This window comes from Pieris rapae, chromosome 11 (genome assembly GCF_905147795.1).
Source record: "Pieris rapae chromosome 11, ilPieRapa1.1, whole genome shotgun sequence".
Lineage (NCBI taxonomy): Eukaryota > Metazoa > Arthropoda > Insecta > Lepidoptera > Pieridae > Pieris > Pieris rapae.
The window spans coordinates 5,165,549-5,309,727 of NC_059519.1; the positions used below are offsets into that span (position 1 = coordinate 5,165,549).

At 31.9% G+C, this 144,179-nt stretch overlaps 7 protein-coding genes across 11 annotated transcripts; 4 read left to right on the forward strand and 3 right to left on the reverse strand.

The window, feature by feature from the left end:
• Nucleotides 1–4,970: 4,970 nt before the first annotated feature.
• Nucleotides 4,971–18,568, forward strand: LOC110998940 (probable sodium/potassium/calcium exchanger CG1090). Its single transcript, XM_022267755.2, has 17 exons — nucleotides 4,971–5,245; nucleotides 10,319–10,481; nucleotides 10,645–10,790; nucleotides 11,058–11,165; nucleotides 11,419–11,560; nucleotides 12,287–12,397; nucleotides 12,608–12,785; nucleotides 12,937–13,083; nucleotides 13,519–13,607; nucleotides 14,317–14,426; nucleotides 14,685–14,807; nucleotides 15,197–15,278; nucleotides 15,693–15,857; nucleotides 15,981–16,083; nucleotides 16,564–16,694; nucleotides 17,110–17,216; nucleotides 17,806–18,568. The coding sequence occupies exons 1-17, from the start codon at nucleotides 5,234–5,236 to the stop codon at nucleotides 17,896–17,898; spliced, it is 2,010 nt and encodes a 669-aa protein (XP_022123447.2). The 5' UTR covers nucleotides 4,971–5,233; the 3' UTR covers nucleotides 17,899–18,568.
• A 5,522-nt stretch (nucleotides 18,569–24,090) lies between these two features.
• Nucleotides 24,091–38,162, reverse strand: LOC110998930 (casein kinase I). 4 transcript variants are annotated; one of them, XR_006750489.1, is made up of 9 exons: nucleotides 37,904–38,160; nucleotides 34,597–34,703; nucleotides 34,319–34,440; nucleotides 32,125–32,319; nucleotides 30,146–30,245; nucleotides 29,589–29,691; nucleotides 28,492–28,578; nucleotides 27,823–28,083; nucleotides 24,091–26,095 (listed from the first exon to the last, which is right to left on the reverse strand). XR_006750489.1 is itself a non-coding variant. In XM_022267744.2 (9 exons), exons 1-9 carry the CDS (start codon nucleotides 36,326–36,328, stop codon nucleotides 26,093–26,095), a joined length of 1,044 nt encoding a protein of 347 aa, XP_022123436.1. In that variant the 5' UTR covers nucleotides 36,329–36,554; the 3' UTR covers nucleotides 24,091–26,092. The 4 variants fall into 4 exon arrangements, 2 of the variants coding, with proteins under 2 accessions (XP_022123436.1, XP_022123435.1); XR_002600375.2 differs by lacking the exon at nucleotides 37,904–38,160 and adding an exon at nucleotides 36,197–36,554; XM_022267744.2 differs by lacking the exon at nucleotides 37,904–38,160 and adding an exon at nucleotides 36,197–36,554 and having other exon boundaries at nucleotides 27,889–28,083.
• Nucleotides 38,163–39,052: 890 nt separating this feature from the next.
• LOC110998915 (4-hydroxybutyrate coenzyme A transferase) lies at nucleotides 39,053–51,413 on the reverse strand. The gene is made up of 10 exons (XM_022267727.2): nucleotides 51,048–51,413; nucleotides 47,330–47,492; nucleotides 45,610–45,748; nucleotides 45,309–45,399; nucleotides 42,912–43,100; nucleotides 42,320–42,446; nucleotides 41,881–41,969; nucleotides 41,074–41,193; nucleotides 40,272–40,418; nucleotides 39,053–39,840 (listed from the first exon to the last, which is right to left on the reverse strand). The coding sequence occupies exons 1-10, from the start codon at nucleotides 51,232–51,234 to the stop codon at nucleotides 39,656–39,658; spliced, it is 1,437 nt and encodes a 478-aa protein (XP_022123419.2). The 5' UTR covers nucleotides 51,235–51,413; the 3' UTR covers nucleotides 39,053–39,655.
• Nucleotides 51,414–54,341: 2,928 nt separating this feature from the next.
• Nucleotides 54,342–61,613, forward strand: LOC110998939 (V-type proton ATPase subunit B). The gene is made up of 11 exons (XM_022267753.2): nucleotides 54,342–54,509; nucleotides 55,347–55,465; nucleotides 55,670–55,799; nucleotides 55,935–56,066; nucleotides 56,228–56,352; nucleotides 56,744–56,974; nucleotides 57,473–57,575; nucleotides 58,151–58,305; nucleotides 59,222–59,359; nucleotides 59,929–60,057; nucleotides 60,808–61,613. Exons 1-11 carry the CDS (start codon nucleotides 54,425–54,427, stop codon nucleotides 60,943–60,945), a joined length of 1,485 nt encoding a protein of 494 aa, XP_022123445.1. The 5' UTR covers nucleotides 54,342–54,424; the 3' UTR covers nucleotides 60,946–61,613.
• A 1,611-nt stretch (nucleotides 61,614–63,224) lies between these two features.
• Nucleotides 63,225–67,301, reverse strand: LOC110998917 (serine/threonine-protein phosphatase PP2A 65 kDa regulatory subunit). The gene is made up of 6 exons (XM_022267728.2): nucleotides 66,921–67,301; nucleotides 66,356–66,590; nucleotides 65,725–65,911; nucleotides 65,225–65,379; nucleotides 64,375–64,492; nucleotides 63,225–64,213 (listed from the first exon to the last, which is right to left on the reverse strand). The coding sequence occupies exons 1-6, from the start codon at nucleotides 67,144–67,146 to the stop codon at nucleotides 63,362–63,364; spliced, it is 1,773 nt and encodes a 590-aa protein (XP_022123420.2). The 5' UTR covers nucleotides 67,147–67,301; the 3' UTR covers nucleotides 63,225–63,361.
• A 930-nt stretch (nucleotides 67,302–68,231) lies between these two features.
• On the forward strand, nucleotides 68,232–69,094 carry LOC110998934. Its single transcript, XM_022267748.2, has 2 exons — nucleotides 68,232–68,476; nucleotides 68,700–69,094. The coding sequence occupies exons 1-2, from the start codon at nucleotides 68,317–68,319 to the stop codon at nucleotides 69,092–69,094; spliced, it is 555 nt and encodes a 184-aa protein (XP_022123440.1). The 5' UTR covers nucleotides 68,232–68,316.
• Nucleotides 69,095–92,752: 23,658 nt separating this feature from the next.
• On the forward strand, nucleotides 92,753–133,672 carry LOC110998933 (thyrotropin-releasing hormone receptor). Of its 2 annotated transcripts, none has more exons than XM_045630168.1 (4): nucleotides 92,753–92,888; nucleotides 116,150–116,581; nucleotides 122,399–122,579; nucleotides 132,441–133,672. In XM_045630168.1, exons 2-4 carry the CDS (start codon nucleotides 116,203–116,205, stop codon nucleotides 133,507–133,509), a joined length of 1,629 nt encoding a protein of 542 aa, XP_045486124.1. In that variant the 5' UTR covers nucleotides 92,753–92,888; nucleotides 116,150–116,202; the 3' UTR covers nucleotides 133,510–133,672. The 2 variants fall into 2 exon arrangements, with proteins under 2 accessions (XP_045486124.1, XP_045486125.1); XM_045630169.1 differs by lacking the exon at nucleotides 132,441–133,672 and adding an exon at nucleotides 127,772–129,061.
• The last annotated feature ends 10,507 nt before the right edge of the window (nucleotides 133,673–144,179 follow it).

Below are 144,179 nucleotides of genomic sequence, written 5' to 3' on the forward strand. Positions count from 1 at the left end.
AATAAATTTACAGAAATACACAGAAATATTAATCGTGGGTACTACTAACGACTATATAAACTTAAACTTGAAAGAATATTAACTACATAATAATTGTTATGTATTTTTCTCTTATTCTCACTGCGACTTAACAGTCAATATTAAAAAATAATGGTTATACTGCTATTACTTGATATCTACTTAAAATTGTCTGTGTAAATCAGCTAGTGAAGTGAAAGTTACACAAGTTTGCGCGTTTTCCGGTAAAACACTCTTTGGCGTTACTTACTCCTCTTTCCGAAGACACTCTACTTATAGCCACAGTCAGCATCGCCATCGGAATACTCGGCGGTAATATAATGACGTTCCGTTTCCCGGTCATTTGGAAGCGAAGGATAAATTAACCTCCAAAAAGCTTGGCGTTCTCAGCATGGTAAGACAGCTCTCATCGGTTCGAATCGTCGACGTTCAATTCCTTTCCGAGCGGCTTTTACACATTTTTATTATTTAAAAATTATTTAATGTAGGTCAATTGGTAATTCCCAAGAAACATTGCGGTATATGATAATTTCACGAGTAAATACTTCGCCCCTGTCTCACCGCTGTATAGCTAAAGATGGCAACAAATGCCGTAAAACGGCGTGATTTCTAGTTTTTTAGTACCTACAATTACTTTTCCTTTGGAGACATTCCTGGACCATGCAAAAGTAGATTTAATTATGTAGGCGCCGGGTATACAGTAGCGGAAAGTTGTAGAGCTTTTTGTGCACTGCGTAGCAGCATCGCATCGTAGCGAGCTTCCGACGTTACGGCTACTATGGTACCAATATTATTAATTAATAATATACATTAAATAATAAGGTAATACTAATAGGTATTGAATTCATATATAGTTTTCTGTAATAAATGTTTTATAGTGTAGTGTATCATTTATTTACTAAAGTTACAGACATTTAATAGAATAAAAGTTTTTTTGAAGCATCGCAATCTGACAGCTTCACACGTGCGCCGATCGCGGTCAGCCGTCTTCCGCGCCAACGCACACATTGTTGTAACATATAGTACCCAAGTCTTCACCTGCTTTACGATTCAATCGTCACTAAAATTAATGAAAAATATAAGAAATTATCATCATTTTCTCTCTTTTTACTATAATGTTTATGTGGTTTTCAGTGCTGTAATCTTGAAACAACTTTAAAATGCTTTATCGTCTTACAGAAATACCGTAAGAAAATTTCATTCAAACAAAATCATCACCTGTTACAAACAAAAACAGTCCAAAACAATAACAAACAAAATAATCGCATTACGAACAAAACGTGATGCCTTTAAACCTCTCAAATTGAAGTGTCAAATAATCCGACATAATGCTCAGATCCTAACCCAATTTAGCGAATCTTGGCAAAAAAACCTTTTCAATATTTTTGCAATTTTATTTGATCTGTATTACAAGTACTTAAGGTTCATTTTCAAGGAACTAAAAGCAACGTACGTCCTAAACCGTTGACTTATTGAATGTATTGTACATTACCACAATGGCTAATGCACTCATGATCCTTTCAACATTGTCATCTATACTAAGTACTTGCATATTTTTCGCAAAATTCCTTATGAACGTTATAGCGATAGCAATAAAGTCGAAATTAGTTTTTAAACTTAAGAAATAATTGCAACAATATTTGGTAACTTTAGGATAATTGAATATTTGACTTTTGTAAGCCGTGTGACGGGGCTGAGAGAGTGTGACGAATCTTGATGTAATTGTCAACGTTAGTTTACTTGAGATTTTTTATATGCAGAATAATTCAAACATAAATACACTTGTCTATCTGACAGCTTTATGGTTATTCAACAAAATTCGAACCTAAATGCAATATACAATGAAAAAGACGCGAATCGATGTTTTTAAGGGCTTAAAAATAACATTGTGAATTTCATAACGGTCTACAATTTCAGTGCATGAATATACATATATCACGAATTAATTCATAATTAGGTACGCATCTGAAAATGTTACCTATTTATAGTTAAAAGCGATATTGTTGTAACATTACATTAATAATAATAATAAAATGACCTCGTTAAACAACCAATCAGAATTATAACACTATTTTAACTAAAATGCTCTGCTGTCTCATTTCATTGCTTATAAACACTTTTGATAGACAAAGAAAAAGTGTATTTTTATGAAATTAGTTGCTCTAATTTTGTTTGTTAAAATGACCATAGCCATACTCAAGAATAATTAAATAAAAGAGGGCAGTGAGAAACGTTCACATGTTCTACGGCAAATTTTTATAAATTTTTGCATTAATATTAAAGAATCTAAGGACCACGGTTGAGGTTTATTATTTATTATCGCATTATCACATACAACGAAGTACAAAGTATAATTACGATATGAACATGGCAGACGCTCACCATATATTTACATAGGTAGACAATGAGGCTATAGCTTTAACTCTATTATTCTACCCACTCCTGGTCTTCTATTTGAAAAAAAATGCTTACTGTTGTGGAGATTTAAAATCGGCACATCTGTTCCGCCACACCCATACATTTAAGTTTCCACATAACAACCCCACACCATTTGATACCATAAATATAACAATGACATTTATTCTAATCTGTGACGTGTGAACACACGAATCTAATTATACATATCAAACATGCCCTCTAAATGATTTTTTTCTGTTGTGCACATAATAAGAATTGTCAATGTTTTACTTCGCTGTAAAACCTAGCTAATATGTGTACCAATACTTCAATACGTATTTTTATTGACATGAGTTCTTGTATATCTACGCTAGCTGTTACACTTCTCATTATTTTAATATAAGAGGGCCTAAAGTCTAAATGTGTTGAAATTTTAATTGGTTCCATAATTTATTATAACGTACGATGGTTTTGGAATGAAAAATCTAATCATTGGAATAACCGTAGCAAGTGCTAAAACTGTTCGTAGAAGCCTAAGTTCCGCTATTCACCACTGTAGCGCTTTAGTTCTTTGCAATTGAATTTGTAAATATTTAAATATATTTAAAACTTTAAAAAATAAATTATTTAAGTACAAACATATTGATTCAGCCAGTAGATATTATATGATTTATTTATTTTATAGTATTTTGATAATTCACAATATTAAGGTTAGTAAGTGTTTAAATCAAAATGGTTAAAACCGTAAATATGATGAATATTATGTATTAACCAAGACATGACAAGAATGTGCAATGTATGTGGGGGTGTATGGGCATGTGTGTACGATATTATGTGATATTAAAATCTATTCCATTTGAATATTTCCTGAGATCTTTATTATTCTTTTACATCGTATTGGAGCTAATATGTAATAAGTTGAGGCTGTTGTACTCCTGGTCGCGTATTCTTATAAGTGTTATAGGAATCGATATTATAATATCCTGTGTTTATAATTCTCCTGTGTACAATAGGAAGTTACAGAAGGATTTGTACCTCAGTGGAATCAAACATGTTCTAGAATTATCTATGCCATTTAGTCGTTGCAATATCTTTTGTTATTTTAATGCCTATAAAAATATATTTAAAAAAATGTTATTAAAGCAAGTCTAACAAGATCCACTTTATAGGCGTTATATTTTTAACTTTATCTGAGATAGCGCCGCAATTTTGGTTTTGGCGCCATTTATGTTGTGATGAATTTTTTTATTTTTTCTAATTAGTCTATTCTAATTATCCATAATAAGAATGTCGAAAATGTGGATTTGTCCAAAATTAGATTCAGCCACGGATTGGACTAACCAAGTTAACAAAATAACATAGTTTATATTTAACAAGCAAATACAGAGCAGGTAAAATTTTCATAAAATGCATAGTAAAAAAATTGTATTTAAAAATTAATACTTAAAAATAAATAAAAAAGTTTGGTCCCTGTAGATCTGGATTTTAATGTTTCCAGTTTTCCTTGCTGGCATACTTATTCGTAGACCGAGGAAAGCTCTTCCATACTAAAGCCCGTCCCATCCTTCAAGGGATCGAAGACATACAAAAGCATATATCGTAAATACTATCAGGAGTTTATGGTATCTCCAATAAAGGCTTCATGGTTTTCGGAAACCATTCGAATATCTTAAGGAAAATGTATGTATATCTGAAAAAGTTTATATCCTACAAATTCAATATTAATTCAAAAAGCTAAACAGATGAGTTGTATGTGTCTCAATATGCATTAGTTTTATTAATTACTAGTTTTTAGATTTACCATACTACCACATACATACTTTTACATACTACATACTACTTATTAGAAGAAACTAAATGGAAAGAAAAAGTTATCTTTTCAAATCAGAAATTTATGTACATCACTGTAGCCTCTATGAAATCATTCTGTTCTTTTAAGTGATTTGAATAATCTTTTAAATATTTATTTTTTAAGCTAGTTAAAAATACCGGACCGTAAAAAATTGAAGACGGATACATTTTAAAAATTATTCTTACTTCTAAATGGATTCTGTTTGAAACACAGAATTAAGTTAGCTTGTTATATTATTGGAGAAAATATATAAATATTGTATATAGCATATCTAACAAAGCCTTTTTTTTAAATTTATTACTTTTTTGTATTTTAAAATATTAAGTTTATAAATAATAAATCGGTCAGTAAATAACAAAGTGCATTGATTTTAAATGTCAATTTTAATGTTAGTATATGCTAGCTAGTAAAATTACAACCGATAAAGTGACGTAGACGCCAGAATGTCTGCTTCATCAATGCATGAAACTGAAACAAAATTTCTAACGACCACGAAGTACAGGTTTCACTGAATTTCAAGCCTTATCCCGTTCCAATAAGAAATTATAAACCGGCTTTATGTATAAGCATTGGCTTTTACTAACTTTACTGCAAAATGAGTCTTATAACATGGGTATAAAGTTGTATTTATTGTAGAAAAATGTAACTTTAATTGTACGGGTTTTGCGCAGCCGCCAAATTTCGCCAGTAGTAGGCTCGGTGGCGCCACTGCTTTCACACGTAAAGCCTTCGGCGTCTCAGTTCGTTTGGTCAATTGTATAAAACCCTGAAGTCAATTCTCGCCATCCATTTACAAATAATTAGTAAATTAAAATAGTTTTTGTTCATTTAAAATGTGCAGATGAATGCCGATAGCGTCAGGGGTAGTAAACTTTGGTGTGTGTTAGTTACGTAACGGTTCCGGGGAAAATCAATATCCGAGTGGTATTAATAGCAGGGTTGAGAACAGCTGGCCGGTAGCCAGCCATGCAGCCTTCGGTGAGTTACGGGCTTTATTAAAAAAGTTATGCTTGCAATATTTTAATTTATATTCAGCTTTTTTTAGCCAATTTATTCATGTCAAACAAACACAGTGGAGTGGGGAACAATATAATATATATTGCAAAAAGAGAACTAAAAGCAAATATCTAATAATATTTTTGTTTTTCAGCAATTAATCAATTGATATAAAATTTAAATGTATAAATACATAAGTTCTCCTTAGTTATAACAAAGTTTTATAATTATCATTTTTACTTGATAAAATTATAATATTTTTCTTATCGTCGCTTATTATAACATACAATATAAGATTAAAAATAATGAAGCATCACACAAATAATCTAAAAATCATATTTTGCACTTTTTACATCAGGAAGATATACTATGACTCTGACCTGTATAAGTGGGACATTTTGCACAATTTCTTTATAGGTATCCGCCCATATCGAAACAAATTTATTGGTACTAGGTTTCTGTCTATCGTTCTTCCAACCGGCTAGGTTGACGCATTCTTTATTACACTAACTACGAGTATGCTACGATAGAAAAGCAGTAAATATCGTAATTTTAATCCAAAATATGGATATTTTTTTGTACCTTAATATCTGACTTAAAATTCCGCTAATGAACACAAAGGCCAGAGGTCACACAATCTACGTCACTACGCAAATATTATTATTTAGCCAGTACCAACTTTACTTTTAAAACGTAGTTCCTACATCCTAAAAATGTCTAAATCCTCAAAAAATGAGGATGTCATTAAATCATTATATATCTATGTTAATAGGTCTAAAAGTTAAAACGTATTCGATTACTAAATACTAATCTAGTTGTCGTAGCAGTCATCACTACTTTAACATGAAAATTACGAGCCGGCATGTTCAAACACAAAATAAGTTTTCAATTTTCATGTTTAATTTACATTGAAATACCTTAAACTACATATATTAAACGTTCGGGCTAGACTTTGTATAACTATAATATTGAAAAACAAGACAGATAGCGATAATTTAACATTATTTTAATACATACGCAGAAAATACGCCTTTAATCAGCTAAAGGTCACCAGATCAATGATTTTATCAGCTTTTTAGGGATATCTAAGTTAAAATTATAAAGTTAAGTTTTATTTATTTATTTGAAGCAGCTTTATTTACGAATTACCTACTAACGATTTGGATAATCTGTTATGAGTTTGGATCCATGTTTCGTTAAGTTTAGTTATTTTGCTAAGACTCAATCGCGTTTGAATAGCTGAACGAACACAATCTACGATAAACAATTTGAGACTATGGAAATTTATTTAAAAACTGTGTTACACATTTTGTTTTATATTAGATACAAACATTTAGATCATCCATTATAAAGCAAATTTCACCCAGTATTAAATGTAGCTACAGAAGTTATTCATTTAAAATGACAGTTATATGAACAGTAACCTTTATGAAAACATTCGTAATGCGTTAGATATGGAACATGACCTCATTCACGCGGGTAAAAGGGGTCGGGTGTCGGGGCGGGGGTCAACTTGTTACCGCTTCACTTGACATAACCGCGAATAGTTTTTATTACAGCTGAGTTTATTGGATTAAAACGCGTGATTTATGAATGCAAACTATAAAACATCATTTTGTTTAATCAATATTTATTTAGTATAAGAGGTACTACCCCACAGAAAACTGAAATATTCCGTTTCTATTTGAGCAGTAACTCTTTCTATTATTAGTTGTTAACAACTTTCTAATTCTGATTCTGACAGGTCTCGTTAGTATGCTGTACGCACTTGGCTAAGAAATTTCAAATTCAGTTTACAGGCATAGTATATATACATCGGAGTAATTATTAAGTCTATGGTAAATTCTCATAAACACGTCACTGAGAGAGCGAGAAAGACACAAGAACACTGCTAGGCTTTGATAATCCGATGAATAAGCTTAAGTTTTCAGTGATCTTCTACTCCACGCTGATTAATCTAATGAAAAAAGTATCGTGTTGCAATAAAAATATTAAATCTTCTAGTAACCCGATATTCGGGTAATGTCTCCTATAAAGGACACTGACGTAAGCTGAATCAATAAGGCGGCACCATTAAGAAGTTGTGGCGGCACATAGACGCTTTACGTCACTGCTATATCGTTGTCATGGACATAAAAGGACAATATAAAGAAATACCGTTATGATATAGGAATAGTCTAGCGTTTTATTTATTCCTTAGTCGTCGAAGGTAAATGCAATATTTATAAGAATATTAAAATACTTTGTGTCCATTAGAGTTGTTCAGATAGCTGCTGTTGAGTTTAATAGTCGGACGTCGAGGCAGAATACGAACAATTGGAACCAGTTACCGACTGAAGACGAATTTATTTGAGTTTGTCCTTTAAGAAGAGTCCTGCCCGTTCGCCCAAAAACAAGAAAGTTTATTATTCGAAGCTAATTCCAACGCGTAATTGTAGAGTCAAAATGCAATAAGAGATAATATAAGTTTAAATAAATTAATTTATAATCTGCCAAGCAAAATTAACCTACCTTGGCTTAAATGTGTGAAACTAACATAAAATCTTCGATTAGTATTTTTATATAATATATGTGTTCATGTTTTGGTTTATGATGAAAAACGAACTTATCGAATTTGTTCGAAGGAACAAATCCGTAGCAATCGGAAAGATAACATAATGCGGAGTTGGGGCGGCTTATCCTAATCCAATCACGAATCGGGCTCGGCTCTTCTGTCATCGAAATCTAAGAATAGGACCCTTGAACTCTGAAAATGAATGTGCCTTTTCGCGGAATTGAAATCTACAAAACTGGCTCGTTAGTCGTAAAATCTTGTCTGAAAGTTTTCCAATTTTCTATGCAAAACATTTTGTTGAAAATATTTCAGTGTTTGTTTCCTTTCTTTCTAATTATGTTATGTTTACTTCTATACCCAGGTTTTTTAAGGTAAATTTCATTTGTGTATAATTTTCATAAATTTGTTATTTTTTCTTTAATAATGCAGTTGTAATAATATTTTACAATGAAAGCGTTCGCATTTAAGTATGGCTTCGTTTAATCTATTTGCCCTTCTTGTCTAGTTTTAAACAAATTGTGGCAAATGGCATGTGCGTTTAAGCCTAAATTATTTTATAATTCCCAGCATTTGGACATACTTTTTCTAAGGAACATTTGAATAAACATTCAATTTAAGAATTGTACGCGTATTGCGCTTTTGGTATCTCTGTAATTGAATTTTTGTTGTTAAATATATATAATGAAAAAATAATAATGTTAATTTTGTAATAAAACCCGTCCAGCTAAATATATTCCGTAGACTAGCATTACATTCCGGTCGGTGAAGGGGAGACTGGAGCAAGATACTTAAAGCGAATTTTCCGAGCTTTGAGCTCAAAGAAAATTGAAAATAAAATCGTTTTATTAATAGCATTTTTAATGTAAGAGCTTATGAAGGATTATTCTTTTAGATAATGTTATTTTACATTTTCAATATCAAATTCAAATACATAATACAATGTTACAAATAGTTCAGAGCAAATTAAAATCAGTTATTAGCTTGAGAACGCAAAACAACACCTACGTAGATCTCACAAGATGATCTCTCCATAGCATTATTCCTATTCAACCCGATATGATAGTTATCTTATAAACAGCAAACTACTATTACCTAAATACTTAAATAAATCAAACATTGCACAACAAAACAAGAACTGTGGACTCGACTCTCGGTGGGAGTCTTCCCTGAAAGATACGACCACTAAAAATGTGTATGGGCTACGATGACTGCCCATTTTGGGCATCCCGTAGGCTCGTTTGCCACGTGTGACTGCACGCGCGCAGACATTCGCGGCGCATTCGCACGATGTGGACGCACCATAAGACTTTTATACAAATATGTCATCTGTCACACATTTTATCAAGAATATAGAAAGAAAATATTGTCAAAGGTCAAGAATCAAGCGCGATGGAAAACGGAATTAAATTATAAATAATAAAATAAATAAATTAAATTTAATATTATAATTAACTCATTTATTTATAAACGGCGACAATAAGTAAATGAGTATATAATAGAAGGGGTTACACCAACTGTTCAACTTCTGCCACCCCTTTCCCCTCCACTGTAATAACCACGTAATGGTGTTGCGCTTCAATCAATAAAGTCACGTTTTCATTGTCGTTCATCTAATTGAAGCCTTTTATGTATTTTTCTTTTTGGTTGAATAGCGTACTTAGATATCGCTTAGTCTGAGATTATTATTTTGGCGTAAACCTGTGTTTACGTAATTTGTGTACCTACTCCGTAAACTTTCGGAAAATGATTTAAAAAACGAATCGTTTTATAGTACTTATGATTAATCTGAAAAACAATCTACCCATTTTCCAACTTTCCATCTTACGTACGATCCACAAGATAGTGTTAAAATTATGGTATAAAAATATGTATCTATTATATCATTATGTCTATATTTTGGCTGTGGCATCGTTCATCGCGTATTATCTTTAAGACATGAGACATAAGAATATTGTCATATTGAAATCAAGGCATTTTCAGCAAATAAATATACAACGAATTTACAAGAATAAAGTAAAATCCTTGCTTGCTTTTTCTGGAACCTATAGAAATGTTGAATAGTTTCGTGGCAGTTTTATTTTTTCACCAAAATTTATCCAGTTTTTGCTACACTAGACAGATAGGCCTTTTGGCTGGCTTCCAACGCCTTTATATATAAAAGCTATATACAGGCAAAGTAAATACCGTAAAGGTCAGTTACAAAAGTTTGTTGAAGCTAAAATAAGTAGACATTATTTAGGTTACTATAAAAGACCATACAAAATTTGCTGATTTCCCGGTTTATATATTCGAATGTTGAATGTGCCCAAATGGAGTCAACAAACAAATTAATGTATAAATAAATTTTATTAATCAGTTGGTTTAGTAGTAGACATCACAATGGTCTTCGATATACAGTTATCGATTAACCATCGAATATATATAAGTGATATGATATAACTTTTCTATAAGCTAACGGTGATATTCAGAGTTAATAATTACCACCGTATATCATATTACAGAGGATGCGCCGGCCTCGTCGCCACCGATGGCTGGTGGTGTCAGTGTTCTTCATTGCATATTCCGTCTTCCAAGCCGTATTGGGCAAACCCTCCGAGCCTGGACCTTCTCCAGCTGGTGATATAGTTTCGCCACCAGTAACACGTTTGACTACAGAACAGAAAGGTATATTCTTTTAACCTAACATTATAATTAAAAGTTGTCTGCAAAGCATTAAACGTAAGGAACAACAAATGGATTATATATGGAATGAGTTTCTTTGGTTCTCTCAAATCCATAACATTCAGATGTTTTCTATCAATCCTTCACAAGTTTGATTTCATTGCAGAAGTGGAACAGAAAGTAACACCAGCAATTACAAGCAAAGAAGAGGAAATAAAAACTACGGACGGAGGGAAGAAAGCAATGAAGGGCCTTCACGAAGAAGACGACGAAGGTGAAAAGAAGAAACAAAAAGATGCTGGCTATGTTGACGTGAGTGTTTCAACATTACAATGCTTTAATATTAAAATAATAAAATTTCATCTAAAAAATTCCCTAGAATATCCATTTCTACAATTGATACATTTAAAAAATGTTAGCAGCTGAAGAAAATATACGACACTAAAACTCCGAGAACTATGAATATAATAAAAATTCAGTAACTTTCTTAATATATATATATATTAAGACGAAATATATATATATATATATATATATATTTCGTGATATTTAATCGTTAGTAAAAATAATATTGTATAGGACAAAGAGACGGAAGAAATCCGGAAAGAGGAGATATTGGAAGAAATGGAAGAAGCAATAGCTACAGTACATCCACTTAGGAATTGCACTCCTCCCGCAATTGAGCAGGTAAACATTTTATTTATATTGACTTCCACAATTAAAGAAGACAAAGGGTTGTTTGAAGTTTGAACACCTAATATTCCAAGCCAGCAGTTTTATGTATCTATCAATCCGAAAGAATTTTTCCCGAATATATTTAGATATATATATTATGTACATTTGCTTAACTTCTATGCATAAACCAGGCAAATAATTACTTTGATTATATCAAATATATGTATATTTAAAATAAAATTAATGAGTAATATTTTCTTCGTAGTTCCCGCATCCGCTGATGAGTCAGAACGCTAGAAAGCATGGTGGTCTAATCATCCACGTCATTGTGGCTGTTTTCACCTTCATCGGTTTAGCCATTGTCTGTGATGAGTACTTTGTATGCAGTCTTGACAGGATTTGCGAAGGTATATTACTATTAATCAAATCAAAATTTATTTATTCATATAGGTAACAATGTACACTTATGAACGTCAAAAAAAAGAAATATTAAATGAATTTAATTTTACATTTACTGCCAGTTCTCAAATCAAGGGCGTAGAACGGAAGAGAAGCAATAAACTCTCCGCCACTCTTTTTAATCGTCAAGTTTTTTTTTTTACACAATGATTGTAAGGAGCTGCAACCACTACACCATGCTCCATATGACATATTGAGTAATAAAGAATAAAAAAATAAATTAAAAACAAAGATTTGTCCTCTATCTTATATATTATATAATATATATCATTAAACCAAACCCAAAAAGAAAGCGTTCGTATTTTTAATAAAATGAAGTACAGCAGACTAGGAAGACGTAATTGAAACCTGCGTGCCGCCATAACCACTACACCGCGCCAAGCCGGGCTACAGATAACCAATACATCTGCGTTTCGCCTTTTTTCTAGTCAATTAATTATAGCGCAGTTTTATTAAAGTTCTGTTCTGTACCATTCAAAGCATAAAACCCTTGTTTCAAATGTTTATTTTAGTACTTTGATATTACAACAAATTGAGTTTGGTCTACTGTGATGAAAAGAGATAACCTTACAAAACACGCCATTGTTTATGTAAAATATTGAGAATAAAAAACTCAACTGCTTATATTTTCATATATTTATTTCTGTATTATAATTTTGTGTGTATATTCTCAGAGCTGAAGCTGACTCCAGACGTAGCTGGTGCAACCTTTATGGCTGCGGGTAGTTCCGCACCAGAACTTGCTACCGTCGTCATTGGAGTATTTTGCGCGCAAGATGATATTGGCAAGTATTTTATCCTGAAATGAGTTAACTTTCTCGAGTTTTGGTTTCATTCTAGTGGCAACAGCGGTTACACCTGGTTGCCATTAAGGAAAATTAATGAAATATACATAATTGATCCTTCCACTATCCGGGTTACGCGACTTGAAAGAGAAAATGATATAGGCTTGTAGTGTTTTTTTTATTTTTTGTAATGTACTTTTCTCAATACAGGTGTGTCGGGTGTCATCGGCTCAGCGGTATTTAACATAATGTTCGTGATCTCGGTATGTGCTTTATGCGCTGGTACAGTTTCTCATCTTAACTGGTGGCCACTATGCCGCGACTGCTTCTTCTACGCCATCTCAATCTTGGTGATGCTGTGCACCATCGCAAACAATTATGTTTCCTGGTAAGTATCCACAAATAAGTTAGCAATCTTAGTTCGGAGTCGTTTTTTATTTAAGTCCATCCAGTAATCCTGAATCTGACCGAATTTCTTGTCGACATTTACCTATACTTCAAATGCATGTCTAAAAAACCTTCAATATTTTGTTTTTCAGGCCGGAAGCTTTATTCATGTTGATAATGTATGCTGTGTACTGCGTGGCGTTGCGGTTCAACACGGCATTAGAGGCGTGGGTGTTGACTTGGCCATTGCCTTTCAAACTACCAACGCGGGAAGAACAGGCAGCACTCGTCACGTACAAGTAAGTGTATATAAAAAAATAATAAATAAAAAAAAAACATATAAAAAAAAACAAAAACAAAAATTTTGGAGCACTAAACTTTGCACCAAAATCCAACATTCGTTGTCATGTGTCGCTCGGCACGTGCTCGATATAATTAATATATAGTAATATGTATTTTGCAGAAAATTGTTATTTTAAATGTTATTTAATCAAATGTGCATTGTAATTTCGAGCCTGAACTCGAAATTATAGTCTTCTTGAATATTAGTTAAAGTTGGGCCATTATATTTAATTTATATTAACATATGAATTTGAAATTTCTAAGCTCTTTTTTAAAAGTACAGCTACTACTCTATTTTTCAAGTCCATTTATGAATTGTTATATCCTTTTTGCTGCTTTCTTTTATTTTATAATCCACATTCAACCTGACATTACTAAACTATGTGAACTAGGAGCGGAGTACCAGCTCCGGTGCCTGGTGGCACTTCGCCCTACACCAACGTGGAAGGAGAACAAAAGGAATCACCATCCGAACCAGCCCGTGAGTTCACAAATTTATTTAGTTCCTTTTTGTACATGAAATTTCGGCGGCATTTTCATTTGGGGCCGTTCATAAACTACGTTCGCATACAAGGGGGGGGAGGGGTCTGGCCGAGTGTGACAAGATGTGACAAGGGGGGAGGGGGGGGGGTATAGGGCAGCGTGACGTTCGCCGTTTATTACATGACATGAGCGCTCACAACGGGTTTCTTTGTTTTTCCAATACATGAGAGAGTAACGTTTCCACGTACCCCGTGCGCACTCGATTCAGTAACAAATGAAAATACTATTTCTCTAGAATTTATCATACTCAGTAGGGGGGGGGGGTTTAGTTTTTGTGACGAAATATTTCTAGGGGGGGTCACAAAAAGTGTGACACAGCGTGACAATGGGGGGGAGGGGGTCAAAAAAAGCTGATTTCAGTGTGACGTATTTTATGAACGGCCCCTTTCAGTATATTAAATATACATTATATCCGCGCCTTATACTAATACTATTTGACTGGTCCTGTACAAGATAGCCGTTCATCAACCTTCAGGTTCAATATGTTACAACTTTTTATATTCAAGGCTTGCACTTAAGAGAGATATATAATTTTTTCAATTAGAAATTCATGTATTTATTAGTAAACTTACAAGGTGTCTTTATCCGTATTTTTATATAATTTCATCTGTGTGAGTTCGACAAATTTATGTGGTTCTGTTTTCTAGCGTATAACCCAAGCGGAGCATATGAGAACGCAGCGTACCACGCTGAGCAGGCTCCCGTTTGGGACCCCAACTCCACTTGGGAAAATGCCTGGGACCAGGAGACAACAATGGTTATATTTAAATTATATTTTAATTAAATTTGAAAAAGAAAATTATAGTTCTAGTTAAACTCGTTACACTCTAACTTAGAAAATATTTTTTTTAAATTTAACACACAAAATTCATAGGATAACGACTTGTTATTTTGGAAATGATATTGTAAAAATCGAAAAGCATTTGGATCATTCCATTAATAAATTGTGATTGAACACTAAAAATATCCAAAACCACGTTATCGACAATCCAATTAGCCTTTTGTAAAATTACAGCAACAAAATCCATCAAACCAAGGCTGGGGTGCGACGAACCAACAACAACAGCAGCAACAACAACAGTCTGCACAGACCCCATCAACACCCGGCCAGGAACAACAGCCACAACAAACACAACAGGTTACTAAATTGCATAGAAGACCCATTTGGGCATTCTTCATAATGCCAATTGGTCATATCACATAGACTTTTTCTATTACGTGACTCACACTGCTGGTGACTTCTACCCTGTCGACGACAAGACCGAAGTGTATTATCGCGATTATGCACTGGAGCTTTATTTTAGTTCTTAAAAACCAAATGTTGTAGAATTTATTCTACGTTACTCAAGAATCGTTTGAGGACAAAACTATCTCATACATCCATGTAACATTATAGAATGCCTATAGATAACAAGCGCACACGATTGGACCGAGAATGGATCCTTGCAGTACACATATAAACAAAAAATAAAAACAATTTTGGTATCAGAGGTGTCTTGTACATTATTTGGTTTATTATTTCTACAGCCCACAGTTCCTGCTTACTACAAAGCAAAGGAATACAACCCCGAAACAGCCGTCAATCCACTTGTAAAGCCTGAAGGTGCAAGTGAGTAACACAATAATATTCTTTTGCCTTCAGTCAATTTTAATAATTAATTGAGAGTCAAAACGTACGTGAAAATAAAACAGGGCAATGAAATTCATATGTGCATGAACTCTGTAAAATGTTACAAAACTAAGTAAAAATCTTGAAAAACTATACGACTGTTTAATAAAACATTAGTATTTGTTATACAAACAAAATACAAATTTTGTATTTCGTTTACCTACTATAAATGTATCATGAAAGCTCTGTATACTCGCCCTAAACCCAAACGTATGAACTAGCGTCTAAGCACTGTGTACCTAATCACTATTATTTTTTTTAATAATGTATTATTATTTGTTTCTCATCCCTTTGTTTTATAAGTGCTGGCAAAATAATATTTAGTGATATTTTAACTAAGTAATAATAAATTAGATCCGGTACAACTAGTCTGCTGGTATGTGGCCTTCCCTGTCCACTGGACATGCCGACACACGATGCCCGACCACCGTGGGCCCTGGTACCCAGTCACCTTTATCATCTCCATGCTGTGGATCTCTTTCTACTCCTACTTTATGGTCTGGATGATTACTGTTATTGGTAAGTATTCCCCATAAAAATTGATGGGTAAAAATATGTATGTGTATTTTTTGCGATTGAATTTAACTGAGGGACAATTAAAGCAGACATTGACCTAAAGGCATTTATTACGGTGCTGTGCAGGGTACACTCTTGGCATCCCAGATACAGTAATGGGACTGACGTTTGTAGCAGCCGGTGTTTCGGTGCCTGACGCATTATCCTCGCTGGCTGTTATTAAGGAGGGGTAAGCCATTTGTGACTGATACTAAATGATTTATTAACTCACATCAATATCTTAATAATAATTATAAAGAATACTGAATTTGTTCTCGTATAGATACAGTGGCTTTTTCTCAATTTTTTGCAATTAATATTTCCTTATATAGTCATGGAAAACAAGATAAGAAAAGCTGTTTAGAAAAGATTGAGGACGTGACGTAGAAGGCTGACCACCTATTTATGAAGAAAAACGATCAAGGAAGCATACAGAAATAAATAAAACGGTGTCAGTTTTTTGTGCTGGTGTAAGGGTGTCGTTTACTTTTGACGTTGTGCGCGCGCATCGTAATAATTTACTCTCATCCTTTTTCCTTAACGCGCCAAAAGTAGTATAACTTCAAAAATATCTAGGGTTCTAACGCGAAAGATTTTTTTTAAACATGTTAACTAATTATGTATATAGATTTAAGGGTATTAAATATTTATTAATATTGTGTGATTGTAGCTATGGTGATATGGCAGTATCGAACGCAGTTGGGTCCAATGTTTTTGACATTTTGGTATGTCTTGGCTTGCCATGGTTCATTCAAACAGCGATCATACAACCCGGAAGTCACGTAAATGTCATCAGCAAAGGTAAATTATAACTTTTTCCATATATTTATATTTTCTGTACAGTCTGCGTCTACGTCGAAAATAGTTACATGATAAATCTGTAATTTAAAAAGAAAAAAATCGCAACTAAGACCTACCCCAGATTAGTTTAAAAATGGAGAAGTTATGTGGACATACATAGCGAATTGTTAACCATCACTATGTACTCGGTTAAAAATAATTGATATTGTACGTAAAAACGTAAAAATTATCACAACGACACTTTTTCAAAACCATTCGAAACGTAGTGCAATTTATACTTTTGTGTTGGCATGATTATAATACTATGGTAAAAACTGGAAAAGGTTAATGTTATGTAAAGTATACCCTTTACATTTAATCTCACTTTTACAAAATTAATTGTTACACAACAGTAAAAGTCCCTTGATATTTTCAGGTTTGATATACTCTACCCTATCGCTATTTTCTACGGTAATCTTCTTAGTGCTTGCAACACACGCCAATGGCTGGAAGCTGGATCGCAAATTTGGAGCTGTCCTAATGGTATTTATATCATAATTAAGTAGAAGTTGTTTGGTATTGCTATGTGCATGAAAACATCCAACTCCCTACAACTTTATTTTTACTCCAATTTGTTTGCCTTATTGGCCATACAATGTATTGTCTATTTCTATACTTATTTACAAGTCCCTTTAACAAAATTTATTCGAATATATCGAACTATATTATTTTAAACCTTTTATTTATTTCGTAATCCTACAGCTAACATAAATTATATATAATTACAAACAAATACACTGAAAATATAGCCAAGAATACATCATACATTTTACTACAAAAAGCTTCAAAGATTAACAATATGGAACAAAGAAACAAAAAGTATTCAATACATAAAATAAACTGAGTGGTACCTAATTTGGCTGTGTTGTGTGGTGGTGTAAAAGTGAGGTATGTAAGTGATACATAGACACATACAGACCGTATGTGTGGCTGTGTGGCTTTTAGGTAAATTTCATTTTATGTAATAATCCGAACTGAACACTCTAACCCTAAACGTTTTCTAAACACCCTAAAAGTTGGTGAGACTTTGTTTGCGATAAACAAATAGTTTATACTCATTCATAATTTGCAGGTATGGTACTTACTTTTCATCACGCTCGCCAGTCTATACGAGTTGAATATCTTTGGAGACTTCCACCCGCCAGACTGTCTTTCAACTTACTAAGTCCAAAGGCCTCATCCAAAACTTTTGATTTAAGGCGAAATGACTTGGCCGGTATCTATGCCACATCATATTGGTCCATATTAAAAAATAACGAGCGGCTAGCGTCTAATTGAATTTTAATTATGATTTAGAGACTATGATTTCGCAGAAACCGTTGAACTGCTTGTGAAATGTACACTTTTTATTATTTGTAAATAAAAATACTCGTTAGATATTTATCCATTTAAAACACGACTTATTTATCAATAATAATTATAACTCAATATTTGTTTACACAACAAATCATGATTTTGATTTGCGTTGTATATACAGATAGTGCAATTCACGAAGACGCGCCCCACCAATTTTTGGTTCAGGGGATCGCGGGGTGCGGGGAGTTCCGCTCGCCCGTCTCCGAGCTTCTGGTGAAACGTAAGCGGTTCATTGTATTGTGGTAGGTACCAATAACACTCAACATTGACGGAAGCTTGCACATATTATACTATAAACGCTTAGGAGGAGGTGCGTATTTGTGGATTGCACTATCTATGTGTATGGGCTATAGTAATTCGGAATTCTTAAGTTTGTTATTTATCAGCTGTGCGTCTTTGACAATTCTATGTAAGAAAATACATTTACTTATAAGTGTATTTTGAATTTATTTATGTAAAAGTGTTTAGGCAATATCAAATTTAAGTGTCTCTGTTTCACTTGAAAAAAATTGAATTTATATAAACAAGTATTGTCTACAATAATGTTTTATCGACAATAATAGTTAGTAATTATTATTTGTTAATGTTAATTGTAAAACACATACATAAATTTTCAGAAAATAATTTGAAATTTAATGTTTAAACATGTGATGTTTATTCAGAGTTGTGTTCCCATATTAATCGTAACCTTAACTTCCACGCATATATTGCTACACGTTTATGATATTATATGATACAATATTTGAACTTACGCGTACTTAATAGTAAATAAAAGAAACTCAATCATGTCTCTTATTAAGTGGGATACCGCATAAGATACGGACAGATACTGATACGACTAAAAAGAATAACATTTATATCAGTGTCCATGGGCGGCGGTATCACTTAACATCAGGTGAGCCTCCTGCCCGTTTGCCCCCTGTTCTATATAAAAAACGTAGTTTTAATATGGGAACCAGTTAGATATTTACCTTTGTTCGCACAAAAAGAAGAGTTATTTATTTACACTACGAAACAACATTTACAGAGCAGACTCAGAAATTAACACATCGACAAAAGACGAATTATATTATGCTAGCAGACAATATATTTTTATTTATCAAACAATGGGCCTGTAGTTAACGGTACTTATTAGATATACAATATTTACATGTTATTTTTGAAATTTATTCATTTTTAGAAAGGGTATTCTCTACCTCATGAAAATAATTTCCTTTCGATTTAACAGTTTTATGTAAATTTGGGTAACTCTTAATTCAGTACACTTAATCCTCATATTAAATTATGAAATCATAAGATCAAAGCAGATCACAAAAATCTTCAAAAAAACTCTTAATTTACCTAGATTTATAGGTATATATAAATATTTGAAGATTTTTACTCTTTAAGGTTCTCCTTATCCCAGCAGTAATGTACACAAGATCTAATAGTATAGCTTTAATGTGTAGACGCATATAGAGCTCTTGTTATTCAATCAAATTTATCTTCGTATTAAAATATGTTAAATGTTATCTTAAGAGCGTGTATTGAAGTTAAATAGTAATCATTTATTTAAAAATTAAACGCTCCTTGATAAACTTAAATTGCTATAAAAATGTTTGGACATTGTGTGTTCCAATATAATTGTATTGTATTAGTAATGCTAGGTAGCTCAATATTATTAAGTTGTAGTTTATTTTTATGTTATTGATATATAAGCAATGTATTTGCTAGAACTCATCATAATAAATGTGTGTATATAATTAATGGTGAATGTTGTGTAACAATTATTACATTTATTAAATTTAAATTATCCTGTTTAAAGACCAATGTTTAGCTTTAAAACGGCATATGTCAACTGTCAAAGCCCTAATTTTATGTTCACTGCCATTGTCCATTAGACGTGGTTTCGAAAACTCGCTTTTACCCCATAGCTTAGATCTATCTTTAGGTTTGTTGGTAATTGTTGAAAACATAAATCGAAGTATTTCTTCTTCGACATTATAAACAATAATTTAAGTATGTTTATATCATAGGTCATCCCAATAAACAAGTAGAAAAGTTCCTTATCTATCAGATGTCAATTAAATTTATCGTAGAAACGTGTTTAAAAAAATCTGTTCAAAACTTTAATTCAAATGTTGTTAAATGTTAATCTTTCTTATTGAATGCCATGTTATAAATGTCAATTAAACTGGACAGATAAAAGATTAACTTTAGATTTTGTTAACGATCTCCAAATCATGTGTGATATAACTCATTTTAAATTATTCAAATGTTCTTGGTAAAATCCATTTCCTCAATCCTTACTCGTAGACTACTCTACAACTCGTAGGTAAATTAATATAAAAATAGATTTATTTTTCTTTGTAGAGACACAATCGCACTGCCTAGTGATTGTAGAGTGCTATTTTGTATTATACAAGTACAATAATAGGAACGAACTTTTTGTACATACGTTCTAGCAAAATAGCTTTAAAGCGTTCTACAATAGAGGCCCACAATTCTAAATTGGATTGATCTTTTTTTTGTAACTTTATAAGGACTATTATTTTTTTAAATATTTGTTTCATACAATTTGTTAATTTATCAAATAAAGACTTGCCATTTAATATTGTTTAATAATTAATGCCAAATACGTTCCATACGAGTTTAAATATATCAATAAAATGGCGGCCGACAATGACATTAGTTACGCTAACGCCACGTAATTTATAAGTGTTGTAACTGCGCAGAATCTAGTCATTATAATTTAATAATCATTAGCATTTTTAACGCATCTGTAGATTATATATAATATATAGACTAGTCACTTGTATTAGCTCTTAAATCTCTGTTATCTCTTCAAAGTTTATTATCTTTAGTAGGTACCTTTTTCACAATATTCATGTCTGAATTGCTATAAAGTATTGCTAGTGTACTGTGTATGTTAAATATGATTATGACTCGAAAACAATTAACGGTCTATCAATGATTATAAAAATAATCCAGTGTCCTTAAATGCATTAGGTTTGCATCTATAATTATTTACGTCGCTATTTCTAGCTTTATCTAATTGCATTATGACGTCACTGAGGTGCAGCTATAGTTATCAGAAGTAACCTATTAAAACAATATGAAAATTGTGAAATTGGTTATATATTATGATGTAATAGATTTTATAGATTAAGAACAAAGTCCGATGGAAATTTCTCAACGATTCGTAGTGCATTTATTAATACTTCCATGTGTTAAATTTTATACCGTCTTATACTACTCACCTACAATTCACGACGCTTTTAATTATAAGATCGACATGTAGCTTTGGCTTTAATAAGGCTGTAAGCTTGCTATGTGTCTGTTTATCTACATATTTACTATAAAGTCTGAATCGAACAATTAAACAAACTTATTATTTTTTCTCTTCCGAAATATAATCTTCGGTTTCTGGGTTTAATTTAAAGTATCTGACGTTACAAGTCTATTAATACTATTTTTTTTCTATTAGCAGAGGTGTGGGGTGGAAGAGTGAAACTATATTAATATCTTTGTTTAAAATATATGTAGAGTATTCTGGCCTTAATTTAACATGACCAATTTTTGAAGCGTCGTGTTTGTGGAGCCTAACTCCCAATATAAATATCCAAAGTAATCAATAGTTTAATCAAATGTGGTTAGTGTTAGAAATATTAGTGTGTATAAAGCCTAATACTCTCATTTGTTTAGACTCCTCAGACCTGTTTGAATTTATTGTTAAATACTGTAAGTAATATGATGTTGAATAAACAATAATATGAAATGTTATTGTTTTATTGAAGGTTATGAAAACACTGTTTTTAAAACCCGAAGCCGGCTTTTAAAAACAGTGCAGCAAATAGCACGCCTGTAATGCAAAGTCCTCGGTGGTACAATTTAGTGAATCAGATCAGTTATGTGACATTGGGAACACTTTGAGAAAATTGATTAAATCGCAGTGATGCCAACTTAGGGGGTTTTTCCCCAAATTTAGGGGAAACAAGATGCCTAGGGATTTATTATACATACACAATTCTATACAATTTATATTAAGTTTCGAACGCAATCAAAAAACTAAACCGAATATAAAATCCAAGGCTGGCTACAGCTGAAATACCGAAAGACAATAATTTTAATGAATGGCTTAACGGACAGCTTGCTCATGTGTCAAATTTGTTCCTTTTGACCGAATGATCAAGTCATATTCAGAATATCAGCAAAAGCAAAACGCTCCAGGCTTTTGCCTTTGACGAAATATTAGAAGCTTATCCCAAAGACATTAAATTACATTGTGTTACAATGAGAAAAGGAAACAGTGAAGCAATTCGTTTTTGTTATAATTCTGTCTCGTTTAACTGTAACAGAACAGAAATAAATAAATATATAATGAACTTATGAAAAGAAAAGGAAAACGCAAAAAATTGTGTGCCGAAGAAACGTTAAGAAAAACTGAACTCGAAGAAAGTAAAAATCGTTTCAGTTTATTATCATTAATATTACCTATTCGATCATTGATTAACGTACCTATATAAATTGTAAAATGTAGGTACTCACATCAATACGACAGCTATTTTTAACTACTTTAACGTATTTTAATTCATATTTGAAACTACCTCTCAACAACAAAAACTTCAGAGGTTTTGGATCGACATTTAGGGGAATTTGAAGTTGGTCCTAGTTGAACATTTTTTTACATTTTATTTTTAATTTTTAAGGAAACTGCAAGTCTTAAACCCATAAATCAGTAACATATTGTGTCAAGCAAGTATCGCTACCCATACTTGCCTAAAGATAAATTATGAATAGTAAGAGTCTTACCCCAGCTCTGCAAACCAATCTCTGTTGTACTATATCATTATACCTCATTTACATTCAGTCCCAGCCGCTGCCTACCACTCACTTCGCTTTCAAGTTTCGGCAATGGCGTCTGTGATAAATTCTCCCTATTCGATTCTCGGTGTATAATAATAAACGCCTGCTTTGTTACAACAATAATTAAGTATATTTCCAACACTTCTTATTCTTAAACAACCACACAGCTTACAATTTAACGTCCGTATTGGTCAAGCGGATCGGTCCGAATACCCTCACTTATTTTAGATCGTATCAAGACTACCCGTCATTATGTTCGTAACTGTCGGTATCGAATCAATCAACTTACATCGAGTAAAACATATTAAACAAATACAATCATCAAATAATCTATACTGTAAATTATAAATATTAATTATAAACATAATAAAATTGTAAAGTAATAACATATCATCATAAATTCGTTACATCGTGAATCAAGTACAATCATCAAAATAAAGTAGCTTGTAAATTGAATATAAATATTATTTAAAAATAAACGTGATTTAAATAATAAATTTGTAAAATAATAACAAGTAATCTTAAATTCATTACACGTCGAAATAATTACAGCGGCCAGAGAAATAATTACAAGAGTCTGATGTATCGCAAAAAGAGGCGCTCTCTTATTCTATTTCGAATTAGACATTAGCCGTTGACTACAGACTACAGAGTTCAACGGTTGATCGCGTGGCGGGATGCGAACAAGGCTACGTTAATGCCTCGAGCGATTGCTACGCGACGTCATAACGACGGCATAGTTAAAAAATTGTAACCATTTATTGATAATTTATAAAATTAAATTATTGTCCGGAATTAAAAAGTTCAAATAAAACCACGATATATCGAATCCACATATTATATTATAAAAGCTTTTGAAATCAAGTATAACTTTCCGAGCATTCAATATAATGAAACGTCAAACGACGCACTTTGCTCCGAATTAATTAGAATAAAAGGTACCACTTAAATAGCATATCTCAGGATATTTATGAATTGTGACACCGAAATGCCGATAACAAATATTCTCTAAAATGGATATTATATTCTACTAAAATATTACAAAGATACAAAAACAAAGATATTTCATCTGGACTCTGCTTCTAAATATCGAGAAAATCATAGTTAAAATACCAATAGTGGCTCTAAAATCAAGTGGGAGAAACAAAACAACAAGTACGTTTATAATTATTTAATGTATTAAGTGCAGTACATTAAACATAGGAGACAATTCGACTTTCAAATTCAGCATGAAGTTACTTATTTTCAACATCAGGAATAGTGAGATCCATATTATCACGAGATGAAATGAAATTGGTCACAGATTCCAGTCATTGTATGGGCTCTCTTTGTCTCCGTTAACCACTCAAACTAAAAATACTGCTGTATTAATCAATTAATTAAATATAATTTTGATTAAGTTTTAATTAATGCAGCATCAGTCGGGCCTCGCTTATACGTCAGTTGGATATTTAATATTGTATGCATTTTCTAAACGCCACACATTTGTATAGGGGCTATCAAAAAATTGTGGAGTCCGGGCGTATAAGCGAGACCGCTTGTCGGCTGTGACGTAGACGATCACGTACATTGACCACGTACGCATCCATTTGCCGACACAAACACACTATTAAAAATAAAAAGTTAACACTCTTGTATTTACAAAACACCTGCAGTTAAAATATACGATACAGTTGTACCGAAGTCCGACGCGTCCGACACATTTGCAATGTTAACGAAAGTGTGAAAAAATAATGAGCCTACATATTACGGGACGCGCCGGCATATTTTCTTAAGTCCTATGCTATTTTTTGTTTTTTTTTTTTACACTTTTTCGCATTTTAATACAAGAAACCTATTATATTATTAGTTAATAACCTTTCGATATCCATCTAGTGCATTCAGCGATAGACAATACACCTCATTTTTCGCAATCTCATTAAGTGTTGAGATGTGAGAGATGCGAAACATTGAGATTGTCAATTTAATTGGTGTTAAACAGTCGACTGAAACAATCCGAGTTTGATATCGCCCGCGAGCACGCACGTATTAATCTCCAAGTCAGATGTAGGCGCTACTCAATATGACAGCACTTAAAATAGCCCTTATATATGACAATCCAAACAGCTTACAATTTTATTTTACAAGCCCATCTCGTTAGGCATCTCTAAATGAATATTCCTATTTCTTATTTACATTAAAATTTGTTAATTACAGTATCATAATCGCTCGCGACCGTTATCACGTACTAAAATTCAATAAACACTAGCTAAAGGATAAAACTAACATTCAAGAATTATCGAACTATCAATTAATTAATGGCCCCCCGCCGCACGTTAGTCACACGACATTGTTTTTGCGTTCAGTCCAAAAGCGAGTCGTGCGCTCGTGAGAATAGGGGCCCAACGTTTATACATGTCAACAAAAACGTTTATAAATGTCACAAAAACCATAAAATATTCAAGGACAGGTTAATCACTGAAGCTAAATACGGGACTGTTATCTCTATACTATTTAAATTAAAGGCCTCAATAAAAAATAATAGTGTTCATTGGCGGTTATTCCGCACAAATCCACTCGTGTTCCTTAGGGCACGATCACCACGCGTTCGTCACTAGAACTAGACGGCCGTTAGCTACACATTGGCCATTATAGGCACTGACGATTTGGAAATCAAAACCAGTCGCTCCAATAGTTACTGCGAATCACTTGTTCACATATGACTTGCCTGACATCGCTCTAACTTCGGTCCGAATATGTTAAAATTCACGACTTAATTGAATACGTGGGCGTACGTTAGTACGGTATTAGTTACCATGGTGACCATTCTTTTCATAGGAAAACATTGTAACCATGGTAACGAACATTAAACCACTATTTATCATAAGGTCGTTAGGGTTTGTTTGTGTGAAACATCTAGTCACTTATGTTTGAAATCAGAAGCAGTAATACTGCACTGGTCAAAAGCCAATTGTAGCTAACGGCAATACGCAACACTAATGCGCACTTCAATAGGTATCGTCGCGTCGACGCAGCACTACGCCGGCAGCGTACACACGGCCACGTCACACCACGTGACAGATGACAGCTGACAGCTGACAGCTAACTCACGTCGCAAGACGCTATCGCGCTCGCTTTCTCGCCGGGCCGCCTGCCGCTGCCGAACGTTGTAATCTCTTTCACTGAAACAGAAATTTAAAAAAATTATAATATAATATCACAAACACTTTCTCAAAACATTATTCACTTTTCTACAATAAACTATGAATACTTATGATTTCATATGAAACACTAATTAATGGCCTACAATTTGATCTTTATTTTAACACCATAATAATTTTTAAATAAAAAAACGTGTCATTACTCTGATAACTAAACGTGTCTAAACTTAGTAAAAACCTTTATACTATTAATAACTTTGTACAAACACTACCAAAAATCATAAACAATTACCATTCCATTTCGAATCGTCCTCTGATTACATATTTACACAATTAAAATATGAAGATTCATCATAATATTTACTCAATTTATACAAAATTCACAATATTCTAATTATAATAAATGACACATTTCTATGTTTTAGAAATCACTGTCTCTTTTGTAATTTATTCAATTTTTTCCTATTTTATTCAGACTAACGAAACATTAGTGCAATAAGCCATTAAATTTTTTTTCATAAAAATAAACAAGATTTACTATAAATTTTTGACAGGACATACTAAGCCTTTATAGTTTTATACGTATAAAAAATACTATTCGTTTAATCCCAAATATAGTGAGAATAAAAAAACTATGTTGAACTTAATAAATAAATTTAACAGGCACCGCAACACAAACATTGAACTTTAAATAAATACCCCTATATCAGTTAATTTTACAGTTGTTAAGTTTAATGCAAACATGTAAAAATTAGATACGCTGGAAAATAAGTTCTGAAGTATTTTTTATTAATTCAAAGATGAAGGGAACCTATGGAAAATCGCAAAAATTTCGCACTTATAAAATGTACACCAAATATGAAAAATCTTTTAGGATATAGCAGTTAGCTTTAACTTCAACTGGCTTCCAGATTGATGGCCCTTTACTTGCTTAGCTTTCGTGTCTTGCATCGACTTTACCTAGAAATCACGTTAGGAGTTGTATTGGGTCTGCTCGAACAAACGTAAAATCGAAACCTAGCCAAGATCTACGTATACGTATGGAACTAAATATAAAAAACTTGAAGCAAATATTCAGCGTATTCGCATCACATTACTTGAATAGGCATCCTATTTCAATATTTAGAAGTGTTTGTACTATAACAGTGACAAAAGCTACGTCTGTTTGTTTGTAACTTGTAATAGCAATGCGATTTGTACGTTTATGTGTACGCAATTTTGAACACAATCATTATTGTACGTTACAGAGTATCCTTAGCCCTGGGCACTTAGTGCCAAATGCCAATGTCTCCTTTATACGCGTTAGATGTTCATCTGTATGTGACATTGTTGGAATTGCATATTTAAGCAATATTCTTTTGCAGAAATAACGGGCACCTAAGGAAATTTACGTTCTAAGGACGCTTTGTTGCAAGAATGGAACGTATTCCTCTGTGATTTTGGCCCTCCTTACTAGGATTTAATACTTTTAACTTGATTAACACGATTATATATACACAGAATACGTCAGACAATTAAATTTCACTGAAATCGTCCTTATAACGCTTTTTTCTGAGGTACCCGTTTTCATTGCAAGATTATAATTTTTTTATTTAGCTTGAAAGCCTAAATAATTATATAAAAGTCTGTCCACAAATTAATCTCAAATAAAGATGATCATTTGATGACCAGTCCTTCAACATTAACATAGCTTTAGTAGTTTTCCAGATATGGACATCTATTCATTTCTAGAGGGGACATATAGGTACCTATATAAATATTGTTGCCAGGTCTTTCGAGGTTGGTTTAATTTTTCTAAATGACTTTTATTTTACATCGCTAATGGGCGGCGGCTGCGGATGCGGCGCTGGCTGGCGTCGCTGCACAGAGGGCGAACGTCGGTCGGGCGCCGCGCCAGCCGCTGCCCCGAGGGTGGCAGACTCATTGTGCTGCTTGCGTTGACGCAAGACGGTCCAGTCGAACGTGTAGTCGTACTGGTAGCTCATCGTTCGGAACAGGATACGGAACAACTAAAATTAAAAAAAAAATTCATATTTCATTATGCGTGAGACTTAATTAAGAGTTCTATGCCATATTAAATAAAAATAAAATAGTAGTATTTAAATGTATAGCAGATCATCTTTATAAATAAAGACCTCACGATGTTTTAGTCATTCTAAATAATCTCAAGGAAAACATTGCTGGCAAAACTAATAATGTACAAATCAACAAATAAGTTCAAAAACCTACTAGATGTAAGACGGAAAAAAATCCTAAATGGTATAAAAAATTATATGAAACATCGCAAGGAAACTGTCACAGCTAAAAGTTAGGCAGAGACGGCTGATCACTTATTTATCTAGAAAAATCGATGAAGACTAAATATCCAAGATACAAAAGGCTTGTTGCATTAATTTTCTAATGTAGTAACAACTAACCTGTCTCAAATACATATAGTCGGGAGACTCTTCGAAGGTTAGACCGCGGCAGTAGTTCAAATACATCGCGAACTCCGCTGGGAAGCCCTGCATACATTTATAATTATACACATTTATGAAAACAATTATTATTGCTTAAGTTGTTAAATCATCCCACTCTCATTTGTAATGCTGAAACCTCTAATCCGATGATAGACTCTTTAAAAACATCATTTACAGAAAATTTATTTTACGATATTCAGATTATTACACATGTATACATTTAAATGAAATAATATTGTTAAGTTACTTATTTTAATAACTTATAATTCTTTTTTATTACACACGTAGGTAGTCCTGGAATGCGAGGCTGTGGCTAAACAACATATATAAAACCTCGGAACCGTGAGGTCGTTCCATGAAGCATGGAAAGTGGGCAGGAGACTTCTGTGCTTCTGGAAGGAGCTAGGCTGGCTAAGTTAGCCAGGACTTTACGCAAAACGGACCAAATATGAGTCTAAGTGCGGAAAATGAGTTCACCAACAATACCATATTACCAACGTATATATTAATATTTATATTTTCTTATTTAAAAATTATAATGTACTAAAATGCCTGAAATCTTTCACAATTCCAAAATTACTAACTTCAAGTAGGTACTTGAACTGTAGCGGTGAGGTCATACGAGGATTTGCATAACCCGTTATGAGTAACTGATATAGGTAATATTGGTTACTTTTAATTACAGCTTATTTAGGTCAAAGTCTGCACTAAAACAATACATTATGACACAAAATAATAATTAGCTTATGTGACGAGGAAAAGATTAACATCATACAGTTCAATTATGACGTCATGTAAAAAACTAAGTTTTGCTTTGACTTTTTTCTATATTTTTCAGAAAGTTTATGGAACTTTCTGACCACAATACGGTTCAATACCAAAATAATGAAATATATTGGGAACGAAATCACATTGTACAGCAGCGATTCCGTGGATTTTTGGTTAATTAATTACAATTGTATAGAGTAAGCAGCTGCATTAAAAAAACAAGAAAACAAATGAGAAAGTGAATGTCTAAATTTCCCTCTCTTACGGACTACAGTACTATACAGTACCTTGCAAAGCACCTCGACGGGCGTAGACATCTTCTTCTCACTGATACGTTCGTACTTCTGCTTCTTGGTGATGGCCTTAAGGCCTTGCCACGGCAATGATCCTCTGTAAAACAATTAGTTGAATCTTCTCTCTCCGATCGTTCTATTTTCAAAATACCGGATTTATTTATCGTAATTTTTTCTGCAAACGTATTTGACAGTTTATAGAAAATTCTACTCAAACACTAAGCGCATTTAGATTATAGCGCACCCATTATGTAAACTATTATATCATTGAACAAAATACGTAGGTAGTACAAATTCTAACTTGTACTATAAAAATCTATTATAGAATTTGAAATAGCTTTGTTTATTACATTGTCTTTTGAGCTGCCTTTAATGCGTCGGCGGAAACAATTCCACAATACTAATATAGTAGATGTTAAATATCGATTTTTAATTATAACTTCGTTTAAGTAGAAACTCTTTTCTATCTGTTTTGTATTAGAAAATATTAGATACTAAGTAACATTTGTAAACGATAGTGTAAGACGATAATCGGAATAAAAATCACAAACCTATTAAAGTACATAAGGACGTAGCCAAGTGACTCCATGTCGTCCCGCCGCGACTGCTCAATGCCAAGATGCGCGTTGATCGATGCGTACCGAGCAGTACCTGTATATAATTATAATTATAATGAGCTAGCACTTAATAGAATCTATATTTTTCACATAATGTTATTCCTAATTATGATAATGTGTGAACTCTTTGGTGTATCGGTACAATATATATTCTAGGGTCAGAAGAAGAAACAGTAATTTTTTGCTATTTACACATTGATTTTGCTTGAAAATGAAATGCATTTTCAAGGATTCCTACTAAAATTCAATACGTTTATATACTATTATTTTTGCTGATAAGAGGGGGGGGGAGAGAGGTTAAATTTCAAAATTGTTACTCTTCTAAGCAATGCTTGAACAGCCCCTTTAGCTTAGACAATAAAAACAACCATCGTTACCATTCTCTTTAGATGGAAATCGTTTCCATGGTATCAAACACCAACATGTTATGTTATGGTGTTTGTCTAAATATAGATTTAATAAAAAAACATTCGCATTTAGAGAAAAATAAAAAAAATACCCCACTTATGTTTATTAAATGTATTTTCGATGTTTATTTCATGTTTAGAGTTAGTCAAAATATTAACTGATATCACTTAAATATATGACAAAAACGTACGTAATTTAGGCTTTATCTAATTTTGCAAGATCAGTTAAGTGTTCATTAAAAGAGAGATTTCATATTCTCGTATAATATTCATATAATTTTTTCCAAATTCTTGTACTGTATATTTTATTAATAAGACCCAGATTTTATTACTTTTTCATGCTTATGGCAGAGCAATTCAAGTACGGGGCTTCACATCTCCTCTCATACATTCATGAAATCTAATTCATTTACTAGGTACGTACATACACATAAACGCCTTTCTAAAGACAGGATTATAAAAACCCAATTTCACGGTTAGTTCGCTGAAATTTGGGGCCATGTGACTCACCATCGCGAACATTTAAATGTTACGTAACACAAATTAGAAATCTCCTTACGTATTGCTTCACACGAAACCAACCTTGTATTCTCATTGTAATAGTATGATTTTATTTGGATTTAGTTTACCGCGACTGGGTAGATTTAGGTTACATGTACCTAAGTCAGGTCTAAAACATGATATTGCAATATCACTCAGAAAATCTAGATACTTGATAAGATTATTTATTCCAAATTAATCTTATTTTAATTTTATTCAGGAATAAATCCATTTCCGTTAATAATACTTAGTTATTTTTGTCTTAACCATCAAAAAACTACTAAAGCTATTCGTCTTTGAACATCTTTTGATGTAAATGCAACGGACGCTCACGGACATTAAATTCCTTCAGCGAGTGCGTTGTCTACCTTTTAAGAATTAATACGTTTATTTTCTTGAAGGACGCTTAAATGAAGGAAGCTGGTAGCACATTGGTCAATGTTAATGAGGTAAGTAAGTGATTAGTTTTAAATGTTTTTTAATTAGTGTCCTGCTATAAATTACCCAGTATCTTATCCCTAAACATGAATGAAGATGTGTATCACAAGATCAGGAAAATATATAGATAAGTAAAACGCTGTGGCATTCAAGCTAGTGAACCAACTCAATGTTGTCCATACAAAACTTTAATTTGTAGCTACTTTTTAACGTTAATATCAATTAATTTAATGATAGTGAATCAATAAAAAATTTATAAAACGATAGCGCAGATAAGGGGGTTGAGAATTTAAAACGATTTTCGAAACGCATTGGCTAACAATATCTGTAGTTTACGTCCGACTAATCACAGATCTTGCGTTTTTTGTACACTCATATCCTCCAAGGACAATTTCAATGCTGGATAAAGTCATTTACTTTCTTCATATGTTATAGCTCATATTATTTTATATTAACAATAAAATGACATATTAACAATAAGCAGGTATGTACAATTATTATTATTAAATTTAATTTTAATAAACTTACCGGTGAGGTTCTTATCCTCGCGATATGAAATGTGAGATCGTGTCCGCAGATCCCGGTACTTCTTGGCAAGACCGAAGTCGATCATATAGAGCTTGTTGCAGTGACGTCCGATGCCCATAAGAAAGTTATCCGGCTTTATATCGCGGTGAATGAAACATTTGCAGTGGATGAACTCTACACGACCCAGCATTTGATCTGTTGATCAAATAGAGACGATTTAATTATATACATAAGTTTGGGTGAAACATGGTGACAGCAGCGCCAGTAGTAATCGCTAATAAACTTGTTTCCATGTGATACATTTCCTCTATTTTTGTTCATTCAACTATATACATGTAATTTAAATTAGCATAGAATCGTTTTCCGAAAATTAACGCATGATTAAATTAATTACAATTAGAACAAATAAAAAACAGTTGATTCGTTCACAATAATTTGGGACCAGGGTTCACTCCTTTGTCCAAATTTAGAGGCGTCCAGACCTCTTAATTAAGCAGTGGTGGTGAGGTCAAACTTAAACATCACGTTTGAATGTATTGCAGAAGTGTGTCAGGAAGTTTTTCCTTCTGTAGTACTCGTTAAAGACTAAATGCATACTTTATTGGAATAACATTAATATAATAACTCCTCCATCCTTATGATACTACAATATGAGAATTTAAAGTAAAAGGCAGTAGAGTAACTATAACTTAAAATGATCAACTTTTATTAAAATATACTCCGATAAAAGGATTTTGAAACATGTCCCGTCTCAACTGAAAAATAATGGCAGTTTACGATCATAATTATTAAGTTTTAAGAAGTATGATTTAGTTACATAATAAAAAAACACCGTTAACGATATTGAAAGGTGATTTGGTCGAGTATCAAGGCATGACTTGCATAAAGTGCCACTGCCAGTAGGTACTTTAAGAGTTCTATAAGTGATTTTGTCTCCTTCGTGCCTTCTCCATCTACACGACACCGGCGAAGTACCTTGTGCCCAGTTAAGCCATTAAAAAAAGTGATTTTTACAAAGACTACTGTCTAAATACCAAACTGGACAGAAGACGGATAATGCAATTAAATAACGGGACGAAATGAACCAATATTCATGTTTTGATATGAATAGCAAGTTATTATTTAACCCAATAAGTCTTCCCTACTTTTTTTAAAATCTGAAATATACTTTGACAGTTTCTATGGTCTGTTAGGCTGACATAGATAAAATTGTGTGTCGCAAGTTCCCACGTAAAAACACCTGCACAAAATGCAATGTCACCGGAAACCGCTGAGGACACGCTCATGTAACAGTTTGTAGGAATCGTGCTTCTTATAAAGGTCGGGGTTACTTATTTCCATTGTTTCCAAATAGTTTTAATTTATAATTTAATTTTGGTAAAAAAAACCAAAGATTTTTTTTTGAGTTAGTGAAAACATCTACTTAGAGATCACGGGCTGACAATATTGAAAATCGAACTGAATCTAGTCAAAACTTCTATACTTATAATACATATAAAGCTGAAGAGTTTTTTGTTTATAATAGTAAGAGCGCTATTTTAGGACTTACCAATTCTAGTTAATAGAAAATATAAAATTCTATTTTAGTTGGAAAGTCTAAAGAACCACCACCAAACCCGCGGGGAAAAGGTAGAAGTAAATATATCAAGTTAGCCACAGTATTAACCAGATCGTTTGAGGCCAAAAGATTAGATAGATAGACTTATACCTAACAGGTTATAGATTAACTGAATATGAAATAAAAATTATAGTATGCATTAACAAAATCATTTGCAAAATACGAAAACCTAATAAACGGATTATTATATAGATTCCACAATCAAGGCAACCCGTGACTATTCATAATAACTTTCTAGCTATCCTTGCCAACAATACACCAAATAAACAGTCTTTGAATTAAGGCCGGAGTATCTGACCTTACCAATGACCGTGAATCTAATACATTGCATTAACGAGTCATTAAAAAAAATTACGGTAATTGTTTAAAAAATTATATATTATATTAAAATTTTGAAATTGTTTTGATGCATAAACAATAATTTTAGTAACACTTTAAATATATATTAAATAGTTATTTTTTTACAAACAGAGGCTCAACAATAATCAATACTTATTAAAAGATTTGTGTTAGAAGTGTTCTTGTAAAATGAAATTGCCAAAATGACATAGTTAAATTGTTCAAAATTAAACCAACCTGCTAACATGAGAACAGTCTTGATAGTAAACTGCCGTGAGCAGAAATTAAAGAGGTCCTCAAGTGAGGGACCCAATAAGTCCATCACTAGAATATTGTGGTCCCGCTCGAATCCAAACCATCTGTAAGACAATTCACATAAGTAAGAGAGCTAAGTTTACTGGATTTGTTAATAATTAACAATGCAGGACCTGAGATCAACTTAAATAACTAGAAACCTGTATATTAAAGTCCAATATTGTAGATAAGAGTTATAAAAGAAATTATACAAATTTCACCTTATATGTGGTATTCCAACACCGCCTTGGAGCATCTTATACACTCTACTCTCATATAACAGCTGTGGGTGCCGAGCCTTTGTGCTCTCCACCTTCACTGCTACCTCCTACAAAAAGATGTTTTTTAGCTTTATAGCAATACAATAGAATTTACACTTATATTCAATGGCTATAAGCCAGTGCCCAAGGCTATTCTTATCTTATATATTATAATCTTATACATATTACTGTGTCATTATATTGTTCCTTTTTAGGACAAATCACTTTTAGAACAGGGCTTACCAAATAAAAAAGACTGACATTAGTATAGTGTCATACTTTTAATTAGTTACACAATACCATATAGCAGCACTCTTGGTTTAAAAGCATTATTAGGGTTTCTGTACATACATTATTTCAAACTTTTTATTCAAATAGGAACATTTTTTCATAATACACAATAAATAATACCAAGTACAGCTTGTAGCAAATATATAAGTATCTATGTTGTACATATATGAAATATAAATGCATTTACATACTTAACATAGATAAAATATAATTTCTTAAAAAAGGATGAAGTTTTAAAAAGTTTCTGTTTATGAAGGCCATAAACAACTAAAACACCTCATAAGCACATAATTTTAATACATCAAATTCCAGAAACTAAAGCCTTATAGCAGTTATAGCTGCAAAACAAAGCATCATTCTGAAATTTCGTTTAAATAAAATTTAAAACTCCAGCTGATAATGTAATTTTGTAGGAAAAATATTGAAACTCTAAATGGACTTAAATAACTTCATTATCATATCAAACTTAAGAAACTATCAACTACATATGGACAATATGCAATAATTTACACAAGAATCAAGTCCTTGAAAAAAAATATGAGATATCTCTTACATATATAAAGTATTATTTGTTTACAAAATTTTAAATTAAATAAATAGATTAATTACTAAAAAAATAGTATATCTATAGTGTAATTTAAAATTAGATGTATGATTTATATATTTTATGAATATATGTGAAACAATACACTTGATAACTGTCTGAGTTTTGTTTCCTAGCAGCTGCTAAGTTGTTACTAATTTAAATATGACCTAAATTATAGTAAACTTGTACTTTGAGAATATAAAAACAATATGCTTCTGCTAACAAGTACTTGCTACGTAATTTAAACCAGTTTGATTTTCTGTAATAAGCAGTTATTCTGTATGACCTACTAAATTATATACTACTAGTTTTACAATCAATAAAGAGACAAACAAATATAAATATTGAATGATCGAGAAAATCTGACGCGCCATTAGCAAACGGGCTTTATCTGCTCTGATTTCTAAGCACACAAATAGACAAACGATTAACATCTGTAGTGAGTTTTCTTCTCATATTACGACAAAGACAATCAATCGACGATCAAAGTGGAAAAAGTCATCTAAACACCAGTTACGATAATGATTCACTTTATCGATATGTCGAATGATAATATAATTCTATACAACCTAATAAAACTTATAAGAGGAGAAATCATCACGTACAACTGGATTTAAAATGAAGTAAAGGTGTCGTAATGTAGACTTAACAATGGCATACATAGTCAGTGTATAAAAAAATTACCTCTCCGTCTGAAATGCATATCGCCAAGAAGATATCCCCAAAGCTCCCGCCGCCAATTTTGCGGACGAGGTTGAATTTTTCAGCTATTACTAAATGTTTTCTGGTTATCAACATGCGTTCGAACATCGCCATTTTCTCCTGCCTTCATCACTCGCTGTCACGAACTTATAATAAATTTCTTCGCACTAACACGAAATATCACAAATACACGTTTCAATTTTGTCTTTAGTCTTGATTAAAACACAAATCACTTTAAATAAGCTACGCTATTCCTATAAAATTCATTTTGAGGCGATTAGTAAAAAGGTGTCGTCAGCTTATTTTACGTGACGTCACAATGGCAGTGATGCCACATTTAAAAATCGACCATAAAGAATATAATTTCTACCATTTTCTACAGACCGCTACCAAATACTTCCTACTAATTTTGTCGACGCACATGTAATAATTACTTTCCATTTTTACAAAAAAGTTTTGAATGTTACTTCACTTCATAAATAAATTCAAAATACGACCTCTTCGTGTAGTATTTTTTGATGACAAACTTATACTTATATTCAAAGCTTACAGTACAATAAAACTGGCAACACTTTCATCATTTTAACTGTGCCAACACAGATGGCGGTATTTACAAATATTCTGAGGGTGTATTTTTTTTTATCTGATTAGCCATATTATTTAAAAAAAAAATTTTTCAGAAGTTAAAAAATCAAAGTGATTTAATAAAGGTGTATGACATAGTATATTTTCCTTATGAAGTATATTGGCATTAGAAATACAAAAAAGTAAAAAGTTTTTGTATTTCTTAATCATGTAAATATAGTCTACAACACATCTTTATCAGTTTATATTTCGCTTCCATATAGCATATTCTTAATGTTTCATCAAACTCATAGTGGACCCTTTATTTGATCTGAATACTAATGATCAGCCACATTATGAAGTGGCCAGACATATTATGTAGATTGAAATATTTTTAAACATTCAAATAATGTTTGAAATAAAAAAAAATTCTTTGAACACACATATACTAAATTAGCTCTATTTATAACAATAACCCCATATATTTTAAGTTCTATGTTTGATTAAATAAGAGGGTAAGTAAACAACTTTCTGTTTTTAAAAATAAAAACTATATAGACCTTAAAGATAAACACTTTTTTGATAATAATAACAATAAATATGTTTGTTTTATTTAAATTTAATTAAAATTTTTACTCTGTTTCGGTTTCATAATTGCACAATAATAGAAAACTTTAAAATTTAATTATCTAAATGAATGTATGCCTTCTTGATTAATAGCTGCATAAATATAGTAATAACTTATAATTGTGTCTGCTCAATAGTTTTAGTATAAACTAAAACATTACTTATTACAGTTACATATACATTCATTAAATTATGTAGAGAAAACCATTTTGTATGATCTAAATTATATCTTATCTTTGATTACTCATGAGTTAGCTGATTTAATTTAAATACCATTAATGAAGAATGATGTTATCTAAATTTATGAGTTATGAGATACCTACTTAAGAAATACACAAAATATTTGTATTTTGATTCATGCATCATTTTGCATTTTCCTCAGGTATGTTGCATAAAAAAAACCTCCACCAGATACCTCTCATACATAAATAAAATTGTAAGCAATAAGTGCTCTCGAGATTTAGCGCATAAGACAAACATTAAAAAATTATCACTCACCTCGCCATTTCCAATGTTTATTCCCAAATAGATATCACCAAAAGAACCACCACCTATTCTTCTATTTATCCTGTATTTTCCCGCAACAAGACAGTCTGCATGTGCATATAATCGCATAAACGACATTTTTGTTTTATTTAATTAAAATGAAATAAAAGCAGTGGCTGGGATCACTATATAGTTAATTTTGACGCGTTGACATTTCTTGCTAAAAATTAGATTTATATATTATTAAAAACCAATATATTGAAAATATGGAAAAATAAAATATGACAGATTGTACAAATTCCTTTTAACTAATCAAATTGTTATTTACTAAAACTTATCAGTTGTCAACTGTCAAGTGACAGAAATAAATGTGTTGCTAACATTAAAAAAAACAGCATAGACTCATAGAACAATAATTCGAAAAGTATAATGTCGCATTTACATTCAGCCGTAATAAGCAAGGAAGTGGGCACGACGAGTGTGTAAACGCGATACTTCTCGTGCCACTACTATTGCCAGTCGCACTGCCCGGCGCTCCCCAAAATGGCGGTATTTTGTTATTCGATATCTTTTTAATATCGAACATAATTATGTATCGCAAAAAGAAACAGCGCGGCCGCTGAATTATTTCGACTTCTGCCATTGCCGAAACTTGTAAGCGAAGTGAGTGGTAGGGCAGTATGTAAACACACACTCCTATCGATCCTGCAGCAGCAGTATTTAGGGAATTATCGTCAGGGGCAGGGGCTGAATGTAAATGAGGTATAAGAATGGAAATACGAAAAACATTAGTAAAGAGAGATAGTATAATTCCACATGAGATTCGTGCGCGCTACAGGTGGAGTTTGGAAAATCCCGTGGGTCACTACCGCCAAATGAATTTATTGTTTGACACGTGACCAAATTTTGTTATTAACACATATTACAGCAGTTTTGTCTTTATTAAATAGTCTTTCCTCTATCAGTTGTTCCGGATATAGTAAAATATCGATATATTAAGGTTCTATACAAATTGTTTCTTGTTTTTGTGTAAAAACTTAAAATACACAATTCATTTCATTGTTTCTTCGAATATACCAAAGTAAATCCAACAGTTAAAATTTGACTGCAACACTTTTACAGATATGGAAAATCAAAACATATAAGAGAGTAAAACACATATTAATTGTATATTTATTTAATTAACGACTGCTTCTTACTTTCTATTTAGCAGATATTTCGTGTTGATTTACTTCATTAAGACCTATGAACAGAGCTAAAAATATTTAAAACTTACTGCACAATAAAATAATATAAAAAAAAACAAATGCCTAAAAAATGGAATTCAATTGTAAAAAAAATTCGTAGATTGCACTTATTTTTACAAAGAAAGGTATAACAACAAATACAAAATATTCTTAAAAATACAAATAAAGCATTAGGCCTATTTTTGATCATCCCTTTATCATCATATCTATTTTTTCATGACTTTATTTCAACAAAAACTATTGTGAAAGGTAAATCTTTTTATATATGATGGCTTTTCAAGTGTGAAAAAGTTTTTGTCTTGGAAAGGATTTGTCAGGGCATTCTTCTCATAATATTCAACAGCAAATTGTCCCTCAACAGCCACTTAACCATAACAGGTTTTTGATATTCATCATACATAGAAGTTTAAGTTAAAGATACTACAATAAAGTCAACATAATACCAGGCAACCGTTTAGCTTTAATATATGCAAATAGTCGTTATTGTATTTCAATATATTCGTCACATAATAGGCTTTTAAGGCGCAGGCATACACTTTAGTCGTTCGAACGCTGCCTTTTCCAGAGACTCGCGATGGTCGGGATGAGCGATTTTGATCAGTTCGTATGCACGCTGACGCAATGTTTTACCGAATAAGTATGCGATACCTTGTTCAGTTACCACATAGTGGACGTGCGCCCGTGTCGACACTACTCCCGCACCTGTGGGAATTTAACTTTATATTACTATACATTCTATTTTTATTAAATATTTGTACTATACATTAAATGCAATTAAAGACACAATTACAAAATTGTTTACGCTACATACAAATTATTGTATATATTTTCTTTCGACGTCTTGCCAAAAACATTTACAATGGGAAATTATATTAGCGTTATATTCTAAAAAATGATTTTTTAATGATGAACTAATGGACTGGATTTTGAAAATCTGGTAGACCTTTACCAGTTCAAATCATATGTATTTTACTGCATCTTTCAGTCATATTATGTAATCATAGCTTTATTAAATCCAATTAAATTTATTACGCGCTGTTTGACTTTACTTTTTGTTTATTAAATAAATTAAAATAATTGTTATAAATTTGACGATTTCACTAGTGACGTCATCTTCATTTTGAGCCACTTACCTTGTTTAAGCATAGGCACAATTTTGCTCTCGCCACGCTTTGTAGCGGAGACAATAGCGATGATGGGCTTACCACGCCCGTCTACTGATTCCGCCGCACCGCGGATAAAGTCCACTTGACCTCCGAAGCCCGAGTACATCCTTGTACCTAAAAAAGAGCATATTAGAGCATATAGAACAATAGACAAAGATTTGACAAAGAAATTTTACGTTAATTTAAAACATCAAATTGGAATATACATTATAATTATACTATTTAACGGTATCTTTCTTTGAGCGTAATTAAAACATGTATTGTAATAGTAAACATCGTGAGAAAATCTATTACACGTTAGGAAGTAAAGTCAATCATCAACTTGTCTATAAAAGATATAGGGTTGTGGCATCCTTGGATTATTATTATAAGATAAAAAAATCCTGATATATATCTCTTAATATATATAAATCTCCTGTCACGATGTTTGTCCGCGATGAGCTCCTAAACTACTTAACCGATTTTAAATTAAATTGGTACACCGTCAGCAGACTGGTCCAACTTAAGAGATAGGATAGCTTAGACCTTTATTTATAGTCGCAATTTTATTTTATTGCAAATTATTTGTTTATTTTTTGACACAATTCTAACAGTTGGCGCTGTGTTAAAAGTACCAACGTTTCACATAAGCTATTCCTTCCAATTGAGTTCTCCTACTGTTTCCCTTGAATAGTTTAATACTATGTAATATAACCAAAACCTTAGCCACAGCAACGCTTGGCCGAGTCTGCTAGTATATATATATATAAATTAATTAAATGTTACTTACCAATGGAATCGGCACAGACCTGCCCAGTGAGATCGACCTCTATGCACGAGTTAATAGCAGTCATATTAGGCTGAAGCGACACGATATGTGTGTTGTTAACGTAGTCAATCTCCAACATTTCTGGAATAACATTTTAATGTTAGGCTTTTTGCAAAGCAATATTTTTTAAAAAGGAGATATCGTAATATTCTATGGGGTTTAAAATCAATGCTTAATTTTGCATTACATTAATATTATAATATTAACATTGATAAAATTTAGTTAAACTCGTAGAAACCTTTTTTTATGAATTGTCTATAACCTGTTTGTTGTTTATGGTGTTGTTTTTCCACCTCCTGAAAACTCCAATCTTTAACTCTCCTACTTATTACACTGCTTCATGCATAAGATTTCGATTTCGAAGAAAAATTATACTTTTGCTAATTTCCATTTTTTCAAGCATGTTTATTTATATTATTTTTTTGCATTAGGTAATTCTTTTAAAACGGTGTCTATATTACTAATTACCGTGAGCGCATTTTATGTTTTCACTTCCATAGAGAAATCTACGTGACTTTATAAAAGAGGGCGATCTTCACGTCTTCAATCTTTTGAGTAAGGATTGTTATATAGTTAAATTCTTTACATATATCATAAAGTTTTTGTATATTTGTGATGAATAAACTCAAAACCTGCATCAATTTAGAATATTCTTTTAACGCTAAAATACTATTATTTTAAACACGAGCTTTATTTACTTCTAAAATACATATTTAGAAAAATCTATTTCCAGCCGTGTCGGGGCCCGTTATAAATAAAATAACTCACCAATGAACGGATTGTTGTCAACAAAACTGTATAGTTCCTGGTTGCCGACCAAGAACGAACCGACGATCCGACCCTTGTGGACCTTTTTTCTGAAAATGTGAATTGTTTTTTTTTATATAAATACAGTATGTTTGATTTCACCTAGTACCCTAAGAAAAGTAAGTAATTTGAGATTAAGTCGGAAGTCGTACTGGTTATAATCAGGGAAAATAAAATGAAATAGAGTTTAAAATTTCTAACATCTTTTTAACAGTTGCTTTTTTTTTTCTAAAAAACTGTTGTTATATAAACCAACGTTATTGATTTGCCTACAATACCGACAGTATAATACGAATTGTCATCACCACAGAGCATATAGACAGTAGAAACTACAAAGTCTTGTATACACAGATAATACAAAGGAACGATTATTACATTATATCACTAGTAAAAAAATTACCTGTTGTTAGTAACGCAGCCACGTTTAACAAGATCTATGACTCCGACACTGAACATTTCAGAGTGAATACCCAAATCCTTGTGGTTCTTCAAGGACGACAACACCGCGTCCGGGATACTGCCAATACCTGGAACATACAATAAATATATATTCTTACTTATAACATCTTAAAACATTTATGACGTTATTAAAGCTATGCACGTGCAAATGAAATTTATTTTTTGCGTTTCCGGCCTTTAAGGGAGGAGGGAGAGCGCTCTAAATTTGAATATACTATAGATATTTTAATGTCAAAGTCGACGTCATTCCAACGTTTAAATGTACAACATAAAGATATAAGTATTTATTATTTATTGTGTTATTTTGATAAGGTTCTGGTCAAGCTGCGAGTCGAACGCATGACATCTATGTTAAGAGACGCAAGTTATAAAGCATACTACACTACACTAGCTACACTACTTTCGCTTATTTGAGGATTGTCTTCTTAAAATATTCGACGATAACATATTAAGACAAGTTTTAATATTTATCAGATGCTAGATAGAGTCTGCATTTACGAAACTAATAAAAATAATGGAGAATCAAGTCTTACCCATTTGCAGAGTAGCTCCATCTTCAACCAAATTATCTCCTATAAGCTGTCCAATCTTCATTTCTTCGGGACTTCCCCCTTTACCCCCATGTTCAGGTAATGGAATATGGTCTTGTACCGCATAGTCCACATGAGAAATGTGGATGATTGCGTCACCGAACGTACGAGGCACGTGAGAGTTTATTTGGGCTGAAAATAATAAAAATAAAAACTTAGATGGAAAATTTGGTAGCAATTTAGTACCTTGGTTTATCAATGCGATTCAAAGAATATGTCAATATTCAACAGCAAAAACTTTTTAAACATTAGAGGGTGGAAACCATCGCTCTTTAATATTTTCTTAATTAGTATTCAATTGTTCATAACATATAAAGACCGACCCCCTTATTTCTCAAATCTATTTATTTATCAATACTTCGTTTACCATAATATACATAATTATACATATAAAAACAAAAAGTAAATAGGTTACATAAGATATTAGGCAATGGGCGGCCTTATCGCTAACAAGCGATTTCTTCCAGGCAACTCTAACATGGAACAATAAAAATAAAAAAGTACAAGTATTAAATAACAAAAAAAAACTCAAAACATGCATCTATAACTAAAATAAATCAAATCAAATCTAAAGATAAAATATTAATAATAATATCTATAAACAGACATGTAAAAGCTCATAATTAATATATTTATACATGTAGTAGTAGTATTTATTTATATATCCGCGACTTTTTCCCGAAGGGTAAGCAGAGATCACGGATCTCTAATAGGTACGGTCTTGATCAGTGGTGTAGACAGGTAGCGGCGGGTGCGGTCCGAACCGGATGTCACCTTTGGGGTGACCAGGTCTCTCAACTTTAAGAATGATGTACAAACAAAAAAAAATTTTTCTTTCACGCTTCAAGCTCAAATATCTCTCAATAATAATAAAAAATGATTTGCAAGAATATGGTACAAAAAGTGTGTAATCTAAAGTTAGCATATTTTGCCACACATAATGACGTGCAAATTTGTCTTAAAAGGTCAAATAAAAGTTACAATTACTGATTGTGTATGATATGCATTAAAGTCAATTCTTATTTTCTTTTATCACTACATCATCTTACTATTAAAACATATTATTACATTATCACATAGGTACATTTTTTAATAATAGTCTAATTCGACAGAGGTTCATTCCCGTTGACTTAAAAATATTAGTTTTCGTAACGAATAAGGATATTTATAAAATATATGTACGCAACCAGCTAACCTAACTCGTTCTGTTAATAGCCTAGCCTTTTAACTAAACGGCGCCGTTTACCTAACGACCTGAAAGATATTCAGCCATTTACAGTAACAAACGCTAAATTAAAATGTTTTTAATGACCTGGCTGGCTAATGCTTAGGCAATTCGTACGATAGAGTCATTCTTTGGCAGAAAAAACAAAGATGTACCATATAACATACAAAATATTTATTTTAAATTTAATTGCTTGAGTCAAATTCACATTACTATTGTCACTACACTCTTCTATTTAACTTGTTTTTCATGAAACTTTCATAGTAGTGGTTTGCCGACGCAAATTGACAGTTTAAAGAGTTTTGTTTCGAATTTGAGAGTTGAATTAATTTTTAATTAACAGGCTACAAGCTAGGCAAATAATGAAAAGTCATCGATGCAAGTCATTTGCCTGCCTGTTTGATCAACTGGCTGAACGTCTGTCAGGCCGCTAGTTAAACGTCTAGGCTGTTAATTGAACGGCTACTTGAAGTAGTTGGCTGCGACATACGTATAGAGAAGAAATACAAATTTGTGCTTCTTAAAAAAAGGAAACTATCTCTAAGTATCTAGATAGTTTGCTCCACAAATTGTTGTAATACATTTTTTGTATCTTATATATCATATTTACTTTGAATTTCTCCAAACTATAATTCCATATCTAAGTATAGATTAAACATATGCATGATAATTAGCTAATACTGTGTCATGATTAACAGTTGTTTTAACATAAACGAAGCTGTCTACTTTTTTCTGTAATTTTTTAATTACAACATTTTTCCACTGTTTTTTATATTGTAAATCTATTTGTGTTTTTGAGTTAGGTATACGTCAAAAAATTAATTGTGTTAGTTTTGCTCATCTTTATTTGTAGACTATTTGATTTCATCCAGGCTTTTGTCTGAAATATTCAGACAAAAGCCTGGATTATTTTAGAGATATTTAAAATCATATCACACTTTGATATGATTTTAAATATGAGATGGATCGATCCATTGTCATGACATTCTTGTCATGCAATAATAAATATTTAGATTAGCTTAACAATTAATAGGCACAAATAATACAATTACATTAGACATACGTTTGAAAAATATCGGAGCTCTTGATAATAAAGGAAGAAAAAATATCCTTACCAATAATTATCTTTGAGTTAACTAGGGCAGCTCTGACGCAGTCCACGGAGGTTCCCAGACTGCAGTAGCCGTGCTGATCTGGGGGTGATACCTATTAAGAGAGCAATAAATATAACTTGTGATGAACGATAACATTTAAACTGTAAAATACGAGTTTATAGCTAGTGTTTAAAAATCAAATTATTACAAGGGATTCAGAGTTATATTTTGTTTTACACTGTTCTATTACTTTTTGTCTTTTTCGGTTATTTCATGTCATCGTATTTTTGGATTCTGTTGTAATTTCACCAGAAACCCCCACCTGAATTACGGAGATGTCAGGCTGGATGATCTTCCTGTGGAACAACTTGGGGATGTCCTGCAGGAAAATGGGGATGGCGTCAGACCGTCCTTCAGAAACTGCCTTGCGTACATTCGCCGCCATAAATAGTGACACCGATCTGAAATAAAATGTTTCATTACGAATAGATGTTTTATTACGAAATATTTACAGACTGGGTTATAATATAATTTTTAATGTCGTTAATTAATTGCATTACACGTTAAAAATTATATACAGTGCCCAATTAACAACGTCCTATGAGTAAAATATTTCTATACAATAGATAGATTTAATAAAATCTCAGAGGCTCTTTTATCTCTGACTTTTAATAAATTTAAGAAATGTATTAAAGAAAAGCTGTGTAAAAAGGCTTAGGTACTATAATGTTAGCGATTATCTAGTTGATAAAAGGACCTGGGACTAGTGCTGGGCAGGCTACTTCTAATTAATTTGCTATATGTATTTGTTTAAATATTGCAGTATTGTTTGATGATTTGCTTTTTATAAACAGGACCGAGAGTGTTTTACGCCAGATTTTTCTTTCGGCCTCACCCTCTGTCTTCTTTGTCGATGAGTAGGGATGCCTACAGGTTCAAATTTAATGACGTGGAATAAGTGATACTTTGATGATCTTATGCTCCAAAATAAACGTATTTTTTTTAGATTCTGTTAAAGGTTGGCGGAGTCTTGCTCTTTCGCGAATATTGTAAACAATCTTGACATTCATAAGGATGCCTCAAGGACGTATCTAAACTTAATAAACGTATTTTAATTTGATTTAAACTTCCATTTAGGTACATGAGACTTTGGCTAGTTTTATTCGACTAAGGGTCTGTTTCAAATATCCGGATTAGTTCCAAATAAGCTATTTATTACTTATTGGTAGGATAAAGTATTTTTGCGTTTCACGACTGTCAGATAGCGCGATTCGTCATGAAAAGAGAAGTTTCTTATTCTAGCTATTTGGTTAGCTACTTTATCCATACATTGTGAGACAGGCCCTAAAGTGACAAAATCTCTCTGAAAATCAAATATTATTATTATCCGAAGATGTGCGAGTTAGTTACGCTTTGCTGTCGTTAAAGAAGTTTCAAATTTACCTTCTACAATTCAGACAATACAATAAATTTGAAGAGTTTTGCTCGAATTGAATCACCCCTAAAATAGTAAAGTTACATCCTAAAATATAACAATAGCTCGTTTCGTTAGATTGTGATTGGTCAACAGCATTTTAGTTTAACTCGGGACATTCTATTGTATTGATTACAATGAAGAGAACCCTTCGCACCAGCAATGTTTTACATTCAAACCTACCAGGACTTTTAAGTTTTACAATATTTGAATAATGACAGAATCTATCATTTTTAAGACCATCACAACTGTCAAAGATATTTATACAATGTCGAGATAAGTGAAATCTTATCAGTTTACAAATACTGTTGATAAGTGATAAGCGAATTTCAATTACCTTATAAGATGGTTTATATTGCATTTACACTTAACTGTTTTATATTCTATAATCCACGGTTATCAATTTGGTGACACCGCCGCCCATGGACACTCGCACTGCCAGAAGGCTCGCAAGCGCGCAACCGGTCTTTAGAATCGGTACGTAATTAATTAATTAATTAATTCAGGTTAATTATATGAATGTTAAACTCCATCATCATTCCCTATTTAGATTTATATTGTTGTTTACCTAAAAGTATCTTTGCACTCAGGCGCAACATATTTAGCGTCCATCTCTGTATGCATATGGACGACCTTGATGTCTCTCATTGCAGCGTCCTTGCCGACATCTGTCATGGCGTCCAGTAATCGGTAAGGGGTGGCTGCAGCTCCTTGGGAGAACACCGTTTGACCTGGAACAAAATATGTCCATATTTTTAGTTAGTTTTACTTATATATAATAGATTTAAGTATAACGCCGATAAAGTACCATATACCTCGTGTTAGGCACAAAATTTCACATTCAGTAAATAAATACATAAATAAGCAAGTATGTGTATTATTAAATCACAACTAAAACTTATTGTATTTCTTTATTAACTTAGCTAACTTCTATTTGATTAATATGGAGTAGAAATATAGGAAAAATAGCTCAATACTTTTTAAAGGTTATTAATTTCACTTTATTTACTAATATAGATACAAAATTGACCTGGATCTCTTTAGACTACATTTTCTGCATTCTGTTACTTTACGGGAAGATTTCTAGACCTCAAACTTTCTATGCGCTCGTTTTTTTGATAACTTATCGAGTCAAAACGAATCTTTACAATTAAACGTCCTTATATATAAAACCTTGTTAAATTTCCATACCACGGTCAGAATAATCAAACAAATCTTGCAAACCTTTTTTTTAAATTTAAATTGAGTTGCTTATAAAGTACATGTTTATATTTCACTTATATTCGTATTATTTATGTCATTTTTTATATTTCTCTTGGTTTGTGTTATTGGGATTATGTGTGATATCTAAAGCTTGACTTAAATTTGATCGGGCTATCATACTTTCTAGATATGTAAATATTTTTAAGTCACTTTTATAAAAATCATTTTAATTCGTGTTTGCCTCTCGAACCCAAATACAAAATGTAGCAAATTACGTAAACATTATAATATCGAATGATATGGTTGTTTGCTTTGATTCAAAATAACACGTAAATTCGCATCGCGTTTTCTATAATTAGATCAGATTGGGCACGCATGTGGGCTCGCCTTTAACTCGCAACAATGTTGTAGTATAAAAATACAAAATCGGAATATACAATTATTGCAAGATATAGTTTTATACTTATACTTTACATACTGCTTTATTATTGCCAATTTAATATTAGAATATTATCCTATAAGACGTACCTATTGTTTAAAAATTCCTCACATGACATACGACATAAATGAATCCTTCTTTGTATATAACACTACAAATAAACTTAAAGGCTTGTGTTACAATACAATGTCCAGGGGCAGTATTATGATCGTATGCTCTATAAAATGCGTTCGATAATAAAATGTAACTATATATATATATAATAGTTTGTTAATTCCTACTACTGCAGTAACTAACGCTCAGCTACTCTTGATGTCCATCAATGCTTATTTAAGTCTTCTATATATAAAAATATAGACGGTGTACCTTTTAGTAAATTTAAATAACTGGTTCTTAAAAAAAATCCTTGTTATCAATAATAAAAGATAAATATATCATTATATAAAAACAGCAGCGTCACAGTCTTGATAACCCATACAATTTCTGGGGTAATTGACGTTTTTTTTACTCTCGTCTCTATGATAAGGGATAACATAAACAATACTATCATAACACATGGAGGGTTATTACAAGTTTGATATATGAAAAGAATAGAGTATACGGGGTATATTTATAGAAATATGGTTGAATTAAAAAGCGCTTTAGCGATTTAACGTTTGTAATAATTATAAACCTATGGAGAAACTCGTACTATTAATATGGACTATTTTTTCTGTGTTCAAGGCTTTGTTCCGCGAGAGAGCGTTCCTGCACGATAGGTTGACGAGCTTAAAGTTGGTGGTAGAGATTCGAAGATGCTCAAGATAGAGAGAGATGGAGGTATTTGGAGGAGGCCTAAACACTATAAGAGGTCATGGAAAATGATTTTTATATTAAATTTTAAGTGTGTGTATTGTGAATCGATTTCTAAGATAAATGTTTGAAGGACAAAAAAGAGGCTTTATTATTATTTTCCTGTGTTCCATATTATCTAAATGGAGACATTAGTAAGTATAGAGGTACTCGTAAGCTGTGTTTAATATTATTGTATTATTAGCAAAGCAAGTTATCAAAAGGACAAACGTCCTAGGGATATCGAGACATTTGATATATAATAAGAAACGATTTTATTAAAAAAAAACCATTTTTACTTATTAAAATTCATAATCACCTTTTTCATCAAAACTTACAAAGGCATTTTGAAATTAATGCAATTTATTTTACATTGACTTCTAATCATAATGAAGATGACAGTTCATATAATTTATTGCCTGATATTGCCTCTCAGAATAGGTAATTGTTATCAAATGTCGTCATATTTAACCTCAATACAAACGTTTTCGTCAATCACAGAATTACACAGATTTCACGCTTCCCGTCTTCAGACTACTAAAATATGAAACCTATTATGTAGTTATATGTAGTTGCGACAAATTGCTCTAAACCTTATTACAAAGGGAAACATGTGAAATCCAGGTCAGAGGTGAATGAACCTTGAACCCTTCATACAAGGTACACAAACAAATTTCTTCTATAATATATCATTTAATTTTTTCTAGAAATAAAAATATTACATGGAGAATTTTTACTAAGGTACTTTCGTTTTTAGTAATAAACATAATGTAAGTGTGCACATATTATTCTGATCACAACAAAATGCTAATTTCCAGTGAGAGCCAAGGCTCACATGAGCTGGTATAGTTTAAAATACTTCTAGGTTTTACCTAATAGAGATAAGTGACTTTGTGTTGATGCTCTGAGACATTTACATATACAAATCATTTCTGTTTTTTAGTAAAATGTCTAATGAAATGTTATATGATATTAATGTACAAGGCATTATTTTAAACCATAATTTAATATTAATTGTATGCCATGCCATTTTTTTTATTGTTGTTTACTAAAAGTCTGAAAATGTTCATAAATAAACTAATTATGAACATTGTAAAAAATATTAAGACATTTTATTGTTATATATGTATATGGTCAGTTAATGTTACTTAATTTCTACATGTTGCAAGCCCTAAAGTAATATGAACTCATATTCCAAGGTTCAAATAATCAATGCAAATTAACTGCCTATATACCGCTTGTAAACTGTTTAAGCCCCAGTTTATCAAGATAGGGCAATCATCTATTCATGCTCACCAATAACTGTTCAGTTTAACATCATAGTCCAATAGAGAGAAATAAATGACTACTATATTTTGTTTTAATTTAGGTAATAAAATTGTAAAATCGCATATGTAATTTAATTTTAACTAGGTAACTGCATTTATATAAAACAGTTTTTAATTTGACTTAGTTCCGAAAAAGTAAAGTCTTTTCAAATAAGATAATAGATACAAATATTTTTATAGTAGATAAAATAACTGTTAGTACATATATTTTACCTTTAGTGAAAATATATTTTATAAACATTAGAGGTCAGTCAGTCAAGTACAAAGTCCATTAATAAGAACCAGTAGGTGAGCATTAAAACCACTAAAATATTATTTTGCATTCAGAGTCCTTGGTAACTTTGGTTAGATTTGTATTACTTAAATATGCAAAAGATCTGGCAAATTGTAACAGAAACAGAAACAGATGACTCACGGTGATTACTTTATGCCACACGGCAAATAATTGCTTAAATAATTTAGTAGGTAGGTATAAAAGGTCTTACCTGATTTCAGACATTTTTCAAATGCCTCTTTAGCAGTTACAAACTCCGGTAATCTATCAAGAGGTTGGGATAATTCTTGAGTGTATGTAAAGTAAGTGCGTTTATATTTCGCCGGTAATATTGACGCACCCAACTTTCCGAATTTATACGACACATTGGGCGCGATTATTTTCCCTATCACAGACATGTCCACTGATCGAATTCGATATTTGAATTAATCCTGACAGTTACTAATTCACAACGTTTATTATGTTCACAATGGTGTAATAATTAATTATATTAAACGTGGGCCAACGTTACAAAATCTTAGTAACAGCTGAGTGGTCGACAACCCACCAGCTATCAACAAAATTGAACACTTACGAGTTACGACGTAACGCGGCGTGGAGGGGGACGGGGACCTAAGAGCGGGGGAAGGTGTCATGACCAACCAAAGATCGACGTCCCAGAATTGTACATAATACGCGCGAAATACAAAATATAATTTAAATTACATTCACATCGTTTGGATTATTTACTTTATAAACGAAATTCATGTCTAGTTACTTAGTTAACTTAATGACGTTTTAAAAACAGACCGTTTAATTAAGTTCTTCAATCTAAACTTTTATTTAATCTTAACCAATCACAAGTATATTATATACCACGTCGGCATATACTATATACAAAATGACGTTTCTTTTTAATACCAAGCCTTGAGACTTCAGCGTAGTGAGCGTACCTATATATTATAATATTCTAAATTTCCCGTCTATATAAGGCGGCCAAGGACAATAACTCTTTAATATTATATACCAAAAAATGTTTATAAGGTACATAATTATGTATAATTTTAAACATCATTATTTTAATAATTTATTTGTCAGATAACTAATATAACGCATATGTCAAAATGGATTGCTCCGAGCAATAGAAATATTAAATTTCTATGTAATTAATATAATATTTCTATTGCTCGGATATGTTTGATGGCATACAAATTGTGGTACTTAACAATAATCTTAGTTCCAATCTACGAACAAGAATAAGTTAATTAAACACCAATCAGGCGCTTTTTTGCCCGATAGTTGTAGTCATTCAACAAATTCGGAGGCTGGTAGTTTTAAGCCTTATAGATACAATGAAATTACGTAGACATTTGTTAAAGCCAGGTAAAGTGAACTGACAGGTGAACTTTATTTGGTCACATTGTAATGCAGTATTACACTAAACAACCACATAACACAAATTCCCAAAAGAACTTTCTCCCAAACCGTTGGCTGACTGGAATCGGCTTCCGGAAAGTGTATTCAGTGCACCATCATTGAACTCTTTTAAAAATAGATTGCATATTAATTCCTTCAAATCTGAAAATACGCGCGCATCAGCTTATTAAGCTGCTAGTGTGTTTATATACATAATAAAAATAAATATTTAAGAAGTTATTCTGAGTAGTAATATGTTTTGAGTTATTTATTGGATGGTACTTTTACGGTTCTTTTTGAAGCGATAAATAATCTTTCATCGGTGTATAATTATCAGTAAGTGTAAATATCAATTAATAAACAAAAATAATTGTACGTTACATATGCATCCTTTTTTTTGTTTGATACTAATTTAAAATCTGAACACGGTCTTGGGTTCGAATCTGCATCGCATTGCTAACTATTTACCGCACTAATATGGTGGGCAAAAGTTGACCCGTGTTTAATGCCTGTAGGATTTAAGAGTGATGGAAAAGATACAAAAATCAATATCGGCACTATTGATTGACACTATATATAATTGGCTAACCAAATAAGGTGGTTTTATTTCCCTAATAGTTCCCTGCGCTTTTCGGTAAAAGCGAGTATAAATAAGTTTTTTATTTGACCGCTATCTTCTATTTAAAGGTAAATGGGTAAGATAGAGATACATTATTAAGGCATTCTTATTTATTTAGCACTTTATTGTAGTATAAAACCATACTTGTTTTGTTATGCAATAAATGCAATTGAGCATCTGCAGATCTTCCAGGCTTCTGTTACAAATAAAACCAAATCAAATAAGGTTAATGCAAAAGTGAAAAACTACAAGCTTAATCCAATAATTTAAACATAAAGAAAAAATATAAGACTAAATCAAATATAGACAATGTAAAGGACGCATGAATTACGAAAATTTCTAGATTATGTTAGGGATACGATTTGGACAGGTAAACGTACCGTACCTGTCTGTAAAGTCCTACTTGTAAGGTTTATTAGCAATATAATGCCAGTTCACAGTTTTAATATTACCAAAAGGTTATTATAAAAATAGGTTACCATACCAAAATCACAATAAGTATAATATAATTATCGAAAACTTTAAATCGTTTTTTTGTTTGATCTAAAAAAATATTGTTTTAAAAATCTGCACTAACATAATAATGTAAAAATTTGACTTAAATTGATTCATGATGCCACAGCCTTTTATTTTTTGCTCCTCAATACTCCATTGGCCTCGATTCTGTGCGACCATCTTCCAATTTGTATCTTTTCCATCACTCTTAAATCCTACAGGCATTCATTACGGGTCAACCTTTGCCCACCATATTAGTGCGGTAAATAGTTAGAAATTCGATGCAGATTCGAACCCAAGACCGTGTTCAGATTTTAAATTAATATCAAACAAAAAAAAGGATACATATGTAACGTACAATTATTTTTGTTTATTAAATGATATAAAACAAGTATATTATATTACAAAGGTATGATTTGAAACATAAATCGATTGTAGGTAATGTGACTACTAAGAGTTTAGTTTCTTAAACCAAATAGATAAAGATACTCTTAATATGTTATTTATTTAAAATTACATTAGAACCTGAAGCCGGTACAGACGTACGTGCCGAACGTACTTTTTATTGTTACGTTTTAACTTGAAAGGGAATTCTTCCATTTAATTACACAAGACATCTTCCCACCAACAAAACTTTAACAAACAATCAGGCTTTTCTTTTGAAAAAAGTATTATTCGCCCTGAGACAAAATTCTTTTTTGACTGGCGTGACCCAGTAAAGCCATACAATTTGTATGGAACTAATTACGTAAGCTTATACTTTGATTTATTTAGTAACCTAGCTTTAGTTTTATTTTCATCTCATTTTCATAATAATTTGGCGAAAGTGGGTTAAAAAGTCGAAAAGTGATTCTATATCAAACCCTAGTTTCTATATCTATCCATCCTTTACATACAGCCTTTATTCCGTTTTTATATCTATGGTTACTATATTTTTAAAATGGCAATGTTTTCCTTGTGATAGATCACGTGACGGCACGTGAAATCTCATAGACAATTCGTCCATTCGTCAGTTTTCGGGTGAAGAGGCAGCGCAGTTTGGTGTTTTATTGAGCGGCCTGCCTAAAGGAAACTAAATCATGGCGAAAACCATCTCATTGCAACAGGCTAATAAGGAGCATACCCTTGTTGTATCCAGGGACTTCATTTCCCAACCCCGTCTAAGTAAGTTATTACATTTTCTTGAGTACCTACTATATCTTGACTGGGTGGCTGGCACAAAATCTATGTCAAAGTATTGATTTTCAGGAATGATTTAGAACTGTTGGTGTAACTAATAGTTTTCAGGACGGTATTCTAGTGTTCATAACTTTTTAAATAAGCTATATTTCTATCTATAAGCCCCAAGGTTTCGTGTTATGAATAGGGTCCTTTCATTATCTTTTAAGATTTCTTTATCTTAGTCTTAAATTATAAAAATTACTTGAATATCACATAATTATAAGGTAAAATACTCGATTTGGCTACAGTTTAAAAAAACAAGTTTCTATTGCAACTCGTAATCACCAGTCTTGTGATACGCCCTTCTAAAATTCTTATTAGAATATTCTTAATCTTCGCTCATTCTTTTCTAATTCTTATTTAAATTCTCTAAATAACAAATGTTGAGCTGGATTAAATAAGTGAGAAATCTTTAAAACACATGGATTAAATCATTCTTTAAAAATTATCTTGTGATTTTTGTCATGTGATGGTCTATTGAGTTAAAGTATGTAATGAGATTGTAGACTTAAATACAATGTGAAAATTCTTTTAACACTAAGTGCAAATTATAATATCTAAAATATATATAATAAAAATCTTTTTCAATAATTTGATGTTGGGGCCTAATCAGTCAGCTGATTGGCTCATAAATAGTATGTTTGAAATACCTTCATTTCTTTTGATTTATAACATCCTTATCTGTCCATCTTATGGTTTGGTTTCTGACTTCTGTATCAAAATAACTAACAAGCTTGGTGGTTTAAAGATTTATACAAAATTAAATATTTTTTATTATAGCCTACAAAACAGTCTCGGGAGTGAATGGACCATTAGTAATCCTTGATGAGGTGAAATTCCCTAAATTCTCTGAGATCGTACAGCTCAAACTTGCAGATGGCACCCTACGTTCAGGACAGGTAATTATTTTTGTGTATCAAATGAAGCTATTTTTTAAGGCTTATTTATGTAGTTCTATTAATTTGTAACCAAATTATGTTGTAAAGATTGTAAAGACCCAAAGTTTAAATTTAAGACTCTTATTTTTAGACTATTAATACATCTATGAAAAATGTAAATAAGCTATATAGAACATGTTAATTTGGTCATAAAATCATACCTAGGTATTGGAGGTCAGCGGCTCAAAGGCTGTGGTCCAGGTATTTGAAGGTACATCAGGAATTGATGCCAAAAACACACTTTGTGAATTCACTGGTGACATTCTACGTACACCAGTGTCTGAAGACATGTTGGGTGAGTTTTGAGAAATATGTTTTAAAAACAAATATAATATTAACTTATAAAATAAAACATCACTAGTAGTTTTTTAAAGACTTAAAACAACATTATTTTGATTTGAATAATACGTAAAACAATTATTGCATACAGGTCGTGTATTTAACGGCTCTGGAAAGCCCATTGACAAGGGTCCACCCATCTTGGCAGAGGACTACCTTGACATTCAGGGACAGCCAATCAACCCCTGGTCACGTATCTACCCTGAGGAAATGATCCAGACTGGTAAACTTTTTACTCAGTATAGCTTTGGAATCACTAAAAATTGAAGCTGAAATATTTTAAAAATTTAATTGTATTTGAATGAAATAAGTTTTTTCTTTTAAATAATTATGCTATCATTTTACAAATCTTAATGAAAGAAATAATGCATGCGTGTTGTGCAGGTATTTCTGCTATTGATGTGATGAACTCAATTGCCCGTGGTCAGAAGATCCCCATCTTCTCTGCAGCCGGTTTGCCACACAATGAAATCGCCGCCCAGATCTGTCGTCAGGCCGGTCTTGTTAAGGTATTTACAGGATTTTTTTAACAACAAAGAGATATGCTGTGAGTTTGTTCTAGTGATTGAAAATTAGCTTCCTATATTTTCTGTTGATTTTTTTTGTCTGTGGAGAATTACAAGTTTTATTGTATTAAAGTTTTGCTTCTTTTTCATGTATGTATAATATATTTTTAAATAATTTTTAAATGTGTTATCAAATATTTATTCATTCAATTTGTATATTATTTTTAATAACTGTAAAATATTCCAAAATTTATTCAACATGGTTTTTAGCAAGACTGTCACTACTACATGTTAAAATTAAATAACTTTATTATATCTTTAGATTTTATACAATATTAACATATTTATTGTTCTGCCCTATGATTTTTTTCTTATGTAACTAATTATATTTAAGGTCCCCGGTAAATCAGTGTTGGACGACCATGAAGACAACTTCGCCATCGTATTTGCCGCTATGGGTGTGAACATGGAGACAGCCCGATTCTTCAAGCAGGACTTCGAAGAGAATGGCTCTATGGAGAACGTGTGTCTGTTCCTTAACCTTGCCAACGATCCTACCATTGAGAGAATTATTACACCACGTTTGGCTCTTACTGCTGCTGAATTCTTGGCCTACCAGTGCGAGGTAAGAAAAAAAAATTTACCTTATATATGTTTAACAGTCAAAAGATTTTTGTGTGTTTTATATAAAATGATGGACTTCCAAATATTGTATTAAGTTTAGATATTTACGTGTTCATTTAATTTGGTTAGTGCATTAGGTGCTTTCAATTTTGCCTCTTAAGGTTGCATCCGTGTACCTACTGTAGTAGCTGGAGAAATATTAATAAAGGCCGGCAACGCACTTTCGAGCCTTCTGGCAATGTGAGTGTCCATGTGGTATCAGTTAACATCAGATGAGCATTTTAAAATATGATATTTTTCCCAATTGTTTATTTTGCTACGGAAAAAAATATTTATTCTAGATGCTTCTCGTTTGCTGCCTATTACATTTTAAAATAATGTTGGATATTTTTTCCCAATGGTCTATTTTGTTACGCAAAATGTTAATTATTCTAGACACTTTTGTACTATCACATTAACATTAAATGGATCTTATACTGAAATGTTAAATTAATTGCAGAAACACGTACTTGTAATTCTGACTGACATGTCTTCATACGCTGAAGCGTTGCGTGAAGTGTCCGCCGCCCGTGAGGAGGTACCCGGACGAAGAGGTTTCCCAGGTAAGTTCTTTGACACAGATTGTTATTTTTTTTTTATATAATAGTGGGCAAACGGGCAGGAGGCTCACCTGATGTTAAGTGATACCGCCGCCCATGGACACTCTCGATGCTAGAGGGCTCGCGAGTGCGTTGCCGGTAAAGGGAGCAAGTATTGTCTTTTCTTAACATAACTTTTACACAATTAAAGAAAACATTTTTTTAAAGAATTAAAGTTATGTATACTTATAATTATTTAAACTCTAGTTTAAATAATTATTAGTTTAGAAATGTCGGTTAAATTATGTTTAAATAATTATAAGTTTACAATAATACATAACTAATCCGTTAAAAAAGTGTTTTCTTTAAATTACTCCCGTATGTCAAAAATGGATTTTTGATAGACAGCTTGACCTAAGAACATATGTACTTGATTTGTTTTCTGCTTTTGCAATAAATATCATTAAGTTGATTCAAAAGTAATGTGCATTTGTTTTTGAAAACACAAATTGATGTCAAATTTATTAGTTTTTATTGGGCCATACCTGCAGTATCTTGAGTATATATTTGTTTTAGAATTTTGTATTATCCCTTCCTAGGTTACATGTACACGGATTTGGCCACAATTTATGAGCGAGCGGGGCGTGTCGAAGGCCGTAACGGATCGATCACACAGATCCCAATTCTTACTATGCCTAACGACGATATTACTCACCCAATTCCTGACTTGACGGGTTATATTACTGAGGGACAGGTTAGTATCGCCTCATTTTATGCTATTTATGACCACTTATTGAAATAGGGCTTTTTTTGATCGACATGCAATATTTTTATTCCTATCAAAATACACACAAATAAAAAATGATCAAAGCAATTAAAAAATAAATAAAAATAATGAGAGATATATATTATATAGAGCTTCTTTTAAAAAGCAAGGTACGTTTTGTGTGTGTATTTCTGTCTGTTGTGGTTGTAATTGGCTGAGCAATATGCTAAGGATTGTTCCACAGCACTGGTCATTCTGCCAAAGACAACAGCAACTAAATTACGCCTCAGTTGCATAAAATAAAAAGAATATAATAATAATAATACTCAGTAGAAAAACATTTTTATGTAAGTATTTAAGTCTTGTGTATATAGTAAAAATAAAATAAAATTTAATAATAGAATAATTGTCAAAAATAATAGATAGACTATATTTTGTGAGATTTTTGTAGAGTAACTAGAAGATCTTTTTAACTGCGACGATTTAAAAAAATATATATATAGAATAATTAAATAGCAATTGCAGTTAAAAGTAATTCTGGAAACCCTCTATGACATAATATGTGGTCTCCTGGCATGAAATATAAAATTTTAATATATCTCCTATATATTTTATTTTTGTATATGCATATCAAAAGTGGTATACATAGATACTTGTAACCGTTTTCAAAAAAGTTATCAGTTTGACTTATATGGGTCAAATCTTCCATGCATCTATGTACTAAATTTCTAGAGAGCTAAATCGGCTATATTCTAACTTAGGCAACAGTCCAAGATCATCAAAATCGGTTTTATAGTTTTTGATATCACATCTATTAATTTCTCGAGACATTTATGACCTAGGTAAAGAATGTTATAGGTGTTAGACGAATTCTATCAAATAATTTTATTTTTTTTACTGTCAGATCTACGTCGACCGTCAGCTACACAACCGTCAGATCTACCCTCCAGTCAATGTGCTGCCATCTCTGTCCCGTCTCATGAAGTCTGCTATCGGAGAGGGTATGACCCGAAAGGACCACTCTGAAGTCTCCAACCAACTGGTCAGTATTGAAAAAATTAGTACGAGAAAAGTTACATAAAGCAGTAGTTGTGTTTATTGATATTAAGTTTAAATAAAGTGTAGTGTAGTTTGACATACATAATAAAGTATAATTTGTACTTCAGAGTATATAGTATAGTACATATAACATACAGCATCTTATCATAGGATCTGCAATTTGTCGGATTACAAGGTAATCTTTTGTAAAAAAATTATGACTATTGGGGTTTTTAGACAGTACTCTAATCTGATAAATATAGTCCGACACTGCCCTGCAAAATGTTTGTCGTTTTCACTGTTTATTATTATTATAGCAAATATTTTATTTTCACTGGTTTTTGAATTTTTTAAATTGTAATTATGACATTAAAAAATACGACTCTGACAACAATCTTGTTTTATGTTTAATTAATTTGGCGAAGATGAATACAGCAGTCCCTGAGATCGTAGGTTCGATCTCCAGCTGTGCAGCAATGGACAATCCGTCTGCTTTTTAGCAGTCTTGCTCTAGTGCTAAACATTCACGTCTAAAGCCTATAACAAATTGATTATTATTGTGTGACATTTCAGTACGCGTGTTACGCCATTGGTAAAGATGTGCAGGCGATGAAGGCCGTCGTAGGAGAAGAGGCTTTGACGCCCGATGACTTGCTCTACCTCGAGTTCCTTACCAAGTTTGAGAAGAACTTCATCACACAGGTAATACAAATGCATTAACTGTAAAATTTGAACCATTGTTGACATTTTCTGTGGTCTAATTTAAAACTTTATTAAGAGCGAAATAAGACGTTACAAAAATAATAAAGGTAGCAATGGAGAAGTTTTAATCTAGCTACAGTCAAAATCTGTTATAACGACATCGGAGGGACTACTCATATTTGGTCGTAAAAACCGATAGTCGTAGCAGCCGATGACGTCATTAAAAACCTAATATAATAGAATTCAGCCGGGACCTGATTTTGGTCAATATAACTGGTATATTTTAAACGATGTCTTCGCAAACGGTTTTGACTGTATTTAAGTTTGTGATTTAGCAATCGATTTTATAAAATAATTAAATAAGTTTGCATTTTTTCTGAAAAATGATAATTTTTTTAACAAGCGACTTAAAGTATTGTAAAGACCAGTCTGTTTTAGACTCACAAATTGATGACATATGTCAAGTCAGGCCCACATGTATATAACTTTAAGCTATCTATAATATGTAATTTAAGTGTATCAATGTAAATTCTAAAATGGGATATACGATACTGTTTAAAAATGAACACATACAATATTCGTACTTTTTAGAATTTACTGTAAATAATTAAGAGCATACTTTCCGCACTTTTATAGGAGGGTGTGTACCACTGAGTGCTCCGTTAATATTATTTAAAAACAAAAAAATATTTTTTCTATATGTCAACACTGGATTGTTATTGGCAATACTAAAATCCATAATATTTCCAGAGTAACTACGAGAACCGCACGGTGTTCGAATCCTTGGACATCGGCTGGCAACTCCTGCGTATCTTCCCCAAGGAGATGCTTAAGCGTATCCCGGCCGCCACTCTTGCGGAATTCTACCCTCGGGACTCGCGTCATTAAAACCTTTATAGCCCTGATACGACCTTCTTAGCCCTTTGCTGTCATGTTTGCGGTATTTCAACGATTTTAACCTCAATAAATTTCTGGGTATAATGAACCCCCTTATACAAGGTTTTACCCGCTAACGCGATGGCAATATCCTGTGAGCCTTTAAAAAAGAATCAGGTTCAACAGGTTGCCATGGTTTTAGTTCAACTGTTTCACGAGATTTATTAAATTATTTATTTACACATAAAAATCTATATTTATTTGAATGTTGCTACACAACGATTGAACAGAATGTCGTATCGCGTCCTTGTAAGATATTACTTATTAGTAAGTTGTTAATAGTTAATGTATTTCATGTGTAACAATAAAATTATATCGTGTTGATATTTAAAGCCATATATGTGTTGCTAGAACGTTTTAAAGACAATATATTTTTCGCTCTATTCAATTTTTATTTGCACAAAAATGGGGAAGCAAATTTTATACTGACAACACCGAAAAAGTTTTGCTTTCAATGGATATTCCGATTCTGGAATCGGTATGTGATATAGCTTGGAAAGGACACGTGTATATACGCAGGAACAAAATGTTGCATTCCAAATTCCTTTTCACTCCAAAGCTCTATTCTATAAAGTGAATTAGGATACTGTTGTTTGAATGGAAATAAACTATAGAAATTATTAATTGTATTATTTCGCTAATGTGAAGGTTAACCTACCAATCATGGGGACAGTCAGTAATAGTAATAATAAATTTTGCGAGTTCGAAGCGCCATTTCTACGTAATAACAAACGATTCCTGACAACACTTGTATCAAAACTAGGTAAGTATTTGCAGTATTAGTGATGAGAAATAAGTATAAAAACTAGACAAAACGGTGCAGTTTATTGTGAACATCCAACCGAAACGCGCCATCGTAACTTAAAAAATTAGGAGGTCTGGGGAATATTATTATATTAGAAAGATTAACTAAAGAACTTTTTAAAAGAAGCTAAATTCAAGAAACTTTAATTTTGATGAATGTTATGTGAAAGAGATTTAAAGTCTTTAAGTATTTTTAAATAATAAAATTTAACACGCAACCAAAATTTTAAAAATATAGGTCCGAGTGCAAAGTATTTTTGCCATACGTAAGTCATATATTTATAATAATGTAACTGATTGTCTAATGCATAAATACAGGGGCTCATTGACCAGCAACTGAGAAGGCCAGTGGCGACAAATTTGGGAAGCGATTTTCTTGTTACCTCCTAGAAATAAAAAAGACATGGCGGTTTACTGATATTTAACAAATAGAAGTATGCAACAAATTTCACCTATGACTTTCCCCTCTCACTTGCACATTTCGTTGTGCAAAATTCGATAGTTCGATGCCTACCAACCAGTAATAGACCTCTGCACTCTTAACTCGCACAGTGACCAGAGGAAAATGGCAGAAAATTTATTTCTCTCTTCCCCATATCAAACCGTACATGTTAGTTCTACTTCTAGTTGGAGGCTGCGTCCTAGATGGGTTCTGCTAAAAATAAAACCCAATAACATTACATTACGTACAATTTCAACGAAATTGTTGGGTTGTAAATTAATCTTGGACACTTGTAGAGGCAAAGACAGCAAAAACTTCACAGCCTCAAAAAAATTTAAAATCGCCACTGCATAAATGAATTTTGTTACGGCTATAACACTACTAAATCCAGGCTGATAACATACTTGCCTTTAGAGAAAAAAAGAACTCTTGCTCCATTGGTTAGTTAAGTAACTCTCAGAGTCTACATTAATTTTCATGCGAAAAATGTTTATAAGTGCTCACTGGGATGAGACTTTATTGTTCGTTTTACCTCTCTATTTCATGTTATTTTTCAAAATGTACAAATGCAATATTGGTATTATCTACTTTTGATAAGTTTCATGTGTTTCGTTTTCTTGTTGAATAATTTACTAATTAATAAAGCATAATACTTTATTATAAGTTTATTTGTTACGTTAATGTGACCTACGTCTCAGTCCCAAGGCGATTCAGATCACAAAACTTTCCAATTTAATTTAAGACTATACTCCTTCTCGAGAACACATTAGGAGATAGATAGAATAGGAAAATAAATAACCTTCATAATAATTCAACAATTTTGTTTGATTACCTTGAGTTGGACCTGTTATAATTATACAGATATACCAATTACACATTGGTGGTAACGGAATGGTAAACTTTAGCTTTTGTAAAGATTTAGTCATTTAAACTCATAGAAGGTTGTTTTAAGACAAGGTAAATATATATATAAATGAAAAAACAATTGGGTAATTTAATTTTTTAATGATTAAGTATTACAATGTTGCTCATGTAAATTAAATGCTGTAATTTATAAGTGGATCTCAATGCTGGTAAGAAGTTACCACTGTGCCAATATTGGAATAAATACTAGGTTTTTAATTAACCGGCGATACCAACAATGGCTTCCGAGGCGAAATATTTAACATCAACATCAGGATCTACGTTCAACTTCTCCAAAACAGGTTTAACTTGTGGCTGAATGACAGCTGCATCTAAATACGGCGCCATCTTTTGTAGAGTCTTCGCGACATTGAACCTCACGTTGGCAACACTATCGTCGGCCGTAGACAATATGGCGGGAAGAAGAACTCTAGTAGTTATGTCCTTGCCACAAACTTCGGCTAAAACATTGATGCAAAATAGATAAGTCATTCTGTGCAAATAGTTTTGTTCTCGTGACATTGCTAGGACTTTGGGTATGACGTTTGTCTCTGCCCATGCTGGGCCATACTGTTCAACTAGCTTCTTCAAGTTTAGAGTTGCTGCTTCACGAATGGCATACACATGGTCAAAGAGCCAAGACATGCATAGACCGGTGAGTTTCTCATCAAAGAATTCTTGTCCGAGCTGTCCAGCAAGTAAGGGCATGTGTTCAATGATAGCAAGACGGACTCTCCATTTTGTGTCTTCAGCCAACTCCATGATGGCTGGCAACAGGGATTGAACTAATTGCTGTATTCCAATCACTTCGTTGACACATTCAAGGTTAGATATGATGTTTAATCTAACTTCTGGGCACTCATCTTTAAGTTGTATCAGAAATAGGGGTAATAGGTGCTCAATGGTGTTTTGACGTCCCACTATTGGACTGAGGCCCATGATCACGGAGGCCAGGGCAGACTTGACATGTTGGTTAGGGTCACAGACCAGATCCTTGATCTGTGGCAGGATCATGTTCATGATAATGTGCTCTTGGTGGGCTTTGTCCAAATTCATGCAGAAATCCTTCACCTAGAATAGAAATCATATTGCTTAATGTATCAGATTGTAACACTGGGTGCCAAGCAGCAGTTTTTACATAAAATAGGTCTATCCAGTTAGTATACATATACTCCTGTTTCAGGTTTGTAATATTTGAGTTATCCAACCTTAAAAAAAAGAGTTGTAGTTACCTTTCCAGCCGCAGCAGCGCGAACTTCAGCTTCAGAGTCTTTAAGCAAAGCCTGGAAAATTTGCGCCAGGTCCGATCGGGCAAGTTCGGGACCTACTGCTTGCTGCAGTTCCACAAATCTATGGAGAAAGAGGAAATAACTTTTTTATATGGTAATGGAAACAATAACCATTGGAAGCATAGTATAAACTAAGTTAAACCATGTTTATCACAATTTAAACTTATTTTAAATGTCACTCTAATCATAGTGGAATATCAAAGTCGTAAGTAATGAATTATACGTCTAAAGAAAACGCTTTTTACTGGATTGAAGCTACATATTATTAAACTTATAATTATTTAACAATTTTTTTTCCGACGTTACGCGTGCTTTACAGCGTGCGTGGTAACCGTGACCACGCTGTAAAGCAAAGAAAAGCTTAAATCCGGTAAAAAGTTTTTTCTTTAAAAGCTATGTTAATAAAAGACAATACTACGAACTATAACGACTTTGGTTGTAGCGATTATTTGGCTTAGCAACTGTGGAAATCTTCTGTTTATAGATATCAGCTAAGTTTGAAAGTGATACTTTGAGTTATTTTTACATATACCTGTCAGTAATGACTTCCGGATATAACGATGCAATTAGAGTTTCATCGTTACATTAAATTAAATTACCCACTTGTTTTTTCATTTATATCGTCGTTATACGCGAAAACCATTATTTAAATTCCAACATATTCAAAAAAAATTATTGCCCTTCCTACTTACAAATCTTATTGAATTTTTGAATGTAATTTAATATGGAAGTATTAAGCAAACATCATTGACTGGGTCAGCTACTTATATTTAACTTTCATTGTATTACTCACTTGTCAGCTAGCATGTATCGCACGCGCCACGAGGAATCCCCAGCGCGAGCACGTACAGTTGGCATCACAAGTTGTTCACAGTCTTCAGCTGGAAGCAAGCCTGCTACTGCTGCACAGGCTTCTGCAGCTAGAATACGGACTGAGTCCTGATCATCCTGCAACATGGAATAAATAAAAATTATAAGCAAATCACGAACAATACTGTTACAAGTGTTAAAAACATATTATGTCAGTTATCACACTCTCAAAAATTCAACAATTTTTCTGCAACCTTAATAAATATCAAAATATGGTTGTGATAGGAGTTATCACATTGTTATAAAGTCAAAACCGTTTACGACGACATTGTTTTGAACAACATACCGTACAGTACTAAATAACAAGACATTGGCTGCTACGACTATCCGTTTTTACAACAAAATATGAGTAGTCCCTTAGATGTCGTTATAAGATATTTTGACTGTATTATATTCATAAAAAAGAGAAATCTATTAACTAACCTGTGCCAATGTTACAAACATGGGTATGAGATCACTCTTAACATACTCCACTTCAACAACTCGAGCAAACTCTCCAAGTTTGTATGCAGCTGCTCTCCTCACCATTGGTGTATCATCTTGACACAGTGTGCGAAAATGTTCCCTCAATTCAGCTTTTACTGGTGCTGAGACACGTGGGTAGCACACACTGGAATTATAAAAAAATATTTTAAAAATCACATACTGGAATTATTAAACAATATTTTAAAAATCAAACCTATGTAGAAAGTAATTTTAGAAAGTCACTCAACTCCAAACGGAGAAAACACATTTCTATGTTAGATCTATTTTCTTACAGTTATGTAGTTAGTAGAGACAACTAATCCGCCAAGAGGCACTAATTCAATTTATCCCCCCCATACCCTTGTCAGAAAAAGTAAGCAAAGCTTTCAAAAATAATAGTACATAAACATATTATTTTATTGTAGGAATCGAAAATGTATTTTGTGTTCAAGCATAGACAATGTGCGGGTAATATATGTAAAAAGTAAATTAATACTGTTGACATAATCAGCAAATAAAAAATCAAAATATTTTCTGCTTATGACTGAACGGCCTCATAATTCTTATGTGAATCAATATATATTTCTACCTGAACAGTCCACAAGCAGATGCCCTTGATGTGAACCAATCTCCACCAGCCAACCTCTGCACCAGTGGAACAAAATGTTGCTCCAAAGCCTGTGGGGAGTGGTGAGCAGCAACGGCCCGGAGTGAAGCAACTGCCTTGTCACGGACAACCGTCTCCTCTACAGTGGCAAGTGATTCCAGTGGAGGCAAGAGGCAGTGGGCAAACTCACCACCACCAACCAGACTGATAAAACTTCCTATAAGAATGTACAGTATTTACATGAGTGTTTTATCAAAATAGTTTTTAATATTACCAGTTGCTAGCTGGGTATGTACGGCAACAATACTGCTTAATATAAATATTCAATAAAATACAATAAATAAGTAAATTGGTCTACAATGTATGTTTAATATATGATGTCAACAATAAACAAACCAAAATATTACATTAAACAACGAAATATAAAACTAAACAATGCTTAATAGTAATTTAAAGCCTAGATGACCTTATGTGATAAAAATAATTTGCGAAACTGCATGTAACTCGCCTTCACATAGGAATAAGGTTTAAAGTATAGAGTACATACCAAGTTGTTCTGCAAGTGCCAAGAGTACTTCATCTTCATCATAAATTGTTTCAGTGAGGAAGGGGATGAGTTCAGATCTGGTTCTTTCAACCCCAAGGGCGAGGGCAATTGTCGACAGTTTTTTAATCGAATTTAAACGTAATTGTACATCCTCGTTTTTGAGTTCGTCAATGAGTACCGCAATAGGATAAAGTGACTCATCTGTTCCCGAGTCACTGGCTGCCATTTTTCACTGCAACTGCGTTTTGTAGAGTTTATATTTGATTCTTCTCCGATTAACACGAGTCTTTTTTATATGTATTCGTTAATTTTACGAAATTTCTACGCCTTCAGCATAAAATGGAAGCCTGTTTTTGTCTATGGATAAATGAAAGCAGACAATGAAAGTTCTATATAGTGTTACCAGCTCTAGTCATATATTTCACGCACATCTCAATTGAAAGTTAAAAACTCACAAAAAAATAATTATTACTATATTCTAAAAGTCCACTTAACATAAATAAGTAATAATAAATAATAATTCATCATCATTTTGTTGTCGTTTTATATTAAATTACTTGTTGTGATTGACTTTTTGTATTCAAATTATTTTATTCAAATTTATTTAGTGGTAGTGATATTTTATATTTGTGAAATGTGAGATACTATCTAGATTCATCTAAGTTCGAAATGCCCCAAATAACTCTTATCTACCCTAAACTTTGGGATCAGTAGTCCTTTGTTTGGAACCCTAATTAACAGATGGTAATAATTTTATAGATTATACTATATTTAACACAAACCACACCATCGACATCAAATAATACAGACGTTTCGTTTTGAAAGATTCGACATTATAAACAGCTGATATTAACAATCTTAATATCTGAATATATATAAATCTCCTGTCACGATGTTTGTCCGCGATGGACTCCTAAACTACTTAACCGATTTTAAATTAAATTAACACACCCTGAGCAGTCTGGTCCAACTTAAGAGATAGGATAGCTTAGATCTTTAATTATAGTCGCAATTTTATTTTATTGCAAGTTATTTGTTTATTATTTGATACAATTCTAACAGATGGCGCTGTGTTAAAAGTACCAACGTTTCACAACAACCTTAGCCACAGCAACGCTTGGACGAGTCTGCTAGTATTTTAAAATATCTACTGGGCCCTTAGTCAAGATGTAGAAAGTCGAAGAGTAAAAATGTGTCGACACGAACTGTTTCACAAATTTAGTTTTCGACTTTCTACATACACTACTGCTAAGGAATCTTGACTAAGTCTTAAATGTAATGACGGTTCTGTTTAAACTTCAAAATGTCATTTTAAATTCGGTTTTGATCTGTTAATTTTAAATTTAAATATGCAATAAGCTTTGTGTAATTTTATACGCTAATGTAAAAGCTTATCATGAGCGATAATGATGATATTAACGCGTCTATTGCACATGTTGTGCTGTGCTGTGTTGCCGGACAAGGTATGGGCCGTATGCACTCCAAGTCATTCACGCACCCAGGAATGCATGCCAACTTCTTCATACATGGCATACTCGGATTTATGCACTATCAGAGTTAGTGTTTTTTTTTCGTTTTGTTTTGTCTTTCATAACTGGCCGTCAGGTTAGTCCATCCTCTTGCACTACTGGCCCCTTGCACGTAGTGGTTTTAACATAACAGCGTACCACACCAAAAAAGCCGGTAACATCCTGGCGTACAAGCTTATCACGTCCATGCAAAGGCCGCTTTTAATTAGAAATACAGATAAATAAAGATACTTTTTATTTTTTCTTTCAGGTGGAAGATTCAATAAGGATTTTAAGTCAGCCTATGCGATCAGTTACGCCGCATCAAAATATCTAGCGCTTCCGTGCCTGAACGCCGATTTGTATCGTGGTGATGCGGCACTAAGTACGCTTCACCTTGCGTCCGGTTTGATTCCTTTTGTATTGGCTTTAGGAGGAAAAGATGACCAGAACCTGGGAAATTTATTAATCGCCTGCAATGTTGTATCATTGTGCGTGTATTCCCATAGAAATGATAGACAATGGGGCTGGTACACAGCAGGCGCGGGAGTTTTGGCGTATTTCATCACGACGACCGTGGCAAAGAAAATTACTTATCCACTATGTTTGGCCTTGATGGATTATTGTGCATACAGAGTGTTTCATATTCATTTTACGGCTGCATAAATAAAAACTTTATACATCGTTTCCTTAATTTAAAATGTCCTTATTGAATAACAAAGTCCTTCTGTAATCGTCGACACTTTATTTGCTATCAGAGATAAAAAATTCTTGGTTTTAACAAAGTTAAGTTGTAATTGTTCATATTATTTTGCCTACCCAATCAGAATGGGATTTAAGGATTATTATTAAATTAATTTTAAATAGATAGCACCTTGATACAGAAAACATCGCTATATCATCTTGAAATTATTAGAATTAAGACACAATTATTTAGATAGATAAGGAATAAAAATACGACCTCAAATAACCTGTGAAGAAGTAACAAACCATGCTATCATCACCCAACCATTCTGTAGATAATGCACACAGCGGGCTTACTCTACGCATGATACCAATTACGCACAACACATTTATTCATTTTCTCTAATATTATAAAGAAACCATTTGCTTTTAAAAGCCAAATATCTTGCCATATTTTTTTAATTCCGATAAACTCATTTCATGGTTTATACTACATATGTCTGAAGTTATAATTATTTTAGATACAGACAATTATTACTATATCATGATTTCCGAAATCTATCAATGGGGAAATTTATCATAATACACTACACAATATGGCATATTTTATATAAAAGAGAAAATGTTAAGGAAAAATAAGAAGCGGAAAGTCTGAAAATGCGTATATATATTAGAAAATAAGTTTTCCAGCGAGTGAGCATCGGGTTCAGACCGCGAAAATTAATTTTCCGATATTGTGAGCAACAAATACGAGTGTCGGTTACTCGTAATGGCCGCCGGAAAACGGCATCTGTTGTAACTGATACCACTTGCTTAATTGTCAACGATTTATTGAAAATTGCGGTTGTTTTATAGTCCAACAAGATGTATTTTATAGAAAATTGTCGGTAACGAACTGTTTGAGGCAAAAAGCGTTAATTTATTGAGATTATTTTTGTAAACCAATCAACGTAAAAGATTTATGAAATACGTAATTCTAATCACATTTACTGCCAGTTCTTGAATCAAGAGAGTGCAATTGATAATATACACTTTAATAAATATTATGATTATAATACTTTTCATCATAAGTTTACGAAGTGATTATCTCGCCTTGCAGCGGTTGTAGATAGAACGTAGTAAACGTAACGTAGAAGATATAGGCATCCTCATAACTCAGAAGTATTATCATATAATCACCATATACCTCGCGTAATAACTCTCAGACACTCCAAGCTATTACACATGACAGTACCAGCTGAAATAATTCATTTCCCAAACAGAGGTATTACATTTTAATGACATGCTCGGTGTTCCTAATAGCTGAAACCAGGCGCAGACATTTGTAAACAAAACTCTTAAATTTAAGCTTAATAGGTCTTGTGTCTCGGATTTGGGGTAATGTCTGGTTATTTACGTACGTGTGAAACACGCTTTATAGGTATGTTTTAGAAACAATAAAGCGGGTAACAGAATGTAAAAAATCGCTTTTGACGGGAAAAATCCTCGTAGTTATATTAATGAGTCGTCATACGAGTGAATTTAAGCGAAAAGCAATCACATATTCTCTAAAAAAGTAGTGTGACAAATGCATTAAATCATTTATGACTTCATTTTTCTACAAGTAGTATGTAGTACAAACGCGAACGAACACAAGAACAAATTATTTTAAATTGCTGATGCAATTGTTGCTTGCTTCGTAAGAAATAAGTTACCAAATGTTTGTTAAATCATTTTCTAAGTTATAAAACAAATCTCTTTGACCGGTCACTTGGCAGACTAATATAAGAGTAATCCGAATTCTTAGACTAAAATTGATTTAAAATCTATCCTTAGTTTCTAATGATTAGTGATAATGCTCCAGGACTAATTGAAATGACTCGTGATTCTATTTTGAGTCTTATGAACGTGTGAATAAGTTGAAATTCGTATATAAGTGTTAACTGTAAATCTTGCGTTGATATATTTGTTCAAGTGAAATGTTTGGGTTTATTCAGCATGTTCCACCTGAAGCTATAATAAAGGAATTATCAGTTAATTCGCTTTTTTTTTATAGAACAGAAGACAAAGGAGGCTCACCTGATGTAAAGTGATACCGCCGCCCATGGACACTCTCAATGCCAGATTTTATTAATTTTATTAATCGCTTATTGTACTTTAGTTTCTTAAATGTGAAAGACAGTGGTACTATGATTTTTTCATGCTGTCATCAACGCTTGAGGGTCAGCCGATACTGGTCAGACAACTGCAGCCCATTGTTGTTACATAATAAGAACAACCGGACACCACCGACGTTGTCCTGCATGATATTTCAAGCGATTAGGATATTAAACAACAATGACAGTACTGACTGCAGCGCCATCTGCTGGGCTGATTTGTGAATTTAAATCATCCAGGGTTCCACCCAAAGCCACGGACAAACAACTTATATAATTCAATAATATAATAATTCAATCTCAAACAATTTATATAATTTTTTTATATAAGATAATCCAGTGGTACTTGGCCTAACATTGCATCTATTTATATTGTTATCATTTCAATTTTTATAGACGAATAGATGAGCCTTCATCAGACACATCAGACACTAGTCCAACTAGGTATAATACAGCACCCAATGAAATACTATTACATAACTTATAACTGTCTTTATAAAATTAGTGAAATTTTCTAACGAGTTTTGGAGATAAATTGTATGAGTTTGTTTGCTACAAGTTTTGAAAAAAAAGCTCAATTTTGCATGTATACGTTTATATGCTGCTACATTTAATGTAACCTAATTAAGATTTGTCTTATACAATAAATTAACAAATGAAAACAGATCTGATATCTCCTAACAACCGGAACAACTAGAAACCGTCTAATTGATTTCTTTAATCGCTTTGGACTACTAAACTTGTAAAAAACAAAAATACCTGTAGTTTCTGAAGTGTTGAAAAATATAGAAGATATTTTATATTATAGAAGATATATCGAGCATTGGAAGCGAATCCTTATTCTAGAATTAATATAGGTAATTAAAAAAATATGGCAATAGAGGGACACTGAGTAATGTATGTTGTATATAAAAAATTGTTTTAATCAAATTTCTAAACCTTCTTAGGTATATAAAATTACAGTAACACACCGAAAAAAAATGCAAAGTGGCCAAGCTTATTGATAGCTCCTAGAACATTCTATTCAAAAATGACCATGCCAGTTAAAATCGACTGTAACCCGCAATCACCCTAAGATTTTAATAATATCGCAATGCTGAAACTCTGTCGTTTGAAAATAAGTTATTTCTCTGTTATTAATTTTGCAATTTATTTGTCATTATGCTAATATCCCAGACTAATGATTAAAACATCAATTAAAGAGAACTTTTCTGCATGTTACAATATTTCGTCTGCGACTGCATTTGAAACCTTGTTGTAATTTAAAAAGAAAATTGTAACCCTTGTTGTAATAATTATCTGTTCTAATATTTATCTTAAAAGCTAAAATGTGAGACTAATATTTATATATGTAAAAATAAAGAATTTAATCTCAAAAATATTTCTCCCTAATTGTTCTGGCTGGAATGATAAATTTGGCAACACTGTAATAGGCTGTCACGCTAACAAATGATCGAGTTTTATACGAACCCTTTTACCACATTTAACAACAGTTAACGGTACATGGATTCCCTTTTGCAAGGTTTTATATCTACTTGTTTTTAGCTTTCTCTGTAGCATAATTGAGTAACCACTACGATTATTTTAAGTGTTTGGTCGTAACACTTGGAATAGTTTTTTCAATGGTATGTTTTATTTGGCAAGGATTACATAATTTCCTTCTAGGTATATTAATGAGAACAATGTAACTGAATCTGATACCATTGGAATCGAATCGAAATTATTGTATGTTTGTTTTATAAATATTGCCATAAAATACAGAATCTCAGGGGTATGAGCCGGGGTGGATCTACATAACGACTTTTTGAGTTGCAGCCAAGGGCCCGTGGAAAAGAAGCAGCCCTACTGTATAAATTTGAATTAAAAAAAAAATATGTGAAATTAAAAAAAAATCGGGACAGAAATTTATATTACGGGGGACTTCCGCGTAGTATCGAAGAGCTCTGCGAATTCACGATCCCCCCATGGGTATGAGCGGACTCATACAAAACTAACTGAATATGGAGGCGGCAAAGAACAGATACTAATGTGGTTTAAAAATTAAATAAAAGAAGATAAATAAAAATATTACTAAAAAATTGAATCCTTATGTAGCACATATAACAGTATCTCATTTATTACATAGAAAAACCAAGATTATCTAAGGAAACAGTTAAGCCTTGGAACGTAACATATATCTCGTACATCCATTGTCCATGGCGACATTATTGAATCACATCTAAATTCAATTTGTTTGCGACGCTCAAACTATGCCTAGCGCCAAGACGTAATGGGCCATTCACCACAGTCTGTAATCGGTCATTCACCCCACATGTAGGCTGCAAATTCGTGCGGAATTAATTGTTCTGACCCCATTGTGGTGTATAGTTTAGTGGATATTATATTGCTCAAATTCTAGACCGACAGTTGATGTAGGAACGGTACCTTATATCTTCTCGAAAATTCTTCTCGTAATTAAATAAAACGGTAAAAACATGTGTAAAAATCTTAAGTTAAAAAGTCGTCCATCATTTGCTATTACGCTTATGCTTTATTAGGGCAGAGAAGACTTACAAAAATACGCGATGCCCACGCGGGGTACCACAAGGAAAATGTTCTAACTTATGTAACATTATTATTGCTAATCCCTTGTATACATAGAATTTGATTCGTAAAAAGTTGTGTACCAAAATGATAATCAATAATCGAACAAAGCCTAATTAATTAGAACCTGAAACAGAATAAGTGTTTAAAAAAGGATTTAATACCAAAGGTTCTTTATTTGCCTAATAGACAATTCGCTTTTCTTATTTATTCTATTATGTATGCAAATTTTTTTATTATTTTGTAACTTTCGAGTCATATTTTTTAATTATTATATTTTTTTGTTATGCTACTTTATGCTTCACAGAAATGAAAACTTACAAACACTTATATATTTATACTGAAGATCTATTATTTAAAACGTTTTTGTCTATTAATAGACAAAAAACGTCAATTACATTACATTGCAGATAACATATTTTCAAAACACATATTTGCAAAGAAAGTACGTTCAGATAGATTTTTTAAATTATCTTTAATTAATTATAACACACATATATAACACACGTATATAATTAGCCATATAAATATAGGAATAGAAAGGTCTGCATAAAATCTATTATAGTTTTGACTCAAATAAACGTGTATATTTGTACATAACAAAATTTATTTAGATACTAGTATTACTTATTTTCAGCTCCAGCTGTAAGTACTTTTTTCTTATGATAGCACGTAGTAAACGGTACGTAACCCGCACCCCGATAATTGCGACTCCTAACCCGCTTGCGACCCTAAAATCCCGGAAAACCGTAAATAATTTGGCTGTATTCAAATTGTGTACGCTTTATACGTATATACGTATGAGCTATTTTTACTTATAATAGCTCATACGTATGACTAGTTCTTTTTATGTATAGATATATCTTGTCTTGATGATTATATGTGTACCTAATTTAAAAAACAAATCAATAGAAAGGTGATGATGAAGAGCACCCCGAATAGAAAGGAAAGCAGGTATACCGACTGAGGTAGTCAGCACGCTATACCCCGTCCCATCAAAAACGACATAATAATTAATTTATCAAAAATCCACAGTTAAAAATATTGATATTAGTCAGCCATGTGACATAAAACTGCCAAAATTAGTCGAATGAACAATGATGTAGCATGCTTGTAAATAATACGTCTTCGTCTGTCTAATCTTATTACTGTCTTGAAATTTAACTTAATCGGAAGCTGATTTTCATTTAAATATATCTGTATTTGGGAATGTTAATTACACAAATCGCAAAATGAAAATTAGCACATAAAAATATTGACGTTTATCTATTTACAAGCGTGGTATGACAGAAGTACAATTGCGACACCATCTTGTCTAATCTTGTTTCTTGTCGACTTGGTGGATTCATAACAGATTTAAAAATAACACTTGTATTTAGTCTCTAATCAATACTAATAAATCAATGTAATGGTTGTCAAATAGCCCATTGTTCAAGATAGTAATCCTGTAAAATTCTAACAATTATACTTTCATCATTCAATGAACTATCAGCCGTTACTGGTAGCCAAAAGTAATAGAATCACCCTTTGTCAGACCTGTCTGATCAAACCGGGTGGCCTCATTCAGTATACTAATGAAACTATTTAAGGTAACTGAATTTTTTTTTATTGTATCAGTCTCTGAGGTTCCTAATCTAAGAAATGTGTAACTGTATGTATCTGTGTAAACAATTGTAATGTGGTCACAAGGACCATTTTCTTGACATGAAAAAAGACATTTATGTCAGCATCTTTTACATTATTTCTGTCGTCAGAGGTCTGCGGGAATTTTATTACATTATTTTCTCCGATAATAGCCTTAAAGTTTTTTTATTTCAATCTTGTTTACCATTTATTCAGAACAGATTTTTATGAAGGGTATAAATTTAAAATTCTTTATCGGGAATTACGAATGGGGAATGTTGGAGCTAATTTATTACATATTATTGTAAAGTTTTGAATTTGAATTATTGAATAAAGTTTCAAGTCGGGTCGGGTCAAACAAAGTCGGGTTTTCGCCAAATAACTCGAGAACGGCCTGTCCGATTTTTAGGATTTTATTTTTTTTGGTTTTTGATCTGCATTACAAATATACATAGTTTAAAATATTGGAGAGATTCACACGAATTGAAATTTAAACTATGTATAGAAAACAAAAGAGAGCAGTGCTGGTCTTGTGGCTCCAGCGTGCGACTCTCATACCTGCGGTCGTAGGTTCGGTCCCTGGTTGTACACCAATGGACTTTCGTTCTATGCGCGCATTTAACATTTGCTCGAACGATGAAGGAAAACATCGTGAGGAAATCGACATATCTTAGACCCAAAAAGTCGACGACATGTGTCAGACACTGGAGGCTGATCACCTACTTGCCTATTACATTTAAAAATTGATCATGAAACAGATTCAGAAATCTGACGCCAATACCTAAAGAGGTTGTAGTGCCACTGATTTATTTTATAGAAAATAAAAGAGAACAACATGACAATCTCTTCAAACGTCTTAAACAATTATAACTAATAAAGAGTGGCCTTAGTCAAGTTGCCTTAACAGTAGTGTATGTTGAAAGTCAAAATCTAAATTTGTATGAAAATGAGAGTTCGAGTCGACAAATTTTCAAGACCAAATAGATATCAATTCATCGACTGCTTGACGATACGAATGGTGAGCCAGTCCGCCGGGTCAGGTAGTTCAATAAGGAATTAGGATTTTCGATATTTAAGTAAAATAAATGAAATAAGGTATTTCTATCATTGATAAAATCGTTATAGTTTTTAAGGAAATTAAAAAAATAATAAAAATCAAATGCTAGCTACTTTAACAAGTAACTCCAAAGATTTACATAGTCCACGCCGTTTTAAACATGAAAAAACAGTGAGCAGAAATATCTACTAGGGATTCTCCGTGGAATTAAAAAAGATTTCCAATAATTGGTTGAAACTGGCGCTGCGTGTAAAAATCTCAACTGCGAAATTAAAATTGGTTTGAAAATGAATTTATGTAGTAAGCTCGGATCGTATAAGCATATAATGTGTTAAAAGTAACACAACCTTTTAGTAGCAGTCATGCCGAAATAACAGTACGAGTTCAATGGAAAGCCTATTAATTAAAACATTAACTCGGGTGCGCTCGTCTTTACTTTCGTTCGCTTTAATTACAAAAGTCCGTCCCGTTTTGACTCTATAAATTCCATATACCTATGTGTTTTTAAATCGGAGACAAAATTTATAAAATATTTTGCAGCGCTTTGAAACTATTATAATAAACAAAATTTCCATGTCTATGTGTTTTGTTTATCACAGATAAAGGCGAGCCCTCCTTTTTAGTCTGTGTTCTACACAAAATACAAACAGCTTGTCTTTTGTCCATAGATAATTTTGTGAATTAAAATCGAGACTAACGTTTAGGTAAATTATTCATACATCTTTGATGCTAATGTTAAACAAAATATAATTTCGTAGTATTTCTAATTATGTATCATATTTGCTAGCGAATTTTAAATGTTTTAACGCAAGAAGTTAATCTTATCCAATATATGAATAAAAATGATTTATCATAGGTGATTTTGATAAGAATAAAATCCGTTCGCCGTATACTTTTTGTGTTGAAGACATGTTGGTTTGCTCACGATGTCTTCCTTTACCATCCGCCAACCAACTGAACCAACTGTTTAGATTTTGATTAGAAGTGCGTTCAAATTCGTATTTAATAAATAGTTGTATATCTAATAAAAAGCTATTAAATATACAACATCACTAAAAACTACTAAACAGATATAAGGAATGACTTGTAATGTGTATGATTTCAGTAGATTGTAGGAAAAAAATACATACCAAACACACATAGATAGATAGATATATGTAAACTTAATAACCAACCAAAGCCGTAAACAAATTTCTACCAACAACATTTTCCTTCGTCCTTCTTAATCGTTTCAAACGTTACTAATGATTTAAATACTTCGGATTGTTATAAATTCAGCTGAGTTATTTTTAATTTGATTTGTTTTCGTTGTTAACGTGACATTTAAGAATTTCAACTATTTTAATTGATGTCAGTTATATTTAGTGTGTGAAGTCTGTTTTCTTAAAGATAAATAATATTAAAATAATTTATCTTTGACGGTTAGATATAAGATAATGGATGTATTAAGTTATATATAGTACCTTGAAATTTTGTAGTTGTTTAAGAATTGTCATTTACCAAGAAAGACCTAATTCTGAAACAGTTCAGTTTCAGTATGAGTTGATTTGCTAAGAGCATCAATGTAACTGCAATATAAATCAAGCTAGCAATGGGTATAATAAGGAATAAGACTTAGCACGAACCATGACTCCCGTATGTCAAAATCCAAGCCATTACTGACGTACGGGAGTCAGACTTAGCGTTAAGTCTCTTTTCAGATTCATACACTTAGTACGGTTCAATTGGATCGACTAAAACAATGACATTCAGAAACTTCAACCTTTTGTCAACAAGATCGAAATCCTTCAATCCTTAGACGCATAAACCTACTATATCCCATTGGTTTGGAATGCCAGACTTCATTTGAAGATGAAAAGTTCATATTGTATAACTCGAATATATAATATTTCAGCAGACGTATTACTGAATTTGTTTCGTTGATCAGTCATCTGCTTTTGTACCTTCAACCCCGACATAATTAACGTCTCGCCAGGAATCAAACTATCAAGACTAAATTAGGGATTTAGCAATGGAGGTCCCTAATAAGAGGTAATATCGTATGATTTTTGCTTACATAAAACTTGCCAATAAATCTAAAATAAAGTACGGTGAAGATTTGAAGAAAAATAAATATTTATCATGCATAAGGTCATAAACAAAATTGATATTTATTCGTCGTAAAGTATTGCTCACAGAACAATAATATGATTGATGTTGTTTTTAAAGAAATACCTAACTTCTGACTATAAAACGGTAGTCTATGAAGAGAATTTATATTTCGTTACTAGCAGTTGTCTGTGTTTTTACATAAGTATATTTAGTAACACACCACAAAAAGGTGGGACGACGACATTAGACAAGTCGCGGGAACAACATGGGGTAGAGTGGCCATAGAAAGGCCAGAATGGAGAAGATTGGAGGAGGCCTTTGCCACCTGGCAAGCGGGCAACCAAAAGTGGAAGAAAAAGACAATCTACGAAAAAAAAAATGTTATGTCCGAAAAAAAGGCTATTATATATATATATTATATATTTACTAATGATAAATGGAACAGAAATTGTATTCAACTTTAAACACGGATTTTTTATTATGTATCAATAAGAAACCTTATAAAGAAATGTGGGATCTACCGAGATCCATTTTTAAATTTCCATAGAGTTGAATGTGCAACAGAGACAAATGCGCATAATGCTCTCCTTTACTTGTCCTTTTCTATGAGATACGAAACCAAACTGAAATTACTTTCCGTCTAAACGGTTCAGTAAAACAGCGCTTAGTGCTGAAGTTCAAGGCCCTCCCGGATCAGATGACATCCATCATCCTGTGGACAGACAGCTAAAAGGTCTGTACAGAGCAGTATCTTGACCTATCGGGGCCCCCGCATTAGAATGTAAACATTTGGGTTTGATGCCAAACGATCACAATGCTAAGATGTTAACACATCAAGAAATTTCACATTGTTGTCAACGCAACAATGTTCAATTTCTTTATACTCTGGCCCAAATTGGGACTGAGACTGATTGATGACAACACAAATCGGTATTTCTTAAGAGATCCTTTTATATATAGCACGAACACACCACCGAATAAATGGAATTTGAATTGAATTCACAAATTTATTAAATTTATATTCAAAACTATAAATTGACACAGGGACGTATTTACTAAATTTTATTGAAATACATCCCTGGTCCCGCATCTAGGGAAATTCACTGAGATTGATTCGAAATCGAGAATATTGTAACTTAAGAGATATAGTCTAAATATATCTGATTTTAGACATATATAGAAAATAAATAAACAAATTAGTGCAAATTTAGTTTAATAAATATAATCTTAATATATATAAATCTCCTGTCACGATGTTAGTCCGCGATGAACTCCTAAACTACTTAACCGATTTTAAATTAAATTGGCACACCGTAAGCAGTCTGGTCCAACTTAAGAGATAGGATAGCTTAGATCTTTAATTATAATGGCAATTTTATTTTATTGCAAATATTTTTTTTATTATTTGATTCAATTCTAACAGATGACGCTGTGTTTGACAGTACCAACGTTTCACATAAGTTCTCATACCGTTTCCCTTGAATAGTTTACTACTATGTAATATAACAAAAACCTTAGCCACATCAACGCTTGGCCGAGTCTGCTAGTTAAAATATATAGATATCTAAATAAGCTAACTTGTAAAAGTATTTTTTTTCAATTAAATTATTTTTATTAACGTTATACTAACTAAAACTATTTTATTATCATACTACCGCTAGGCCTTTAATTATTATTAGTAACTTCGGAAGTTTCATGATTCCAAGACGTTTAAATCAAACAACAAGGTGTCAGTCACCAAATTATTGTTGAAAATCTCGTAAATTTTCCCAATGTCTTGGAAAGTGATAAACTTAAAACATTATTGATGTTTGCGACTTCTGTAATACTATTAAATGAATCACGCATGTAGTAGGATTAGTGCATAATATATTAAATTAATGTTGGATTAGTGGTATTAGTTTGCTAAATGATTGCAGTTATTCATGGCAATGGATTAATGTAGCTAATTATACAAAGGAGGTATAACAGACTGATTCAGTATGAAATATCTGATTACATTAAGATAACAAGAATATTTTTACTAGCTACTGCATGCAGCTTTACCCGTAAATTAAAAATAGCCTTTAAAGTGCCTTAAGTTAAAGGATAAGTTTTATTGTATTATGTAGGAGGCACGCACACTAACGTCAATTTCAATTTACGGCAAAGTTGTATTTGTAACCCACACAGATGAGAGAATGTGTGCAATGCACTAATGTAGATTATGGAAATATAGACTAGAAGTAGTATTAAAAATAATGAATAGTGTGGAATTTCAAAACGATATACTTAAGTGACTTTAAATGATTTTTTGACAGTTATGAAATTTCATTTTATTCTTTGTCCATGCATATGACGAGTATCGGTTGATAGAAATACGTTTATCGATCGTCAAAGCATCGGATATGAAGAAATCCCTTCAAGGATTTATTTCAACTAGTTCCAGACGTCATCGTATTTGTTGATATTGAAAGTAAATAACGCCATAACTGCGCAATATCCGGCTCAAATCATAGACTCTTATTATTTTTAATATTTAAAAAGTTTATTGTTTCTGGCCAATTATTTTTATTCTTAATTTAAAAACTCGTCTTCTCGGCCAGGGTAAAACGGCGCCTCGTCTGATTTTTATTTTTTCTCTAACATAATGTCTCGGAATAAACAACAGGTAATACAAAGGGTGAACGAACGCAATCCGCTATATTTTGTCTTTCTTTATGGTTAATAAGGTTGTATATATGGGCAAACTTTTTCAACCAATAGCGTATAGTATCTGGAAGGTCCCAAATTAGATTCGGCAAATTAATATTTGAAGACTGTAATCTCCTCTTACCCATCTAGAAAAAAGCAAAGAGACTTACGTTTCTTTGAGTCATGTCTTCACGCGAAGATATAGCAGAAACCTATTTATAATTTTAAATTGGTTAATAAGACAATATTATTTACAGTTACCGCGTCTCGAATTTCATAATATTTCAATATCAAATGATCTGTTAGTTCATCTGTCAATAGCTCCCTACAACTGATTGATCTTTGTTGGCAGTTTGCGTTCTCTGGTGATTTATTTTAGTTTGAAATAAGCCTAATGCGTTGGACAGAACTTTGAAGGTTGGTGAAAACAGTAGCTTTTGAAGCTGTTGCGTAATGAGCAAGTGTGCTTATAAAACGAGGCGTAGTCAACTTTTTTAATACACGTTCTAGTTATACCTAGTTTGAAACAGTATCATATACTACTAACAAATCTTATAATTCAGGTTAAATTTACTTATGTTTTACATGAGGAATTTGTATAAAATTTACATATAAAGGACATAGAATACATTACATATATAGGAACATATTAAAGTTAATATGTATAATGTTCGGGCTAATTGTAAATACATATTTTCATTTAATAGGATACGGGTATTCAAAAATCTATTACATGTATCAGACACGAAAGCCTGATCGATTAAAAAGAGTGGCGGAGAGTTTATTGCCAGTTCTTCTCTTCCGTTCTACGCCTTGGATTTGAGAACTGGCAGTAAATGTAAAATTAGAAGCATTTCGTGTACATTTCTATTTTTGACGTTCATAATGTACCTGTTGTTCACCTGTATGAATAAATGATTTTGAATTGTTCTTAATAAAAATGATCAATGAAATGGATAAGTTCTATATAGAGGTAGCGCCACTTGATATCAATCTTATAAAATTTAATTGGTGTACAAACAAAAAGCTATTGATCTACTGTAGTTGGTTTAAATAAATGAAAGCGAAACAAGCTAATATAAGCGTGGATACAGATGCAGTAAAGTGCATTTGCAAAATGCAATAACGTTTATCACGTGTTTGATTGCTACTGAATAGAACAGGCCTGGACTGGACGCATGGTGCCCCATGAAACATTTAAACTTTATCTTTTCAGTTTAATATGAGTTAAAAAGTCCTTATTATGCTTAAAGTAAAAATTTGTTTGAACGCTACGCGAATAAGGATTATGGGGCCTTCTTTATGAGGGAATCTGGTCGGTAGCCATGCTGGTGGAAGAGTGCAATGGAGATGACTGCATAAAGTATTATTTGGATTATGTGGACGAGTTAAAAAAAATTTTGATGATGATGATCACACTAAAATAGACAGACAGAATGATTTTGTATTTAATCTAATTATTTTTACTCTTGAAGGAAGGACACATAGCAGTATAAACATCAATGCTTATTAACAACGTTATTCTATATCTCTCTGGTATAAAAAGCTAGAAGGTTTGAGACAGTGACATTTAAACAATGGCTCTCATTGAAATAAGCGCTTCGTAAATTAACCCACGGGAAGTTTACTAAAGCGCGTAAGTCTAAAATACACATACAGTTGAGGCCCCAATACATAGTCCGTCCTCAACAGCTGAAACGGAGCTAGAAACACGAATAGAACAGACGTTTCGACTGCTCTGATGAACCAACAACGGTTTGTTGCATCGATAAACAGTGCATTTCAATACAAGGTTTCTATACGTCTTCTTGCTTGTCTTTATCAAAGCTAAATATCGTTGGGGGTAACGAATCGCCTCGCAGATAACAACGTGAGAAACGATGCTCAGGCTGGGAAACCAAAGATGGCAATGATCAGTATTCACCAAATGAAGCCTACCAATAGGTTATTTATTAAACAACGCAGGCTGAGGAATCTCCTTTCGTTTTCTTTATATCTCTAAGGACCAATTCTCTTTGATTACATCACAGTTGTTTACAAGAAATTCCGAGCTGGATTAGGCTAATCCTCAAAACACCGTCACACCATCGCCAACTGTTTTGAAATGCCTATCAAATATTATATGGCATCTATTATTCTATTTTCATATAGAAACATTTCCATCTGTTACGACACTTTGGTATAAACATATGAGACAACAGGCTTACTCAGTAACTTTGAAATTCAATGTTGAATTATTATCATACTACGTTATTATATGTTTGTGATAAAAGGAAGGTGGCTACATTATTTTAGGCCTGGGCTTCAGATTTTGTATCTGTTTTAGTTATCATATTGCATACTGCATTTTGCAATATAAGTAAGCTATAGGGATATAAATAATTAACAAATAAGACCGTGGAATAACAAGTGCTAGTTAAATATTTGTATGTGGCCCATTATCTAATAAAAAACAATTTACATACAAAAAAAAAAATATGTGGAGTAATAGTATAATATCAACGACTTTGCTAGAAACCATGACGCATTCAGGACTTAATATTAAACACACCGTTAGATTTTCTTTTATTTCTATTTGAAAACAAAAGAATATCACTTGAAACTAATCAAGACTAAAATGGTTTTATAGATAGATATGTATAAAACCTTCTCTCTCATAGCATAGATATCTATTTACAAATGATTTTTAAATTTGAAGTAGTATACATTGTGACATGCATATTCCTACAGAATATTAAGAACATTAGTTTCAAATATACATAGTTTGACATATTAAAAACCGATTACAGAAGATTTACTCCCTATGATATTTTCTGCACATTAATAACTTAGGCATATCTATTAAACCCATCGTGACATATTTATGATGCCGCCCTAGTAATTCATTTAGCCGACCATTCATCGCGTTCTGGTATTATTAGCATTGCATTTGAAACTATAATACACTAATCACTTTACACTCTAATTGTAACTTGTGATTTTGAAAACATTAAAAAAATAAATAATAAATCAGTGGCGCTACAACCACTTTAGGTTGGCCTCAGACTTCTGAATCTGTTTCAAGATAATTTTTTAAATGTACTTGTTAGGCAAGTAGGTGATCAGCCTCCAGTGCCTGACACACGTCGTCGACTGTTTTGGTCTAAGACATGTCGGTTTCCTTACGATTTTCCTTCACCGTTCAAGCAAATGTTTAATACGCACATAGAAAGAAAGGCCATTGGTGCACAGCCGGGGATCGAACCTACGACCTCAGGTATGAGTCGTAGTCGCACGCTGAAGCCACTAGGCCATCACTGCTCAGAAAAGATTCTAAACATTATATAAAAGTAACAAGATAGAAGTTTACAGATATCATTTTCCGGAAAACGGATATGATGCTCATTTGATGTAATTAGTAATTATTAAGTAGTACAAATAATATTTTTTTGCTAATAATAGTTAAACGAGTTTTGAGTCTACCTAAGAGAGATGCACCCTGCTCTGATCTGTATGTGTGATAATGGTGTGTGAGGTGAGGAAAATTGACTTAGGGAAAAATTCCTAAACTGCGGGATATTTCGCATGGCAATACCTGTGAACATATCGAGACAAGTACAATAAGTACTATGTGGGAGAGTTATTATTCCGCCGACAGCTGTCGCATTATATTGAAAGCACGCACAGACGCAGGCGCACGCCTCATTGCGTCTGATATTCGCACGCGTAGCCAAGTCCCACCTGCTGTTCTCAATATGTCTTTGATCTGTCGTACTATTAATATAACGCCATTAAACAGTGTGTATTACTTGCAATATCAGGACATAACCTCTATCTGTAATAGACTGTTAAATGTAATCAGACTTAGTGACTTGTAGACGCTTATCGTATTTTATTGTAGTTATTTTTAAAACATTCTGTTAATCATTCATTAAGTTCTAATTCTAAATGGCAGGGAAATAATTTGACAAAGGGAAAAGGTTTCATTAATAAGTGTTTTAAATTTAATAGAAAAACAGAAATCAACACGCATACCAAACAATCCAGTAAACCAACGTAAAAGTTACAAGAATGTAATTTCTTACACAATTAAGATAAATACTCACTAAATATTTGGAATGCTAGCAGATATTGTAATACATAACATGCATAAAGCAATTTAAAATAATATTTTTTTATAATATTCTTTAGAGTGTACTTCAATGTTTCATCTGGCACAATTGAGACGTCAAGATTACTTGATACATCGCATACCAATACATACTTAATTTAATATGGGACAGAAGAAGCGAAAACGTCGAAATTATTTTATAGAAACTACTTCACAAAATAAAGTTTAATACTGAGAAAAATTGTTATAAATTACAAGAAGCATCGGAATACTATCACTTCATAATAATTATTGTTAATTCTCAAAAACACTTTTCCTCAATTCGTCGGTCAGTTGGTCACGAGAAGCGGGCAAGGTCACCTATTTGTGAATGATTGTGATGAATCACTATCACTACAAAGTGTATTATCGCCTTTAAACGGTTGGTATTTTTTGCAAGTTAAAACTCTAACCAAATCACACTGTTTTAACCAAAAGTACTAATGCATCTCCAGTTATGAAATGATCAACGCTTATTACAGCAACGTGGGCTAAAAATCTGAAAGGTATTAGTAAAATTGCACTCACACAGGGTACTGTCTCTTTCTCTCAGATTATTCTACGCTGTAATTAGAAAGAAACAGACTACTTTAAAATAGTACTCTTAGACTCAAATGAGTAAAAACTAAATATTTTTTAATAATAAGGTAAAAGAATAGGTTTAAAACATAAATGTCTAGATTTGTATTTAATTATTTATTTATTTATCCTTTATTACCTTATACAAAAACATACACATAACAAAAATTAAAAAAAAACGTTCATATTCATGTTTAAGGTAAAAGTTGTAAGGTAAAAAAAATGCTGCATGATGCATGTGTTATTTTGTTAATACTTATAAATTGATGATTAATCATTGAGTGAGTTCAAAATACAGCATTGAACAAATAAAAGGAATTATTTTTCCTGCACCGTGGGAATATCGTGCTGTTTCCTGAAATTCTGATAAAATCATGTGTCATCCTCAAATATAATAATTCGCTTACTAAAATGTTCGGTTGATAGTTTTGTTATTACTTTGTATAAATATTTTGGGAAAATCCCGAAAAACAATTAAGAAGGTTATTTAATAACTTTGGCGATTTGATAATGAATGTTCGACATTTTTGTAGAGCTTGGATTACAATTACTCTTAAAAAAAATATGCATTTTGGATACGGGATAATTTTGCGATGTATACCCCTGATGTAAAATACCTTATACATACAGAAAATGCAGGACCTTTCTCATTTGGGGTGGAGTCTTTTGGATCATACGTCACCATAGCTAAAGATAGGCATCTGGTAAACTTGTGTAAATGATGACACTTTTCTCTTTACACTGCAATAAATTGTTGCCACTATTAAGAATATTAGTAAACAAACATTTTTTTTAATCATAATAGAATCATATAATTTAATAAGTTGAAAATAAATAAAGATTTCACACAGGTTAAATATTTATAATAATGTGAAGCTGCGTTGACTCAAAACGTTTAAATAAGAAAGTCAAGATGTTTATTTAGTTTCGTGGCATTAATTAAAGTGACATAACAATACATTATTGTCCGCGAGCAGCTGAGCCGGGAAATTGGTGAACGAAATCGGAAATCTGATTTATTACCGACTCTGTTCGGGACTTTTTCTGTATGAAGCAGATACAGTTTAAACGCTATATTAATGAATTCACTTGCGCACTACTTTACTGAACTATTTGTTAGTTCAGGTCGACTTTTGGTTTAACAATTAAAACAATTAATCAATCACAAGAATCATGTCAATTAGTCGTTTCAATATGATCTCCAAATGTATCTAATGTTCTCACCCTGTCAATTTTTTTAATCATTTACCATAATTACGAGAATCTATCATCAGTTGGAAAATCTTTAGATTCAGTTCAGTCTTAGATTGCAAGTAAAAATATATCACATTGGTTTTTTCGCTTGTTGCTGCCCTCATTATTAGTACTAATTTTAGCAGATTATATAAATTAATGAAATAAAACTTAGGAACCTATTTATAAAACTACTCTTTTTTTAATATACAGGGAGAAAATGCTGCCAGCGTTAAAGGTACACTGCCACAGAGACCAAACTTTTTAAATTTGTTTAATATTGTGTTTATTAATTTTTAATTATTTTTATTATTACTATGTAGATTGTAGGCTTGTTAATACTGTGTATTTTTTGTTATGATTACTAATAAATTTAATAAAACCTCTATTCAATTTACTTAAATTAAATTATCATTGATTATTTACGATATCTGTTTGTGCACGTGTATCTTTTATTATTTTGTATGGGTATGCACATATATTGCTAGTATCTTTAAGTCATAAATCCATAACCATAAGAATCTGTAAATTGTTGCTTCGAAAATCAAGTATAACACGTTAAAATAACTCACGATTACTCGTTTCTCAACGGACCGTTTTAATATACGTTCAGTAAACTATTTATTAAAGAACTGCGTCTTAACTTGTAAAACAAGTTAGGGGTTACTATTAAAGCTAGTTATTATGTACAGATTTTAGTAAGATCTAATACAAGCTTGAACAGTATAAAACAGAAATATATAGGTTCACTGCCCTATTTCCTTAAGTTAGTCATTAATTAATCGGGAATTAAATTTCCTAGCTAAGTTAAAACTCAGAGATTTCACGGGTGAGTCTCACCTGCGGCTGTTATTATATTTATGGTGCAGGGTAATAAAATGTAGATCCTTGTCAAAGGATTTCACTACAAACAGGGATGTGACAGTTTTCACTAGAACATGTTAAACTTTAATTATTATTCAAATTAGGATACTCTAGAGTGACCGTGGGATGATCACACAGGTGAGGCTGTAGGGTTTACAACACCCTTTATTTAGGACTAGGGCTGAATAATTTTCAACATAATCTAATGTCATCGTGCGTCAATCGCCATGATTGTTAAAAAAGCAATCATTTGTAAGTGTTTCTCTCGACCACTGTTAAATAATAAATGAAAGAACTGTCAAGATGATAAGTACAGATACAATTTAAATACTCTTGATGATCAGAAGGGTATTTTAGAAGTAGGTAAGGTAAGTATGCAATATTCCGTCCCTTCAAACGGGCATCAGACGATGTATTCTGCACGCCAGTATCCTGTCCCATCAAAATGATATCAGGTGAAGTACTCAACACGAAAATGTCCTCTCAAATACAATATTTACCTTTGCTTTGTGTCAAAGTATAAATTATTAAACGGATAACAATTAAAAAAATTGTTTAAGAATGTTTTATCTGAAATGAATGTTTGCTAGTTGAGTTACATTGTAAGCTGAGTTAAGATGAAGAATTATTAATACAGCAGAACATTGATAAAGTTTGCCCACCGAAAGTTGAGCCATTGTAATTGTAGTGCCAACCCTAGACCACTTATTTTAAGCGTTATTATTTTCTGTAAAATGTAAAATGTTGACAGTATTGCCAAAAGCGATGTGAATTTATTCTTATACAATTTTGATTGCCTTTATTATTTAATTTGCTAACCACTGGTTAACTTAAGTAATAATTTTAATAATCACTCAAATACAATCTTTAATTCTAAAAAATGTACGGCCGGTAATATACATAATATTCGCCAGGTCAGAGGAGTTTTTAATATAAATGACAATTATGAAGCACCTTTCATATGTTTATAGTTGAATCTAAATACTCTATTGTACACAAAAATTTAATAATTTTATCCATTTATATTTATTATTGCATGATTATTAATAATGAAATGTTTTTTTTGTATTGTTCACTGTTTTTCAATCATGTCTTTTACATTATAATTCTACCTTATGTCTTTGGATAAAGATGAGAACACATTCCATAAAAAATGATTTCTCCCACCTCTTTCACTTCCGCAGAGCTATCTACCAAAATTCTGCAAAAACTTCTCATCTCTTCCTTATTAAATTACATATTTATAGTTTGTATGTTGCGTTTGCTTGTTCAATTACTTATTTTTGTGTGTTCCTTTTATTTCTAAAATTTAAATAGTTTACAATTACAGTACAAATTCTTAAATCTAGAGTTTTTAACCCCATAATGGCCCATAGGCCTCCAAGCCCCTGCAAAGTTCCTTTGCTTTGCTTTGTAGAGGCCTATGTGCCGCCGGCTAGCTGCACCAGTTCATCGGACCAGTACCGCAGGCGTATACGCGCTTTTGTCCCATAACGTGCATACCAAAGTAGGGTTCCTACATTCCTCCGATTGTCTTTAGCTCTTGTGACGGGTCCGGCCCACCTCCATTTAAGCCTACATGCGTAAAAGATGAACGCTAATATAATTTTTAATTTTTTTAGTATGTTTTTCTATTTAATTATTGTCAATAATGTCATATTTTACTTTTATAGTCTCTATTACCTACTACTACTACAAATAAACTTCTATAATAAAACGATTAGGCATATTGGGACCGGTAGTAATAATTCATTAAACATACAAACTGAAATGTAATTAAACGGTATTCGCATGAATTGAAACTATGTCAATTCCAAACTTTATTGTAGTTATTTCCTTTGTAGGTCGTAATGCCCTACAAGAATCATGTTTGAGGTTAAAAAATAGTTTAAAGAATATGTATATAATAGAAGCGTTATTATATCTATATTAGTTTATGTAAATAATTATTATTTAAGAGACACTTTTTGAATATACATTAATCATGTCAATTATTTTTGTTATTTTATTTACTCTTCCTGTTGGAGTCTGAAAAGTATAAGCGAGCAAGCATTCACAGTTTTAAAGAAAAATGTTGTCAACATCATATTTCAGGTGCATCTTTCTTTTATGTTATACAAATGTTATATACAGTAATTACAGACAATATATGCCATTGGAAAACGCTTTAAAATAGATAGAACCCTAACTGGACTAAAGAAAAGCGAAAAGAGTCCTTTTTTGTTTGTTAAGTTTTCCGTGATAAAAGTTTTAGTGTATTTTGAATGTGCTGTCGGCCTTAATGTGTTTACGAAATTCACATATAGATCGTAATAGACAAACAGAATGGAGATTGCATCATAGGAATCCCTTTGAAACCAACCCGTGACCATAAAACATGACACAAAACAAGACCTGTATAAATAACGACGCTATAAAGGCTGTTCGTAATAAATATTCATATTTTTTTAAATATGTATAGATATAAGAGTGTGTAGAACGAAACGCTCCGAAAAGTCTCTGAAGAATTTACTGAAAGACATAAAATGATTTCGTTGTTTTATATTTTATGTTGGTATGAAAAAAGTGAACACCCTGATATAAATAAAAAAATATCAATGGACATTGCACGTAATATATCATAAGCATTTTGGATCATTTAGTTTGATAAATCACACGTTTTAAAACCCCATCAGTTGTGTGCTTTGATCTATTATGTGATTAATAGGAGGGCGGATTCTAATAGAAAGAAACTGGTTAATACGAATACACCTAAGTCTGATTATTAAGTATTTAGCGATAAACGAGGTTATTGTTTCATTAAAATGAGAGGAAAACGCTTTTTTCATCTCTCAAGTATTTTGTTTTTATTGAGAAGAGCTTATAAAAGTTCATTAAAATGTCATCAAAAGTAAGTGTCACGAATTGTAAGACTAAATAGAATTCGTTAATCGTACTTCTAAATAAATGGCCGTAAAAATTCGGAAACTTCATTAACTATTAAGCACATTAGTGTCTAGAGCGATCTACTAATCAATGGCGCGAATTTAGCGGAGATTGCGTTCGAATTGATGTAATTAATATCAATCTATCAACGTTTCAAGACTTCCAGTATAGACTAGAGAGAACGGTTAGATGAGGTTTTCTTGTCTATGAAAACTGGATTCATTTCACCAAGGGCCTACAATTTAAAATTAGAACAGAATCTTGGCTATGCCACGTTGTACGTTTTATGTCTAAATGCTGTTCTTAACAATTATGTAATTAGGATTTTTTAAGCAATTTTGTATTTAACCGTAAAATTTCAAGAAAATTATAAACAAGAAAATACTTTGTTAACAATCACTTCAATTTTCTCACCATAAGAATGCTAAGGCTATATTTATATCAATATTGATAAAAAGTATATCTTTATGCTTCCAATTAAACTTTTTTATTTAAATCAATCCTCAAATTAGCCCCTGAAACGCCTGCAAAGACACTAAATCGAAAGAAATAAATCATCACACAAATTCCGAGTTTGTATGACTTGTTAACAGACAGATATTAATGAAGCGATGCCGATGTTTCCGAATTCCGTACAATTTGCCCCCAATGTTTGAAAGTACTGTCAAGCTGATGTAATCAAAACATCTTTACGTTATTGTTACTTTATTTGACATAGAGCTAAACCATAGAGTTAGAGGAACCATAGATATAGAGTAGGGACCTTGTTATTCTTTTTGTAAGTGTAGATATTGTGTAGCAATCATTTTGAAAGTATCAAGTAATTTCTTTTTCCTTACTTAGCTTTATCCGCAATCAAGTTTTTTTACTTTCTTTGCGGATCAAGCTTCGATTAAATAAGTCATCTATTAGGTCTATATTAAGAAAGTATTTTTTATTTTATCTTCTAAATAGTTTAATCGACCCAGTGTGATTGTATTTTTGTAATTTTTATAAGCAATGAATTTTGTTATTACATATTTTTAACTTGATATTTTGTGGAATATTGGTATGGCTTTGTGCCTTGGTAGCCTTTTACGAAGATAAACTTATCCAACCGTCCTTATCAACTTATCAATCCGTAAAATGTTTAAATAATAATTCCACTTAATATCGAATAAGCAGCCTGTCATGCCAGTAATTACTTAAATAAATTGAATTCTACTAAACATTGCGGGGGAGTGAAATTTGACGCTATCTTTGAAGCAGCCCGCCTCGTTTCTAGAGAAATTTAATCCGAGTTCTAATAACGCGTTATCTTCCGTTAAAAAAGTCAATAACCCAAAAATACCAAGATCTGGAAATCTGAAATTGAAATCTCTGGCCCTATTATTTAAGAACTTATGACCACTAAAGTGTGACGTTGCTCTAATAGAAAACATCCAGAGCTAGTATGTTTGTACGTTATGTATACAATATTATACAGTTTGTATTATGGAACTGAAAAGAGATAACTAAATTTCTTCTAAGTAAGAAGGGTTGAAGTCCCTTCGACTTCGACGTCTTTAACAAATGTTGTTTATACCCATAAACAACATTTGTTAAAGACGTTTGTAAAAAACCAAGTTCAAGTTGTAAAGAAAAGCTTCTTCTTCACTCAAAAACCTTAAAATGTAAAAGATGTCTGCATTTGTAACGTTTTGTGCGTGTTCGAAATATGAAAATTCGGCCGAGGAAATTCCTAAGGACGTCAGTTGACGCGTCGTACGCGTGCTGATGAGTTGTGTCTACGCCGATCGGAGCAAGTTTCGCGCGTAAAACTTCACGTTCACGACGTGCTTGAACAATTTATAATTAAAGGTGTATTGTCTGTGTCTTTGAGTAATTTGTATTCCATTGGAATGTGTAAGTATATATTTATTCTATAATTATTCTTTTTCCTATTTTGTCAAAATTTTTAAAAATTAATGAAATATACTAAGCGATTATTTTTTAGGAAATTCTTTATTTTTAATTGGTTAAATAATAAGAAAAGTAAGCCAAGAAATAGATAACGGGATAAATAGATACACCAATAATTAAATTCTATTTCTAAGAAATAAAATTGGTTGTAATTTATCTTCGTATTTGAGTTAATTTCGATTCAGTTTCCTATATTAAGTAGTGTGTGACATAAAAATTAGCTTTGACGTTGTGACTTTACTTTTTTGTGTTAATGTACCTATTTTAAATTCGCTATATCATAGAAATTTAAACTCCTAACAATCAAAATGTTCCAATTTATAAATCTTTAAAAATAATTTACAGACATATTATTTCCACATTTAAGGTAAAACTGTACCACTACTAGCAAAATACAAAAATCGCATAAAATATGTATTTAATGAAGAACATGAAAGGAAAAATAGACAAAACCGTTTCGTAGCACCCACGTAGAGTTCTACAACCTTTAAACATAGCTGCTACAGTATTCTATTTTGAATAAAAACATTTTATACACATTATAAAGTTGCAACGGGTCGCTACATACCTAGATTCTGGTTCATCATCATCTGATTCTTTTTGTGGTGCCTCTCCAATTACTTATGGTCGGTCTATTTCCCTATTCATTGCCAATCTAAACTGTTGTTCAACTGACCACTATCCACTCTCGGATTTTGCCATTACCAGGATTGGACACCCACAGTTTGGTCCATCATTATGGCCTACAAATAAAGAAACCGCTTTTTACGGAGTACTTACATGGTGTGACTTTCCTATGGAAAAGAACACAATACAAATTTGTGACGGTATGAATTTCTGATACCTATGAGTAACAATTTTGTTTTATTTTATACGTTGCTTTCTTTTCAATATTTACCTAAACCTACTGCAAAAGTGTGTTGATTTCTTTATAAGTAGTTTAAAAGTAATTCTTGGTAACTGTGTTCTTAATTTTTAGGTAACAATGAAAGAATAAATGGAATAAAGAATTAACACAATAAAAGTAATTCAATAACAATAATTTGTAACACGATTTACCGAGATACCTATACCATACCCATATTGTATAAACAGGTCCTTTCTAGAATTGCATATGTACCTACTGATTCGATGAACTCTGACTGTTCTCTGAGTAGGAATATACTGTATATTGAAAGAAATTACCTTTTTAACGGATTGAACCTATGATAAACTTATAATTATTTACGCTGTGTTGTGTTAAAATTATGTTAAATAATTATAAGTTTATACGTTATATATGTTAATAAATACAATACTATATATTTTATATTTAGATTGATCATCACAATTTTATTTTAGTTACAGAAAACACTATTACATAATTTAGATGATAGAAGCCTTAATAGATAGACACTTAAAAAAAATCATAAATAAGGGTCGAACTGAAAAAAGGTTTTGACTTCAGTTAATAGACACCATAGGACATTGAAAATGTTTCATAAAATAGCTCTGAGAATATTATATAAATTATAGACTATTATATAAATGATGATATACCATTCGCAGTTAGCCTCAGATTTCAGTAACTTTTTTGAGCATTTATTATTATTAATAAGCAGCAAGGTGATCAGCCTACTGAACCTGAAAAACGTCGTGAATTTTTGAGTCTTTGCCATGTCGGTTTGCTTAGGATCTCTTCCTTTACCGTACGTGCGAGTTTAAAGTCCGAAAAAACTTCGTGATTCTTATTCCGACCTTGTATTGCAAGAACTGTCTATTCTAGGCACCTATATTATGCGTAAGCTTAGAACAATACTAGAGAAACTTTTGATAACAATTTCGGTTCCAATAAACTAATAGTGAACAGAAGGTTGGCTTACTATCAAAATAGTATTTTTACGCACGACATTTTTGTTAGTTGACGCAAAAATTTATCTGCAAACACGTAACATTTTCAGGATGCCAATATTTTAAGAAAGTAAGTAAAAATTAATCAACACTCTTTACTTTTTACACTTTTTCACATTCTATGCATAAGAAATAAGCAATAAATACACAATAATATGATCCTTGCTTGTAAGACTCCACTTTAGTATTTGAATACGACAAACGTAGCAACTTTTTTGAAATTAGTTTACGTCGCACGTTACAATTTATTACGTTAACAACGTACGCGATAATAAACTGCCGCGTAAAATAATATTTATACATTGACGGCGTCTTTGCTTGCGTTAAAATCATACTTTTATTTGAAATTGGCCTATATAATTTATTACACGTTTTCAGGGTTAGGAATATATTTTTTAGTTTTATTTAAAATTGCATGTTCATACAAGATCATTGGATGTCGAGGATACATACAGAATACGTAATTCCACTCGCATCACTTTTTGCACTTTACAATTTATTCCGCGCATCATCACTATGTGGAATCCAGTCCACTGAAGTATTTCTGAAACAAGACTTAGGGTCTTTCAGCATAGAGCGTACCAATTCTGTAGGTGAGCCTCATGCCCGTCTGCCTCCTGTTTTATAAATAAAAAAAAACATACCTATATATAACAACATATTGTAACATATTATACCCTTTAGTTTTTGTAGTATTTCTTTTGTTTGAAGGAAGTAGGAACATGCGTTAAGTGTGATCATATTTGCGTTTCATACATGAAGAAGATTCATAATGTTTTTTCTTAGAAAAAAATATTCACGTGTACACATGAAATTGTAGTCGTTGAGAATGGGATGCTTATACAATAGGAAAGTATCCTACTGACTTATTTACAAGAATTTGGAAAAGACGGCATAAACATATCTTTTTCATTATATAGTAAAAAATCAACGGATATAAAAACGGTACAAAAAATTAACTCGATTATACAAATTTATGGCGCTACTAAACACACATCACATCTACAAATTAATAAGTCTTTATAAAACGACACAACAAGGAACCAACGTATAAAAAGCTGTACCATAGACCTAAAAACCTCATATAGAAAACTTTCAAAAGGATAATAAAAAAAGGTTTCCTCAACCTCTTTTCACGGAGCGGGTCCTTGAATAACGTTTAGCTCTGCGAGCAAAAGTTATTACAAAGTTACACTAATATAAGCCTATTTTCCGAGACAGGTTGTTGACCTCTATAAAGTTTAGATTACTTTTTTACTGTTATGGTAATCTGTGGGTTTAAATGGTTATTCCAATTTAGGAAACCGTGATCTGTATCTATGGCTATTGAATGTTATGAATCATAAATGTTGTTATATATAAATATATTTTAAGGTCCCGCCGTGATATTTCACTATTTTTTATTATTATTATATTATTATTATTAAAATGAAAAATTAATTTTTACGTATACTGCCTTGCTGGATATATTATATGGAGCATTGTATGAGCATTGAGTATGCATACTACATGGCCTAGATCTTAATATAATCACAGGAAGAAGGGGTCACTCTTGCCTGCCAATCATTTATTGATCCTATAGTGTCTAAGAATAGATGGTGTTAGTGGATATAGCTCATGTCTAGAAAATATTTTACCAACATATTATATTTGTAATAAGTATTTTAAAGTAGTCAGTATAAAAAAGACAAATATAGGATTCTATTGTGCTTGTAGAGATGCAAGGGCCGCTATCAAATAAATCTCGTTGATTGGACGATAAATTCAAACTTATCGGAAGTTTCAATTTAGACTAGCAATCTATCTACTTCTATACGTTTGTTTATAATTATTGACGTACTCCTAAAACCTAAAGAGTACAGAGTGTCCTGGTTTAGCGTTTGCTTGAGTATTGTTGCTGCTCGTGCCATTGTCTGCAAATTAAATTAGACTACGTTTTACCCACCTTTTAGTTTACTTTAACCTAACCTACATTACCTATACTTATGTTCTTTTATCAATTTTAATGGGCTATTGGAAAGATTTTAGAATTCAGATTATGCGGCTATAGAGCCGATATATTTTTTTATTCTATTAAGAATTCAAAATTAGATTAATAATTCATAATTTCAAGAAGCCGCCAAAAAGTTTTTCTGTGTGTCGCTGATTCGAGTGTTCTGTGACCTTTGTGACGGTTCTGACCTAATCGATATATTGTCAGTACATATAATTTTTTTGGTTAGTTTAAAAGTTTCTTTTTAAATTAAAGCCTAGTGTGCGGGGTGGATATTTACACATAGCATGTGATCAACCTTCTTTAACATCTTAAATTTGAACTGAGGGCATATCAATAAGTCTCGAGGTTGGAATTTTCATATAGTTAGTATAATAAATTATGTGAACTTAGAAATATAATTGAGAATGTTACATGTTTCAATATTCTCTAATTATTTTAGTTTATTAAGGACGAATTTAATTGTAATTCAGGGTAAAGTCCTAAACGCATGGTAACCCAAGTTGATATATATAATAAAGTTGTAACACTTGGTCCAGTAATAAAATGATTAAGTGCCTTAACGATTTTATGATTTCCGTTTATTTTTATGAACGCACAATTCCGTGAATTACTCCCGTTAAATACTTCAATATAAGTTTGTCACGATATAATTCGGCCAATCGTGAAACCAATGACTTATTTTGATTAGCATGGCACAATTACTGTGTTTTTTACTATATTTTATGCTCAAGTATAAATAACGACAAAAGTCCTCCATCTGGCATACAAGGCATATGACAAGACGTAACTGTTTTAATTTTTTTTTTACGAAGTGTTTATGAAAGTTTTTTGATTTATCGTTTTGAACACTGTGTTATAAATGTAAATTATATTATTATTCTGTAACATATAGGCTTCCGTATATCGGAAAATTAAGTCAAAATGCATGAAATGAAAACAATTCCTTTGTTTTACTAGTTTTTGGGAGTTTATCGATGTCGTTATATTAATCTTTACAAAAAAGATTAACTTTCGTATTATAATTGTTTAGTAAAATAAATATGCTTTGTAGCATAGCATACAGCGTAAACATAGCTTGACAGACAGAGACGAAAAGAAAATTTAAAGTAAAAATTATGAAACTGATTTATTATTTTGAAATTTTAGGGAGTTGTCAAACTACGCCACGTATACTCATCGATAACATTGATTAAATTTGGTGATTTATTTTTAAAAAGTATAAAATAAAGTATGGAAATAAGGTAGTATGATTCAAAAATATTCTCGAGAAAATCTATAAAATTGTGTAATCTCAAATTTGTTCTACAACTATAAATATTTACGGTGACCACTAAGATCGTCTAACTCGACAAATTTAAGATTTATCAGTTGTTGAAATGTTAAGCTGGTGATATATTCGCCACTACATCAGCAATATGTCAGCGGCTTATTTATTTCAGTGTTCTTCAATAAATCTTAAAACCCGTGGTCCGCAGATCTTTAGATCATCTTTAGTGTCACGCGCGAACGTTTATAAAATGTATTATATTGTAAAAGCTAAATTCATTTGGAGACTTTGGCTTAAGTATATAACGTGTGAAGTGTCTGTTAAACCCTACATTTTACCCTATGCTATATTAGCTGCGAGATAGTACTTTAATGTTAGACCTGTTTAATTTAATAAGATTTGTAAAGCAGTAAATAAATATGTTATCACTGTGGTATATGTAAAATATTTAAAGAATAACACTTTTTTAACGGATTGAAGTTATGTATTATTGTAAACGTATAATTATTTAAACATAATTTTAAATTTAACCGACGTTTCGCGTGCTTTACTGCGTGCGTGGTCACGGTGACAGAAGACAAAAGGTGTTGAATGTCATTTAACACTTACCTATAGGTAATAAAATACCAATGAAATATATTTCATAAAACTCATGTAGATGTATACTCCAAAATAGGAGATGATTTTATCGATGTTACGGACGGAAAGTAATTAAGCAATTAGTAAGTTATAAGTACCCACTCTGCGGTACCTTAGGAGTTGTCGGGGTCCTAATAAATCTTCGAGTGTAGCGAGGCCTACATTGGCTTTTCTCCTTATAAATCATAACAAATTGGCTCAAGGCGTCCTCCTATCTAAATGGATGTACAGTTTTATAATTTCAAAAACAATTCATGTGATTATATAGGTTTTTTAGGTAAAGCATAACGTCTAATTTATATATTTATGATGAGACAATTCATTGCAAGAGACGGCCTGGTGGGAGACATTAGTCGTGGAGTGGACCAGCATCTCATCAGCCGAGACGGTGCAAAATGGAGATTCAAGATTTTAATAGCCAACCTTAAGAAATATATATATCCGAAGAATACCGGTGTCGGATACAATTAGAACACTGTATCATGTGAAATTGAATAGCAAGCGTTTAAGAAGTCGAAATAATATTTAGAATCGGAGACGGAAGTTAAATCGAGTTTGCTGGTACGTACAAAGTTTAGTAAAGTTCCACTGTGCACAGAATGCAAATATCTCCCGAACTATGTTTTGTTGCTCATAGCGTATATATGTATGAGTAGTGCTGGTAAGAACTTATTTGTATTTTTAATGGTCTCCTTTGCGTGGAAGCGTTTAAGTCAAACCGCAGATTACAACATCCAATTTAACTAAATTAGTCAAATTACACTTTTTAAGAAAGCACCGTGGGTCAACCCAGTAGTAAAGCAAAACATGACACCACGACACGTTCCGTTTGTTTGTGATTGGTCGAGAACCATTTTAGTCTAAGTCCGTCCAACTACAGGTATTGTATCCAAATGCAAGTTGTAATATATGATTTATTAAGTCAGACGTGGGGATAAATATATAAATATTAATCTTAGGAACTTGTCTGCGGCTATTCATACTATATTCAGGTATACAATCTCTGGTATTAAAAAGTCCCATAAATAGTTAATTACTTTCATCTATCCTTAGCTTTTCTTAAACAGATATATTACAACAACTTAAATTTCATTCTACCTTCATTTAGTCCAATAAACAATAAAATCAATAAACGTCTAATGGCAAAATTACAATTAAGTTAACCAATTTCTTAATGACACTGGAAGAAACAAGCGTTTAAGATACAGGCTCGGCATAGTTTAAACTCTAGAAATATATTATGTATGAGGTTAACCACAGTGACTATTGTATATACTGTAATGTTTGTCAAATAAAGAAAAATTTTTTTTTCTTCCTTAATCCCTTCGTACAAAACGATGGGCCTTCTATAAGACAAGCACCTCATTTAATTAACCTTTACGCACGCAAGACTACCTTTAACAAGTGCTAATAAACGAATCCGAAATTCTATATTATGGCATTAAACAACAAAAGAAATCTTTGATGAATCTAGCGCCTTTATCTTAGCTGTCCATCCGATGTCGCTGGTATAATTAAAAGGATGTCCAAAGTAGGAAAGTGTAGGCGGGATATTTGCATAAAAATAGTTAAGTATTCCCATAATATTTATAAATAACTTAAGAAAATTTAATGTTGTACAAACAGACATCTATTAATCAAGGACTTTTAGTTTATTCTGAAACGTATTAACATGTAGAATTTAGTGTTTGTTTAGCAGACGGTTGTCGAGTCAATGCGCCTATAAAATTAAGTGATATTCTTGTTAAATGTTGACGTTTATTTTATTACGTCTTCACGTTTTATGTGGTAGGCGATTGGCGAATACTACAACTGACTATATTTCTTTAACCGCAAATTTGAACTTTTGGCCCTAAGAAAAAGAATTTTTTATAAGACTTTTCTGTCAACACGGAATAGATTCAGATGAAGGTAGAATATGCGTGTGCGTAAAAGTGTTTATTGCTATAAAGCAAGGTAAGTGATAAAATAATAATATTTAGGGCCTGTTTCACAATGTATGGATAAAGTACCAAATAGCTATGCAACACAAATAAATTATTCGAAAATATAAAATTTTCAAATAAGATACTTCGCGTTTCATAAGGAATAGCGCTATCTGACAGTCGTGAAACACAAAACACAATACAGTTTATCCTACCAATAAGTAATAAATAGTTTATTTGGAACTTATCCGGACATTGTGAAACAGACCCTTAATCTATTAATCAAACTAGCGACATTAACACATAATTAGGTACAACCTTTTTGACACAGATGAAGTATTGACTTTATTGTATTTTTATGTTTACATTTATTCGTTATAATGACTTTAGTATAAAATCAGTTTTTTTCTCGATGCCAAAGTAAAAATCCATGTATTTTCATAAAAGAGAAATAAATAAATCAGAATAGCTTTATTCACGATCAAAGTTCACGAGATATGAAACCCACGTCAAACTTATGACATCTTCGTATTCGCGTTGGCATTAATAAGCTCTTTGTTTTCCATTTAATAGCTTTAAAAAGGATTTATTTAACAAATCCATAAGAATTCCATTCTCAACATCATAAAAGCAATTCAAAACTTGCTCTCACGAAGCGTCGGATGTTAAATGAGGTTCTTTACAGAACTTGAGCTGAACTTAATCCTAAATAACCCATTTTCTTTGGCGCAGTTTCAAGTCAAAGCCTTAAATAGACTTTTGTTGGTTGTGGGAAAAGAAATTTCAAAACGTTGTAGATCGTAATATGAAATGTAAGTGTAAGCGGTCGTATACAGTACTATAATATTTGAAAAATAAATTTATAAAACTTATACTGTGTAATATTACGTTTTGTCAAAATATTTCTTGTTTTCACCACAACTTCTTTTAGTATGGCTAACAGTGTTAAATGACAGATCATAATAATTTTAATGTGTAATGGGGAGTATGAAATACGTATTTTATAGCTTTAATGTTTTTTTAATAAGCAACTTGAAATTAATAGTCTGGAGTATAAACTGGAAGACCTGAAATGTACGAAACTTTAACTTAAAACTAATATTATATTATAAGCTATTTAAAATTACCTTAATATCTTTGTTTGTTTGTAAATACAGCGACTTTTCGCCTACGCATAAAACAATAAGGACGAAAAGTTTGCCAGTATGGATATACGAGAGCGCAAGTAGGTACTGTTATACTAACATACATTTTTTAGGTCATGTCTGCAAAAGACTTTTGTCTATGGTCCCAAGGGTTTTAACATATCTGTGACATTTGGCAGCTCTTGCAGCATAATACGCTAGGTTTTGGCGCTATTACTGTGGCTTTACTAAAGAGTAAAGTTTTGGGGAAAATTTTCTTCTAAAGTAAATCATATTATAGGCCTGTCAAGCTTGTGAAATAAAGAAGTAACCTATACCTTAGATTTATAAATATAATAATTATATGCAGTCTTGCACATAGTAAGGCATTTAACACGCGTGTTTTATACCAATAATATATATTTCAATCGTATATTTTACGGTATTCTGTATTTATAATCCTATAAACCTTTAATGCAGTATTCTATTGGTAAGTGTAATTAAATTGATTTCACCATATTAAATCAGTATAGTCCAAGTGAGAATTTTCTTTTGAATCGTTTTCGCAATAAATTAATCAAACTCTTGAAATCGAAATATTATGGTGAATTTCTGATGTAATTGACAAACCCAACGCCCAACGGCTTTTTTTCTCAATTAATAGAAGCAAGCAATGTTGACAATGTAGAATGAAGTAGCGCATATAATTTTTTAATCATAAAATAAATGTAAGGATTTTTTTTATAAAAAAATTTAACAAACCTCAGGTTTTATAAACAAACTGTTCTTAGCTTAAACGAAACCATCTTTGTTCCTAGGCACGAAACGATACTTCAACCAGTTAAAACATTTGATAAACTCAAACGACACAAGTTAAGAAGTCAATTTAGAGAGTTAAGTTACAATTGTTAAATGTTCTTTCTATTCGTTCTTATTCCGTACGTCTCTCGATCTATAAATAGCTCGGGTCAAAGGACTGAGGTATTATGAAAGAGAATATATTAACATAATCTGTCAAATTATGCTAATATAGTCTGTTTCTTGTCTTTGATCTAGTAATTTTTTTGTCTCTGGATTTATAATAGAAGTATCTGTAGTAAAAATATATTGTACAAATTATTAGGTCTTTAGATCATCAAAATTCATAACCTCAAAGACATGTTTTGTTTGGAAAGAGTACGGAAAATATTAGATAAAAATCCACCTTTTGTCTTTTATAGAATACAAAATAGTATTACTAATATTTTTCCACAGGGATAGAAATCTGTTGACAAATAAAAGTATGTACACTAAAGTTTGGCTGTCCCTTAAAAAGGTCGATCCACCGCCCGGCGGCCTCCATATCACATAATAGGCCGGTTTACTTAATTGAAAAGATGTAAGAACAGAAAAATTTAAAATGGCCTAAGATTATTTTATATTTACACTTGTTTCGTCTTGGTAGAAAATGTACCTGTAGATTAAATGTACTCATGGTACACAGATCAAGCAGTGACATATAACAAAATAATGAATATGAAACATACGCCAAATTAATTAATATGAAACTTTGGGACAATGCTAGTTTAGTACAATTTTCATCAGCGGTTTGGTAATCAAAGATAGATTTGATAAAGAGCTTCGACACGTGACTCGTTTCAAGTAATAGTGTCAGCGACGAATCTGCCAAAATCTCGCAAAAACTGTGCAAATAATTCATCGGTCAATTTGACGTGTGTGACGCAGGTCCATTAGGTTTATTATTATAGTGTCATAAGTACGAGCGGTTAACGTCTACGTTACAATTAATATTTGAGACTCAGTAACTAATATAAAGTACAGTCGGGTCGAAATTTATGATTCTCGATAATTTCTCATAAATTAATCTATCTTAAAATGAGAATGAACGCATTTGGGTTTTACTTAGAACAAAAACCAGCTCTGTATAGCTCTGAGTTCTCATAATAACTTATTATTATGAGAACTCAGCTGAACAAAAGGTATTTTAGAAGAATTCTTTTCATTTTTTACGCCTATGAAATGACCAAGTTTCTTATATTATTTAATTTTAAAATGTAGATTTATTTTTATGTTCTCTGCTAGGTGTCTGATATACAAGTGACACGTCTAAGTTATTAACAATGTTCCTTTGCTACGTACTAAACGTAAATTCTTGTAAAATCGCAAAATAAGAATTTGCAAAATACCTACAACAAATTAGGTGCAGATATTTATCACCGGATATCCGGGCTATATATTAAAACAAATCCATTAACAACTTTCAGAATATTTCGTACATTATCACTTATCTATGCGATTGTACCTCTGGCTCGGTTCCAACCGTTTGATGTTGGACAATAATCTAGCCAAAACTAGTGGATATTTCGTGGAAATTCCCTTTTGTACAACTCGTTAACTGTTGTTTTAATAAATGGTAGCGTGGGCCTATCTTCTATCTAGCTGTGTGATGTATACACTTGTTCTTTATGTCTCAAGGGAAAAAGGGCAGTCGTGCTTTGAATATCTAGTATCTTGTGACGGCAAATTTGAATAGATATCTAAAAAAATAAAAAAGACATACGAAATCACTAAGATTTTGCTATTGTAACGAATTTACAGTATTAAATGTAGATAATAAATTTATTTACTGCATACAATATTTTGATTAGCTTCAAACCAGTAGCCCTAATGACGGTTGTGCCAAATAATTTTTCTGTAACCTATTTAGTCAGGCAAGAACTTTAAAAAACTAATTTATATTATGGTGTCACAGTAAATCGTCTATGTTACCATCGCTTCTAAGTGACAACTGACAACTGTCAGATGACAAAATTAGTTGCAATCGAGCGGGAATTGAATACGGAACTAATTTATCTAATGTCTACTATATTAACAAGTCCGACAGATATGACAAAAATGGGGCGTATTATTATGTGTTAAAAACGGTAATTCAACTTTAACGTCCGCATTAATGTATTCGATTCATCGCATTACGAAACATTTTTAGTCTAGTAATGGGGTAAAAAAATCTAATACCGGAAACAGACTCTAATAACCTTAGAATTTACTATAACAGTCAGTAAAATTAGGGAATAACTTTACTGTTCAATACCTTGGTATAATATTAAATTTTATGGTTGTTATGGATAAACAATATGTATTTTCAAAATGTGTGTATTGTCTAGTTATAACTAAGAACGATATTATAATAAATTCCATGTACACGAAAAAGTGAAACATATTATAAAACTGTACGATTTACTTGAATAATTGAATGAAAAATTTGCTGTTAGTCCGATATATTTTTGCAAGTCTTTTGGCTATTCATTTCTAAAAGGTAAGCCTAGCTTTCGGTGGAAAGCCGAATAAATGCATTTAATTTGAGGACTGTTCTTCAGAAATGCTTTGGGGATTTAACACTATTTTCAACCTTAAACTAGAGACGAGTAAAAATTATTATTAATTAATTATAAATTACTCACCAAAAATAAAAAAATATTTTGTATTCATCAATATATTTTCTACGTATCCAAACCAAACCTTGCAAAACTGTTTAGTATGAAGGTAGAACCTTTGTGATAAAACGAGGTAGTATTTTATCTTAATAATGCACGAAGTCCGATACTCCAACAGACCCTTGTAGGCTTTGTTTGTTCAGTTACACGCTCAAAAAGACCGCATCACTATATATGATAGCGATTAGCAATCTTTTGTATTCATATAACCGTGGATATTTGCATACTACTGAACTAGTCCCTCCGATGTAATATATTGACAGTGAATTTTAATACAATGGCAACTTTAAACTCCATATAAAGACACATAAATACCGAATCGGAGGCATCAGCCAACAGTATTATACCTTTGATATTCGTGTCAAACATTTTACATAAACGTTTTGGTATGTTGTGATAGCTTCTATTGACTGAAGAGATAAGTAAATAAGAAGACTGACGTGTTTGATCTTCTAATTTGATCTTTAATATTATAAGTATAATAATAAAATATCAAAACACGCTATTCTATACATGATATCTTTAAGTGCACTGCCTTTAGTCGCATTATATATTCTGGCACTGCAGCGTATTGTCACAAGGGAATCGTTTATCATACAAAGCGGTAACTGATACGATCGAAGATCTCACCAATTGATTCAATTTTGTCACGGAGTTTAAAACACGAAGGGCTTCGAAAGTGGGATTTTGAAATTCGGAACGTTTTAAATATTTGGAACAATGGTATCGTAGTTCATTGACTATATTTTCCTTAAAAGAAAAGAGTTTATTATTAATGATTGATCCATGTGTTTGAGATACGAGAGTCGCAGTTTCAATTCATATGTTACCGTAGTGTCAAAACTCATCGCATTGATTGTTTTTAAGTGAAAATTAAGCAAAGACTAGAGGAGAAGTCTTTATTGTTACCTTATTAATTAGCCACTCGGCTTAAATGTTATGTTAATTAAATTAACCACAAATCTTTTAAGGTGGTGTTCATGCACATAGGCGCTTATAAGGTACGTATAAACGTCACCTACTTCCAAAACCTTTTAAGTATGTAGAAACCATTGTTATTTAATAGTGGCACGCAGGAGAACACAACTGCCCTAAAAGTAATAATAATAACATTTTATTTATATTGCAAAAACGCGAAACAGGAGAAAAAATAAAATAAATGAAGAAAATAATAATCTTACTGTTAAACACAGGTTCTTGCAGACCACATAAAAATAAAATATACCTAACTTAAAATGTAACAACTTAATAAAATTACATAAAATAATAAATGGGATAATTTATACAATATTGTCAATTTATATGTTAAGCGTATATTTTTAATCTGCGAGATCTATATCGCTATAGGCAGAGCATTCAGAGCAGAGAAATTTAAATTCTTCAATTTAGACAGCGTTATTGAAAAAAAAACACAAAAGAGATTGTACTAGATATTTTTCGTGCCTAGTTGATAATGAATAATCATATACATATCATCAAGTTGCTAATAAAGGCACTGTCAATTAACTGATGATGAAACAAATGAAAAATTAAACATATACAGAATTCAGTACGCATCTGTAATACAGTATAATTATCACACACGATATGTTAAAAGCCAACCATATCAAGCAATGTCGTGTCACATGTATACTATATATACGAAATTTATCATTTTTTTACTAATCCAAATTATTGTTGGTGTAGAAATGAGACGGATGACGCCTTATTTATTTATTAATAAATAAATAAATTAAATCAACGTGGGCTATCACACCTTTTGTAATAAGGACTACATCGAATGGAATAAACAAATAAAATAAACAAATTTGACCATCCGACAAATATATTGAAATTATATTCTGCTGTTATTTTGTTATTGTATTTAGAGCTGTGACATTTCAAGCGGTCCACTTGTCAGCGGAGTGCAGTGGCGAGTGGCGATATAATTAATTGTGTATCCCAAGTGGGCGACCTGGCTGACATCCGTCATCCAGTGTATTTAGGTCTTTATTTAGTCTATAATTAGGTTCACTCTGGTTTGCGATGTAATAAACACCTTATGACATCGCAGAATTAAAGGATGAATAAAAATGTAAAAAACTAAATATTCGTAAACAAGTTTATTTATTTAAATTCTTTTAGCCACAGCTATTATCATTTGTGAAAATATTTGCTTTTATGCACATTAAAATAAATTTACGGAGGTATATTAGATAGTTAGTACACATAAAAAAGACATGTAAGACAAATAATATAAGGGTCCTTGTTTGTAATTTTCGTAATTAGGTGTTGTTAAACAATATTGTAGTTGTCTATGATTTACATTGACACTAATGTGTTCCGTTTCAGGGATTTAGATGTTCCCTTAAGATGCGTAGTCACGCTTACTCCCAACAAATTTGTATGAAGTCTAAGTAAAATTGTAAGACGCATCGAAGGCGCCATTTTGTCAAGATATTAAAGTATATCAATCAAGCCGTCGACCGCAAAATAAATCTTTTACCCTAAAAGCTTTTTTCCAGTGCTCCACTTAATTTGAGCGTTTACGTGATTTCGATTTTCACACTAGAATTGATATTTTTATTATCCACACATCAGTAAAACATATGGGTGTAATTTGAATTAATTTGGTGTTCTAAAAATATTGTTTTCTATTGGTTGTGGGTTCATTGCTTTATTTGTTAGTAAAAAAAGGATCGTGCTAAATTTGAGTTTAATGATTCATTTTTAAAATTATATAAATAATAAAATCACCCATATAATAGTTAATAATTTCTAGAAATCATAGTTAAATCTGTTGTGTTAAAAACTAATGTAGCCTTAAACTAAATTAATATTAATTTATTTAAAAGCATAGTTTCTTTCCCAGTGAACTTTCTCAATATATTTGACAAATTAAAAATTACCATACATATTACGTAAAATATGGGACAAATATTTATAAAAAAGGATAATTTTTTTTTCATACTTGTCATATTTGTCGATGATTTGATACTTACTACCTACTACGTAGTGTAAACACTTGTCTATTTACTTTTCATACAACAAATATCTTGCTTTCTATAAATTTACTTATAGTTATTGTATTGCAACTAGAAATAATGTGAATTCGGTATTAACCTTACTAAGTGGCTTGTTGTGTCACACAGCTGCCCTTTGTGTAGCAGTGAATCGAAATATCGATATTTTATCCGAAAAGTGTTAGTGCAACTTCCCGACTTTGTCTCCTTATACTTACTATTTCTAACTAATATAGTTTAGTTTAGTGATAGTGTAAGAGAGAAATATAAAATTGCGATGTAGATAAAGAAGATTTGCCTCTTTAAATTTCGACTAGAACCTTTGGACACACCACACAAACCAATCACCAAAAACTGTATGAAATTTTATTTTTTTCGTATGTAATCGTAAAATTTCGGTACACTTGCGGTGGCCTTTTGAAAGGGTGTAGAAATTATTTATAACGTTAATATCATAAGACTGCCGAAAGAGTTAGAAATTCAGTTAAATTATTAATTATTGAATGTCTATTGTTTTCAAATAAATTTAAAATTACTGACATAGGAGAAAATAAAGTAAATATATAAAATTATTATGACTTACCATTTTATTTATTATTTACATGCTACGAATTTATGAATTAACTCACATACGCAATAGCAACATAATATTTGTATATTTTCAAATTATTTTGTATGGTGACGAATATCTATATATATAAAAGAAAGTCGTGTTAGTTACACCACTTATAACTCAAGAACGAAAGAACAGATTTGAGTGAAAATTGGTATGGAGGTAGCTTAGAGCCAGGAGACGGACATAGGATACTTTTTATCCCGTTCGACAGCGTTCCCGTGGGACTTGACATGAAACGTCAGTCACTATAAAAAGTGGTATAACAAATAAGAATCAGACTTGGAATAATAAAACGCAAATGATAGCTATGTAATTGACGTATAATGACAGCTATGTAATGACGTATATATGACAATTTGATATTTGTAAGAAATCAATATTCAAAATATTTCTATTAAATAAATACGTTTAATTATTTTTACAATTTACAATTTAATTATAATGATAGTGCTATTGCCCATTCGTATAAACAGTGAAGAGAACTATAAAACTCGGTATTGTCGTATGTATACAGTTCATCCAAAGAATGATGAATGTTTCTATTTGTTGTTGTTGTCGAATGACGCATTTAATCGAGTATTGGAACGGGAACGTGAATATGATCACCAGGAATTAGATTTAGTAGTTCAAACGAATGTACCCCTGTTGAAATACCAACAAAAGGAAGTTTATGATACTTTAATGAAGGCAAACGATGATGAAAATGGTGGTTTATATTTCCTAGATGCCCTTGGTGGAACTGGCAAGACATTCCTCATGTCATTAGTTTTAGCAACTGTTCGGGCGAGATCCAACATAGCGGTTGCAGTTGCTTCTTCTGAAATAGCAGCCACATTGTAAGAAGGATGCCGTACGGCTCATTCAGAATTAAAATTACCGTTAAATCTTCAAACTATTGGAGAACCAACGTGTAATATTGCAAAACACTCAGCAATGGCCAAAGTTTTAGCGGCATCGAAAATCATCATCTGGGACGAATGCACAATGGCGCATAAACGTGCATTGGAAGCACTTAACCGAACATTAAAAGATTTACGCAATGAATCGAGATGTTTTGGAGGAGCAATGATTTTACTGTCTGGCGATTTCCGCCAAATACTGCCAGTAATTCCAAGATCTACGGCTGTCGACGAAATAAACGCTTGCCTCAAATCGTCAAATCTATGGCGCTATGTGACGAAACTGCAGCTGACAACAAACATGAGAGTTACATTGCTTACTGATAAAAAAGAAGAAAAAGAATAAAGATGTAGATGACCTGAACTACATAATGGTATGCGTTTGGTGGTTAGAAAATTGAAGAACAATGTAATTTACGCTACGATAATGATAGGAAAATTCAAAGGTGAGGAAGTTCTTATTCCGAGGATCCCGATGATCCCAACCGATATGCCGTTTGAATTTAAAAGACTTCAATTTCCGATACGTCTTGCATTTGCCATGACCATCAACAAATCACAAGGCCAATCCTTAAAAGTTTGTGGTTTAAATCTAGAACATTCATGTTTTTCCCATGGTCAATTATACGTGGCATGTTCACGGGTCGGAAGACCATCAGCGTTGTTTGTTTTTGCGCCTGATAATAAAACAAAAAATGAAAAAATGTGTATCACAAGGTACTTAAGGGAAGAGCAACCTATGTACTAAAATACAGAAATAATAATGAATGATTAATGTAGGTATTTAATTTTTTTGTATTTTTTCCAATAAAAAAACCCAAACTGCTTTTTTATTGCCATTAAGGCGGAACAAAGTTCGCCAGGTCAGCTAGTTACATATACATACATCTTCCTACATATGACTTCTAATCGGCTGGCCCATATCTCGAGATAAACAATAGTGAGCGTCTATAAACGTTTATTCATCGTTTATTTTTCCTTACAACCCACACAATCCATTCTCTTAGATCTTCAGAAATTATTAAGATAATTGTAGCTTTAGATAATTTTCAATCGAAGGCAGTACCCGCACAAACTTCTTGATAGTATTCCTTAGTTGTTCAAGTTCTATAGATTTTTTACTGACCTTATATTCGTGTTTGTATTACGTTAATCGTTGTTTTACGTATTGTTAAGGGTTGTTAAAGGACAAATGAAAAATGCCCTTCTTATAAATAAAAACGACCAGTAGAATAAATGTTTGTTGTGTTCTAAATAATCAATTTTAAAGAATTACATTTTTATTCAAAAAGCAAAAATTGTTTAATTTACAGTATGTTCTAGTTGTTAAATAGTAAATAATATTGACAAAATATAAAAGGCTATTCGTGGTTTATAGTTTCCAGCCTGTTCCAGATTCAGACGTTAATTTTTTTAGGGCTTTGGGTGTAGACCCACGGGATGCGTAAGCGCATTTTCACGTCAAAAAAAAAGTATTATGAGAGAGAGCTCCAGTTCAGAAGTTGCTAAACACACAAAATACAAGAACTAATCACATACAAAATACAAATCTTTACTCTTTAACACTTAAAGTGCTCTTTCCCGAGTTTAACGGGGTCATAGTAGCGGTGCCGACCACTCAGATCCGTGCAAGCGTCCTGTTCATTTTTTTAAACCATTGCCATCCTTAGCTCTCGGATCCGAGTATTCGTAAATACATTCATATATATCTTCAAACATTCATATTTACTTAAACAAATTTCGCCATAAAAAGTTTTGGTGTCCGGCTATCACTTTGTATGCAATGTTAAAGCATTCAATGTGTTAAAATATAATGAACATTAACAAGTCACAGTCTAAACTGCTTTGTTTGTAAATTAGATTATAAGCTTTTATTTTAACCTTATCTAGTGTTTGTTTGCATTATACTAGATACGAAGTGCACTTAAGAGGAACTGAAAATTGCCGCTGTCTTGTATATTGAATAGTTAAGTGCACGAGACCGTGCAAAAATCTTGAATTCGATATTTTGATTTTTATTTAAACGATTACATCTAGTAACGGCATGTCATTTATGTTTACAGGTTGATACCTGTCTTTAGTAATCCAAATATCTATCTACAATCAGATTTTATAAATTTGACTTATCGATCCATCGTATAAAAGTAAAATGATTTATTATATTAATATAATATAAAAAGTTGCTGTCAGCTGTTACAGATTTTATTATTATCTGTTGAAATATCTGCAAGTTCAAGAAGTTACAAGATTTTCTGAAATTTGAAACATTTACATTAGAGCCTCTTATCCCATCATCTTCTGTTCCCATAGCGTCAAATTTATATACAACATTATTCTAATGCGTGCTATTTGTGTGCGTTGTAAATAATACCTTAAAAAATTAACGTAATAAAAACGATAGTAAAATCCAAAGAACAAGAGAAATCAATCACAATCTTGCTGGTATACCAATAAATCTAGGCCTTTTTTAGTCGTATATATTCCTACACACCCATTGTAGTCGGTTAAAATGCTCAATTCGTTTAATTGAAGCTCCGAAACAGATAATGTCGCAAACGCATGTAAGAGAGACATTTCGTGGAAAGACCCAAAATTAATGAGGCGTTTGCCGTCGTCAGAACGACGAATACGCTCTGAATAAATCTTAGCAATATAAAAACCCTGATTCACAAAGCCCTTTGCTTGAGAAATTCTTTATTATACGTAGTAGATGGTAAAAAAATATAAAACAAGCTAATCGAAAGCGTAATTATATGTTGCGGGATATTTAAACTTTTTAGTTAGCATCAGATTTCTGTATCTGTTTCCTGATTATTTGCTTTTTTTAATTGGAAAGTACGTGCTCAGCCTTCTATGTTTGGCGTTGACTTTTTTGATCATCATGTCGGTTTCCTCACGAGCCTTCTTCACGAGCGAGTGTAAAATTCGCACAAAGGCAGAGACTCCATTGGTGCACTGTCAGTTTTCGACTCCAAGGACATATGCTGAAGCCACTTGGCACAAATAGGCTGAACGCGGCTGAAATGTTTTGTTTAAATATCTGAGATTTCTTTATAACCCTACCTTTTCAAAATACCGGGGACATTATTTGTCTCTACATAGAACATCCAGCAAATTTGGTTGGAACATCTTGGCTGCTAAAAGTGTGAGCTTTCTGTCAGTTATAGGCCTGTTGGCTTTGTGTTCTAGATCGTATCTACCGGTCCCATATCTTTGGCCAAGTAAGCAGAGTACAGATTTTATCTTTTTAATGAACTCACAAATTGAACTTTACAAATCAAAACCTAAGATCGTGTTTTCAAGACCGCTTGTGCCGTTGTATTTTGTTCCTATGTATCCGATTACCTCTTCTATTTTCTCTTTCTGATGAAACCGGCCAGTTATGAACCTTAAGATAATGAGAAACAGAGAATTGAATCAGTTGCATTTTCTTTAATTATCAAGAATTTTCCGCCAAACCATATTGTACAAGGGCCTTAACCTCAAAACTATAAGCATGGATTTTGTTGGTCTGCTTTTACGAGGTGATAAAAGTAACGATGTCTCCCTAATTCATTAACATACAAAGGATAAACAATAAAAATATTATTTCTCTCCATATTAATTATACGTTCCAAAGCTAAGATGATTTTCAAAATTTCAGTCTAACAGTTTTCTTACAACCTCCTAAAGATAAAAAAAATCAGTGGCGCTACAACCTCTGGGCCCCAGATTTTTTAATCAAAGTCATGTTGATTTTAAAATCTAATCAGCAAGTATCAGTGTCACCTCCAGAACTGAAAAGTCGACCGCAGTGTAACACCTGTAAGATCTGTCGGTATCCTCACGATGTTTTCATTTTCACCGTTCGTGTGAATGTAAATAAAAAATTAAACTTATTGTTACCGACTAGGCCTTAGGATGTACACATGAACCAATACCCCAGTATTATAATAATTTGAAAAAGCATTATCTAATTAACATTTGATGCATTTTATACCATAACAATCGTATATGGCATATATTTTATTCCATATAGTAGGGTATGCTTGTATGGGAATCTGGAAAAATCAAAGTCTTATAGTAAATACTACACAATATAGTATGTTCATTTTTAGTGTGTATCTACGATACGCTACACTTGTATGAAAACCCGCCATTTAAAAAAATTATTATTAAGCACGCGCAAAGGAGAAATCAAAACTAAGGATTCTATAATACATAAAAAATGTAATAAATGTACCGTAATTACGTAGAATATCAGTTAAGAGAGGTTTAATTTTACTCTTAATGAAACGAACTAAAGCCTCTATAGCGCTTTGTTAAGGACAAATTAGATTTAAATTTAATTAAGTTCTTTCCTCAGGGAGATCAGTATGGAAACTTTGTAATTACATCAGGTTTAACTCTCCTATTACGTGACAATGTATTTAAATAAAAATCAACTTTAAAAAAGATCCGGAACATAGACATAATACAGTCATTTAGTATGTAGCTTTTTTTGTTTAGTTAGTTATATATTATATTGAGAAGTATTGTGAAGTTTGCTTACTAAACTAAAACGGCGAGTGTTTACACACTACATCTTTTGAATTCTGCACTATTTGCGCCTAATTTGGATAAATAATAATTATTATTTGATATTTATAGAAGTGTAGTTTACTAGTAGTCAAAACAATCAAATATACAGTATTGACAATTTTTTTAACCCAAAAATTATTTAATGTCCAGTTTATGGTTAGTACCATATACAGTCCAGTAGTATGGTAGTCCATAGAGGTCTTATTTTTAAGTAAAACAGTTTTAGCATAGTTTGAACTACTTAATTGATATGAATTATTTATTTATTTTATATTAACATAGCAGACTCGGCCAAGCGTTGCTGTGGCTAAGGTTTTTGTTATATTACATAGTAGTAAATTAATCAAGGGAAACCGTAGGAGAACTTATGTGAAACGTTGGTACCACGACACGGACCTAAACTAAACTACCTTTAACTCAGCGCCATCTGTTAGAATTGTATCAAATAATAAACAAATGTTAATGTTATCGTAATTTTAGTAAGGATGCCTATTTTTTTTTAAAATGAAATATAGCCTATGTCACTCAGGAATGATGTAGCTTTCCAACAGTGAAAGAATTTTTCAAATCTGCCAAGTAGTTTCGGAGCCTATTCAATTCATACAAACAAACAAAAAATCAAACCTTTCCTCTTTATAATATTAGTATAGAAGATAATTTAATGAAAAGCAACTGGCGGCCTTATCGCTTTAGAGCGATTTCTTCCAGACAACCACTGTGAGTAAATTACATAAGGTAGGCAAGAAGTGCAAAAATACATATTACAAATACAATAAGAAGGAAAAAACATATTTAACAGAAACAAAAAGCAATAAAAATAAACTAAACTGATATAGAATACATAAAAAAAAAACAAAAAGTAAAAAGTGCACATGACACATGATAATCTAATTCAAGAAGGAAGTAATCATTTGGTACTAGCGATCCTTTTTAATATAACATATTGAGTGATATAAATCTTTTATCATATATTTATTTACGTTCGCAAATCATCATGTTTATAAGTATGCCTTCGTAGTGACCTAGTTGGGGTAAGGGCCGACTCCCCGCTGACGCTATTACGTGACGGACAGCCAGATCTAATTATTTTTATATTGAATATGGTATATAAAGCAAGCTAAGACCGAAGAATAAAACTTTCACACAAATTCCATTCAGAAGACGATCCGGTTCGAAGAGAAAATATCTTGCAAAGTACAATTAATTTTCATGTCATTCCTATAGATTTTAGTCCCTAAATTATCCCCGATTGAGTAACTTAGATTTATTTCGACAGAAACAGTATGTTTTCTTTATTTATTAGTAACAAGAATATTGTTTCTCCCGTCATTAATCAAGAGGATAGACAGGATACCTGGAGATAGTGGGAATTTATGGGATTTTTTCCTGTCTTTCCAATTTAACTTATATTTAGGTTTTTGACATAGTTCGGTCCATTAATACTGGACTGGTATGTATTAAAAATTCGGTTGTATTTTGAATTTCGATTCTTTTTGGTTTTGTATTGAAATACATAATTTTTGTTAAATAAAATTTTAAAATCTGAATATGTAAATACATTTTAACTTTAACATGTTATGTATGTAGTAATGATATTATTGAAGTCTTTAACTCTAAAGATCGGACCAAATGAAATTTTGTAATATTATACAAGACTTTAAGTCTAAGCCATAAAACTGTTGGCCTATGTCCGTACGCGCTACTTACTATCTTGAGTAAATTTTGAATACATTGAAGATAATGAAAAAAACTAAAAAATCTCACAAAGCTAATCGAAAATATCTTGTTTCAGACAGCATCTAGCGCCTGCAAAGCCTAGCCCAAAAATGTGAAGCGCGCACGCACATGATTTCAATAGCAAATTTCACGCACACATCGATAAATCAGGAGCCAATCACATACAAAAATGAGACGCACACACGTGACGTTTTCGTTGATTTTGACACAAACACGACGTTCCCAAATTTTACTGAATACGCAGAGATTCCATATTACATAAAAGCGACATCTATGACATTTTGTATTGTCATAATGTGTTTAGGTGTTATTGGGAATGTAATGGTGCCGATTGTGATTCTGAAGACGAAGGATATGCGGAATTCTACAAACATTTTTCTGGTGAATCTGAGTATTGCTGATCTCATGGTGTTGCTAGTGTGTACACCTACTGTGCTGGTGGAAGTCAACTCGAAGCCGGAAACATGGGTGCTTGGCAAGGAGCTATGTAAGTAGATACTTTTATATTTATATAATTACTTTATGAATATGCCAACAGGTTCGAATTTAACGACGTGGAATAAGTGATGATCTTATGTTCCAAAATTAACGTATTTTATTTACTTTTTATTTTATTTTGAATCGTTTCTATAGTACCTACTGAGAAATACACAAATATATATAGGTATATATAAAAATCTAATAGATAATATTATAAGCTTTTATATTTAAGTGTGTGTCTTTCTTGATTTTTGATATTTTGAGTACAATATTGCATTATTATATTACTTAGATTTCGTATTTTTCACTTTGTTTAATTACTTGATATATTTCTCTTTGCTACACGATCCAAAACATATAAAGATAACGTATTTAATTTAGTTAAAGAAAACATTATGAAAACGTCAGCGGTTTAACTGAACAAATTCTTAATTTGACCTAAAACTCGTAAGATAAATATTTTTAATGTAAAAGTTTATATTATATTTTTAAATATTAATGAAATTAACATAAAATTAAATTACGTAGCGAAATTTTAATGCGTATTAAATTTCAATAACTGACAAAATTAATAAGAAATTCAATCGAAATAACCCATTACAACATTATTTCGAGAATTGTACCGTTTTTATGTGGGGATATTATCAACGATGTTTCTCGTAATTGTTTTGTTTGGTTCGATTTACGTAATTTGCGTTCTGGGTAATCTTCGTTTTGGTTATGCTTTGATTGGACATAATCTGTTCTGAATTCAAAGATAAATAAAATTGGTATAAAGCGCACAGATTACTACGTGTGTTTCATAACCAACTAGAATTTAAGATTTTTTTTAAATGTATAATATTACACAATGCCTTGATTTCTCTAGCCTATAAAAATATTAAACAGACACACGTGCCGTGCCCACTAGGGCATAGAGGGTAACAAACTCTATGAAACATTTTTTTATAAATTAACATTAATATGGATTGTGTTTAAATATTATATAGATATTTATCGCGTATCACAGATAAAAGTATTTTATTATTAACCAACTAAATATAAAATTCTAACAATAATGTAATTTAAACAATACATATTTTCGAAACTATGTCATCAACTAAAAAGGCTCAATTTCTGTATACGTAGAAAATACAAATTTAAATGATTTTCAAAACATTTGCCATTCATTTTACCGGTTCCCGCCTAATTATTGTATTTTATTGTGCTGATTATAATAATTGGTAATTTCTTTAATAACGCCGCGAGATCTGCATTTTTTGATATTCCAGACATTACTTGGTAATTATTGTAGGTTTAAGAAAAAGTTGATGCAGTTTTGATTATATAAGTGTAAATTAAAGGTTTTTTTTATATTTCATTAAAATATAGGTAAGTAAGTCATCATCTTAAATAGTTGGGTATTGCTCGATGACAAAAGACATTGATATATAGTAATAATAATAAAAATTTATAAATAGAAAAATAAAATTAATTTAAGAAGTTGGATCCCTGTTGCTTTAAAGCTTTCCTCGCTGTTTTGCGATACTTACTCGTTGAGCGAGGTATGCACCAGGTCTGGGGTCACCCGTACTATCTACCAGGCGTTAACTTTAACCTTTAATTAGCGTCTGTGCAAACTCCATTAATAAAAAACAAAATATAAATGTATACTTTCTTGAATTATCTCAATATATTCGATAAATCATCATAATAATGAGTAACATGGAGCTAACCGTCACTGTATAACTCCAAGCTTGACAAAAAAAATTAATTAGGTTCAGTCTACAAAATTTGACAGTTTTTTTTAAAACAAGCTCACCTTATTTTAGAATGTCCAGTGTTCCTGCCAGGTGCTCTGGAGTAGCAAACTAATACAAGAATAACTCTGGAGCTATCTGCTAAAGTATTAAAGTACTCCAGGTCGCACCTGGAAGAGTTCTGCAAAAAAAGTTTTAAGCTCGTGAATCGTATTAATAGGAAGGAGGGCGATGCGAGAGCCGCGGTCCTCTGTGCTACCTCTTGTCTATAAATATTTAAAGAAGATTCTCTCGCATTCCGCAGCACCATCAAATATTGTAAATATCCCTGATTTGTATCGTAATAAAAGGAGATGAACAACATATACCTATGACCGGCAAATCTCAAGTAGAATTCAGTATAATATAGATAATTGTAGTGCACCTAATATCGGGCCGACTTAATTGTCATATTTAGTTAGTTATCAATTATTGTAGAAATTTAATTAATGAATTTAAATACATCTTGTTGTATTTTTGGGATTCACCGCTGGCCCTCACTTAATTATCTTATAAACATAAATAATATAAAAATATTATAAAATAAAATATCTTATAAAATAATAATAATAACAAAACTGACACGTAAGCTTATGTTGTAATGATAGCAAAGAAAAACTAACAACACTCATATAAAGAATTACGTCAAAATGTGCGTGTCGTTTTTACCCAGTTCCTAATATCCAAAGAGTAGAGCAGATTCAGAGGAGTGTTGGCCAACTAGCTTCTGCGTGTGACTCTCATTCTTGACGTGGTAGGATGTGCAACAACATTAGTGTGCTTTTCCTGTCTACTCGGTAACGAAATCTTCGGGTTGCCTCAGTGGGTCTAAGACTACAGACCTATGCCAAGTCGGCGGCGCGGCGTCTGTCAAGCATAGGAGTTTGACCACCTTGCTATTAGATTGACAAATGATCATTATACAGAAATCCGAGGCACAGACTTAAAAATATAAATGCGCCGAATTTTTTAAATATTTACAAATCCATCGGTACATAAATAAAAAATTAACGCATACCAAATTTATTTTCCCATAATCACGTTATGAGGAAATTTATGGAACTATTCGACAAACAATTTAACTAATATCAAAACAATTCAAACATTTCAAACATCTCTCGGCAGATCGCTTCACTCGCCTGTCGCAATATTGGAGTTTGATAACTTTATAATTTAATTTTAGCTCAATCTGTCACAGCTATAGCAAATTGACTTTGATCTGTAAAAAAGGTTGACAGTCAAATGTCAAATATCGAAAACTTCTATGTATGTCGATTTTTGATTAGACTGAAGACGTTCATCGTGCGTCTCGTGTAATACTACTAGATCGACATAATATTTACATTACATACGTATATACATGAATGTATATTTATCTTAAATTATTAATTTGTGTTTAAAAACGAGTCCATCCATAGAAAATTAACCCCATTATTTCAAAAAACTAATTTATCTTAAATTACTTAATATTAAAATACTCTTTCGTCTCTGTCTTCCAAATGGTGTTTATTTGAAAGAAGGAGATGAGTACTTTAGTTAAAATTTTGAAATTAGAGTGATATATTTTTTATAAAATTCATATTAAAATATTTTTAGATCCATCAACCCCAACTGACTTTACACTTTACCTTATCATATTGGATATACGGACGGGACCCAGTGTATGAAATGTGAAAGTAGCTAATTTAGGTCTGATAATAAAGGCAAGGCTTGACAGGGGCGCATCACCCCGATGCGGGCATAATTTACGAGCTCCATTCACTAACTCTATATGAAAGTAAATTGGACCTTGGTTGGAATGTCTATAATGTGTTGTCATAGCAGATTTTATAATTAGACTATCGACTAAACTTGCTTTGTATAAAAATAGTCTGTAATTTAAGTCGAGTTACAAAAATATTCTTTATAATGATAACCTAATAATTATAACTATATAACTATGACTCTAGTTTTCTATAATTGACTATACTCAACTTTATGATGGTGCTAGTTAAACAAGTAAATATATGTTTTATATGTCAAGGAAATGTTGGCGTAATGATAGATTGAGATGATATGAAATAATTATTTTTAATAACATTATTTCACAATATAAAATAATATGAATTATAGTCGTTACTTCATGATCCATTATTCTCATCCTGAACTTTTCGATAGTGATTTCTTGCAGTCCAAATCAAGCCAAGTCGGGGTCTCCTTTTTTCCTTCTTCTCTTTCCTCTTACAGAATCCATTCTCTTAAGCTATTAGCCCATCTTTAATTGCGATTTTCTTCTTTGATTGCGACAAGCCCTTTGCTATTCCCAATGGCTGTCATTTGTTCTATATTTGTCATTCCTTTGTTTGCTAAAAGTAAATCTCACTAAGTAGTTTAAGTGTAATTTAGATACATATTACATTACCCTTTAAATGGAAACTTAATATATATGACTAATATAACTTCACTCTTCGTAAACAATCGCTGAAAGTCAGACTTACTGTATCCTTGAAAGAAAACACTTTTTTACGGATTATTGTATTTAAACTTATAATTATTTAGGCATAATTTTATTTTTCGACGTTTCGCGTGCAATGGAGGACACCGTGAGCAATTTCTGCAGAAACCCTACATCTTTTAGTCGATACCAACTCCGGGGAAATAAATACAGATAATACAACGTTTTCTACAGCTGTGATACTTTTTGACATTTAACACCTTTTTTTTCAGTCACCGTGACCACGCACGCTGTAAAGCACGCGAAACGTCGGTTTAAATTTAAAATTATGCCTAAATAATTATAAATTTAAATAATACATAACTATAATCCGCAAAAAAGTGTTTTCTTTAAATCTGTAAAAGTTATGTTAATAAAAGACAATATTACTGTATCCTTATTAAAAAAGCCTTAAAGGTATATATATACCTCCAAGGCGTTTTAATATTTGAAAAAGATTAATTTAATGAGCACAATAAAATATTATTTAATACCCTGAGGCAATACTAGCTAAAGTTTACATCGAGTCTTCAACTTTGATAGGAATTTATAACATTTAAATTTATATTACCAAACAGTTTTAGCCCGCTAGTTAAAATATTATAACTTCGTTTTACAACGTTGTTACTGTTATATTATGATAGATATAGCAAGTATCATAGCAATAATGCAAGAGAATGACAAAATATCAGTCCACAAAAATATTGGTTTCTTTTAATTAAGTTAAGTCGAGATCCTTTAATATTTCTTTTAAATAATCCACATTCACGCGATTTACTATCTGTACTAAAGGTTTTATTTGTTTTATTGTAATGCGCGGTATCCATCTCGCTAATTTGTTTACACATCGGAAAGCAATCGGCGAGAAACCACGCCGCCATTACGATAAGTGCAGGCATATAATAAACCTAGAAAACCCGAGAAAATACAGAATAATTCGAAAAAGATCTTTTTCACAACATTAATTGACAGCTGTTTGAGAAACGAGGCCGCACATTATTATCTTTCGGAAAAGTTTTTGTGACGTTATTTAATTAGAAATCTTTGCGGATTTGAAGACTTTTGGAAATGTTAATTTGAGGCTATTTTATTATTTGCTTGACTTATTACTACTAATCAATATTTTGCTGCTATCATGAGTTTTCAAAGCATAACTGAACTAACAATATTTTTTTTAACGCCAGTACGTTCTATTTAAATATAACTTCGATAACCTATGATAAACGCGAATTTATTTTACCATTTACATATTCTCGACGTTTACGTGCTTTATATTAGTTGTCGCCAGAGATAGACCTGTAAATGAAACAACGAAATTTAGAAAATCATTAAATATGTCCAGTAAGAACGTACAGCCAGTACCTTCGGAACCTTGCCTAAAGGGACTCCTTTTAATAATATATTTTAATTATTAAATTTTAAGGTTAGTTATAAGGTATATTAGAATTAAATACAAATTAACTAAGAATTATGTTTAATTTCATATTATTTTCAGTATGCCAATAAAGCTGGCCCCATACTTCAGCCTTTATTTATAAATATAAAACATAAATAAATGTTTTTTTCTCTCCAGGCCTAGCGGTACCATTTGTGGAACTGACGGTAGCGCACGCGTCGGTCCTCACGATTCTCGCGATAAGCTTCGAGCGATATTACGCTATTTGCGAGCCTCTACGCGCAGGATATGTCTGTACGAAGACGAGAGCAACACTCATCTGCGCACTGGCATGGTTCTTTGCCGCTTTGTTTACGAGGTTTGTATATTTGCTTAGTGTGAAGTGGGTACGCCTCACAAGCTTGCCATTTGCCGCAAGTCGCAACCGAACGGTCCACAGACAAGTCCATCCGAAGAATTTTAAAAACTTCGTTTTAAATTTTGCTTGAATGTTTGTTAATATATCTAATATGTATAGTATTTTACGTGATTCAACTACGTGTGTCTAATAGTTTAAGTAATATACTTGTAACAATATTGTTTTTAATTGGGAACTTTTCATATGTTTTGTAACAAATGAACTGCTAAGAATAAATAATGTTAGTAGATATTATTAAGTTTATAAGTAAGTTAATTTCGTCAAGATCTATGACTTAAGTATATACAAACAAAATAGCGTCTTCTAGTATGAAAAAACAAAACGAGAACTTTCTACATCTTTCATGACGCTTAAAGAACTATGAATCTGCAGTCTCAATGGTTGTTTCTGTAGATACATGACATTTACTAAAATCACTGTAGTTTTGATATATAAACAAAATAAAATATCTTAAAGTTTACCACTGGTATCAGTTCCGTCAAAAGTTATAAAGTATTTAGTTCAAAGGGATAGATATCACAAAAGTTTAGTAAACAGTTTGTCCGGATTATAGTACCCATTTCAACGACGGATTATCCGTTAAATTCAAGGGAAGACAAAGTTTCTAATTGTAAAGTTTGACAACGCGTCAGCGCGACTCTCGGAGTTCGGGTGAGAAGTGCAAATTGGAACAACTTTGTATGTACTGCATAGTTCTCATTAGCGTCTGAACTCTTGATTGGGCATTAAAATTTAATTATTGCTCAATGATACATTAACGACATCCGGAGTTTAATGTTTCTAGAAGGAGGGAAGTTAAAGCAGGATGAGATTTTAAGTTGTGTAATTTTATAGCAGTATCTGGAAGTTGCTATCATCAATAGGAGTTTCGAAAAAAATACATAGCTTTTATTCAATACAATTAGCTAATAGAATTAGATGCCGATGATATTTTGGCGATAGAGTCAATTTCGATGTACATCTTGTGTTCTGATTAAATTTAATTATGTTTACTGTAGCGTGTTTTCAAGTATTTAAGGACATTAAATATTTACCCAAATCAGTTATATATGTGTACATAGCTAAAGTGCTCGTGGTACTTAAAAGTTATATAAGAAAATTTCTGTATGAATTTTTCACATTTTTAAATGTAGTTTTTCATTTCGTGTATTATTTCAGTAAAATAACTTCTGCAACAGTTGTTAGTCGAAAGTTGATTTTACGTATTTTATACCTCATAGAATTTTAAATTTAAACCTTATGCACCTTTGATTTCTAACTTTTTATTTCAGTCTTTCAGCACGGTTTTTCTGTTAAGTCATAAAATAGTATTTTCATTTCAAAGGTTAAACTTTTCCCCTACAAACTTTAAATATAAAGGTATTTTCTCCTCGACTCGGCAATGCTATATAAATTTCACAAATATATGAAAATATCTAATAAATTCACTCCAGGTAAAACGTCTACGAAATTTTAAAATTAGTTATCAGCATTTTTAAATCAAATAGTATACAAAACGTTCAAGGAAATTTTTCAATATTAACATTTTTTCCAATTAAAAAAAAAACGAAAACTCTTAAATCAACCAAACCATATAGGATATCAATAAATCAAAAAGTTATAATATCATGAAAAATAATTTATTGTCTTTTATTAACATAGCTTTTACACATTTAAAGAAAACACTTTTTTACCGGATTGTTAGTTAAACTCTGAGTAAGTTAATATACTATTATTTATATAACAAAATAAGCTACCATTACAGATTACTCAAATACGGCAATTATATAATTCATGTCACATAAAAAACAATACATATATATAATAATAAATACAAATATAAAAAAAACAACACAACAATAAACAATATATATTTTTTTTTACATAAAGATTAATTATTTCTTACAGTATAGGAACTGATATGAAGCAGGTATATTGTCAGTTCACTCAACGGACAATTAAACACGTTAATAATAATACGTATATTAATAATACGTTAATAATAATGTTAAGCTGCATACAGTTCATTAATTCTTTCTATAAATTGTGTCATGTCATTTCGTCATAGGAATCAAACCAGAAATCACTTATTACGTGCGTGAACCGCGACCTAAATATGTATTATATATATTGACCTATATATGTATATAAATAAATGGGATATGAGTTTTTTTTATAAAAAGTCTGTTGCAGTTGGCACTTCTAAAACGGTAATAAAACAGCTGACGGCACAGATTAACAACACCGACAGTTCGCAATACTTTCCTTGCACTTATTGTTTAAATTTTAGTATAGCCATAAACTTGTCTAGGTTCTTGTGAGACTATTAGGATTGATGTTTAGTACTTATTTGGTTGTTAATCAACAAATTTAATTTAACACTGCGTTAATTAAAAGTAAATGTGTTTTTGTCGTTGAATTTAAAAGGTGCTAATATCCAAAGTAATGGTGAAAACTATATATATTTATTTATTTATACCTAGCCTTATATCAGAATACGGAATATATACATTATAGCTATTGTTTTTTATTTACGATAAAGATTCTGTGTGCCCACGGCCAAAGGCCTCCCCCATTTTCTCCATTTTTCCTTATTGTATATCAATGTCGTCTAGGTCTTTCCCGCCATTTCCACAATTTCGTCGGCCCACCTTTTAAATTGCCTGCCTCGGTTTCTTTTATGGCCTCTTGGTTGCCATAGGGTTACAATTTTACTCCATTTATCTGCTCCTCTTATAGTATATCCAGCCTATTTCCATTTAAGTTCTTTTGTTATATATTGTTAAGAGATAAAACAGGGTTTGCTGACGTTGTATATAATGGTGAAAACTATATAAGTAAGGGTAAATTTTATTATATTACATGGTGTCTTACATTATAATTGTAGCTAGTTTAATACTTAGTTACTTTAATAATAGTTACTTTATGCTTACCAATTTTATGCGTTTTACAGTTATAGTCTGTGAAAATATATCTGTTACCACAGATTAAATAAATTTGACACATCACTTCAATATTTAACGCTAAATATGACATTAGTCATCGAAAGGGAATGTATTTCTGACAATTCATAGATTATTTATCAGCCGAGTTCTGTTATAGTAAATATTAATATTTGTAGTTTATGCGACGCTATCGAAACTTGTGCAATTTATCTGTCTACCATTTATCTGAAGCGTATTTGAGCATTTCTTTTATTGAGATTCAAATATTGATTTTGTTTGTTACGGTGGTAATAAATTAAATAATTATTATTTTAGATAAAATGTACTAGTTTTGTCGTTCATAGAATAGTAGAAAATAAAATTCATTCTAAAATTCTTGGCTGGCGCAAGTTTTGTATGTAGTAGTCAGAATTTGATTCAGTTAGTAATTAGTAGGTAAAAGATTTAACAACGGATTTTAAACATTTACATATTTTACCGACTCTTTTAGTAATTTTAGGCGAGTTTATAGAGATCATTTCTCTTCTTCTATTCTCTATTGTTATAATTGGATGAATAGTAGCTTGTCTTGTTTTTCAAGGCTTTTGTTAAAACGTTATATTATTTTATTACTTGTAAATAGCAAGTAGCTAGCAACATAATTCATATGATTCCGTTTCTTGTAGAAGGATAAAGAATAATGCTTTTTAAAATTGTCTTCGTTGCCTCGGTTTTAGCCACACTAACTAAATGCAAATTTCTTCTTTAATTAAGAATTAAATTAGAGCTCATCCTGTAAATGGAGAAGAGTATTATGGTTGGGCACCTAAACTAGAGAAAAAATATTCTAAGATTTACGTAGGTATAGCTTTGGTGTGGCGTTGTAAATTTCTACCTACTATATGTATATTTAAGCTATTTAAATTTAGGTTTAGTTTTTACACAGTAGCATATCAAAAATGTATGTTTTATTTAAAAAATTGAAGAAGTTAGAGTTTATCATAGAAAATAAATAGCTAAATTTATAATTTATTTATTTTTATTACTGTCATGTTACGATATATTTATATTTCTGAGAAAGTATGAACAATGCTATATATTAAACCCAAATACATTTTAAAGTGTATTTGGATTAATTATTTATAATATAATAAAAATAATTGTTTCATCAATCAAAACCAACATTTGATGAACTAAGGCAGCAGTGGAGGCACAATATCAACTAATGTGATGTCCTTATAAGGCACGGACATACCGATGGCTCGAAGACACACCAACAATAGTTGATAAATGATTCTATTATATATAATATAAATAAATTGTATACAAATTTAGTCAGTTAATAGACGGTGTTAAAGTCATCATTTGCCTAAATACTGAACAGCAAGCCAGGAAGCGTTCTTAGAAAAATCCTTAGTGTAAAATATATTTTTGTATATTTTTATGGCCCGTATCATCAAGTCCAGTGCAAGCGTGCAGTTTATCGTCGCTCCCGGCAGAGCTCGTTACTCGTACACTCTCGTCGGTTTACAACTTACCAAATGTCATTTTGATAGTTATAAAACTGAAATGACAAGAGGGGCATGGGGTATTCGTATATCCCTATTCCGACTGTTCAAACTGGTCTATATAGAAATATACATTTATATAACAATAGTATATAATAGCCATACTCAGTAAATCTATTTTCCTAGTTATAGGGATTATTAATTGATTAATTTTCTTTTAATGAAATTCTTAAATCTCATCATAAATTATACATAGGATATGTATGTGTGTATCTCCGATGTTACGCCGTATTAACCTATATAGAAATAGAAACTCGAATGTTTCTTACAGTTATAATATGTCCAGGACCATTGTTCTTTCAATTTCCTGACAAAATCTGAAAGAAGCCGCACCGCTCATTCATCACCCAATAATCGTTTGAGTGCTTACGAAATAACGAGTGATGCATGATATCAAATGCATAGAACCCTTACTGACAAGGTTCGTACAACACTATGACAGCTATATGTACGATTCGCTTGATTGCACAATGCTTTTTCGCACGTTTCATTTCTCCATGTCATTTTACATACATTTGTCTATATCATATTTCTTTGTCACGTTCATAAGTTCTGTTTTGTATTTTGGTTGGGATTGATTGTTTCTACTTATTTATCTTTTTTTGCTGGTAGTACTTTTGAGTTGTTTATGTGATTCTAATTATTATTATTTTCTTTTCAGTCCAATATTGGCCATAGCTGAACTCCACTCCGTAACAAGAGAAGATGGTACCGTCCAGCAATGCCTGACTCAAGCCGTCACTGTTTGGGAAATCACGTTCTTCGTGATGGTCATAATTCTCTTATATATACTTCCTCTCATTATTCTTATAATTCTATATACGGTTATTGCTAAGAATTTAATATCTGCTGCCTCCAAGGTCGTGATGAACAAAACTGTAGATCCTTACAATGTCAGAGCAAGAAAACAAGTTATTTTAATGTTGGGAACTGTAGTGCTATGTTTCTTTCTCTGTCTAATGCCATATAGAGTTCTCGCTCTATGGATAATAATCACACCATCTGAGTTGTCAGATAATATAAGTCCTGAGAAATGGTACAATTTGTTATATTTTTCTAGAATAATGCTGTACATAAATTCCGCGATAAATCCAATACTGTATAATTTGATGTCTTCCAAATTTCGCGTCGGCTTCTGCAAGGTCTGCATCTGTTATAAAAGGGCAACAGACAGAAACCAGAACAGGCGAGTGCAGAGAACGGTGACAAATGGATCAACGACAAGTAGCAGCTTATCTAGAACGACTAACAGCTTGAAAAAACTGTTTACACACCGGACTAGTTTCGATAAAAGCGAAACAGAGGCGGAGAAGGAAAGCAAAGACGTCGCAAGACATAATTTCTTCGCCATATTTACAAGTAAGAGATTTATAAGGCAGCAGTCAGCTCCGGTATGCGAATCTAAACCGAAAATAAACAGAATGCGTAGTGAAGGTAATATGACGGAAGTAGAAAATATATTGCCTCTAGATAGGCCTGGAGATAGAGACACTCCGAGATTTATCGGTCATTCCAATGTTAATACTAAAAATAGATTGGATATTGAGTTGGATGGTAATCGTGATCATGGATCGCTGAGGCGAACGGTCCTGATAAACAGTGCCAAGGCGAAGAGTTTGGAAGACAATAAAAAGTTCGTTGTCTATCAAAAGATAAAGGTTGATTGCGTCGTCGGCTTCAAGTCCAAGAGTGTGGATTATGACTTTCCAGAGAGTTTTGTGTGAATGTGCCACAGATGTAATATGAGCAGTAATGAAACCTCAATTTAAAAATGATGAGTCTTGCCACATATGCCTTTAATTTAGGTAGTGAAAACTGTTTAAAAGTAATGGTTTATAAAATTATACCATATTTAATTGAAATGCGTGGACTTTGGAATTTTTTTAAGAAATGTAATATAATATTTAAACAAAGCTATTTATGTAACCTTATTTAACGAGTATAATATCGTACAAATTTCTTATTTTTGCGCATGATACTCTCGATAATTATTAGGATAGAGTTTTGTAGCTGTTTACTGTATATTCTTTAACTGTGGAATTAGAGTTTATTGTGCAAAGTTTGGTAATACCTCAACTAGTCAGATCTTTTCATAAGCAAATACGGTTATTTAAGACATGACTGAAACTTTTCCGACAGCTTTATGTAGAGTTTGCTTCGTTGTATTTCCATACACTTAGATGTTATAGACCATATTGATTTCTAACGTCCGACTTACATGCGAATGATACAAAATTAAAACATATTAGTTCATTTTTCTATATCCATGCTTTCCTAAATCAATTGCCAACAAGCTAATCCGGATAATTCGTGTCTGGGTTGTATTATTTTTAATTACATTTATAAATTAACTTGTAAAAAATTATAATTTGTTTTCTGTAAGGTTTTCCAATTCTACTTTCCAGAGCTTGATATCTTATTATAGTCTTTACTTTTACGTATATAGATTAACCGTAACTTAAAAGTATCGTGAGGAGACAGGCACGCGTAAGGCACAAAAATCAATGTCATTTGGGCACAGAAAATAATCGCCTTGCGACACAATACATACAGAAATTTAGAAGCCAAAACCAAGGATTTTGGCACTAAAGCCTGTTTTATTCATAGACAATTTTTATCGATGCTGGCTCAAATATCTACGTTTTGGTTCTGGTTATAAATTTTGGTCGTAATTGTAAACCAGGTAGATAAGCCTTATTAAGACTTTCAGATATTTAAGTTTAAGGCGTGCTAGTTTATTTTCACCATACGAGCCAGCAATAGAACAATGTCAGTTGGTGCAAAGCCGGGATTTAGCAGTACGATCATATACTATTACCATAATCAAAAGATAGAAAACAAAACGTCCCAAATAAAGTCTCTGATTGAGTTTCAGTCACGCAAAGTCATACTTTATTAATTTGAATGTTGCATGATGATAGATAATTTTAAGTAACAATCCAAACTTGTCAAAAGACGTTATTAAATCTGCTTTGGATTATGAAATGTATATAACAAAGTGCCAAATTAGTCTAAGTAAGAATTAAGATTATATACTGCCCCAAAAAGACTATTGTAAGAATTAGTAAATAAATATATATTAATCTCTTGTTATTTTATTACTAAATGAACTTTGATAATTGACATTCACTTACGGTTTTCCAGTTTCGAGTGAGTGCCTGTTTTACTAATAAATGTATTAGCATTAAATCATTAGGCATTGTGTACATTCCCATATAACCATTATAAATATAATAAAATTTTTAATTATTGTATGTTTTGTACGAGTTTTTTGATCGGCGAAGTTTCAATATCGAGTAATTAATACTATCGTAATAATAAGAACACAGTGAAAAGGATATAAGCTAGTTTTAGTAGATTAAGACCTACAAGACAAATAGAATCCTCGATAGGGAAGATATATGGAATCGAATAAATATGCATTATATATGTTACACTGCGATATTTTTAGACTATTTATTTCTTGAGACAGTTTTATTAAATAAAATAATTTATTAAATGCAATTTATTAATTATAACTTCAAAGATAAACTATTCTGTGAATTTTAAAAGTCGGACAAACCAAATATATCCACTATTTGTTAAGACTTAGAAATATTTTCTTCGCTATAAAGTATACTTACGATCATAAAACTATATTTTACAGATGAGTTATATTGGTCTGTTTCTCGACGCTCGTATCTCAGCCACTTGAAACCTATCGCATTTGCTGTATTCGCAGTTGTATTGAGTAAACGAGTGGGTTAAATTTCCTCTTATAGTATCAGCTTCAGTAGGGTTAATGTTATATTCAACACACAACTTGACTTTTACTTACGACACCTCTATAAGTATACTTTTATCAGATTACAATGCGTACAGATAAAACTTTAGTTACACAGAGATAGCGTAGCATTCTAATGAAATAGTAGTTCCCTAGTATTTGAGACTTTGTTGATAATAGTCAAATAAGGAATTATGTTTTGAGTCACAAATATACAGTTAAAAATGGTTCACATTGTCCTGCGGTATCTAATTTATTACATAAACAAAAATTTATAATTAATTACTATCGGGCAAATTCTGAATGTCTATACTATCATAGGTAAAAACAATTACAGATCTGTTGTACTGAAGATGATAAATCGTCAATAACTAGGAAGAGAGTAATAGTAAACAAAAGAATCTAGTTATAACGCTCCCGTTGAGTATACACGGTATGCGAATATTGTCATTCCACAGATATTGCGACTACAGGCATTGTATTGAACAAAAGAAGTACGATAAATACTGGCAGCATCTAGCTTTTGTATCCTGCTTTAATCAAAATACTAACTTTTGACCAAATTCTGCAATTAGTATGCAGAAATTTTTTACCTTACACAAATATTACATTTTATGAGAAAGGTTTAAAATAAAAATTATGAAATTGTCACAAGGTAATTACGTACTTTTGTTAAATACATACAAAATTAACGGATTACTTTTTGAAACGAAAATTTCACTTACCCAAATATCGCGATGCGGGTAAGTGAAATTTTCGGCCTTTATTGAAAGACCGTAGAAATCGAATAAAACCACACTAATGACGCATGAACATCAACGATACATGTCTCTTATGTTCGCCTAATATTTTGTATTTTTTGACGCCCGTGTCCGGAGCTGGAGACGCCAAGTACTAGGTCTTGGTAATGGTAACATTTATTATTTTAAAATTCTTTAACTAAACCAGTTGTTCAGACATTTAAAAGGTTATTAATAAATTATTAGTGTAATAAAGTAAACACCTTGAAAGTATTTTTATAAAATTGTTGAAATGAAATATTTTCCGAGCAAACATTCTCTGCTGGAACTAATATTATGTTAGACGTAACTGACTTCAAGCCAGAACGACTTTAATAAAGCCTCGATTTTTATCCAACTTGCAATATAGATAATACTTTTTAAATGTTAACTTCATCAATCTAAGTGATTTTCCAAGAGGACTGCTTTTCCTTGATGGTAAAATAACGTTATAGATCTTTTATTTCACATTCATGTGTTAAGAACATTTTTTAAAGGATCTATATATCTATCTTTATAGATACCTATAGGATATGCAATTGCCGTCTCTCAACTCAACATAAACAACTAATCGTGGACTAATCTGAAAATATCTAAAATTAATTATTGAGTTTTTTAACTAAACTAAAAAAATGCGCGTCTTATAAAGTTTTTTCTTAACGAAGAATAATGTTAGAATATTACTAGCATATCGAGGTTGTGCTGCTGAAAATATATGGCTTTACTAGTAAGCATATTTAGCTAACATTTGTATAAATAAAATAAAAATATATTTTCTTTGTTCACAGTCCCATCCTGGCCGTTGCAACGTTTACATACGAACGTTACGACGACGGTACTGAAGTTCCCGTTTGTCTGACCCAAGCTGACACCTTCTGGTCGGCTCTATTCTTCATTCTCATCATCGCCATCTTCTTTATCATACCTCTTGGCATCCTCTTAGTATTATATAGTGTCATCGCTAAGAATCTAATGGAAAATCCTGTACTTATTGCTCATAATAGCAAAAATACAAATAATGCAGGAAACGTACTCAGGTACAGGAAACAAGTCATCCTCATGCTGGGAACTGTAGTTCTGTCATTCTTTATTTGCCTTCTTCCGTTTAAAGCCCTAACGCTATGGATAATTGTATTTCCCCCAGAGACAATAATGTCATTAGGAATAGATGGTTACTATATACTTTTATACTTTTGTAGAGTAATGCTATACCTTAATTCAGCGATCAATCCGATTTTGTACAACTTGATGTCTTCAAAATTTAGAGAAGGATTTGTCAAACTGTTGAGAGTGAACAAATTGATGAGATGTGGTAGAAACTTGAGGGAAAATATGCAAAGAAGAGACACTTTTAATACTACCACCTCGACTGGGTTTTCCAGCAGTCAGAATGCTAACGATTCTTTTTGGAGACGCTACAGTAATAGAACTTCTTCGCAAAAACTCTTTCTAAACAGAGAAAGTAAGAAAATTAAGGAAGTCAAAGAAATCTTCGATACAAAGGTACAGCAGATGAAAGTCGGTGAAATTGTCAATGTTGAGAACACACGACGAAATAGTATGAAGATCATAGCAGCGATGAATGAACTTAATCATGATTTGGATAGCATTATAAATGGTGATAACGTTAAACGTGATTCCAAAGTAGAAAGACCTAGCGACATAGAAGTACATGTCGAAATAAATTCAGAAACGGTTCCTGATAAGCAAATACAGATTTTAAATCTAGACGCTAAAACTAACAATGTATGCGCGACACTCGTGCATGAATGTGATAAAAACAGATATGTGTGTGTGCCAGAGCAAGATAAAACTATATTTGTATACGATTTTAAAAGCAACGAGAGTTTTGTGTAACAAATTGGCCGTGCCAAGTAAAATGCATTTAAACTTAATTTATAATAAAATTAATAATGTTTGACAATAGATAAGTTTATTTAATATATTTATGATTGTTTTAAGGTAATAGTTTTATGGATAATGGAAATAAAAACTGCCGATGTAAGTGCTATGTTATCAATAAAAGGTTTTGTAGTTATATTTGGTTTCATTATAGTTTTTTAGAGCATGAGATGCAATTGATGACCTGCAAAATATAGAAATTTCATTATCCTTACATAATAGGTGTTTGACTATGGAAACTGTATAAAAAGCTTTTTATCAAATACATCATAATACAGAAATATATTCTTATCGAGCTGTATAACATCAATCACTCAGTAGCATTTGCATTACAAAGCTAAAACTGATAGATGCGAGTATACAAGCTTCGCAAATTTAAACCACTAAGGTCAGTGAGTATTAAGCCACCACCAGACAACGAGTTGTTGAGTTGATGTTTTATCAAATATACGAAAATAGCGATATCGTCTAACGTAACGATAAACCTATAAAGTCGTTCATGGCATGAGTGCATCTAATGCTATTTAGAAGTGGACCTTCATTTCATCAAATAAACATTAATATAAACATACATTCTGTTTCTGGATCGATCTTGAACATATATTTATCGTATATTGCAAGTACTCTATATTTAAAGGTTGTTCTCCATTAAGAAGAGTACTCAAATAAGATCTCATTTAATATAATAATATATCTAATGAGGTTCTAGCAGAGTTCTAGCACTAGTCTTCTATAATTTGAACAGTAAATTACGAATTATATATCTTCATGCTAAGATGTAAGCGGGTTTTTCGCAGGCTATATTAATAAGCCTGCTTCAATAAACACGTGTAATCCGAACACGTCATGGCTTTCCGACGCCTGTTAGTAGCTCGTGGCAATAAAAACGCTGCATTATTATTCTCAGAAAAATGTTTTAATTTAAGCTTTTACAAGAATCTGCTTGTTTGATGGTGGCTTAACGTTTCACCTGAATTTGTTTATTTTAGATAATAAAATAAACTACTCTGTCGAGTGTAAATTGTAAATAAATACTTTGAAATACCTTTTAGGTGGTTTTACGGAAAAGTAATCAATTTCTATTCAACTTTAATTCAGGTAACTTTATTATCGTTGATATTCTTAACGCACGAGGGGCAGTCAAAAGTTAGCGGAATGACAGGTAAGGGTATTGAAATGAAACATTAAACTATATTCCCTTTTCAATGTACTGTCCCTTAAATCTAATACATATATCAGATCTGTCTAATAATACCGTCAAAAAAATTGGCTCTGTCGTCAAAATAGGCCAAAAATTTCCAACTTCACTTCATCATCCAAACTTTTTTACATTGTTTAGTATCGCAACACAACGAGAGCAAATTCTGCCTGGATGAAAGGAACTGCCACAAACTTAATTTTTTACTTATGTTCATTAATTTTTATTGTATGTACGTTAAGAAAATACAAATACTGTACATTTGACAATTCTAATTTAATAAATACATATTACACAATGTTACAATTAAATTTAAGATGAAATAAGTTTTAGTTATCTTATAGACTATTACTGACAATAATAATTATTGTGTTGGGTATTTTAGTATGGATCCCTTTTGGGTATAGGCTTCCAGATCTTTCCACGTTTCTACTCTCTGCTTCTTCTATGAATTTTCCCCCAATTTAGTGGTCAGCCCATCGCTTTTGTGGTCTTCTAACATTTCACCCAAGAGTTTCCGTCTAACATGTGGCAACAGGTACGGTTTGTATACTAGTTTATGAACACAAAAAAGTTAAACAATACAATCTATTGTGAAAAACAAGGGATAAAGTTGTAAAAAGTGCATTTTATTCGCAAAATTTATGTTTCTATTAAAAAACTCTTATTTTTCAACTAAAATGTTCCCTTTATCGCTTATCTACGGGAGGTAACAAGAACTTGCAGGAAATAGTGGAGTTTAAAACAATTTGAGCCTGCGATGCATCATCTCTGAATAGCGGTGCTGTCTCATAAATCTGCAGCAGATAGCTGTTGACGGCAACTTCCTTTAACGGCTAAGCTTTAAAACATACTGTTTTTATAGGATTTAAGGGTATATAGTATAAGAAATAAACTTACATATAAACAAAAATTAATTTATAATTTGTACATAAATTTAATGAATCATGTCTTACTTTCGCGCGGAAATTCTGATTCCTTTACAGAATAATTATACAATTTCATTTATGAAATTCTGAAAGTGTGAAATTATAATTAGATGTGCAAAATCCTAAAAAAAATCACTTAATTGAATTATAATAATACATTCAAATTCTTGATTTCTTGATTGATTTCTTTCGAATATATACTATTAGATTAGTGGATGCGTGGTGCGTGATTTGATTTGGATGGTCAAAACGCTGACTTACTTCATTAGGCAAGTCATCTCCTAAGCTCTAGCTTCTTATAAGTTAGACTGTTAAAGACTAAGTATCTACTTCTACCTATGAGTTAAAGAAAGCAAGTGAAAACATTAATCTTCTATTGTTTGTCTTGCTTTAAATAAAATAAAAATATTTTTTTTATAAATAAACTAGAAGTTTATAGGTTATAAGCTATACATCCTGCTCACACGCTGTAAGTAAATCTAATTAATACTCGATATATTGCCGAAAGTTTTCCTGCTCTAGACCCTGGTAGTGTATTCGTAACGAGGTACTTAATTTGTCAACGTCAGCGAATGGCAACAACACTGTACTTTAATTAATCCTCTTCTCGAAATTATTTAGGAGGCGTTACCTACATTCAGGATAGCAATACTTATTGTATTGTATCCAAGATGTGAAAAGTAAGGTGAAATACAGAAACAAAACAGAATAAAAATCACTCGAAAGATTTAGGTAAGACACCCTATATAGGTAAAGCTAAAGGGATCTTGGGTTTGATGACCAGCGAAATCACAATTAGTTTGGAAAGTACAAACTGGTGTTCGGCTTAGGTGACCATCAGCTCAAAATTATCAAGGAAATAGACGATGAAAGGTTTAAGTCTACACATACATTAATTTTAAATTAAACTTAATAAATAAATAAACATATGTAAACTTCCTATAATCATTGTCAGAAGTCAGTTTCAGATTTGCTTATGCACCAGCAACAAAAATTTCCGATACGAAGGTCAAAAATTCTACATAATATGTTTAAAATGGTAATCACAGCGTAGAATGCTAAAGGAATCAGTAAAACAAACGTTGAAAAATAGGCCCTGCACCGTATGGGGGCTGTGAAATGTAAAATTAAAACTTCGTTTTGACTTTTGAATATAACATGGGCACACGTGCAGCTAATTTAAGGCCAGCGTGCATTTTGGGAATTCATTTTACAATTTACTTTGACTTTAGCTTTCCACTTTCAGCTGAAATAGAAAACAGATATGGAAATCTAGTTTAGTAAAAATAACAAAAACAAAAGACGATGAAAATTTAAGCTATAATCGGATACAAAATATTTTGTCACGTTTATTTAATTTTAAAGAAATACAGTAGTGTTGGTGACCTAGTAGCTCGTATTTCTACGTATCTGATGACGTAGGTTCGAACCACGGTTGGGCTCTAATGAACTTCAATATACTTACAGTGAAGGAAATACATCGTGAGGAAACAGACAGGCTTTAGACTTAAACAGTCGGCTTCTGTATATATAGGAGCAGTAGTAAGGCACAATAAATACAGATAATGGAAATAGAATCCTTTTACAATTCGATAAAAAATAATAAAGTGACTTCGGTATTTCATTAGCGCATTTTCCTTCCTCGGCAGTTTGGCGTCCGACCAGATAGTCACTTTGGATACCAACAAATTTCTTTTATAAGCGATGTTCTTAGAGTCGATAAGATTAAAGATAATATTATTAAATGGAATCCTGCTTGTAACATATATCCAGATTGCAAGAATATATCCAGTGCCTAATTATTTTAGGTTTAATTTCAGTACATTAGTGGGATTTTTTTCAATTCACTGAAAAACAATTACTGACGACTTATCAACATACGACACAAGTTAAGAAGTACAAGCAGAGGAAATACCCAATATCGATTTAGTTAAAATAATATACGTAACCTATTTAAATGTCACTTAATACTAATCTATTAAAACGCCTAATTTTAATCTAGTATATGGGGGTTTATAAGCGTAACGGGACGCCCAAAAAGGGCAGTTGACCCCCATGGACCATTCTAGTATGTGCGTTTCCAGCCTTTGGGGGTGGAGTATGTATACGTGGAAGACTTTCTTAGTACAAAACGTGCACTAAATTCAGTACGCTATTAGTTACTATGGTTACCATTATTTTATTTGAACATCATAACCTTGATGTTAACATGGTACTATAACATTAAACCTTTGTTGTAAACCCTGCCGCTGTCAGAAAAAGAAACTCAGTCGTAATCTTGTAGTGTAGAAATCTTGATTTGAAATATAATTTTGGATTATCGACAAGAGAACATCTCTAGAAAAGGTCAATAGTCGTTGGGTCGAGGCAATTTTTCTCAATCAGTAGGTTTTCGGAAAATAATAAGAAACCAGTCGAAATGATTTCACGCACTTACCCGCAACTTATACTTTGATTGAAATTTGTTTTTCGTGTTTCTATGCCCGATATATTTTGTTGGTAACACTTTTTTATTTCATTTACATACGTATATGCATAGTGGACATGATTAAGACATTATCAAACCTTCACATATACGTCTTTCATATTTTTACAAAAACTTTCTATGTACATATAACATTTAAACCAGTTTGTTCCGTCTTAAATTTTTACTTTAAGGTGATTTCCAACCAACATAGACATATTAAACTTGCCATTTTGACAGCAAATGTTTAATACAGTTTTCTATTATTGATTTACAAAATATAGCTATTGTACGATTTTTACTTTTTTAATACCTATATTATTAAACGTAGTTTTTTTAATTTAAAAACAAACGGCGATCAATTAAATCTGCTTTCCCAATTCAATAAACTTATTATTCTTCGACGGAGAAAATAGAGAAGTATTTCTCTAAGTACCGCAAGATAATTAAGATATGTTTTCAGTATCGGTTAGAATCTTGGTATAACCAAAACATACTTAGGGCATAAAAAAGTCGTAAAACTTTGTTTTTCGTTGTAAGCTCTCTTATAATTCTGTAAGCGATTAAACAGACGATTTGCACCCGAGCGAACAATAAAACTTTAAACTACGTATTCACGAACTTAAAAGCCTTATACTTTTTACTTCTATACTGTTCTCAAAATGAAACGTAACGAAAATATTGAAGAAGGAAAAAGTTCTAAGTTTAAAGGTCCTCCTCTATACACATATTTGTCATAGTATAGATAGAAAAGAAAGAAAGAACTTTATTAGACACAATATACAGGAATGTTTCGATAAAGTAGAGTGGACTGGCCCCCACACTAGGATTCCCTGTGTTGTGGGCAGCCAGTCTCTTCCTTTTCACATCTAAACAGTATTGCTTAATTAATTCTACATAACACATTTATATCTATATTATTTTTGTACAATAAGAATATTTTCTGTATTAGTATAGGACAGCTTAACAAGATATTGTTTGAGTTTTTAAGTAAAGTCTGTAATGTGATTTTTGTAATGTTAGTGATATTATGTTATATGTTGGCATTTGAAAAGGAATCATGTTGAGGTCTTCCACCGATGAGAAGTAGTTATATACTTAGCGGCTGAATTGACTTTTAACGCGATTCAACTTATCACATCATCCTGCACTATATACTACTGTGGGTCACTTTTACACTACTAGATAGTACCGGTGACCCCAGAGCTAGTAGTGCTTACCTCTTTCAATGAATAAGCATCGCCGTACTACGAGGAAATGTTAACAGCATTTAAGGCACAAGGACTAAACTATTAAATCTTATTTAGTTTTTTATTTCGCTATTTTTAATAATTATTATTACTATGTTGGTTTACCTTTAAGCACATTACCCTAGATGTTTCAATGTGAATGTGTGGCCAAGTTTAATTACACGGATAATTACAAGTTTGGATAGTCTAAGTCTTTCCAGCTTCCATCGCCTCATTTCCATCTCTAAGTTGCCAGGTTTGTTTGGGACGGTCAAAATTCTTAAAAGCTAACACATATAGTAAGAAAATAAACAATGTACTCCATTAAATCCGTTACGACCAACTCAAATTAGATTAACTTGAAAATTTTCGTTAATAACCTGCCATCATTATGGTAATACACGTTGCTCGTAAGCTTTTAGTCAAAAGCTAATACAAACGTAGTTTATTCACGCACAGAGACGAAACTGTTTGTGGATAGAGAAAAATCGTTTAAAAAAAACTAAAGTTGAATAATGTTCTATTATGCTAATGCTCACAGGTGATCAATACAAGTCTCAGTTTGTGTAAACCAACCAGTGCATATTTATTTACATTCAAACAGCTACACACATATTATTTTGGTATAGAAAATGTTATAATCCATTTATCACTAATATGCAAATTATTTACTTTTAAAAACTAGTATTTGGTTTCTATAGTATGCAAGCAATTGAGTGATTTTTATCCTGGATACTTTAAGTTTACCCGCAGACATCGACACCTAGACTGTGTTGAACTAATAACAGGACATTCTTGTTAACTTCAGAATCTTATTATTGGTTTTCAAGATAATACAAATGTGATAAGAGTAGGTAAAAAGTAAAACAATAATGACTATTAAACTTATAATAATTTTAAAATTTAAGATGTAACTAGTTTAGATGTCACCTTCATTGCTGATTCCGATTGTTGATGATGATACATTTTTATGATTGCCTTCGTGTGGGTATTAATTTCTAAGCATAAATAGTATAATTACAAAAGTAAAGCCTTCCTTTTCTCATGACATTTTTTTTAGTGTAATGATACTTATTTTAATATAATGATAATTGCTGTTTATACCTATGTATAGTATACTATCTTAGTTTTGATAGATTCTGTTTGTTTTATAACTTTTTTCTTAACCGTAAAGCAATACACATTCTGTAATTTTTACTTCTATATCTACAACTTTATTGGTGATGTATTTGTAACGTTTCCGTCTTGAATAAGTAGGAAAATAGAACTTAAAACAAATTATTAGGACACGTTCCTCGTGCAACGCACTGGTAATGTCGGTAGATGAAAAACTGTTTTGTTTTACTACATGTTCTATGTCCCGTATTTCACGAAATTCGCCAAGTCAAAAAGGACGAAACTTTCTTAGGCTGTAATGTTTTACGAATGTAATTAACTGTTTATGTTACCTTTCCGAGAAATATTTACAATTTAGATTAATTAAAGTTTCATAATGATGAATAAGCTTATAATGATAAGAAGTATTTAATAAGAATTTTATTGAAGTCTTATTTAATCACGCTTGAAAAATATTTGACATTCAAATGAAGATTCTCTTTTTTTTTTGGGAAAACAAACAATCACAGCTTTTAATGTTTTGTTGAAAATAGTTACCATGGCAACAATGTTTAGTGCTTGTTTTTCAGGCCGTTAAGTCATATTTAAATAACAATATCGGATTGCATAGTATAATGTTGCTTATTTCTTTTTGATTTTTGTATATCTACTTTAGAATACAAAGCAGTGCTGGTCCTTACCTACCTACCTTTCAGCGTACTACTCTAAACCCTGAGTTCGTAGACAAACCCCAGCTGTCACCAGGTAACTCCATGTCCATGTGCGCATTTAAAACTCGATCGTACTGTGAAGGAAAACATCGTAAGTAACTGGCATACGTTAGACCCAAAAAAGCGACACACAAGTTTGAAGACTAAGGCCAATAACCAAAATTGTTGATCCAATGTTTACTTTAGACTATCTTTCGACACTTCAGTACATTACGATTAATATGGTTTTATACATATATATATACTTTCATTCTTAAGTACGACTCAGCATAGATAAGGTTAACAAGTGGTACAAAGAAATGGGATAGCTAATTTAATACATATTTCCTTAAATAATGATCATAAATATATATTCGATATAAAAAATTGTATTCGATATAAAAATGAATTAGTTATTACTTAGAACCAGACAAAACCTACGTTACTTAAATTCTAACAAATTTTATGAATACCTTATAATTTCTTCACGATGTCCACTCGAAATTGGGGAAGCAAAAAAAAGATCAAATCATTTTTTATGATGTCGAGTTATAAACCACGGCCATCTTCTAAATAACTTTTCTTGTACACACAGAATATTGTAAACAATAGAACTTGATTTTAAAACGTATCACCTTTGCTAGCAACCCGTTTCAAAACCCGTGTTTCGATCATTTGCAAACAAATGTAATTATCATGCATGAAACAACTTTTTTTTTGTATACCGAGAACATCAAGTGCGTCACGTGTCCATAAGGTAAGTATTTTTTTATGTTTTCGACTGACGAAGTGGTGGAAATAAGTATGTTAATGTGCTTGAAAGGCTAAAGGTATAGTTAAGGAAGTCAAGTTTATGAAAAAAAAAAGAAGATTGTCTTCTTATACCACGTTTTCCGTAACGTGGACAGCGTTTTGTCAGATTACTCTTCCATTTCTCTTTACTACCTCTTATATCTTGTCCAGTATACTTCCACTTCAGCTTCCTAATAACGCTTACAGAAGCCAGTCTGGTTCACAGGCTGATTTTTCCAAACTTTTTCCCAAATAGCTTCAGTAGAATTATAGCAAACACTTTATATATATTGAACATAACCTAAAACATGATGATCGATAATTTATATAATCAGTCACCTTCCTTGCATATAAGAAATGAGTCAATTTTGTACGTATTTTTTCCTGCGCGGCCAACTGTCTGGGTACATTCTGTAGCATTTATTGGCCACTTATTTTTTTAGTTCGCAGTCTGCAAAGTTTCCAAAGAGGTGTTATTTTAATTTGAACCAGAATAGACTTTCTTATCTGGTAGTAACATCGTAATTATTACCGTAATAAAACCATTAAAATACCAAATAATTTTGATGTCTTCTTGAACTACTTTGTAATTAATATTAGATCGTAATGCATTTATAACACTTTGCAAAAATATTGAATCAAATTTTATTTTAATGAAGTAAATGGGTTTACATTTACTTGTGTAAGCTTATAATAAATCTTAGGCTTAAAAAGTTTAATTTTTAATTAAAGTTAGAATTATGATTGGTTAATTAATTCACTGCTGTTTAAAGTACAAAAATTATATCGTTTCTAAACGCACTATGGAGTACCACCTTAATGTCAATAAGTATAATTGTTGAGAGTTGCCTACTTTGCTCAGTTGGGAGAAAATCAAATCTATGCGGCCACGCAACACTTCAAATATCGTATTCACCTATTTATCATATTATTTGTTGTATAAAAAACTATAAAATCTAATATAAAAGTAGAGGCAGGTGCGCGGAATGTGTTCGGTTTATGAACCGTTCAATTTCATTCGCTCGTAAAACAAGATGGCCGACCATTGACTGACAGATTGAAAATAGCTGACCTCAGTCGTGTTTTGTTCATAAATAGCTTTAAAACTTCGTTTTATTATGGCACTAGGCTACCGTGAATCGATATTTTTTTTAAGGTTCTTTTAACAAACTTAACAACAACGAGAACAGAAAGGCGGGAAATTTGACACGTGACAGATAGAATAGACAACATTTCTTTTATTATTATTATTTTTATTATTTGTTATTTTAATATAATTAATATGATTCTTTTTCTATTGGTTCTCTTCATATTTTGATAAACAATATCTTATTTGTTACTTCTATGAAGCACGTACCTAACAATGAAAGAACTGAAAAGAAGCAAACGGAAGTTTCTGTATTTTAAGGTTTCATTAATTGGTTACACAAAGATTTAACAAAAACGTGAGGAACGAACGACGAACGAACTGTCAATAAATTATTATATCAGTCGCAGCAATGTCTGCTGATATAGGTTATGGCAGCGTACAGACTTAATACTTAATTCAGTATCGTAACTTTTTGTAAGACGAATGTAAGAACACCTATCAATTGAAAAGTGTCCTACACATTAATTCGTGCGTATCCACCATGAATATATAGATCCTTTTTTAGAATATATCGTAAAAGTTGTTCTAAACTTTACGCTTTCAGTATTCCAGCCACGCGTGACCTTCAGAATAACTTCAATTCCTCCTTCGCTTTACAACACTTGTACAAAATGGCATATTTTATTTAAAACCAACGAAATCTTTTTTACTAGTATTGCCATGGTTTTTTAATACACTTGTTTCGGAAATACTTTTTTTAAACTAGAAGCTGGATGTGTCCATTGAGTACGAGTCAGTTGTGCTGATTGTGAAGGATATCCGTTTATTTTTATTTAAACTCTTCTCAAATTGGTCTGGAAAGATTGCTTATAAAGAGAAATCACTGTTTGTGATACTATACAAAAATAAGTATTAATAACATTCATTGCATCTGTAGTCAAACTATATTTTAGACAGGTCTAACACCTTTGATGTGGTGAAGAATAAGCTAAGGAATCCTCATAATATGAAATACTATCGCAAAAATTGTGTAGATGTTCACATCGTATAAAGTTGATGTATTTATAACTCGACGTTGCTCACAAATGATTATAATACATTACATTGTGTGACGCGGA

Coding starts and splice junctions, on each gene's coding strand:
- LOC110998940 (XM_022267755.2), top strand. Junction 15,858..15,980: donor CTGGATGATTACTGTTATTG/GTAAGTATTCCC, acceptor GGTGCTGTGCAG/GGTACACTCTTGGCATCCCA. Junction 16,084..16,563: donor CTGGCTGTTATTAAGGAGGG/GTAAGCCATTTG, acceptor GTGTGATTGTAG/CTATGGTGATATGGCAGTAT.
- LOC110998930 (XM_022267743.2), bottom strand. CDS start 38,029: ATGTCGTTTATGCGATTATATGCACATGCAGACTGTCTTGTTGCGGGA. Junction 30,246..32,124: donor CGAGGATAAGAACCTCACCG/GTAAGTTTATTA, acceptor AATTATATACAG/GTACTGCTCGGTACGCATCG. Junction 27,035..27,888: donor AGCCGCCGCCCATTAGCGAT/GTAAAATAAAAG, acceptor CGTGATTTCTAG/GTAAAGTCGATGCAAGACAC.
- LOC110998915 (XM_022267727.2), bottom strand. CDS start 51,234: ATGTCTGTGATAGGGAAAATAATCGCGCCCAATGTGTCGTATAAATTC. Junction 45,749..47,329: donor GAGTGCAAAGATACTTTTAG/GTAAACAACAAT, acceptor ATTTTATTTCAG/ATCGGTGTCACTATTTATGG. Junction 43,101..45,308: donor TAACTCAAAGATAATTATTG/GTAAGGATATTT, acceptor TATTATTTTCAG/CCCAAATAAACTCTCACGTG.
- LOC110998939 (XM_022267753.2), top strand. CDS start 54,425: ATGGCGAAAACCATCTCATTGCAACAGGCTAATAAGGAGCATACCCTT. Junction 56,353..56,743: donor GTCAGGCCGGTCTTGTTAAG/GTATTTACAGGA, acceptor ATTATATTTAAG/GTCCCCGGTAAATCAGTGTT. Junction 58,306..59,221: donor GTTATATTACTGAGGGACAG/GTTAGTATCGCC, acceptor TTTTACTGTCAG/ATCTACGTCGACCGTCAGCT.
- LOC110998917 (XM_022267728.2), bottom strand. CDS start 67,146: ATGGCAGCCAGTGACTCGGGAACAGATGAGTCACTTTATCCTATTGCG. Junction 65,380..65,724: donor TGTTTGTAACATTGGCACAG/GTTAGTTAATAG, acceptor TCCATGTTGCAG/GATGATCAGGACTCAGTCCG. Junction 64,214..64,374: donor GCGCTGCTGCGGCTGGAAAG/GTAACTACAACT, acceptor TTTCTATTCTAG/GTGAAGGATTTCTGCATGAA.
- LOC110998934 (XM_022267748.2), top strand. CDS start 68,317: ATGAGCGATAATGATGATATTAACGCGTCTATTGCACATGTTGTGCTG. Junction 68,477..68,699: donor CGGATTTATGCACTATCAGA/GTTAGTGTTTTT, acceptor TTTTTCTTTCAG/GTGGAAGATTCAATAAGGAT.
- LOC110998933 (XM_045630168.1), top strand. CDS start 116,203: ATGATTTCAATAGCAAATTTCACGCACACATCGATAAATCAGGAGCCA. Junction 116,582..122,398: donor GGTGCTTGGCAAGGAGCTAT/GTAAGTAGATAC, acceptor TTTTCTCTCCAG/GCCTAGCGGTACCATTTGTG. Junction 122,580..132,440: donor TTTGCCGCTTTGTTTACGAG/GTTTGTATATTT, acceptor CTTTGTTCACAG/TCCCATCCTGGCCGTTGCAA.